Source organism: Oncorhynchus mykiss, chromosome 4, assembly GCF_013265735.2.
Source record: "Oncorhynchus mykiss isolate Arlee chromosome 4, USDA_OmykA_1.1, whole genome shotgun sequence".
NCBI lineage: Eukaryota > Metazoa > Chordata > Actinopteri > Salmoniformes > Salmonidae > Oncorhynchus > Oncorhynchus mykiss.
The window spans coordinates 11,110,678-11,254,856 of record NC_048568.1 but is presented as its reverse complement, the minus strand read 5'-3'; the positions used below and the strand labels follow the sequence as shown (position 1 = coordinate 11,254,856).

General features: G+C 42.7%; 3 protein-coding genes and 1 pseudogene across 5 annotated transcripts; 2 read left to right on the top strand and 2 right to left on the bottom strand.

Moving 5' to 3' along the window:
* Positions 1-12,190: 12,190 nt before the first annotated feature.
* On the bottom strand, positions 12,191-21,129 carry cebpz (CCAAT enhancer binding protein zeta). Of its 2 annotated transcripts, none has more exons than XM_021600159.2 (17): positions 20,785-21,129; positions 18,308-19,833; positions 16,967-17,198; positions 16,608-16,755; positions 16,298-16,386; positions 16,013-16,066; positions 15,707-15,809; positions 15,466-15,534; positions 15,316-15,382; positions 15,045-15,151; positions 14,869-14,935; positions 14,523-14,719; positions 14,339-14,356; positions 14,121-14,216; positions 13,957-14,021; positions 13,704-13,785; positions 12,191-13,323 (listed from the first exon to the last, which is right to left on the bottom strand). In XM_021600159.2, the coding sequence occupies exons 1-17, from the start codon at positions 20,956-20,958 to the stop codon at positions 13,178-13,180; spliced, it is 3,240 nt and encodes a 1,079-aa protein (XP_021455834.2). In that variant the 5' UTR covers positions 20,959-21,129; the 3' UTR covers positions 12,191-13,177. The 2 variants fall into 2 exon arrangements, with proteins under 2 accessions (XP_021455834.2, XP_021455833.2); XM_021600158.2 differs by having other exon boundaries at positions 14,321-14,356; positions 20,785-21,127.
* Positions 21,130-24,728: 3,599 nt separating this feature from the next.
* On the top strand, positions 24,729-34,645 carry LOC110521042 (annotated as a pseudogene).
* A 308-nt stretch (positions 34,646-34,953) lies between these two features.
* On the bottom strand, positions 34,954-87,103 carry LOC110522075 (serine/threonine-protein kinase D3). Of its 2 annotated transcripts, none has more exons than XM_036975625.1 (18): positions 86,629-87,103; positions 60,224-60,362; positions 57,897-58,028; positions 57,265-57,422; positions 55,646-55,838; positions 55,374-55,451; positions 53,031-53,211; positions 52,537-52,660; positions 52,199-52,276; positions 49,924-50,200; positions 41,881-41,933; positions 41,652-41,724; positions 41,046-41,152; positions 40,444-40,605; positions 40,166-40,264; positions 39,709-39,976; positions 38,761-38,846; positions 34,954-38,533 (listed from the first exon to the last, which is right to left on the bottom strand). In XM_036975625.1, exons 1-18 carry the CDS (start codon positions 86,929-86,931, stop codon positions 38,360-38,362), a joined length of 2,685 nt encoding a protein of 894 aa, XP_036831520.1. In that variant the 5' UTR covers positions 86,932-87,103; the 3' UTR covers positions 34,954-38,359. The 2 variants fall into 2 exon arrangements, with proteins under 2 accessions (XP_036831520.1, XP_036831521.1); XM_036975626.1 differs by lacking the exon at positions 86,629-87,103 and adding an exon at positions 63,257-63,478.
* A 4,472-nt stretch (positions 87,104-91,575) lies between these two features.
* cnksr3 (cnksr family member 3) lies at positions 91,576-134,298 on the top strand. Its single transcript, XM_036975624.1, has 13 exons — positions 91,576-91,817; positions 110,773-110,936; positions 114,910-115,112; positions 118,311-118,398; positions 119,266-119,307; positions 120,828-120,947; positions 121,120-121,179; positions 121,302-121,370; positions 121,646-121,792; positions 122,898-123,025; positions 123,264-123,460; positions 123,920-124,006; positions 133,207-134,298. Exons 1-13 carry the CDS (start codon positions 91,766-91,768, stop codon positions 133,527-133,529), a joined length of 1,680 nt encoding a protein of 559 aa, XP_036831519.1. The 5' UTR covers positions 91,576-91,765; the 3' UTR covers positions 133,530-134,298.
* The last annotated feature ends 9,881 nt before the right edge of the window (positions 134,299-144,179 follow it).

Sequence of the window (144,179 nt, the reverse complement as noted above, 5' to 3'; positions counted from 1 at the left end):
CCCTTCATCTACACTGATTGAAGTGAATTTAACAGGTGACATCAATACGGAATCATAGCTTTCACCTGGATTCACCTGGTCAGTCTTTGTCATGGAAAGAGCAGGTGTTCCTAATGTTTTGTCTACTCAGTGCGCCTGGCACCTACTACCTACTTACTATACATACCCCGTTGAAAGACACTTACTGTCAACAGAATCTCAATTTCAAACCATATCAAACAAATATTTTTACACGATCTAGGCCTATTTTAATTCCCCCTGATTTAGTTAGTGGCTGTTTGGAGAATAGAGATTATTCAAACATAGCACTGTCTCTATACTCATGTGTCGGACCATCATTTTATTGACTTTTTGCGAAGGCCTTGCAGCCTAGATGCCCTATGTTTGATATGCCGGTTTCAAGAGAAGCAAAGTTTATCTAACGTGTTTGATCACTGGAGCTGGAATGGATATCCGCAGCAATCGCTGATAAACCTAGCTACGGAAAACAAGGATACTATCGAGGTGATATTAATGGAGCAGTTCAACTGGTAATGTATTTGCCAAATACACACTATAGTACACGCGCACAGGCCAGCGATGGAATCTTTAAATGATGGCGTTGGAGGAATTTGACATCTGATATTTAATTGTGATAACTTCCATCATCGACTCTTCATAATAATTATGATAATAATGTCACGACAAAAAGGGCACACTTGTTAGAATGTATTGTAAGCCATAGCCTACATAACAGATTCATGAGAAGTATACCAACATTTGTAATGCTTATGTCTACGAATTATTAATTCGGTTATATATATATATTCATAAGCTATGCATACATTCATATATATATATATATATATATATATATATATATATATATATATATATATATATATATATATATATATATATATATATATATATATATATATATATATATATATATATATATATATATGCATAGCTTATGAATGTGTTATGAAGTCATTAGGATGCCCTTCTATTAAGGGTACTGTTTAGCCTGTCATCAATGACAATTTGTGACAATGGTTTAGTGCTGACACATAGGTAGTTAACAGGTGAACATTCATCTCAGATCACCTTGTTTGACCTCACACTCTCTTAAGGGGTTCTGTTGACTGTTAGGTCAACCAGGGTCTTCTCACAAGCACTGATACAGTACTATCTGGTGGCCTACTGTAAGTGTATTGCTCCTATCAAATGCACTGAGGCTGATTCATCACAAAGTGTGTCAATAAAGGCACCACAATGGCCTTCAAGTCAATCATTACTTTAGGCGTAGAGTAACATTAGCACACTTTTTACCATTTGTCTCTGCTCAATGTTATTCCCTGAAATCTATTTGATTGGGTGAATTATGTGTTTTCTGAGTGAAAAAAAACAAACTGTCAGTTATGACTGTGGATGTGTTGCATTCTCAAAGATTGCAACACATCATATTGGCCAAAACACATTATATTGACCAAAACACATATTGACCAAAGAATGAGAGAAGATAAAGAAGAAAAGAAAATAACAATTACAAACTATAACATGCATATAAATATCCAGGTATTAGGAATCTAGGAATGTGCCAGTTTCATTACAATGTTTTCCACTGTGGCATAGGGAGTTAAAAATCCGCCTTAATTCGTTGTTCTGCCAGTCACCCTAGTCCCCCAGAACAACTTTTCAAGAAACACAAGGGGAAGAGGTTAAGCTAGTGATTAATAAAGAGTATTTTCAGTGTGAGACGAAACCACTAAATGTTTGCTGCCATTTGCCTATAGTGACAGCAAACATACCAGATTGAGGGAGGCTTTGGTCGGGGCCTTTATCCTGTACAGCTGTGACAACGGCTGTGGGCTGCAGGTTTGCGGCCTGCCACAGTGTGTTTACCTGGAGACGAATCTGAAAGGCGGCGGGACAGGGAGGACACACAACCAAGGTGAAAGGGAACAAGAGACGGCTGTTTCAGATCTAAGGAGAGTGGTTATTGCACTAGCTGGCTGGACCACCGTGCTCTCTGTACACACACACACACACACACACACACACACACACACACACACACACACACACACACACACACACACACACACACACACACACACACACACAGGGTCCTAGAACAGAAAGCATCGCTCTTATGCACCAATACACTCCTTTTCATATTGAAAGCATATTGTGGGTTGAAATGGAAGACAGTTTAGACTTCACAGGATCCATTGGTATGTACAGTGCCTTCTGAAAGTATTCATACCCCTTGACTTATTTCACATTTTGTTGTTACAGCCTGGATTCAAAATGGATTACATATATATTTTTTCTCACACTTACACACAACACCCCATAATTACAAATTGAAAACGTTTCAAAATTTTAGCAAATTTATTGAAAATGAAAGACACAAATATCTCATTTATATAAGAATTCACACCCTTAAGTCAGTACTTTGTAGAAGCACTTTTGGCAGCGAGTGCAGCTGTGAGTCTTTCCGGGTAAGTCTCTAAGAGTTTTCCACACCTTGATTGTGCAACATTTGCTCATTATTCTTTTCAAATTCTTCAACCTCTAGCAGTGTTGATCAAACAAACATTTTCAGATCTTGCCATAGATTTTCAAGTAGATTTAAGTCAAAACTGTGACTCAGCCACTCAGGAACATTCACTGTCTCCTTGGTAAGCAACTCCAGTGCAGGTTTGGCCTTGTGTTTTAGGTCATTGTCCTGCTGAAAGGTGAATTAATCTCCCAATGTCTGGTGGAAAGTAGACTGAACCAGGTTTTTCTCAAGAATTTTCAATTTATTTTTATCCTGAAAAATGACCCAGTCCTTGATTACAAGCATACCTATAGCATGATGCAGCCATCCCTATGCTTGAAAATTTGGAGAGTGGTGCTCAGTAATGTGTTGTATTTGCTCCAAACATAACACTTTGTATTCAGGACAAAAAGTGAATTGCTTTGCCACATTTCTTGCAGTATTACTTTAGTGCCTTATTGCAAACAGGATGCATGTTTTGGAATATTTTTTATTCTGTACAGTCTTGTTTCTTGTCACACCCTGATCAGTTTCACCTGTCTTGGTGCTTGTCTCCACCCACTCCAGGTGTCGCCCATCTTCCCCATTATCCCCTATGCATTTATACCTGTGTTCTCTGTTTGTCTGTTGCCAGTTCGTCTTGTCTTGTCTTACCAGCGTGCTTTCCCGTCTTCCTGTTTTCTCAGGTTTCTGTTTCCTAGTTTCCCCGGTTCTGACCATTCTGCCTGCCCCCAAGCTTGCCTGCTGTCCTGTACCTGGCTAACTCTGCCTTGGATTACAGAGCTCTGCCTGCCCTTGACCTGTCTTTTGCCTGCCCCATGTTTTGTCAATAAACATCTGTGATTCTAGCTGTCTGCATCTGGGTCTTATCCTGAGTTCTGATACTTCTTTTCACTCTGTCAATTAGCTTAGTATTGTGGAGTAACTACAGTGTTGTTGATCCATCCTCAGTTTTCTCCTATCACAGCCTTTAAACTCTTAACTGTTTTAAAGTCACCATTGGCCTCATGGTGAAATCCCTGAGTGGTTTCCTTCCTCTCCGGCAACTGAGTTAGGAAGGACGCCTGTATCTTTGTAGTGACTGGGTGTATTGATACACCATCCAAAGTGTGATTAATAACTTACCATGTTCAAAGGGATAGTCAATGTTTCCTTTTTTTTTTTTTTTACCCATCTACCAATAGGTGTCCTTCTTTGCGAGGCTTTGGAATACCTCCCTGGTCTTGGTGATTGAATCTGTGTTTGAAATTCACTACTTGACCTGGGGACCTTACAGATACTGTAATTGTATGTGTGATACAGAGATGAGGTAGTCATTCAAAAATCATGTTAAATACTATTATTGCACACAGAGTGAGTCCTTGCAACTTATTATGAGACTTTTTAATCCTGAATTTATTTAGGATTGCCATAACAAGTGGGATGAATACTTATTGAATACTCATTTATAATTCATTTGTAAAAATTTCAAAAACATAATTCCAATTTGACATTATGGGGTATTGTGTGTAGGCCAGTGACAAAAAAAAAATCTCACTTTATTCAATTTAAAATGCAGGCTGTAACACAACATGTGGAAAATATCAATGGGTGTGAATACCTTCTGAAGGCACTGTAATACACCTGTTATACGGCTATTTACAAAATACAATGTTAGTCTACAGCAGAATAATTATTTTTCTCGTCTTTCGGTGTACTATATATGAATCAAATGTACATGGTTTTATTTCAACCGTTGAGATATGCCTGTTTATGCATTCTAATACTATAATAATACTAGTTGATTATTTTTCATACAGTTAACCTTTGTTCAGAAATATATGTTTTGCTGATGGCTTTGTGTTTTTTCCATCAGCCTGATGGCTCTTCTTTGATCATTTAAAAACAACAAGGGAACAGCACAAAGGCATTTCCATCTATCCCAGTGATATCTAGCTACCTCGGTGGTCCTCTGACTTGCAAGATGCAATTTGTACTGTTTACTGAGAAACAGGGTGGGGTCTTCTTTAGTAAAATCAGGGAGATGTCACTCTCGGCTCCATGACAAAGCTCCCTGCCGGCAAACAACATGTGTCCAATATGTGTTTGTCTACCCGAGAACGCCCTACCAGATCCTAATAAATCAGTTTCTTTACAGGCTCTGACAGGCTAACTGGCTAACCACAGTGTAGGCTAATGGCATGGACACTCCTCACCTTGCGTTCCAAATGGCACGCTATTCCCTATATAGTGTACTACTTTGGACCAGGGCCCGTAGGGAAAGGGTGCCATTTGGGACGGAGTCTCAAATTAGCACCTCGTCAGCCTCCTACAGCTCCGGACAAACATGGAGTGAGAAACAGCCGCCTGGCTGGGGAGACACCACTCCTCAAAACCTCCTTGGCCTTCCCGACTGACCTGTCTGTCTGCCCTCAGCGGTAGCAACCAGCTGCCTTCCTGGCTAGGCAGGCCATTTCACCAGCCAGCCAGATGTGTGTATGTCAGGTGAGCAAATATTGCCACTTAGTTAAGACTTCTCTGGTCCCCTCCTTCAGAGGCTGCTGTGTATTCCAGGGGTCTGCAGGAAGTATTAGTAGTGCTGTGAAGTTTCTATGGCATGAGAAGTTAGACTTAGAAGATGCACAGCGGGGGTCAGTTAAGTTTCAAGTAGTTTCAAAGTTGATTCGCCACATCCACAGGATAGAACAGGTGCAAAACAGTACAGTGAAATAACCTTGAGAGCTCTTCTCCAACAATGCAGTGATAACAATAACAGTAGTGTATAGATAATAATAGAAAATATAATTTAAAAAATACAAATAAAAACAACAACAACTACAATGTGGGTTAAAGAAACAGGAGAATGCAAGTGATTCAACTGTTCATTAAGCTGAGGGATGCCCCCTCAATCCTTCATCTTAACTCAGATAGGGAACATCCCAAATGGCACCCTGTTCTCAATATGGGCACTGGTCAAAAGTAGTGCACTAACTACAGTATCTGGAATAGTGTGCCATTTGGGATACAGCCATAGCTATTACATTCTTAATCCTCACAATGCCTGATCACCACAGCCGAGGATCAGCCTATCACATTTAGCAAACTATTTGATCACGTTTTGTGTAAATACAGTTCACATTCTGGGCTATAGAACAGATTGCACATTTGTCCTGAGGAGGAGGAATCACCTTCAGACGGCGTCAAGTCAAAGATACTTATAACTAAGTATTACCCTATGCCTTTGCTTTACACATGTTTGTTCCAGTATTAGCTGCGCTGAGGTTGGTATGGCCTCCATGAGCGAGACCAAAGCATTCTTTCACCGTATGATTACATACACGCAATTGGACAGTGAAGCATACTCCAGCATTTTGGATTTGAGATCAAATGTTTTGTACAGAATGTCACCTTTTTTCATCCAAATCTGTTTGACCGTTTAGACTGTTGTTTGGCCTCTGTACTCCATCACTTTTTGGATTTGAAATGATAAATTGACTATGAGGTTAAAGTGCAGACTGTCAGCTTGAATTTGAGGGTATTTTCATCCATATCGGGTGAACAGTTCAAAAAAATACAGGACGTTTTGTACATAGTCCCCCCCCCCCCCATTTTAGGGGACCAAAGGTATTGGGACAAATTCACTTATATGTGCATTAAAGTAGTCTAAAGTTTGGTATTTGTGCAGAGTCTAAACAACAAAAAATGCATCACTGTCCCAATACTTTTGATGCTCACTGTATTGCTAATTTTCAAAGCTTGATAATTTTTCAATTGGGTGGGCTGCTTGAAATTTACACACTTATATATATATATATGCACACACAAATAAAACAATGAAATAGGTGACATGGCCTGAGGTCACGCACACTCACATTCAAAGTCTAACGCGGCATCCGTAAAGAGACCTGCTCTGACTATGTAATCAGTTAGACGGCCAGATCATGTATCACGGTGCCTATGAACGTAGAAAGAGCACATTCTACACTGCGTTCTGATAGTATATCCTTTCAAAATACAATTGCGGGAAAAACAAAGCTTTGGAAGCTTCCTCCTCTTGCCACTGTCGAGGAGAGGAGGGTATCAGCTTTCTGTAGGTATATTTTTTTTTTCTCAACTCTAAATATTCAGCTCAATGTCAACTGTTTTACAACCAAGATATTTGATATGGCTTTTAGATATGGAGCAGGCCATTACGAGGGTATAGGCCTATAGGTCTCATGGATAGTAGCCCTCAAATGAAAAGGACATTTAATTTACTGTTGGATGAATACATGGCTACTAGCAGTGGCTATTGTATGCAATATATACACACAGTGGCAAGTGTATTAGGTACACTAGCCCATTACCTCACGTGGCCGTGGCTTGCTATATAAAGCAGGCAGACAGGCAACGAGGCATTCAGTTACTGTTCGATTGAACGTTAGAAGTGGCAAAACAAGTGACCTAAGTGACTTTGAGCATCGTATGATCATCGGTGCCAGGCGCGCTCAGAAACGGCGCGCTCAGAAACGGCCACCCTCCTGGGTTTTCCACGTATGGCAGTGTCTAGGGTTTACAGAGAATGGTGCGATAAACATAAAACGTCCAGTCAGCAGCAGTCCTGTGGGCGAAAACAGCTTCTTGATGAGAGGTAGAAGGAGAATGGTAAGAATCGTGCAAGCTAACAGGTGGGCCACAAACAGGCAAATAACGGCGCAGAATGACAGTTTGAGTTAGAAATTGCGTGCATGGAATGTGGGACAAAATCCTTAACTTTTGACTACTTTACAGTTTCTCAATCACTTTGACTCGTTTTTTTAAACAGTTAACATTTCTCTAAACTGTTGGTGCCATTGCATGTCTGCCAGATGTAGTAACTCACCTACAACATTTAATTTATGCTTCAAAACCTAGTTATTGTGTCAGTAAATTGGCCAAAGTGTTTTTTGTTGTCATCTTGTGAGCCGTACTGGTCAAAATGTTTAGATGCTTTTTGACAATGGCAGTCAACTTGAGAAATGTTTGTTATATACACATTTCAGTTTTGTTCTACTTTTTTGTTGACACTGACTGCTTACTGTACTATACCAGAATGCCAGTTTTGTCTAGCTGAATGCTCTTGTGTATCACACTGAGCTTTTTAGATACCGATCTCAACAGTAGGTAAAAGTTTACTGGGAAAAGTCAATACTGCAGGACACAGAAAAAGGATATGCACATTTGTATGTATACAGTATTTTTTTTGTTGTTGTAGCAATGTGTTACATGTAAACAGAAAATTCACATTGCATGTCCATATTTACATATTTCTTACATGTAAAATCATATATAGTGAACAGAAAATGTGCTACAAAATGACATCCATGCAAAAAAGACAAAAGAAATGCAAAAAAGAAAAAACCTGTGGTAGTTCTGTTAAAAAAACATTAAATTGTACCTCCTCACAGTACGTGACACAAGAAGTTCCCATCTTCTTGGTGGACATCCTGCAATGATCACTGCAATGATCACCTGTGATCTCCTCACAAGCAGCATTCATGGCAGCTAACAGAGACATCTGATCTTGTGCCCGATAGTCATATACTTTCCACCTCCATGCTGAACAAAACTCTTCTATCGGTTTCAGGAATGGGGAGGATGGAACTCCACTGTTATCCTTTCATGCGCAGCAAACCATTCCCTAACAATGTTGTTTCGGTGGAAGCTGACATTATCCCACACAATTACATAATTTGGCAAATCTGCTCTAACTAAACCTCTTTCGTGTTCTGTTATTAGGTCTCTGTAAAGTGTATTTAGGAAGGCCAGGGGAAGATGGGTGTTATAGGGCCCAATGTGTGGAATATGTGTGCTCACACCATTCTCAGAAATGGCAGCACACATTGTAATATTGCTCCCCACGTTGGCCTGGTGTGCCAATTGTGGCTAGGCGTCCAATGAGATTGCGGCCACGTCTCCTGCCTTTGGCCAGGCTGAACCCAGCCTCGTCCACAAAAAAAAGACATTTCATGTCCTTCCAGCTCCATTATTTTCTAAATAGTAACACAGAAACAAAATATAAAGTTTGTTTTACATAACCTATTCTAGAATCAGACAGTTCAGCAAAGTAGAAATGTTTTCTGTTCTTATAGGTATCTACAACTTCAAGAAGTATATACAGGCATCGTTGAAGTACAGTAAAACTCCCTGGACAATATACCATGTGCACACCAATGGTTTACCTGGACATACTGGTACCACAGCTCCTTCACTCTGTCACTATTCCTCTCAAATGAAACCATGTAGAGCTGTTTCATAGTCATTTTTGCTATAGGTGAAATGCTGACAGAATTGATATTTGCGAAGATATCGTTGTCATTTGTGATTGCACTTCGGATCCCTCTTAGCCTGATGGAATTGTTGGCTATGACCATGTTGCAAATTTCTCGTTCCTGCCCATGGCTGAATACTGCTAGTCTGCCACCAGCATGAGGTCGTTGTGCAGTCCTATATATGACATGTAGAATTCACAAATGGACCATGTTACAGATAGTATATTGTATTCAAATTGTGCTGTATTACTGTATTACTGTATATTCCTCATACATATCTTACATTGTGATTTTATTTTACAATTTACCTTTACAATAGTTGCTGTATTGTTGTGAATGAAATGCTGTAACAAAGGTAAAGAGCGAGTACATATTTACCTGTTTTCCCTACGGAATGGTTGCACAATTGATGACACTGTGGACATGTTTACATAAAGCTGTACTTTAGGGGTGGCAGGTAACCTAGTGGTTAGAGCGTTGGACTAGTAACCGAAAGGTTGCAAAATCAAATCCCCAAGCTGACAAGGTATAAATCTGTTCTTCTGAACAAGGCAGTTAAACCACTGTTCCTAAACCATCATTGAAAATAAGAATTTGTTCTTAACTGTTCTGCCTGTGATTATTATTATTTGACCATGCTGGTCATTTATGAACATTTGAACATCTTGGCCATGTTCTGTTATAATCTCCACCCGGCACAGCCAGAAGAGGACTGGCCACCCCTCATAGCCTGGTTCCTCTCTAGGCTTCTTCCTAGGTTTTGGCCTTTCCAGGGAGTTTTTCCTAGCCACCGTGCTTCTACACCTGCATTGCTTGCTGTTTGGGGTTTTAGGCTGGGTTTCTGTACAGCACATTGAGATATCAGCTGATGTATGAAGGGCTATATAAATACATTTGATTTGATTTGATTTAAGTGAGTTGCATAGTTAAATAAAGGTTAAAAAAAAAAAAACTCTCTGACCAGCCTCTTCCATTGTAAGACCATGGTTTATAACATGGTCCACAATTGTGGCTCTGATTTCATCAGGGACTCTGTCTTCTACCTCTTCCTCTATTATGTCTTCCCCTAAAACATCCACCACCACACATTCTTACACATCTTCTGATTTCTCTTCCACCAGCATGTAGCTGCTGTTCAGGGTTCTGATGTTCCTCCATGTTCAAAAATGGTAGTGATTGTGCTGTGGGAAAGCTCCATATATATATATGCGTCCAAACTTGATTGGTTGATTGGTAAGATTGTGATTCCTATTTCATTACTATGTCAGCTGGCAGGTCATTTGCCAATTTAGCAGACATCACAAACATTCCATGTCATAGACATGTATGCAATATACATGTATGTCTGACAGATTGTGATAATTGAATGGATCATTTTGCACGATGAAAGAATGTTTAGAAGTTGTGAAGAGTATGACAGTTTCACTGAGAATCAACTCTGATCAGTTTTAATCAGCAAGTCATGTGCATGTAGCTATTCCGCAAATTGTAGACAATTGTACGTACGCTTTTGCACACATTTGCCAAAACACATGCAATTTGCTTAAATGAATAAGAAATTCAAATCTGGTGTGAACCAGAAACCAATTGTTCAGAGATTTGAGCTTATTGTTTTGAAAGAAATAATTATCTTTTCGAGAATTGAGCCAAAGCCATTGAGAAAATCTGTAATACATTTGTCCAAATACTTTCTTCAAATGGGGGGACTAGAGACATAAAAATACTTTCATTTCTAAACGGTAAAACAGTCCGAATTCACTGTCTGAATTCATATGAAGGGGAGTGTAGATCCCGTTATAAACATTTCACATAATAGTTCATTATACTAAACAGTCGTAATGCATTCGTTTTTTTAAAAAGCATAGAGGTTAATCTATCTGTGAGCACAGTTGCTTAGGTGTGGTCTCTCACCTTGGTGAAATGGAGATCTGCGGTGAAAATAAGATCCTCTCCTCCTTAAAAATGCAGCCCACTTGGAAATGCCTTGTTTCCTCCCTACTAGGGTATCTTTGCTCTAAGGAGGCAGATAAGCACAGGTGTGCATACAGACTGATGATCCTATGGTGATATGAGAATAGACTAAATAAATTACTTCGGTAATTGAATTCCTCCCTCCCTCAATCATTCCTGTACTTTTTTTGGACCAAATTAAATTGATTTATCATGCCCTGCCTGTTATATCTTGAGTACAGTGTCCCCTTGTGGTGAGTCCTCGCAGAAAGGCTTTCACACCGCCCTGCATAGTGGTCGTCACTAGTTACCACAGCCACAAAGCCATAAACCCCGCTTATTTCCTCAATTTATCTTCTTAAAAATGGATTTTAAAACTTCACCCTAACCTTATGCCTAACCCTAACCTCAAATTAAGACCAAAAAGCACATTTTTGTTTTCATGAATTTCACAATATAGACCTAGCCAATTTTGACTTGGTGGCTGTGCTATCCAGTTGAAACCCTGTATGCCTCATCTGTGTGTCCGTACTGCACAGAAAGGTAGGTTGTTATTACAACATAAAACCGATATTACAATATATTTAATTTGTAATACGACAACTATTTGTTTTGTTAGGATATGTGTACTGAAAAGTCTGGGTTGTCAGTGCTTACGCGTCTTCTCTGCTGAAATAAACAGTTGTCTGTCTTAATCGGGTTCCCATCGAAGGCACTGCATCTCAGTTCGCGTCACGACAGTCTCTGGTTCGAATCCAGGATGTATCACATCCGGCCGTGATTGAGAGTCCCATACGGCGGCGCACAATTGGCCCAGTGTTTTCCGGTTTTGCCCGGGGTAAGCCGTGATTGTAAATAATAATTTGTTCTTAACTGACTTGCCTAGTTAAATACAGGTTAAAATAAAAAAAGGCTATGAATTTGGATTGAATCAAAGATCATGGATACACTAACAAGATGACATGTCTCTCCGCCCTAACACTTGGAGTTGTCCAAAAAGCGGCACCGTACTAGCTCCGCCCATCCTTTCTTTGGATTGGTGGATAGATCTCGTTATTTTAATGTTTTTGAAAATTCGTTTGTTTACGTCAACCGCCCGTATTCAATGGAGAGACGCTACTATATATGCATATCCGACAGTTTTTCTTAGTTGCCGGGATGTCACGTGTCTTACATATATCAGTACACTCTTAACGTAACATTTCGGAACTTGTATTCGATCAAATAAACTTAATGTAGCTTCCATACAAAAATCCTTGCTTGGTGGGCGAAACAACGCCAACTGCTGGGAGACAGATTTCCCGCCGAGTTGGACCTCTGATTGAAGGCATTGTGATAGGCTTTGTGAGGTTCTCCGTCTTTCCTAAGTGGCCCCGACCATTTGGCACTGTTAGCAAAGAGACTGATCAAAGGAGTAGTACTACTTGAAGTGACAGGTGTGCTGGGTGCTTATGGTCTTCTTTTTTTTTTATTACAAGATGTACACAAGTCATGGTAACATTTACATTTTATATAGAAATGACATTTGCCATGTACACTGACTATCTTGGGCTATGTACACCGTTGCTTTGTAACAAAATGTTCATTTATTTTTATTTCAGAAACAGTATGAACAACATACTGGGTACGGGCTGTAGACAGTTCAAAACATACAAACTTGAAGAATCGTTCCAATTCCAAACCGCACAGCAATAAAATTGGCACCAAATAATAAAAATCTCCAGTTACAATTATTACAGACCAGACATTATAGTATGCTAATGTTTTCATTTTGTATTTACCTTGTATAAACCTATACAAAATATTGAAGAGTTGAAATGTCAATACAGAGAATATGGCTGTGTTTACACAGGCAGCCCAAGGTAACTTCAAAGCATGACAGCCCAATTATGGGTAAGAGCTGATCTGATTGGTCAATAGTTCAATTAGTGGAAAAATAATCAGAATTGGGCTGCCTGTGTAAACGCAGCCTACTTGATTTTACACAGGCATGAAGTAGTTTCTCCAATGATCGGTAGAACAAACCAGGAACTGTCAACAGGTATAGATAAAGGCAATACAGTTTGCACTAATGAACACACCCCTGGCATGTCACCCACTTGCTCTCAAATCCCATTAACCCTGGCATATTCGTTGGACTTATTAAACTGGAGACAGAATAATAGTGTTAGGCTGCATTCACACAGGCAGCCTAATTCTGCCCCCCCCCCCCCTAATCTTTCAGAGCTGATTAGTCAACAGACCAATTAGTGTAAAAAAAATCTGAATTCGGCTGCCTGTGTGAATGCAGCCTAAAACACCATCACTTTGTCTGTCCAGCAAATATCCCAGGGTTTATGGGATTCGAGAGCAAGACCTTGAAAGATTGTTCCAAGAAGGCGTAGAGCATGAACATAAACTTAAGTGATCTTAGGTTCAGAAATGATTACTACTTCTTGAAAGTATTTTTGCCAGCCCTTGATTTGCCAAACTGTTTCTTCTTGTTAAACATGGCCTTCTTCTTCCGTAGGGTCTTGACATCTCTACCTCGGACCCAATCGTCTCTCTGGGCCTCCCACTTGAGCTGCCTGACACCTGGGGGAGAAGAGCAACTTACTCTGCATCCTCTACTAAAGTTTGGTCATCTACTGTATTCAACAACCTGTTTGATATGAAATGTACCCTGACGTGGACTGAATTCAGTACTGTCTTAGGGTTGGTTAACTGTTAATCTCTCAAGCATGATGGAGCTATCTATTTTGTGCAACTTTGACAGGAACACTAGTGACTGAGTGTGCTCCAAACTGCTGTGAAGTTACTGACTCTCTCCATGTGGATATGCTGTAGTATCTAGCCAACTGAGTAAAGTAATTTACACAATTTGGCTTTTTTCTTCTTCTGTCAGGTGGCACTAACTGTAGTATTCAATAAGACATGGGACATGTTTAATAGACTGTATTTAAGCCAAGGCTTACCTGCTTTGTCCTTGTTGGCCATGGCATTCATGCCGATGTTGTCAAACTTTGAGCCAGCATTTTCATCCAACATAAATCCAAACTGGGGAAAAAAATGAAACAGACATTTAAGCATTCAGTGATATCCTTTTAGTTTCATTTACAAGAAACTCTTCAACAAACTGATGGGTAGCATAACCGTAATAGGATAGCCATCAGCACGCCAACTTAACATTGGGAGATGTGAGAAATATGGTAGGCATGACCATCTCACCTCTTCAGCAGATGCAAACATGGCTGTGTCCTTCTTTCCTTTGTGTTTCTTCCCTGGTTTGGAACCTACAAAATGGAAGAATGTCGAAATGTCAGATTAGATTCTACACTTCTAAATGAGACTCAGAGCAGTTCAACAGTACAAATAGAGGCCCAGCTACTAACCTAGAGACCCAGTGTGGTTAAGATCCTCTGATGCCTTCCTCTTGCTCTTTTTAGAACCTGGAGTGATGTTTGGAACCTCCATCTCATCGTCGGAATCTTGAGGGGAAAACAATATTTTTGAAGAGTCAACTTTTTAATAGCCATTCAAAATTAGGCCCTTTTGAAAGTAATTTATGTTAAGAAAATTGACTTAAAATTACCACCAAAAGCAAAATCACCATCATCAAGTTCTGGAACTGAAAGAGACAAGAAATTAGAGTAAAGTCTACACTCGTGGAGCCATGGGCTAGTGGGACTTTCCACCATATTTCATAAACCAGTCATTTCATTTCAAACTAGTCAAGGGAAGTGAACAATTGCACACTGTAGGAGGAAGGAGAGATAATTGGGAAATAAACATACCTTCCTCATCATCATCCTCCCCAGCGGGGTCCATGAAGGCCCCTCCCTCCTCCTCCAGTTCATCTCCAAAGTCCTCCTCGTCCATACTGCCAAGGGACACCTCCTCATCATCCAGATCACCATCCAAGTCATCATCCAGGTCCGACTCATCCTCATCTCCACCCTTCTTCCCCTTCTTAGATTTGGTCTTAACATTGCTGCAACATGCACAAACACAACATGTCAGATATATCATTCAGTATAAACAAAAACAACACTGGGAACCATTTCAATGCCATGTTTGATAGGTGTACACATGAATTACTGATGATATCTGAATGCAAAGCTTTATCAAACGTGTACTTACCCTGCAAAGTCCAGGTCTGTTTCATCAATTGGCAAGTCAGTGAAGTAACTGTCTCCCTCGTATGAATCTGGATAGGGCGAGAAGGCAACCAAAGATGAGCCTGAAGTCTGATATACAATTGACATATTTCCTGAATTTTGGCCAATAACAGTTTATTTCAGAGTCCTTGAACTTACCGAGCAGAGTCTCAAACTCATCATCGTCCACGTCCTCCACACTCTCGTTATCTCCATCTCCTCGTGGCCGACGCAGTGCCTTCTCCGCTTCTCGTTTCTTGAAGAACCTAGCGTGGGGAACAGGGCATTTAAAGACAGCCCAGAACTTGAATCACTCAAAACAATGGACCATTACATTTTCTTTGCTGCCTTATTCACAATATATACATATATTTTTTTTAATCTGACAGTGTTACTCAAAAGGTTCGTCTATATAATCATTGTTACTCACCGATAGAAGAAGACCTCATCCACAGGAATCTGACTCTCCTTATTGGACAGGAACTCCTCACAGTTCACTGAGAGAAAGAAGACTTGCCTTACTTCTGCTCAATAAAGCGACCCCTTTATCATCCTTTATAGTGATTCAAAAGACACTCACCAGGTAAATTGTGGATGTTATTCATGGTCAGCTTCTGTTTGGGCTGCATAACTGTAGCGTCTGTGTTTTCTGTGAATGATTGAGATGAAAACAGTTTCAACCAAGACGAAAAGGTAGGGTGAATAACTGATTTGGGGAATGAACTGAGACCAGACAGTTGACTAATAATGTGAACCGGGCAATGAAATCCATTTCTGGTGGACTGAGAGAAAAAGGCAACTGAAAATGTTGGAAATATTACGTTTGCCCTTCAGTTGCTTGGGATTCCTGAAGACGAAGCGATCCAAGAACTTGCTGAGAGTGAAGTCCTGGAGAGGGTCTCCTGTGTAGTTGATGAACTCTCCCTGAGGACATGATGCAGAGGGGAAAGGGATGAATTAAACACAGAAAAACTCAAGTGGTAGTCAGAAGGATAGTGAGGGCTAGCCCCGATACCCACTTGGGCCCATTGCTACACAGGCAACTTCTTTGTATGAATATTTTGGTAATAAGCACAAAGTTTCCCCATGCATATATATATATATATATTTTTAAAGTTGATTTTTACCTGTAGGATCGTCTTGGCGAACAGTGACACTGATGGGTGGAAATGTGCAGAGAGCTGAGGGGGAAAGACAAGATGTAAAATAACAACATAAGTGGATTCTCCTATGGTACAGTACCTTTTCTCAAGCAAGCCCGTAACACAGAGCACCTTTCTCTCGTCACACAACGACTGCGTCCCAAATGGCGCCCTATTATCTACTGCAATATGGGCCCTGGTCAAAAGTAGTGCACTATATGGGGAAAAGGGTTCCACCTGGGATGCGCCCAATATTGTCATGAGGCTCACCCTTTGCAGCTCCCATAACGTGGTGTGGTCAGCCCCACAGAATAGGGGGTTTCTGTGTAACGGGTCGTAGGTATCCCTACTCTTCCCACCTGGACAACAAAAGAACGAGTATGCATGAAGAGGGGGAAAGGTGACCACTGAATATAAAGGAGTCACAATCAAAACATAATTATATTTACATTACAACACAAATGCTTACAGTAATTACAACACAATAATAAATACATTTATAAGTATCTGGGTGTAGGATTTCCCCAAATATGTGAATGGAAAATAATGTTAAGGGGGTGGTCTTAATAATAAATCTCACCTTCAATGTTTTGGTGATGTACCCACGACGATGCAGTGGGCTTCGGAATGATCTCACGCTGTCCTTCCTCCACCTTATCTGCATCTACAAACCTCTCCTCATCATCCTCTTCTTCCTTAAGATCTTTGAAATTCTCCTCTTCACCATCCTGCAATCATATGTGAGATCAAGTGACATGATGACAAAAATCATTAGAATAAATTAATCTAATGGCTGGTTTCCCAAATATAGATTAAGTCTAGTCCTAGACTAGTGTTAGACTGTGCCTGGGAAACTCTCCCCAAGAGTTCCATTATGTGATTGTGCACAATATGAAAATAACTAGTACTTTATGCTGATGTCATTGAGCTTGTCCTTACCCCACACTCCTGCAGCAGCAGCTTGAGGCCTGGTTTGACCTTCATGACCTCTGATACAAGGAAGAGAGCCCCGCAGGCAAATGTAGGGTTCTGCTCACAGCTGACCTGCAGAAGCCTCTTCACAAAGCCTTTGACCCGCCGCAGGACGATGTCTGCCTTCAGAGACTTGTACAGCAGGTTGAGGAACATACTCTGCCTGGAGCACAGAGTCAGACCTGGGTCCATGAGCTTCCTGTAAACCAGAAAACATAGATGCATCAATCAAACATCATGATCATTGTATACTAAACAAAAATATAAAACGCAACATGTAAAGGGTTGGTCCCATGTTTCATGAGCTGAGTTGGTAGAGCATGGCGCTTGCAACGCCAGGGTTGTGGGTTTGATTCCCACAGGGGACCAGTACGAAAAATAACAAAAATGCAAGCACTCACTGCTGTAAGTCGCTCTGGATAAGTGTCTCCTAAATGACTCAAATGTCAAATAAAAGATCTCAGAAATGTTCCATATGCACAGAAAAGCTTATTTCGCTCAGATTTTGTGCAAAAATATGTTTACATCCCTGTGAGCATTTCTCCTTTACCAAGATAATTTATTTACCTGACAGGTGTGTCATATCAAGAAGATGATTAAACAGCATGATCATTACAGAGGTGCACCTTGTAGAGCATGAAATCGACATGATGACAGCAGGAATGTCCACCAGAGCTGCTTCCAGAGAATTGAATGTTAATTTCACTACCATAAGCCGCCTCAAACATTGTTTTTGAGAATTAGGCAGTGCGTCCAACTGGCCTCACAACCGCAGACCACGTGTAACTACGCCAGCCCAGGATCGCCACATCTGGCTTCTTCACCTGCGGGATCATCTGAGACCAGTCACCCGGACAGCTGATGAAACTGAGGAGTATTTCTGTTTCTAATGAAGCCACTTTGAGGGGAAAAATGTATTCTGATTGGCTGTGCCTGGCTCCCAAGTGGGTGGGCATATGCTCTCCCAGGCCTACCCATGGCTGCGTTCCTGCCGAGTCATGTGAATCCATAGATTAAGGCCTACTGAATTTATTTAAATTTACTAATTTCCTTATATGAACTGTAACTCAGTGAAATTGTTGTGTATATTTTTGTTCAGTACAGTCAACGGTATGTTTACTATAACACTGACTAAGAAAGTGCAAAATTAGGTCCCATGACTAAATACTATCAAGTTAGTATAAATTAGACAACTATTAAGAAACAGACAGCCAACAAATTCACATGTACATTTTTTTGGGACAGGATTTGATACAACATACAGCCATTCTTCTTGATCACACCAGCAAGTCTAGAAGTGCAGTTTACCTGTAGAGCGCCACATAGTAGCGGTCTGAGACGATCTGCTGAGAGTCCATCACCTGGAAGAGCAGCATGAGAGCCTGGACGGCAGTGTTGAACTTTGCCAGGTGCACTACTTTAAACAGCGTGTCCAGCTGCTCCTTCACCTTCTCGTCCCCGGCCTTGGCGTAGGGATAGGCCCTGTTCACGCCCGACAGCAGGGCGCTCAGCATCTTGGACTCCACATCCTTCTTCTTAATGCAGGCTCGGAAGAAGGAGAAGTAGATGGAGATGAGTTTGCTGGCCAGCTCGGCCTCGTCGTGGTTCAGCAGCACCTGGTTGAGGAAGCACACGGCGTAGTACTGGGCCTTCAGGTTGATGTTGGGCCTGAACATGAGGCGCTCCACCTCACTGCACACCACCGCCTTCATGTTGGGGTGCTTGTGCAGCAGGGTCTCCAGCAGGTACGAGGCCTTGGCTGCCGTCTTGTACTCAGGGTCTCCCAGCTTGTTGACCACCTGGATGAGAAGGGCCCTCTCCTGTTCGGGCCGGTTGAGCAGCAGCTCGTGGGCAGTGGCCAGAGACTTGGCCTTGGTGGTTGCCACCGTGTCGTGGGCGAGTTCGTCCAGGGCCACCACGAACTCGGCCACGTGGTACTTCAGAAGGTGCTCAAAGTACCACAAGACGAGGCGGCGGTCGCGCGCGTCCTTGTTCCCGCTCGCCTTCTGCTCCAGCTTGTCAAAAGGATGCTGGGCGAAGGTCCTGAGCTTGCGGTTCACTGGCAGCAGGTCAGACATGAAGAGCTCTCGGAGAGTGTCCAGAGCCATCAGCCCCTGTCTGCGACTACCCTTCTTCTTCACCATGGAGACCAGGTTCTCCACATGCTCTATGCTCTGTACCGGGGCATCCTGGATCAGAACTGTCATGGCTGCCATCCTGTCAGCCAGCGTGCCTGCGGAGACCACATTTTTCATCCAGGCTGAGTTGGCCCCCTTCTGCATGTTCTTCTTGCTCTTGTAGAGCCCTGTCTCAGCCTCAAACAGCTTTATAGCCAGGGCCTTGTACTGGGAGACTTGAGACTCATCCTGTGGGTTAGAGGTACCCTCTGCAGTGTACTCCAGGTCAAACCACTTGCCACCTGGTTTGATCAGAAGCAGCTGCCTCAGCTGAAACTCAAATACGTTGGCATTTAGTTTAGCTTTCTTTCCAGTGGCTGGGACGCTGGTTTTTGCTGTCTCTTTATTTTTCTTATTCTTTGTCTCCACTGTAGATGTGACAGGCAGGTCCTTGCCTTTAGGCTCTGGTTTGGGCTTCTGATCACCTGACTTGGCTTTCTTGGCATCAGCCTTTTTGCTCTCCTTTTGGCTCGCCTCTGCCTTCTCTTCCTCTGTAGGCTCATCTGGGATAATCTGTTGGTCTTTGTATGAGCGGATGCCCAGCTTGGTGATGAATGTCTCCAATTCGCCAGGTTCCAGGTCATCTATGGCTCCTTTCTTTCCACCGTCGATCAGCTCGTTCTCATCAATGATGGCGTCAAGCAGGGCAAAGTCAGCCTACACCAGCACAAGAAAAAAGCCAAGAGAAAAAGAGGTGATTGAACAGTCATGACTTGTCTGAACATTACCGAGTAGAACCACTTGCAAGCAGCTAACGTTAGTTATATTGTACCTTGCCTGGAAACATCACCAAGTACAACCACTTGCAAGCAGCTAACGTTAGTTATATTGTACCTTGCCTGGAAACCCGACGTTGAATTGTATTGAATTCTACATCGAGCAGACATTTGCGTTTGAATCTCACAGACCTCTAACAAGCCAGAATGAGTAAAATTATATTTTAACTTAGTTAACAGTTGTCCGTTCAGTTGGTCCTCTGTGATACAATATATCCACAGGTAACGCTAAATCACAATCAAATCCACAACCGGACGTTCAGAGTTCTATAACCTGAAGCATGCTCACAAAATGATAATACATGCAGGCCAAACATGTATACGTGCCGAACTTGTGCACATGTTTACATGGTTCTGCGAATGCTTCAGGGGATATTAATCTGAACGTACAATGAGCGCTTTGATACGGTGATTTAATTATACATTCCTGTGGATATAGTGTCTTGCATTCCTACCGTCAAAAGACCAACATCCGTAACAACCGGTAGAGTATGTTTAAATGTATATCTATCTATTCAACATACTGGCTTGTAGAGGTCGTGAAGAAACGTTCCAGATCCAAACACTCATTTCTGCACGACGTAGAATTCAATGCAATTAATCGTCGGGTTTCAAGGCAACTAGCTAGCTAAGTTAGCTACCTAGCATCATCGTCAATAACTACTGACAGTGCTAGATAAAGCGTAGCAAAGTCGAACAAATACAGAAAGCATTAACAGTTGAACAAACAATTTATTCGATATTTTGGGAGAAAATGGCACGTGTTTAGTGGTAGCAGCAGGATAAATGTGCTAGTTAGCATGAGGTGCTAGCCTCAATTAACGTTACTTACTCGGGTTCCACCCAAACGTAAAACCTCGTCCAAATTAAATTCCTCGTCCGGTTGAGGACCATCTCCATTGATTTCTTCTTCCTCATCTCCGTCGTTGTCATTTTCAAACTCGTCCTTTACATTTACAAAATGTGTTTTGGCTAATGCCTTACGGTTCTTTCCTTTCGGTGCCATGCTGAAAGCAGCATGTAGAAAAATGACAGGACCTGGAAGGAAAGTGTGTACAGTAACTGCCTTACTATCGTCGAAAGCAATTATTTGTGATCTTCATATCCAGCTTGATTTCAGAACAAGATTCGTGTGTTTTATTTTGTTATCCAAAACCACATGACTAGTAGTGTATAGGATTTTCTGGATTATATTTCTGATTTATATGTATCAAACAGGACTGTTTGAACTAAAGTTCAAAGTTCACAAGTCAATTCACTCACTCACCCGGGGCACCACGCCATGTAAAACAAACTAACCCAAATATTGTCCAATCAGAAAAGTAGCGGTACTGGGGTGCAAAGGAGCAAAATAAATAACAATATATGGTGATGAGGTAGTTGGATGGGCTATTTACAGATTGGCTATGTACAGGTGCAGTGAGCTGTGAGCTGCTCTGACAGCTGGTGCTTAAAGCTAGTGAGGGAGATATGAGTCTCCAGCTTCAGTAATTTTTGCAGTTTGTTCCAGTCATTGGCAGCAAAGAACTGGAAGGAAAGGTGGAATTGGCTTTGGGGGTAACCAGTGAAATATACCTACTGGAGCGTGTGCTGCGGGTGGGTGCTGCTATGGTGACCAGTAAGCTGAGATAAGGTGGGGCTTTACCCAGTAACGACTTATAAATGACCTGGAGCCAGCTCAGGACCTTCGCCAACGAGAGCATACAGGTCGCAGTGGTAGGTAGTATATGGGGCTTTGGTGACAAAACGGATGGCACTGTGATAGACTGCATCCAATTTGCTGAGTAGAGTGTTGGAGGCTATTTTGTAAATGACATTGCCGAAGTTAAGGATCGGTAGGATAGTCAGTTTTACTAGGGTATGTTTGGCAGCGTGAGTGAAGGATGCTTTGTTGCGAAATAGGAAGCTGATTCTAGGTTTAATTTTGGATTGGAGATGCTTGATGTGAGTCTGGAAGGAGAGTTTACAGTCTAACCAGACACCTAGGTATTTGTAGTTGTCCACATATTCTAAGTCAGAACCGTCCAGAGTAGTGATGCTGGACGGGTGGGTAGGTGTGGGCAGCGATCAGTTGAAGAGCATGCATTTAGTTTTGCTTGCATTTAAGAGCAGTTGGAGGCCACGGAAGGAGAGTTGTATGGCATTGACGCTCGTCTGGAGGTTATTTAACACAGTGTCCAAAGAAGGGCCAGAAGTATACAGAATGGTGTTGTCTGGGTAGAGGTGGATCAGAGAATCGCCAGCAGCAAGAGTGACATCATTGATGTATACAGAGAAAAGAGTTGGCCCGAGGATTGAACCCTGTGGCACCCCCATAGAGACTGCCAAAGGTCCGGAAAACAGGATTTGACACACAACTCTGTCAGAGAAGTAGTTGGTGAACCAGGCGAGGCAGTCATTTGAGAAACCAAGGCTGTTGAGTCTGCTGATAAGAATGTGGTGATTGACAGAGTCGAAAGCCTTGGCCAGGTTGATGAATACAGCTGCACAGTATTGTCTCTCATCGATGGCGGTTATGATATTAGGACCTTGAGCGTGGCTGAGGTGTACCCATGACCAGCTCGGAAACAAGATTGCATAGCGGAGAAGGTACGGTGGGAATCGAAATGGTCGGTGATCTGTTTGTTAACTTGGCTTTTGAAGACCTTAGAAAGGCAGGGTAGGATAGATATGGGTCTAGAGGGTCTCACCCTTTGAAGAGGGGGATGACTGCGGCAGCTTTCCAAATTTTGGGGATCTCAGATGATACGAAAGAGAGGTTGAACAAGCTAGTAATAGGGGTTGCAACAATTTCAGTGAATAATTTTAGGAATAGAGGGTCCAGATTGTCTAGCCCTGCTGAATTGTAGGGGTCCAGATTTTGCAGCTCTTTCAGAACATCAGCTATCTAGATTTGGGTGAAGGAGAAATGGGGGAGGCTTGGGCAAGTTCTAGTGAGGGGTGCAGGGCTGTTGACCGGGGTAGCCAGGTGGAAAGCATGGCCAGCCGTAGAAAACGCTGATTGAAATTCTCAATTATTGGGGATTTATCGGTGGTGACAGTGTTTCCTAGCCTCAGTGCAGTGGGCAGCTGGGAGGAGGTGCTCTTATTCTCCATGGACTTTACAGTGTCCCAGAACATTTTGGAGTTAGTGCTACAGGATGCAAATTTCTGTTTGAAAAAGCTAGCCTTTGCTTTCCTAACTGCCTGTGTATATTGGTTCCTAACTTCCCTGAAAAGTTGCATATCGCGGGGGCTATTCGATGCTAATGCTATACGCCACAGAATGTTTTTGTGCTGGTCAAGGGCAGTCAGGTCTGGAGTGAACCAAGGGCTGTATCTGTTCCTAGTCCAACATTTTTTGAATGGGGCATGCTTATTTAAGATGGTGAGGAACGCACTTTTAAAGAATAACCAGGCATCCTCTATTGATGGAATGAGGTCAATATCCTTCCAGGACACCCGGGCTACGTCGATTAGAAAGGCCTGCTCGCTGAAGTGTTTTAGGGAGTGTTTGACAGTGATGAGGGGTGGTCGCTTGACCGCAGGCCCATTACAGACATAGGCAATGAGGCAGTGATTGCTGAGATCCTGGTTGAAGACAGCAGAGGTGTATTTGGAGGGCAGGTTGGTTAAGATGATATCGATGAGTATGCACGTGTTTACGAATTTGGGGTTGTACCTGGTGGGTTCATTGATAATTTGTGTGAGATTGAGGGCATCAAGCTCAGATTGTAGGATGGCTGGGGTGTTAAGCATGTCCCAGTTTAGGTCACCTAACGGCACAAGCTCTGAAGATAGATGGGGGGCATTCAATTCACATATGGTGTCCAGGGCACAGCTGGGGGTAGAAGGTGGTCTATAGCAAGCGGCAACGGTAAGAGACTTGTTTCTGGAGAGGTTGATTTTTAAAAGTAGAAGCTCAAATTGTTTGGACACAGACTTGGATAGTAAGACAGAACTCTGCAGGCTATCCCTGCAGTAGATTGAAACTCCGCCCCCTTTGGCAGTCCTGTCTTGTCGGAAAATGTTATAGTTAAGGATGTACATTTCTGGGTTTTTGGTGGTCTTCCTAAGCCAGGATTCAGACACGGCTAGGACATCCGGGTTGGCAGAGGGCAGTGAATTAAGCAAACTTAGGGAGGAGACTTCTAATGTTAACATGCATGAAACCAAAATAGATATTGTAGCCCAAGGAGTGGCTTTTGGGCCTATTCGGCTAGCCGGGAGATGGGCCTAGCAATGGCTAACTGACTACTAGCTAGTAGCTGGCTAGCTTTTGATGGGGGTATAAAAAATAGCAGATCCGTACCACATTGGGTGAGGCTGGTTGCAGGAGAGTATATTCAGTCTGTAGATGGAAATTGATATTACAATATATACAACCATTTTACAACAAAAAAAAGGAAAAACTATATTTACACGGGACACGACGAAACACGTCTGACTGCTACGCCATCTTGGGTGGACCAAACACTTTTGAATCTGCTAGCTTGCTAGTTGGCTACACTCGTGGAGTCTGAGGAATTAATGCATCTTCTGCCAAAGTCTGTCATGTAAAGATGGACTGTAAATTGACAAGATATTGTACGTAGGCCTATGAAACGCAGTTAGCTGATCCCTGCCGGTGTGCTTTCAGTTGTCTCTCTCATGCTACTGTGCAGTCAGGCTTGATGTCCCTTTCTGGGAAAGTATAACGTTAGTGGCCTACTGTTACAGTGGAACATTGTCTGAGTGTTGTAACTAGCTAGATAACTGTGTCAATTAGGACAGTTAGAGCACTGCAGAGTTTTAGCAATGTCCTTGTCTGCCCTTGTCCACCACCATCATCTGGTAAGATCAGTTTCTCTATTTCAGCCTTACTAGTTATGGATATCTCTCATTGGAATTGTATCCACAGTCATTTCAGTCTATGTCTAGTTTCTATCAGAAATCTGTATCTAAATGTTAACTTCTTCTTTATAGTTAGATCATGGAGCAGATAAACTAATGCCAGGGAACTCAATCCTATCTCAGTGGCAGAGTACATGAGGTTCTCACTAACCCAGTCAAGGTAGGTAACTACCACCTGATCAATTCACACGCACGCACACCCACACAGTACAGAAACCAGTCAGACAGTGCCACTATTCTTTAAAGATATGTTTGTTTCAGAGATGAAACGGTCTGTTTATTTTCCAGGGCTATTATGTGCAGAATGATATGCTTGGGCCAGATGGAGATTTCATCACAATGCCAGAAATTAGTCAGATCTTTGGGGAGGTAAGCATTTTCATCACAACCATATTTCAATTCATGTTAATCAATACATGTATGGATTGCTGTGTTGTAGATGTATGCATATACATGCTTGATCAACAGTCTTTCTATGTTCGAGTTTCTTTATGTTGTTCCATACCAATGCCCTGAGTGATGATGATGATGGTTTCAGCTTATCCTTTCTCTGTCTGTAGCTGCTGGGGATCTGGTGTTTAAGCGAGTGGATGGGAGCAGGGAAGCCCAGTCACTTCCAGTTAGTGGAGTTTGGACCAGGAAGAGGCTCCTTGGCCAATGACATTCTCAGTATGTACAGTACCATTCACAAGTATGTACAGTACCATTCACAAGTTTGGACACACCTACTCATTCAAGTGTTTTTCTTTATTTTTACTATTTTCTACATTGTACAATAATAGTGAAGACATCAAAACTTTGAAATAACACATATGGAATCATGTAGTAACCAAAAAAGTGTAAAACAAATCTAAATATATTTGAGATTCTTCAAAGTAGCCACTCTTTGCCTTGATGACAGCTTTGCACACTCTTGGCATTCTCTCAACCAGCTTCATGAGGTAGTCACCTGGAATGCATTTCAATTACCATGTGTGCCTTGTTAAAAGGATTTTCTTTCCTTAATGCATTTGAGCCAATCAGTTGTGTTGTGACAAGGTAGGAGTGGTATACAGAAGATGGTCTTTTACCAAATAGGGCTAAGTCCATATAATGGCAAGAACAGCTCAAATAAGCAAAGAGAAATGACAGTCAATCATTACTTTAAGACATGAAGGTCAGTCAATCTGGAAAATGGCAAGAGCTTTGAAAGTTTCTTCAAGTGCAGTTGCAAAAAACATCAAGCGCTATGATGAAACTGGCTCTCATGAGGACCGCCACAGGAAAAGAAGACCCAGAGTTATTTCTGCTGCAGAGGATACGTTCATTAGAGTTACCAGCTTCAGAAATTGCAGCCCAAATAAATGCTTCACCGAGTTCAAGTAACAGACACATCTCTTCATCAACTATTCAGAAGGCCTTCATAATTGAATTGCCACAAAGAAACCACTACTAAAGGACACCAATAATAAGAAGACACTTGCTTGGGCCAAGAAACACAAGCAATGGATATTAGACCTGTGGAAACCTGTCCTTCGGTCTGATGAGTCCTAATTTGAGATTTTTAGCTCCAAACGCTGTGTCTTTGTGAGATGCAGAGTAGGTGAACGGATGATCTCCACGTGTGGTTCCCACCGTGAAGCATGGAAGAGGAGGTGTGATGTGGGGGTGCTGTGCTGCAGCGATACGCCACAGCGATACGCCATACCATCTGGTTTGCGCTTAATGGGACTAAGAAGGACAGTGATGGAGTGCTGCATCAGATGACCTGGCCTCCACAATCACCCGACCTCAACCCAATTGAGATGATTTGAGATTGAGATGAGGAAAAGCAGCTAACAAGTTCTCAGCATATTTGGGAACTCCTTCAAGGCAGTTGGGAAATTATTCCTCATGAAGCTGGTTGAGAGAAAAGGGTGGCTTCTTTGAAGAATCTCAAATAAATTTTGATTTAACACTTTTTTTTGCTTACTACATGATTCCATATGTGTTATTTCATAGTTGTCATGTCTTCACTATTCTACAATGTAGAATTCTTTTTTAACTAAAGAAAAAACCTTGAAAGAGTAGATGTGTTTAAACTTTGGACTGGTACTGTATGCCCAGTCTCGTGATGCTATGTCCTACTACTACATGACCAAATGCTTTGTAAACAGACGGTATTCATGTGAGTTCAATATATGACCAGTGGAGGGAGCAATTTCCACATTTAGTCCATCAATCTAATAAGCTAAACTGCGAAACAATACGCTGTCTCTCTGTCTGCGTTGTCCAGGTCATCAGTCACCTGCATGGGGCCCTGGGTGGGGCTGCTGTCTCCGTGCACCTTGTGGAGGTGAGTTCTAAACTGAGCCAGGCTCTGACGAGGGACCAGAGCCAGGTGTGGGCCAGGAAGGATGAGCCTGTGTACCGCCAGGGGACCACCACCACAGGCCTCCCCATCTCCTGGTACCGCAACCTGGATGACGTCCCCAGAGGTAGTAATCTATAGTTGAGGTAATTGTAGTTAATCTTAATTGAGTTAATCTCATGTTGGATTACGTGTCTAGAGGTAGTATAGAAACTTGGCTGGAGACTAATGATGCATGTTTTAATACCTAATCATTTAGCTATGGTAAGAGTTTAATACATTTCATTTACTGGGTGTGAATTTGTTATTGACTGGCACTTTTTTTTCTTTCATACAGGCTTCAGCAATCTACCTTGCTCATGAGTTCTTTGATGCCTTACCCATCCACAAATTCCAGGTACGTTTACTTTATCAGCTATTTGGATTAGACATATAGATCTTGATAACAGATTGTAAGTGCCATTTGATCCGTTGTGCATTGATTGTGACGTGGGCACAGAGAACAAAGGGCTGGAGGGAGGTGATGGTGGATATTGACCTAGACGAGCCAGGCAAGCTGAGGTTTGTCATAGTGCCAGCTCCCACTTTTTTATTTTTTTATTTTATTTATTTATTTTATTTATTTATTTTTACCCCTTTTTCTCCCCAATTTCGTGGTATCCAATTGTTGTAGTAGCTACTATCTTGTCTCATCGCTACAACTCCCGTACGGGCTCGGGAGAGACGAAGGTTGAAAGTCATGCGTCATACACAACCCAACCAAGCCGCACTGCTTCTTAACACAGCGTGCATCCAACCCGGAAGCCAGCCGCACCAATGTGTCGGAGGAAACACCGTGCACCTGGCAACCTTGGTTAGTGCGCACTGCGCCCGGCCCGCCACAGGAGTCGCTGGTGCGCGACGAGACAAGGACATCCCTACCGACCAATCCCTCCCTAACCCGGACGACGCTAGGCCAATTGTGCGTCGCCCCACGGACCTCCCGGTCGCGAACCCATGGACTCTGATGGCACAGCTGGCGCTGCAGTACAGCGCCCTTAACCACTGCGCCACCCGGGAGGCCAGCTCGCACTCTTGCCTCTCCTCAGCTCATACAGGTGAGTGCTGATTAAAGGTCGAATGCAGCTGTTTTTTATTTATTTTTATGTCAATATCAAATCATTTCTGTGTAACAATTAAAGAACATTACTGTGGTTGTTTTCAATTAAAATTGCCAAAAAGAAACAAAAATGCTTCTTAGCAAAGAGCAATTTCTCAAGCAAGAAGCAAGCTAGAAAGGTAGGACTGTCTGGGAGTGGTCTGAATGGGGATGGGAGGTCACCAGGCAGGCCAAAACTCCATACCACCAAAACAGGCTGAAATTTCAGGTGGTCTTTTCAAACAAGCCTTACACTAAAAGTACATTATCATCAATTTCACAGTATTATTCCAACCTCCAACCTCCCCTTTTCCCCCCTTAGAACAGCCTCAATTCATCGGTGCATGGACTCTACGAGGTGTCGAAAGTGTTCCACACGGATGCTGGCCACACGGATGTTGACTCCAATGCTTCCCACAGTTGTGTCAAGTTGGACCATACTTGAGAGACGCAAGAAACTGTTGAGCGTGGGGGGAAAAAAGCATTGCAGTTCTTGACACAAACCCATGTGCCTACTACGATACTCCGTTCAAAGACACTTACATTTTTTTACTTTCTCATTCACCCTCTGAATGGCACACAATCCATGCCAATTCATTTCAATTGTCTCAAGGCTTAAAAATCCTTCTTTAACTCGTCTCCTCCCCTTCATCGACACTTATTGAAGTGGATTTAACATGTGACATTAATTGAGGGGTCATTACTTTCACCTGGTCAGTCTGTCATGGAAAGAGCAGGTGTTTCTAATGTTTTGTACACTCGGTGTATATACAGTTGAAGTCGGAAGTTTACATACACTTAGGTGGGAGTCATTAAAACTATTTTTTTCAACCACTCCACTAATTTCTTGTTAACTAACTATAGTTTTGGCAAGTCAGTTAGGACATCTACTTTGTGCATGACACAAGTAATTTTTCCAACAATTGTTTACAGACATATTATTTCACTTATAATTCACTGTATCACAATTCGAGTGGGTCAGAAGTTTACATTCACTAAGTGTACTGTGCCTTTAAACAGCTTGGAAATTTCTAGAAAATGATGTCATGGCTTTAGAAGCTTCTGATAGGCTAATTGACATCATTTGAGTCAATTGGAGGTGTACCTGTGGATGTATTTCAAGTCCAACCTTCAAACTCACTGCCTCTTTGCTTGACATCATGGGAAAATCAAAAGAAATTAGCCAAGACCTCAGAAAAAATTGTAGAGTCTCGTTCATTATTATGAGCAATTTCCTAACTCCTGAAGGTACCATGTTCATCTGTACAAACAATAGTACGCAAGTATAAACGCCATGGGACCACGCAGCCGCCATACCGCTCGGGAAGAAGACACGTTCTGTCTCCTAGAGATTAATGTATTTTGGTGTGAAAAGTGCAAATCAATCCCAGAACAACAGCAGGACCTTGTGAAGATGCTGGAGGAAACAGGTACGTACAAAAGTATCTATATCCACAGTAAAATACAAATCCTATATCGAAATAACCTGAAAGGCCCCTCAGCATGGAAGAAGCCACTGCCCCAAAACTACCATAAAAAAGCCAGACTACAGTTTGCAACTGCACATGGGGACAAAGATTGTACTTTTTGGCGAAATGTCCTCTGGTCTGATGAAACACAAAAATAACTGTTTGGAAGGAAAAGGGGGAGGCTTGCAAGCCGAAGAACACCATCCCAACCGTGAAGCACGGGGGTGGCAGCATCATGTTGTGGGGGTGCTTTGCTGTTGGAGGGACTGGTGCACTTTACAAAATAGATGGCATCATGAGGGAGGAAAATGATGTGGATATATTGAAGCAACATCTCAAGACATCAGTCAGGAAGTTAAAGCTTGGTCGCAAATGGGTCTTTCAATTGGACAATGACCCCAAGCATACTTTCAAAGCTGTGGCAAAATGGCTTAAGGACAACAAAGTCAAGGTATTGGAGTGGCCATCACAAAGCCCTGACCTCAATCCTATAGAAAATGTGTAGGCAGAACTGAAAAGGTGTGTGCGAGCAAGGAGGCCTACAAATCTGACTCAGTTACACCAGCTCTGTCTGGAGGAATGGGCCAGAATTCACCCAACTTATTGTGGGAAGCTTGTGGAAGGCTACCCAAAACGTTTGACCCAAGTTAAACAATTTAAAGGCAATGCTATCAAATACTAATTGAGTGTATGTAAACTTCTGACCCACTGGGAATGTGATGAAAGAAATAAAAGCTGAAATAAATCATTCTCTCTGCTATTATTCTGACATCTCACATTCTTAAAATAAAGTGGTGATCCTAACTGACCTAAGATGGAATTTTTACTAGGATTTAATGTCAGAAATGTTGATAAACTGAGTTTTATATGTATTTGGCGTAAGGTGTATGTAAACTGTAAAACACAGGAAAATCACATTTTTGATTCAGTTTTTCTTGAGTTTTGTATCATATTGTACAACAGCTGATGAAACTAACACTGTAAAAGTGTGAAGAAATGTGATCAATATTATTTCCTGATAGTTGCTGGTTGAAAATATAATTCACACTTAACCGGTTTTGCATGGGTGTGGTTTTGGCTTGCATGGTGACATCACCAGGCGGTATCAGTTAATATACCAATAAATGAGAGTTCCAAACCTCTCTGCCAATAACAGCCACTTTTGTGACCCAGAAATGATTTTAAATTGAGATTAAAACGGCTGCATTGAGCCTTTAACTTTTTTTAAATTACAAAGATTATTAAAACAAAAAAACGGTTCAATATCTTTGCCTAAGCCTTTGTTTTATGGTACATAGACACAAACACACCCACAAATTGCTCAACAAACTCCTTTTTCCTTAAAAGTTTGACGACTCTCCAGCATCTGTCTTTTATTACCCACGTTTATGCAATATATACAGTACCAACCTATTTCATCTGGTCTCACTGGAAGAGTGCAGGGGCTTTGAACAGCGTGCCAAAGACTGACATCATGAGTGATCTTGGGTGAAACCCCCTTACTGGTTTGAGATCCCGACTAATGGCTGCAGCCTGTGCCTGACAGGCATGTGTATCTCAGGTTCCACATATTGTAGTAGAGTTTATTAACCTTAACGCTGTTCTCTTTACGCTCGCCATGGTTAAAAGCAGTACATAATCGTCTCTGGTGCTCCGCTCTTTCATCACTGTGGTCTAATGGAGTTTCCATTAGAAGTAGATAGGCCTATCGCTTTTAATACTCCACTTGAGTCTCTTTTTCCCATCAACATGTGTTCCCCGATTGGTCTAAGGGTGTGTCCCAAATCGCACCCTATTCCCTATATAGTGCACTACTTTTGACCAGGGCCCACAGGGTAGTGCACTATATAGGGGAATATGGTGCCATTTGGGATGCGTCTTATCCCACCCAGGCAAGCCCCTCCTTTTGGTTCTGTGTTGCCTAGGGGCTTGGAGCCGGTGCTGCTTAGTGGAGATGATTTGGAAGTGAAGCCATGTATGATTGATGATGTGTGTTCTCAGGCCTCTGTGTGTTGGCCGGGGCTTCACACAGACGAGGTAAGCAGAGCCGCTCTTGTTTTTGTTCTGAAACCCCTCACCTCCTAGGCAGGTGAAGTGAGACGGCTCGTGGAGGTCTGCCCGGAGGGAGGGGTCATCGTCCAGCAACTGGCCAATCGGATCGCAGAGGACGGGGGCGCAGCACTGATTGCAGACTACGGGCACGGCGGGACCAAGACGGACACATTCAGAGTACGTACCATCATGTCTCCAACTTGGCCCATTTATCAGCAGATTTTAATACGGTCTCGGTTTGTGTGTGTCTCTGACTTAGTGTGTATGGTAATGTGATTAGCCGAACAAGCCTCAGCGACAAGGAAACCGATGCAGGAAGCCGACATGCCTCTCTTGCCCTTTGCTGGTGACACACGGAAATCAGGGTCAACTGCCCTCCAGTCCTGTTCCTCGTGCTCCACACGAACCTAGCCCCATCTGGCCCCTATTAAGAGGGGTGGGCTCTCACTGCATGGCTCTCTGGCTCTGGGACTCACTAAATTATGTGATGAAAAGGGGGGCTGGGGGAGGTTCAAACAAGCGGCCCCCTCCTTCAGAAGACATATGGCAGGGAACTGCACAATCCCATCTGTGAACAAGGCGTCCATGGTTCAGGACGGCTCACGCTTATGTCACAAGTGACTACATGAAGATATTATCAGCTGTTGCTTGTGAAAGGAAGCACCTGATTTGGAATAAGAAAAAAAAATAAGAAAAAGGAAATATTTAACAACTAACAAATTAAGTCAAATGTAACAATACACCAATAACAAACTATTGTAGTCATGCGTCATGTTGTCATAACACCAGGCCGCCTCTCCTGTCCCCCACCCCCAGGGTTTCAAAGATCATAAGCTCCATGATGTCCTAGCGTCCCCTGGCTCTGCTGACCTTACTGCTGACGTGGACTTCAGTTGCCTGATTAAGATGGCTGGAGCTACGGTGGTCTGCATGGGGCCTGTTTGTCAAAGAGACTTCCTGAAAAATATGGGCATCGATACAAGTGGGAAGAAACCCTGTGTTCACACAGCATTATTCCACTTATTTATACATGAGGCTAAGGTGACTATTGTACACTGAACAAAAATATAAACACAACATGTAAAGTGTTGGTCCCATGTTTCATGAGCTGAAATAAAAGATCCCAGAAATGTTCCTTGCGCCCAAAAAGCGCAAGGAACACATTTGTTTGTGAACACATTTTCAACTGGCTGATCGGGGCTTTCAAGAGCACTTGGGATAAACGTTTTACTTTGCCCTCTACTCAATTAGCGTTGTCCAATTGCAATGTTGGGTTTCTCTTCAGGTTCTGCTGAGGAAATGTGCAGACCCGTCTATAAAGGCTGAGCTGATCCAGGGCTATGACATGCTGACCAACCCCCAGAAGATGGGCGAGAGGTTCCAGTTCTTCACCATGCTCAACCACAGTCGGCTCACCAGCCCTGAGCAGTCCAAGGGGGGTGAGAAGATGGCCCCGGTTCCCAAGAAAGCCCCAACACCCCTGCCTGTGACTAGCTTCAGTGAGCTTGGCCTCTCGTGAAAAGCGTAGCCAGAGACCCACCATGGGTTCCAACAGAGACTGCACTGCAGAGGCTGTGAATGTGAACTCGCCTGTGAAGGCACTTAAAATTCGCACCCTTGAATTTAGTACTATACCTTGATTATATACAAAAGACCTTCGGAAGCAATAGGGTTTGGTCTGAATTTAGTTTGAAAAGTTGAGCTTATGTGCTAATCAAATCTAGGAATGATGCACCCTGAGGGACGATGGCAACTGATATCTTTCTTTATCATATATATATGTTAATTAAAGCAACATGTAATTCAGAGGGGTACGGAATGTAAATGTTCTCAGTCAGAAGAACGTCACCCCAGGTCACTGCGTTTCAAGCTTTAGGAATACGGCTCCGCTCTGCTCCTGTCTTTTGGAAGGAAACTATTAATGGGCCACGTGGTGCCTGGCTGCCTTAACATCTTGAACCAATTGGGTGAGCGTGGCGTTCGTAGATAGCAGCCATGTCCCAACTGGCACCCGATTCCCTATGTAGTGCGCTACTTTTGACCAGAGCCCTGGTCAAAGGTGGTGCACTACATAGGGCATAGGGTGCCATTTGGGATGCGAGTCAGCCACTCGCAGCATGCTGTGTTTTGCTCTGACAGGCTCGCCCTTGCTGCACCAGTAGCAATTAAAAGAGACTATTACACAGGACTATCACCGTAGCCAAAATAACCAGACAGTCCTACTGAAGGGAGGCCAATGTGAAGCTAAGATATTAAAGTCTTGATGATTAAAAGTGATCACACAACATTTTTCTTGTGTATATTATATAGCTGTACCATCTTTGTCTGGGAATCACATAATGCACAGAGTATTTTCCTTATGTTTATGTGATCATTTGATTAAGACTGAAAATGTTTATGGTATTTAATCCAGTATATTTATACCTGGAAGGAACATGTCGATTTCTGAGAAAGGCAACAGACATTTATTTTGTTTTCTGGGGCCTTCTGTAGGCCTCAACATGTGGTGCTATCATTACACAGCAGTAGTTAGCCATTTATTTTCTTCCCCAGCCACAAATGGCTCTGTTCATCTAACATATGGCACAATGAAATGTGACAGGCTCCACTGGCACTCTGTGACATTTGGTTTTAATTACAGAGATTAGAGCCATAAAAAAGGGCACTTTACCCCAGTTCTTATGTTTCCCAAATGGTACCCTATATAGTGCACTATGTGCCATTAAGAGGATGAATGGCCAAGACAAAAGATTGAAGTGCCTTTGAACAGGGTATGTAGGTGCCAGATGCACCGGTTTGTGTCAAGAACTGCAAAGCTGCTGTTTTTTTCATCGTCAACAGTTTCCCATGTGTATCAAGAATGGTTCACCACCCAAAGGACCTCCAGCCAACTTGACACAACTGTGAGAAGCATTGGAGTGAACATGGGCCAGCATCCCTGTGGAACACTTTCGACACCTTGTAGAGCCCATGCCCTGACTAATTAAGGCTGTTCTGAGGGCAAAAGGGAGTGCAACTCAATATTAGGAAGGTGTTATTAATGTTTTCAACACTGTGTAATCTTACATCAATGTAAAAAAAAATAAAAAATAAGGACCAATTGTAAACGAGCTGCAAATGAAATGAGTACATTCTCTGCAGTGCTGTCCGAGAAAATGTTTTATTAGATATGTCAATATTGAAATAAAGAAAAAAACGGACATCTGCCAATCCAGTGGCAACACAAACTACAAATGAATCTCAGGTTTAAGTCATTACCCTTCTACATTAACTTTGTATACTGAAAATACAGTATACTGTATGGCGAAGTTCCGAACGTTGTTTCACCGTCCAAAGTGGTTGGGTTGAGACCGAATTAGGCTGATACCAAAGTAAGGAGAGGGAGAAGAAAACATATTGGTGTCTCAATTAAGTCACTTGGTGTTTTCACAAAAGAAAAATCTGCATTTTTTTGGGGGCCCGGCGCACAGTTGCACAGTCAATTAATTGTGCATTCATTCCTTCTACTCGTTTACTGTATGTTTTAACTGGGTATCCTGCGGTGAGCATGACAAGTCTGCACTTGGTTCCAGCGATGTATTTAATTTCTGATGGACTTGTATGTTATTAAGGCCATCACTCAATGAGACATGGTCAATTCGTGATTTAGGTTGGGATGGGAAAAACACTCTAAACACAGAGAAAATGTAACACGGGTGCGCACGCTCGCACGCACACGGTATTGAAGGCATGGTAAGCCACGTTCCTCTTCTTCTCTCTATGACACATTTAGGATTTCTCTCTTCAGCAAACATGTTGCATTCATTGTATTATTACAGAGTACGGAGTAAATGTTTCTGCTGCTTTCTCTGTATCCTCCCATGCTTTCACTGTGCTCAGACGTTTGGCTACATCCCAAATGGCGCTCTATTCCCTACATAGGGAATAGCTCTGGTCAGAATTAGTGCACTGTATAGGGAATAGGGTGCCATTTGGGATGCATCCGTGGTGAATCTGCTGGACTACTTGGCTCTGCAGCCCTCTCACCGGAGTACAGCAGTAGCTCTGGCCTTGGGTGGACCCAGTCAACCATACATACACAACAGGACAAAGGACATAAGGAACAACAAGGTATTGGTCATGTAACGAAACAAGGAAGGAAGGGAAAGAAATAAGGCAAAGCTTTGAGAAGGCCCATCGGTTCTTGAACAAAAATCATATATTTGGTACTTGGAAAAACATTTATCAACTATCTTTACTTCATTAAAAAATATAACATTTGTAAGCTAACGGTATGGCTGAGAGCAGAGAGTTCATATCTACAATTTCCTAGGCTTGGTTATCATTGAGCAATCATATCAATGTTTTTCTGACACTTAGCACTGTACTCCATTTAGATGACATCCAGAATGTTTGTAGGGTAGAATCCTAAAATAGAATTACTTCTATTAATTATATTTCTACGGGTATAATTCTCAGGCTTTTTTTTTTTAAATCTGTGGAGCAGCTGCTGATTGGTTCACAACGTCATTCAAAGCATCCAATAAGGGAGCCAGAGATTACAGTTACCTAAAAGTGCAAAAAAACATCTCACCGAATAAGCAAAATAAATATATATGTGGTCAGTGACCAGTGTATAAGGTACACCCATCTAGTACCGGGTCGGACCACCTTTGTCTCCAGAACAGCCTGAATTGTTTGGGAAATGGAAACGTTGCTCAATTGGTAACAAGGGATCTAACGTATGCCTTGTTACCAATTGAGCAGCCTCTATCGTTGACACCAGGCAGGATGAGCCTATGGTCTCATGCTTCTTACGCCAAATCCTGACTCTGCAATCCACATGACGAAACAGGAACCGGGATTTGTTGGATGTTTTTCCACTCCTCAATTGTCCAGTGTTGGTGATCGCGTGCCCACTGAAGCCACTTCTTATTGTTTTTAGCTGATAGGAGTGGAACCCGGTGAGGTCGTCTGCTGTAATAGCCCATCCGTGACAAGGACAGACGAGTTGTGCGTTCCGAGATGCCGTTCTGCACACCACTGTTGTACTGCACCGTTATTTGCCTCTTCATGGCCCGCCTGTTAGCTTGCACGATTCTTGCCATTCTCCTTCAAGCGCTCATCAACGAGCTGTTTTCGCCTACAGGACTATTGCTGGCTAGATGTTTTTCGTTTACCGTTCTCAGTAAACCCCAGACACCGTCGTGCGTGAAAAGCCCAGGAGAGCGGACGTTTCTGAGATACCGGAACAGGCGTGCCTGGCACCGACAATCATACCCCGCTCAAAGTTGCTTAGGTCACTCGTCTTACCCATTCTAACGTTTAAGCGAATAGTAACTGAATGTCTCGATGCCTGTCTGCCTGCTTTATATAGCAAGCCACGGCCACGTGACTCACTGTCTGTAGGAGTGAACCATTTTCGTGAACGGGATGGTGTAGCTAATAAACTAGCCACTGAGTGAATATCCACGACATTAGTATATTTTGTATTAAAAGGATACTACAGGAGATTGGCAATTAAGCCCTTTATCTACTTCCCCAGTCAGATTAACTCGTGGGTACCATTTTTATGTCTCTGCGTGCAGTTTGAAGGAAGTTGCTAACTAGTGTTAGTGCAATTGCTAACTAGCGTTAGCGCAATGACTGGGAGTCTATGGTAACTGCTAGCATGCTAGTAGATTCCATAGACTGCCAGGCATATCCCGCTAACGCTAGTTAGCATTGGCTTGCGAAAATACCTCTTACTTCCTTCATGCTGGATGAAGAGACATAAAAATGGTACCCACGAGATCATCTGACTCTTGGGAAGGAAAGTGATTAATTGCAAGAATCCCAAAGTATCCCTTTAAGTGTTCCAGTTCAATAGCATTACATAAAACCAATAGAAAGAAAAGTTTTCCAAAATTAGCACTCTCATGGTAAACTAACAATTGAATGTAGTCGTGGCGAGATTTCAAACACACATGTTAAACTAACAACATTAAAACAATATGCTATTGAAGCTGAAAAGCTTGACTGTTTCTCGGTCTCCAGGATTTGGTCTAAAGTAACCATATTTTATAGAAACCCCTTTTCTGGGTTGAAAGGCAGTGCAAATGTTTATTACTGTTGCTGGGGGAATCCCTATCTAACCAACCCACAAAGGTAATGTATGTCTTTCAGGCTCATGAGACACACTGTATATTATGGCTTGTAGAGAAGGCAGCCGGCGGAGAAAGACGCCATGTCTCTGGAATGTGAAGAAAACAAAACAACCTAAAGATACTTGATCATCACCCCCTCCCTCACAACACCATCGTGTGTTCCCATGTCATGGTACTGTACCACCCCACTGCTGCCTGTCCACTGCATCGCCTCCTGTCTGTTCCATGTAGTAGTGCACGATTACACCTTCATGCACATACATGTAGGCTAATATATGCATCTCTGCCTGTTTAAGCTTACAGTCTCAGCCAGGAGTGGCAGGTTCCAGGGACCCAAGCACTAGCCATGAGACTCAGAGTCCCAGGATGCCCTGTGAACTCCTCCTGAAACACGTGCATCCTGCAGGCAGTCCTCCCGGCCACTAGGGGTCCTCCTCCATGTCGTCCAGATTGGGTGCCATGATGAAGTGCTTGGGGTAGTGCAGGCTTCTCTCGTCGGCGTACTCCTCCCAGCGGGTGTCGTCGCTCTCGTGGGTGATGTAGCGCTCCCCTCGGCGTGTCTCAAACTCCCGGAGGTCCAGCCACGTCTGATAATCCTGGAGGAGGGATGGGAAGCGTATAGGTTAAGTGTATTGTCATTAGCAAACTGCAAGAAGAAGCCTAGGAGAAGTAGCTTATCATAGATCCTTAGACGGAGTGAGTCCTTTTTTTTTATATAACAGAGTGAACTGTGAACACCATAGAGATGTGTTGCATTTAAATGATGTGACGGACATGGTGTGACTGAAGGTAGCTCCTCCTAGTCAATGTCCAGGTGTGTTACCTGGAGCCAGGGGTGACTGAGAGACTTGTCCACACTGTAGCGCTTCCTCATCTTCACCTGGAGGAGGTTGTTGATCAGGTCCGTGGCTGTGAGTGGATGGACAAACATGCACAACATCAACATGAGAAACAAGGGAGATCTACATTTCCATCCAGCACAAGCTCTCCCCAGTCTGGCCACTCCAGACAAGTGCTCGATTTTATACACCTGTCAGCAAACGGGTGTGGCTGAAATAGTCAAATCCACTCATTTGAAGGGGTGTCCATATACTTTTTTATATAGAGTGTACATGGCTACCTCTAGGTTGAGTCAATTAGGACTACACAAATAGTACGCTGTTATCAGTCTCAAAGTAACAAAGACAGTTCCAAAGACACTTCCAAAGAGTTGAGCAGTAGGCTTCTTTTTCTGAGGGGAGAGACTGAAAAAGACCACACTGAGAAAGGTGAAGACAGAAACTAAGGCGGTCTACTGGTCAACCCAATAGGAACACACGCTACATCCCAAATGGCACCCTTTTCCATTTACGGTGCACTACTTTTGACCAGAGCCCTATGGGCCTTATAGGGTGCCATTTGGGATGGAGCCACAGTCTAGTTTTGACCAGGAGTAAACCCCAAGAGATCCCACTGTAAGTACACTGAGTGAGTCAACAGTGTATTTATCCTGTAATGGCCAATTACTTGGTGATTACAGGGTTGGTGACTGTGAAAAGCGCCAGTGCATGACTATTGTCTAGAATCTACTTACAAAGCGAGAGTGCTATAGATGGCTCTCAAAATAAATGATCCATAATAGCAAAATTGGACATGTTGTAAAGAAGGAAAAAAACATGTATTTTTGATCATAAAAAAAACAGTGCGTCCTCAATGACACCGTATTCGCTATATAGTGCACTATAAAGGGAATACGGTGTCATTTGGGATGCACCCACCCACTCGCTCTTACCCTCTCCAGAGATGTCCTTCCAGGGGTTGGGAGGATACATGAAGGCAGCGTTGTGGATCTGGTCGTTGATGTCCTCGTCCTCGTTGAAGGGGAAGGTCCCGCTGAGGCTGACGTAAACGATCACGCCCACCGACCACATGTCCAGGGAACGGTTGTAGCCTTTACTGCGTAGGACCTCAGGCGCCAAGTAGGCGGGCGTGCCCACCACGGAGCGCCTGAACGACTTCTCGCCGATGATGCGAGCGAAGCCGAAGTCACAAAGCTTCACCTATAGGAACACACATAGGAACCAAGGTCATCATTGTGCTGCCATCCTTGTGCTGCCAATGGTAAGTTCCATTTTGAATGCTTTAGTAAGCAAAGTAATTATAAGTAATTGATCTGGTTAAATAAATCAAAATCACAATGAGCCCAATAGCCCAGTCCGCTTGTTGTGGTGGACAGCTCATGTACTCACCTGAGGGAAGGGCTCTGCAGAAGCCAGCAGCACATTCTCAGGCTTCAGGTCACAGTGAACGATGTTCTTAAAATGGAGATGCCTCAAAGCCACCAGGATCTGTGGGTCACGAAGCACATGGGGAGACTTACTATTGGCTGAGCTGTGGTAATTACAGTGGCTTACCAGTATTGTGTAATTGTCTCTAGGGTACAGGAACAATTACACAGTAATAAAAACACTTTGCGTAAAGTGTTACTGTGGTTCATTAGTATAAATGATATTTTTCTATAACTGACCTGTGTGACTAGGAACTTGGTGAGACGCTCAGGGAGCTTGCTCTTCTCACTGGACAAGATCATCTCCAGCATGTCGCCATGGAGCTTCTCCATGACAACAAAGACCCGCTCGGGAGTCTCGAACATGCACTCCAGGTTGACGATCCCAGGATGGTGAAGGTTCTGACAGGCAGGGAGACAGGGATTTAATTCAATTCTAAATGTAATATTTATCCCTGACGTGCAATTAGGGAGAAGGAGACCTAGGATATACCGAAACGTGTTCTCTATGTGCTTGGTGACAGATGACCTCCACTATGCAGAGGATAGTGCTGCAGGCACATTAGATGTTTTTTTTAAATTATCAACTAACACCACACTCCACAAATGGAGATATGTATACACCAGGGTCCACAGACGCACTTTGAAATCAGAAAAAGTACATCATTACTTCAGAATAGCTCTTCAAGGGTCTAACCCGGGACTCCAAACTGGATCTCTACGTTTTACTAATGTTCTTCAGTGAAACTATAGCGAAACGTAGCTAACAAGATTCAGATTCCCAGGCTATCGGGGTCTAGACTGGCTGTGAAAGAGCCAGGCTTCACAGTCCCTTTGTCTACCTGGAGAATAGCCACCTCGTTCCTCAGCTGGCTCTCCTGCTTGGTAGGGAACCTCATCTTGTCGATGATTTTGATGGCCACGTCTCTCCCAGTCTTTCTGTGTTTACCTAAGCACGGACATTAAAAAGATAAATCACAGGCTACTCCCTGCAGACTGTTCCAAATGAACTGTCTGTATTTCTTCCTCTGTCTCCAACTATAGAATAGACCGACGGCGAGGAATTCCACTAATAAAAGTTTATTTGCAAAGCATACAAAGAAAAACAAGCTTAGTAGCCTCCCTCTCCCTGTGAATTAAAGCCACTATAAAGAGAAGAAAACATGGCTGGATGGATGTACATGAAGCCAAAGGGAAGGGAACTCTGCTGCTACCACGCTCTCCAACCAAGGTGCATGAATTGAGGAGCAAACTGAAGTGAAGAGGAAATTCAGAAACTCTAAGGAAGACTGTGGAAGTTGATTCAAAAAAATAGCTTTGTTACTGTTAAAAGCAACAACAAAAAAGCTCTTTTCAACTTCCACGGTCCTGAAGAGTTGCTGAATTTCCTTCCCACTTCACAATGTACATAAAGCCAATGGAACTACTGTAGAGTCAGTCTGACTTACCTCCATACACAATCCCAAACTGGCCCGACCCCAGGACCTCATCAGCAAAGATCTGGTAGACTGAACTGATATCCTAAAAAAAAAAGATAAAAAACATATTTCACTAAACAGACAATCCATCTAACATTTTGCAGACATTTTTAAATATTCCTAAATCACTCAGTTATCAGGAATGCTTGTGAAGCTGTAGCTATACATATCTAATATGAGGTCTTTGATATACACTTACCACGTTCTCTGTGATCTGTGAGTTAGACACTGATATGCTGATTGAAAGGTCCTCTGAAGAGACAAGAAAAATATTCTGTGAGGCTCTGGAAACAGTAAATGATCAAGCTCTATTTGAAGCAGGTCCAAGGAAAGGAAACATGATTATATTCTTAATTGTCAAAAGCTTGGACACACCTACTCATTCCAGGGTTTTTCTTTATTTTTGACTATTTTCTACATTGTAGAATAATAGTGAAGACATCCAAACAACGAAATAACACATATGGAATCATGTAGTAACCAAGAAAGTGTTAAACAAATCAAAATATATTTTATGTTTGAGATTCCTCAAAGTATCCACAATTTGACTTAATGACAGGTTGGCATTCTCTCAACCAGCTTCATGAGGTAGTCACCTGGAATGCATTTCAATTAACAGGTGTGCCTAGTTAAAAGTTCATTTTTTTGAATTTCTTTCCTTCTTAATGCTTTTGAGTTATGACAAGGTCTGGAGTGGTATACAGACGATAGCCCTAAGACCAAGTCCATAACAAATAAGCAAAGATAAATGACAGTCCATCATGACTTTAAGGCATGAAGGTCAGTCAATCCGGACCATTTCAAGATCTTTGAAAGTTTCTTCAAGTGCAGTCGCAAAAAACATCATGCTCTATGATGAAATTGGCTGTCATGAGGACTGCATCAGGAAAGGAAGACCCAGAGTTACCTCTGCTGCAGAGGATAAGTTCATTTGAGTTACCAGCCTCAGAAATTGCAGCCCAAATAAATGCTTCACAGAGTTCAAGTAACAGACACATCTCAACATCAACTGTTCTGAGGAGACTGTGTGAATCAGGCCTTCATGGTCGAATTTAGCGCAAAGAAACAATTACAAAAGGACACCAATAATAAAACAAACACGAGCAATGGAAATTAGACCAGTGGAAATCTGTCCTTTGGTCTGATGAGTCCAAATTTGAGATTTCTGGTTCCAACCGCCGTGTCTTTGTGAGACGCAGAGTAGGTGAACGGATGATCTCCGCATGTGTGGTTCCCACCGTGAAGCATGGAGGAGGAGATGTGATGGTGTGGGGGTGCTTTGCTGGTGACACTCTGTGATTTATTTAGAATTCAAGGCACAATTAACCAGCATGGCTACCACAGCATTCTGCAGCGATACGCCATCCCATCTGGTTTGCAGTTATTTTTCAACAGGACAATGACCCAACACACCTCTAGGCTGTGTAAGGGCAATTTTACAAAGAAGTAGTAATGGAGTGCTGCACCAGATGACCTGGCCTCCACAATCACCCGACCTCAACCCAATTGAGATGGTTTGGTATGAGTTGGACCGCAGAGTGAAGGAAAAGCAGCCAACAAGTGCTCAGCATATGTGGGAACTCCTTCAAAACTGTTGGAAAAGCTTTCCAGGTGAAGCTGGTTGAGAGAATGCCAAGCATGTGCAAAGCTGTCATCAAGGCAAACGGTGGCCACTTTGAAGAAACTAAAATATTAAACATATTTTTATTTGTTTTAACCCATTTTTGGTTAACGTGATTCCATGTGTTATTTCATAGTTTTGATGTCTTCACTATTATTCTACAATGTATAAAATAGTAAAAATAAATAAAAACCCTTGAGTAGGTGTGTCCAAACCTTTGACTGGTACTGTATATTTAAAGTAGATATGATGCTTAACTATTCAAGCTAAATTGATTGAATCGTTTCCCCTCTATCAATCTACACAACAATAACCCATAATGACAAAGACATGTATTTTTTTTGTCTATTAAAAATAAAAAACGGAAATCACATTTGCATAAGTATTCAGACCCTTTACTTTACTTTGTTGAAGCACCTTTGGCAGCATTTACAGCCTTACAGCTTCTTGGGTATGACGCTACCAGCTTAGCACACCTGTATTTGGGGAGTTTCTCCCATTCTTTGCAGATCCTCTCAAGCTCTGTTAGATTGAATGGGGAGCGTTGCTGCACAGCTATTTTCAGGTCTCCCCAGAGATGTTATATCGGGTTCAAGTCCGGGCTCTGGCTGGGCCACTTAAGGACATTCAGAGACTTGTCCCGAAGCCACTCATGCGCTGTCTTGGCTGTGTGCTTAGGGCCCTTGTCCTGTTGGAAGGTGAACCTTCACCCAGCCTGAGGTCCTGAGCGCATAAGAGAAGGTTTTCATCAAGAATCTCTCTGTACTTTGCTCCGTTCATCTTTCCCTCGATCCTGACTAGTCTCCCAGTCCCTGAAAAACCTCCCCACAGCATGATGCTTCCACCACCATGCTTCACCGTAAGGATGGTGCCAGGTTTCCTTTAGAAGGGACGCTTTGCATTTAGGCTAAAGAGTTCAATCTTGTTTTCATCAAAGCAGAGAATCTTGTTTCTCATGGTCTGAGAGTCCTTTAGGGCCTTTTTGGCAAACTCCAAGCGGGCTGTCATAATCCCGTCTCTGAGCTCTACGTACAATTCCTTCGACCTCATGGCTTAGTTTTTGCACTGACATGCACTGTCATGTCCAATCAATTGAATTTACCACCGGTGGACTCCAATCAAATTGTAGAAACATCTCAAGGATGATCAATGGAATCAGGATGCATCTGAACTCAATTTCAAGTCTCATAGCAAAGGGTCTGAATACTTATGTAAATAAGGTATTTCTATCTTTTATTTTTAATAAATGAGAAAACATTTCTAAAAACCTGTTTTCACTCTGTCATTATGGGGTTTTGTGTGTGGATTGATGAGGATTTTATTTGACTTGATCCATTTTAGAATATGGCTTAAAAAAAATGTAAATGTGGAAAAGGGGAAGGGGTCTGAATACTTTCCGAATGCACTGTATATTTTTATATGCTGTATGTAAAGAATAAGTACAAATCTATTTAGGTGAATACCCAAAGCCTGTACTTTCAGTACATTTCCATTGGAGTTTCCATTGGTTCTGAACTCGGACTGATCTATACCAGCAGTCCGGTCCCAGAAGTGGGCCACCAAATACCAATCAGCTGGGTCACCCAAAGACTGGGCTTATGTAACACAATCAATAGAAATATATCAAGCTGTCTGCACTGAATGCACAGGCCAGTGGAACAAAGGTGGCGTCCCAAATGGCACCCTATTCTCTATGTAGTGCACTACATTTGAACTGAGTCACTATATTTTGGGAATATGTGCCATTTGGGACACAAGCAAAATGTTGACGCAAAATTTAACCCAAAGACCTCGACCAATAGAAACTATGTTTTATTTGGGCTTGAGGTAGGTAGGTAGGCCACTAGTTTGAACCCGTGAGAATAGGTAACCATCAAATAACCAAAGATCGCTAAGGGACTGATATTCATTCACAGGGGGGAGGGGTGGTCCAAAGTAGGTGAGGGTTGTCAAACTTTTTTGGGGGCTTCGGGGAGGGTTGTGTGGTTTTTTATTGGGCACAGGTGAGGTTAGTGTGGTTTTCCCTGGTTTACATTCGCTCTTCTGCTCGCATTTTCTCTATAAACAATGGCTTGACTTAGCGAAATGCTTGTGCTTCTAGTTCCGACAGTGTAGCAATATCTAATAAGTATTATCTAACAATTTCACAACATTTACCCAATACACACAAATTTAAGTAAAGGAACGGAATTAAGAATATATAAATATGTGGACGAGCAATCTCACAGCGGCATAGACTAATATACAGTAGAATAGCATATAATGCAGTATATAAGGTTGAAGTCAGAAGTTTACATACACTTAGGTTGAAGTCATTAAAACTCATTTTTCAACCGCTCCACAAATGTCTTGTTAACAAACTATAGTTTTGGCAAGTCGGTTAGGGCCTCTACTTTGTGCATGACTCAAGTAATTTTTTCAACAATTGTTTACAGACAGATTATTTCACTTATAAATCACTGTATCACAATTCCCGTGGGTCAGAAGTTTACATATACTAAGTTGACTGTGCCTTAAAACAGCTTAGAAATTGTCAGAAAATTATGTCATGGCTTTAGAAGCCTCTGATAGGCTAATTGACATAATTTGAGTCAATTGGAGATGTACCTGTGGATGTATTTCAAGGCCTACCTTCAAACTCAGTGCTTCTTTGCTTGACATCATGGGAAAATCAAAAGATATCAGCCAAGACCTCAGAAAAAATTGTAGACCTCCACAAGTCTGGATCATCCTTCGGAGCAATTTCCAAATGTCTGAAGGTTCCACGTTCATCGGTACAAACAATAGTATGAAAGTATAAATACCATGGGACCACGTAGCCGTCATACCGCTCAGGAAGGAGATGCATTCTGTCTCCTAGAGATGAACGTACTTTGGTGCGACAAGTGCAAATCAATCCCAGAACAACAGCAAAGGACCTTGTGAAGATGCTGGAGGAAACAGGTACAAAAGTATCTATATCCACAGTAAAACGAGTCCAATATCAACATAACCTGAAAGGCCGCTCAGCAAGGAGAAGCCACTGCTCCAAAACCGCCATAAAAAAGCCAGACTACGGTTTGCAAATGCACATGGGGACAAAGATTGTACTTTTTGGAGAAATGTCCTCTGGTCTGATGAAACAAAAAAAAGGACTGTTTGGCCATAATGACCATCGTTATGTTTGGAGGAAAAAGGGGGAGGCTTGCAAGCCGAAGAACACCATCCCAACCGTGAAGTACGGGGGTGGCAGCATCATGTTGTGGGGGTGCTTTGCTGCAGGAGGGACTGGTGCACTTCACAAAATAGATGGCATCAAGAGGGAGGAAAATTATGTGGATATATTGAAGCAACATCTCAAGACACCAGTCAGGAAATTAAAGCTTGGTCGCAAATGGTTCTTCCAAATGGACAATGACCCCAAGGACAACGAAGTCAAGGTATTGGAGTGGCCATCACAAAGCCCTGACCTCAATCCTATAGAAAATGTGTGGGTAGAACTGAAAAAGCGTGTGTGAGCAAGGAGGCCTACAAACCTGACTCAATTACACCAGCTCTGTCAGGAGGAATGGGCCAAAAATTCACCCAACTTATTGTGGGAAGCTTGTGGAAGGCTACACAAAACGTTTGACCCAATTTAAACAATGTAAAGGCAATGCTACCAAATACTAATTGAGTGTATGTAAACTTCTGACCCACTGGGAATGTGATGAAAGAATTAAAAGATTAAATAAATCATTCTCTCTACTATTATTCTGACATTTCAGTGGCCAATAATTTCAAGTCTGTATGTAGGCAGCAGCCTCTCTTTGCTAGTGATGGCTATTTAACAGTCTGATGGCCTTGAGATAGAAGCCGTTTTTCAGTCTCTCGGCCCTCTCTTTGATGCACCTGTATTGACCTCGCCTTCTGGAAAATAGCGGAGTCAATAGGCAGTGTCTCGGGTGGTTGTTGTCCTTGATGATCTTTTTGACCTTCCTGGGACATTGGGTGCTGTAGATGTCCTGGATGGCAGGTAGTTTGCCCCCGGTGATGCGTTGTGCGGACCGCACCACCCTCTGGAGAGCCCTGCGGTTGTGGGCGGTGCAGTTGCCATATCAGGCGGTGAACAGCCAGACAGGATGCTCTCAATTGTGCATCTGTAAACGTTTGTTAGGGTTTTAGGTGACAAGCCAAATGTCTTCAGCCTCCTGAGGTTGAAGAGGCACTGTTGCGCCTTCTTCACCACACTGTCTGTGTGGGTGGACCATTTAATTTTGTCAGTGATGTGTACGCTGAGGAACTTAAAACTAAATGTAGTGTTATGAAATAGGCATAGGGAGTGAGCTTGTACGTGGTGGTCGGCAAACCCTCAACCTTGTGGCCCGTAGCCCTGCGTGGCATCAACTTTGCCACTTCAGCATGCTTTTGTGACAAAATCAATATCCAAGTTTATAAACACAAAGTCGCTACAGTTATTGTTATTTGTGGTCGTAAACATTATTTTCAGTTAATTCTATGAGGGGGGAGGGTGATTAATTTATTTTACAGTATAAGGGAGGGTCATGTGAAGGAATTTTTTACACTGGGGAGAGGGGTGCATTTTTCTATGACACGTTGAGTTGGACCAGCCCCTCCCCCCAGCAAATTTTGATCTGTCCCTAATTGACTCACATTGTACTCCATTGTGTGACCACGAATTGTGTTGCTGAGTTGAACTCAATTACACTGAACAAAAATATAAAACGCAACATGTAAATTGTTGGTTCCATGTTCCATGAGCTGAAATAAAAGATCCCAGAAAAGTTCCATACGTACAAAAAGCTTATTTCTCTCAAATGTTGTACAGAAATTAGATGACATCCCTGTTAGTGAGTATTTCTCCTTTGCCAAGATAATCCATCCACCTGACAGATGCCACACGCATATCAAGAAGCTGATTAAACAGCATGATCATCACAGGTGCACCTTGTGCTGGGGACAATAAAACACCACTCTAAAATGTGCAGTTTTGTCACACAACACAATGCCACAGATGTCTCAAGTTTTAAGGAAGCGTGAAATTGGCATGCTGACTGCAGGAATGTCCACCAGAGCTGTTGCCAGAGAATTGAATGTTCATATCTCTACCATAACCCGCCTCCAACGTCGTTTTAGAGAATTTGGCAGTATGTCCAACCGGCCTCACAACTGCAGACCACGTGTAACCACTCCAGTCCAGGACCTCCACATCCGGCTTCTTCACCTGCAGGATAATCTGAGACCAGCCACCCGGACAGCTGATAAAACTGTGTCAGAAACCGTCTCAGGAAGCACATCTATGTGCTTGTCGTTCTCACCAGGGTCTTGACCTGACTGCAGTTCAGCGTCGTAACCGACTGGCACGCTGGAGAAGTGTGCTCTTCACAGACGAATCCCAGTTGTAACTGTACCGGGCAGATGGCGGACAGCGTGTATGGCGTCGTGTGAGCGAGCAGTCTGCTGATGTCAACGTTGTGAACAGAGTGCCCCATGGTGGCGGGGGGGTTATGGTATGGGCAGGCATACGTTACGGACAATGAACACAATTGCATTTTATCGATGGCAATTTGAATGCACAGAAATACCGTGACGAGATCCAGAGGCCCACTGTCGTGCCATTCATCCGCCGCCATCACCTCATGTTTCAGGATCTGTACACAATTCATGAAAGATGAAAATGTTCTTTCAGTTCTTCCATGGCCTGTATACACACCAGACATGTCACCCATTCAGCCTGTTTGGGATGCTCTGGATCGACGTTCAGCCTGTTTGGGATACTCTGGATCGACGTTCAGCCTGTTTGGGATGCTCTGGATCGACGTTCAGCCTGTTTGGGATGCTCTGGATCGACGTTCAGCCTGTTTGGGATGCTCTGGATCGACGTTCAGCCTGTTTGGGATGCTCTGGATCGACGTTCAGCCTGTTTGGGATGCTCTGGATCGACGTGTACGACAGCGTGTTCCCGCCAATATCCAGCAACTTCACAACAGCCGTTGAAGAGGAGTGGGACAACATTCCACACAGGCCGCAATCAACAGCCAACTTTATGTGAAGGAGATGTGTCGCGATGGGTGAGGCAAATGGTGGTCACACCAGATACTGACTGGTTTTCTGATCCACGCCCCTACCTTTAAAAAAAAAAGTATCTGGAACCAACAGATGCATATCTGTATTCCCAGTCATGTGAAATCCATAGATTAGGGCCTACTGGATTTATTTCAATTGACTGATTTCCTTATATGAACTGTAGCTCAGTTTATATTTTATTTCAGTGTATGTTGTCACTCTCTATCAATTCATTAATGGCAGGAATTTTCATATCACTTATCACAGCCAGAGATAAATCCAAAAGGGCTCAGAAATCCTCATATCCCTTAAATCGCCTTAAAATGCCGCCATTTCATTTTCCAGTAATAGACTTTGAGCCGGCAGCGGGAGGCCACAATGGAGTCCCTCTGTGTTTTCCAAAAAAGCCAAAATACACTCAAGCCACACACACACACACACACACACACACACACACACACACAAACACACACACACACACACACCCATACATACATACGTGACATTACATTACATTTCACTCATCTCCTCAGCAGATCTCAATCACATTAGCAGAAGGATTCCCACTCTACTCACTGTGATCCTTGCCCTGTCCAGGGCCAGTGCAGACGCTGGGTTGGGGAGTGACAGGCATCAGCGCCTGCCGGATGGCCTTCTCCCAGCCCTGGGCCACCTCTAGCCCCACGCCGGTGGCGGCCAGGGCAGGGTTATGGAACTGACCGCTGTTATTCTCCCCAACGTAGTAGACCATGGTGGCGGTGATGATCTCGAAGCAGTGAGGGTTGCTGCCCTGGGCCAGGCTGTGGAAGTCCTGCACCTGCTCCACCTGTAGGATCTCTGACAGCGGGATCTCCTGAGGATGGGGTCAGATGAGCAGCTCAAAGGTCACCAAAGGTCACAACGAATTGTCAGCCAATCAAACGAGCCGTGAGGCTGAGGTTCCTCCAATCAGTTGCTAAAAAGTGGTTTTCCAGGAACTAATACACCTACAGCATAGGGTCCTAACTGTCCCACATTTACTAGCTCCCCCCCTCTCCTTTCCTCTGCTATGGCCTCTCCTTACTCTCTGACAGCCTTTAAGGAATGAAGTGTGTTGGGCTTTTCAAGTCCAATTTAACATTCCGCCTTCTTTCCTCTGTTGTAGCCGAGCGGGACAACACACCCACAAGGTGAAAAAAACATCTGAAAGAGAGAGAGAGAGGAGTGGAACTGCTCTGCTGCTGGCCAGCCAATCGTCTCTCAGTCAGCCCAGTCTGCTGCGCCCGCCCGGGCCCCTCCACGCCTCTGTCGCCAGTATCAGAAGAACTGCTTGCGGTTTGCTGAGTGCGCCACATGACAGGGCGCTCCGCCGGGCCGGGGGGAAGCAAAGCGCTCCCCTGATTAAAAGGCAGGACGTGCCTCCCCAATCTGGGCACAAGGCATGCTGGCAGCCTGCCAGGCAGGGAGGGAGCAGCAGCCAGAGACAGCACAGGGAAGCCCCCCGGTCCTGGTGCTGACTATCCGCCACAAGAGGAGCAGGCTTAGCCACAGGGCTCTCTCCTACTCCACCTCTTTCTCCCTTCCCCTCTCTTTTTACATCTCTCTCAATCCATTTCACTCCATCTCTCGCTTTCCCATCTTACTTAGTACCTCTCTCTCTACCGCTCTCTCTCACTACCTCTCTCTCTACCTCTCTTTCTAACTCTCTCACTACCTCTCTCTCTCTCTCTCTCTACCGCTCTCTCTCTACCTCTCTCTCTAACTCTCTCACTTCCTCTCTCTCTACCGCTCTCTCTCACTACCTCTCTCTCTACCTCTCTTTCTAACTCTCTCACTACCTCTCTCTCTCTCTCTCTCTACCGCTCTCTCTCTACCTCTCTCTCTAACTCTCTCACTTCCTCTCTCTCTACCGCTCTCTCTCTCTCTACTGCTCTCTCTACCTCTCTCTCACTACCTCTCTCTCTACCTCTCTCTCTCACTACCTCTCTCTCTACCTCTCTCTCTCACTACCTTTTTCTCTACCTCTCTACGTCTCCCTCTCTCTCTACCGCTCTCTCTCTCTCTCTCTACCTCTCTCTACCTTTTTCTCTACCTCTCTCTACCGCTCTCTCTCACTCCCTCTCTACCTCTCTCTCTACCTCTCTCTTTACCTCTCTCTTTCTCGCTCTCTACCTTGCTCTCTCTACCTCTCTCTCACTACCTCTCTCTCTACCTCTCTCTACCACCCTCTCTCTACCTCTCTCACTACCTCTCTCAATCTCTCTCTCAATCTCTCTCTCAATCTCTCTCACAATCTCTCTCACAAACTCTCTCACTACCTCTCTCTCTCTAACTATCTCACTACCTCTCTCTCTACCTCTCTCTCTCTACCTCTCTCTCTACCTCTCTCTGTCACTACCTCTCTCTGTCACTACCTCTCTCTACCGCTCTCTCTACCTCTCTCTCTACCTCTCTCTCTACCTCTTGCTCTCTCTCTCACTCTCATACTACCTCTCTATCTACCTCTCTCTCTACCTCTCTCTCTCTGTCTCCCTCCGAGGTCTTCAAAGGATTAGTGATATTCTGAGGGGCTCAATAGGTCACATGCGAAAAAGAACATGAAGGGAGGAGAGAATAGAGAGGAAAAATATAGCCTTGCCTGTCTGTCTGTGGGAGGAGGAGGAAGACAACACCTTACTGTCCTAAAATAACACCACAAAACATTACTAAAATGTTCACTTCATAAATAGAAAACAATTACCGGTATGACAGGACTTTCTAGCTTGTCTCAGAGCCTCACGCTACAGACTTGTCTTTTTATTTGTGTAATGTCTTATTTTGTCTGTGTAACTGCTATAATTGGACGGGGAAGGTATAATGAGAGACGCACTACCTTGTAATACTTGGATCCCGTTTCGTTTTGCAGCAGGGTCAGACACTTGCTATCCAGCCTCCAGTAATGCCTCTTCCTCTGGAAACGGATAAAAGCAGTGAGTTATCATCAAGAACTCTGAAACCAATATCATCTCTATACAGACTATTGATTAGAGACTATTGATTAAAGACTATGTGTGCATCCCAAATAGCACCCTACCTCCCTATGCAGTGCACTACTTTTGACCAGGAACTAATCGGGCTCCAGTCAACGCCAGTGCACTACAAAAGGGAACAGGGTGCCATTTGGGATTCAGCTAAAAACGACAATCCAGGGTTATAAACGAGGTTTCTCACCATGTTGTCTCGGCTGGTGTAGTGGACCATCCACCCCTCCCGAACCATGGTTGAGCTCTTCCGCTTGGTTTGCTTTATGGACTGAACCACCCGCATTAGGGGGATGAAAGTGCTCGTCATGGGGCTACACAAAGTGTCAAGAGCTCGCATGAATGAACGAACGTGAGCCCTGGCGTCAATAGCCAAAGCACTGACACACATCTATAAAGCCCACGTGATTGTTTCAACAAACTCACAACCCTTTTCCCATATACAAAACAGGACAGAGTACACACAACAGGAGCTCCACAATTGAACGCATCTACACACGTGATAGGTATTCAATGAGTTAAACATGCCATTCCATCCCTTCCAGTCCAGTGGTGGCTGTGCGGGAAGAGACGGGTCTCTCACGGGACATCGCACAATCTTGTGGCCAAAGACACACTCCAGGGGCAGAGGATAGCTGAGGCATTATGTCCCACCCGGGACAAAGAAGACTAAGAAGCAAGTACCTGATAGCCTTGACTGTCTCCTCGTCCTTGTCCCCTTCCAGACAGGGCCCCTCTATGTAGAACTTATCGTCTGGGGTGGAGGGCTCCTCTGGGTCTTCCATGCTCTGGCTACCCTCGCTGTTCACATAACTGTTGTCCACCTCCATGGTGGCCTCAGAGTCGGGGCCTGGGCTGGCTGGTTCTGGGACAGGAAACACAGGAGCATGGGGGGGTTGATATTGATTGATTGATTGATTTGAAACGCTTTAAAAGTAGAAGAAAAAAAATACCCAAGGATGAAACATTCAAGCGTTAAAATGCACTTATTTACAGTGTGGTAATCTGTGTGATAAAGACAGGTACTGCTTATTGGCTTGGCCCTTCATGTATCCACTGTAGACACATACTGTACTTGTGAAAGAAGAGTTGGCTATAGTACATATCGTATGGGACTAGGCTAGCTGCTAACTACATGGGGAGTCAACACATTCAATGTACGGGGGGGGGGGGGGGGGCAGAAATGCTGCTAACTACATGGGGAGTCAACACATTCAATGCCCTGGGGGGGCAGAAATGCTGCTAACTACATGGGGAGTCAACACATTCAATGCCCTGGGGGGGCAGAAATGCTGCTAACTACATGGGGAGTCAACACATTCAATGCACTGGGGGGGGGCAGAAATGCTGCTAACTACATGGGGAGTCAACACAGTCAATGTACGGGGGGGGGGGGGGGGGGCAGAAATGCTGCTAACTACATGGGGAGTCAACACATTCAATGCACTGGGGGGGGGCAGAAATGCTGCTAACTACATGGGGAGTCAACACATTCAATGTACGGGGGGGGGGGGGGGCAGAAATGCTGCTAACTACATGGGGAGTCAACACTTTCAATGCACTGGGGGGGGGCAGAAATGCTGCTAACTACATGGGGAGTCAACACATTCAATGTACGGGGGGGGGGGCAGAAATGCTGCTAACTACATGGGGAGTCAACACATTCAATGTACAGGGGGGGGGGGCAGAAATGCTGCTAACTACATGGGGAGTCAACACATTCAATGCCCTGGGGGGGGGGGGGGGGGGCAGAAATGCTGCTAACTACATGGGGAGTCAACACATTCAATGCACTGGGGGGGGGCAGAAATGCTGCTAACTACATGGGGAGTCAACACATTCAATGTACGGGGGGGGGGGGGGGCAGAAATGCTGCTAACTACATGGGGAGTCAACACATTCAATGCACTGGAGGGGGGGGGGGAATGCTGCTAACTACATGGGGAGTCAACACATTCAATGTACTGGAGGGGGGGGGGGGAATGCTGCTAACTTCATGGGGAGTCAACACATTCAATGCACTGGGGGGGGGGCAGAAATGCTGCTAACTACATGGGGAGTCAACACATTCAATGTACGGGGGGGGGGGGGGGGGGGGAATGCTGCTAACTACATGGGGAGTCAACACATTCAATGTACAGGGGGGGGGGGGGGGCAGAAATGCTGCTAACTACATGGGGAGTCAACACATTCAATGCCCTAGGGGGGCAGAAATGCTGCTAACTACATGGGGAGTCAACACATTCAATGTACAGGGGGGGGGGCAGAAATGCTGCTAACTACATGGGGAGTCAACACATTCAATGTACAGGGGGGGGGGGGGGGGGGCAGAAATGCTGCTAACTACATGGGGAGTCAACACATTCAATGCCCTAGGGGGGCAGAAATGCTGCTAACTACATGGGGAGTCAACACATTCAATGTACAGGGGGGGGGGGGCAGAAATGCTGCTAACTACGTGGGGAGTCAACACTTTCAATGCACTGGGGGGGGGGGGCAGAAATGCTGCTAACTACATGGGGAGTCAACACATTCAATGTACGGGGGGGGGGGGGGGGGGCAGAAATGCTGCTAACTACGTGGGGAGTCAACACTTTCAATGCCCTGGGGGGGCAGAAATGCTGCTAACTACATGGGGAGTCAACACTTTCAATGCACTGGGGGGGGGGGGGGCAGAAATGCTGCTAACTACGTGGGGAGTCAACACTTTCAATGCCCTGGGGGGGCAGAAATGCTGCTAACTACATGGGGAGTCAACACTTTCAATGCACTGGGGGGGGGGGGGGGCAGAAATGCTGCTAACTACGTGGGGAGTCAACACATTCAATGTACGGGGGGGCGGGGGCAGAAATGCTGCTAACTACATGGGGAGTCAACACATTCAATGTACGGGGGGGGGGGGGGGGGGGCAGAAATGCTGCTAACTACATGGGGAGTCAACACATTCAATGCAATTCTGCTAAGTAAATAGTCGGGACAAGTTACGGAGGACATTGTAGGTTGCGATACCACTTGAGACAAACTCACCTCCGTTAAAGGAAACCTCACCGAGGCAGTCTCTTGGTATCTTGGCAGCACATCTCTTATGGCAGTTAAATTTGCAATCTGAAAACACATAGATTTACCGTTCAACGGCAAGTTCAGTCATTGGGAAATCAACCAGCTCTGTGATGATGGCATATTGATGTGCATTATCTTCATTTGTGTTGAATTCTTCTTTTCAGTATGGTATCAACAAACTCTTCAAGCTACTGGAAATACTACGACATTGAATCCATCCGACACAATATGCAGCTCACCTTTGCACTGCATGCCCTGACGGAACAGGCCCTTGAGCAGGCGTTTGCAGTACTGGCAGATGGTTGGTCTGGTGTAGGTGTGCACTGAGAAGGTGTGCGGCACCTTGACCCGTCCCAGCACCATCTTCTCCATCCAGATAGGTCTGCCGCTTAACAGGCTGTTACGCTTCCCTGCCCCCAGGAGAGGGCGCAGCTGAGGGAGCGAGAGAGAGCGATAGAGAGTGAGAGAGAGAGACAGAGAGAGAGAGAGAGAGAGACAGAGACAGAGAGAGACAGAGAGAGACAGAGAGAGAGAAAGACAGAGAGAGAGACAGAGAGAGAGAGAGACAAAGAGAAACAAAGTGAGACACAGAGAGAGAGAGACAGAGAGAGAGAGACAAAGAGAGAGAGACAAAGAGAGAGAGAGACAAAGAGAGAGAGAGAGAGAGAGCGACAAAGAGAGAGAGAGAGAGAGAGAGAGAGAGCGCGTGAGGACAACAGAGAGAAAGAGAGGGTGAAGGGGGAGGTAGCCACAATGGCATAAAAGGAAGGAAAAGGATAACAGCACAAGAAAAAGAAAGATCAAAATCGTAAAAAATAAGAAAATCATACCAGACATTACTGTACTGTAGCCTATGTTGTACTGTCTTAATAAACTGTCAAGTTCTGAATAGCATCTCATGGCACTGAAAGGATGTTATTGTACAGAATCTTAAGTGACGCCTCCTTTAGAAAGGCACGGGCCACACGACCCGGAGAGAAGTAGCCGGTGTAAAAGTTCATGTTGAATGATCTTCAGATATGGACATTAAAGGCCAATATTTCATTGGGCAACAGTGAACAGAACTTTTGAGAAGGCTTTGTTTCATCAGCCTTGACTGGGAGGCAGCAGAGTCAATAACGCTGTCTGCTTTGTGCCTCTTAATAGACTGTGGCCAGGATTCCATCCTATTGTGCAGGGCATTGTCAGCCATATGCACTGTAATACACCCTGGATTGAACCCCGGACTGGTGGTAATATTAAACACGACTATAAACTTAACTGACCAGAACTAAAGTGCACATTAGTCTAATATTTTCAGACACAAATTGTGTGGGAAAGGAAATAATCATGAGTGGGGTTTTGTTTAGCAAATGACTACTTACTGAACGGGAGAAAAGTGGATATGAAAAACAATCCTTGTACAGTATGTTTAGATGGTCCGATACTGCGTGAGGAGGGATTGAAAAGGCTTTATGAAAGTGATTCACATGAAGGGCCTTGTTTCTTCAGTAAATTGGCCCCTGGGTTTTGGTATGTATACACAGCGTTTTGACGTAAACACTCTCTTCATGCTCCCAACTATTAATTGGCCAGCCTGAATGGAAAACATTTTGGTTTGCCTGAAGCTATTGCTCCTGACTGAGTTTAACTTGTGTGACTGTCTGTGTAGAGAAAGTGTGTGTGTGTGTGTGTGTGTGTGTGTCAATGCATGCATGCTTGTGTGTGTGTCTTGAAGAGCCGGAAGCTGTACATAGTGCTACAACCAGCAGTAGTGGAAAGTGGAGCAGCAGCAGCACAGATATAGTGTCCCGAAAAGCGGCATATTCCCTATATAGTGCACTTATTTTGAACAAAGCCAGTGTGCGCGTCCCCCTACCTCTTCCTGGGGTGTAGGGACGTGTTCAATGGGAGCTGGGCGGGGGACTGACAGCATGGCTCCAGGCAGGGACACGTTGGACAGCCGTCTCTTCCTCACCCCGCTGCAGTTGTTAGGGATCTTAAAGGCACAGCGCTTGTGGTAGTTCAGCCCACATCCTATAGGGGAGGCACAGTACTTAGTAACCATACCTACATGTCTCTGTCTCTGTCTCTGTCTTTCTCTCTCTCTCTCGACACAGAGTTAGGTCATGTACAGAGCATTCCTGTACTGAGTATCCAGGTGAACGTTCAGTGTTGTTTCCCTCTTCTATCAGGTTACATATGGTGAATAACTCTCTCGTCTGACAATCATCTGCTCCACAACGCGTTACAAGAGCCCATCGACTGCTTGGCATCACCACAATGAGATCCACTCAAAGGCTGTTCTGATCAGGACTTCAAAGCTGTCCTCTCTGAAAAAGCAGGAAGCCCCAGTCTATCAAGACATCCTGCTATACAATTCCCCAGGCTTTTGATTCGGGCCCATGTGAGCCAGGGCCTTGATTTGAGGTGAAGCCCAGGTCAAGAGGGAAGTGACTAGGATCAAAGCAGCTAGGCTAGGGTGGCACGGGTGGCAGGGTACAGACTTACCTTCACATTTGAGGCCCTGTCGGACCAGGCCCCACAGCATCTCCCCACAATCATCACAGAAAGCCGGGGCCTTGTAGGAGTGCACGTACAAGGCATGGGGACGGATCTGGAAGTCCTCAACAGTGGCCAGAGCTGAGACACACACGCACATACACACTGGATTACTGTACTGCAGGAAAAACACATTAACAACGAAGTGAGACATGCATTTATATGAATAACAGAGGAAGTACATTTAGATATGAGATGAGACACGATCAAACCATTAGCACCATTACGAGGCAATGATTTAGCAGAAAGCCAAAACAAATCTCACCAATCCTACACGACCGCCACTAAAGGCTTGGAAGATGACAATCATAACGACTTCCATCAAACCCACTTAAAAGCACAGCTCACGTCGTTATGTTTCAGAGAAATGTGTCATTTTTCTTTCAAGATTTGATCCAGAGTGCTTTTTGTTGCCTTTCAGATGGAGGACTAAAACAGGCCGTGCTGACGAACCGTTAAAAGCAGCGGGTGTCCCTCCTATTGCCTCTGACCAACAGAAGATCTTGCGTCATTTATCCGTTGCTTTCCTGACGATTGTGGCTACACATTGAACCCCCTCGCCGTGCGTCGCCACCGAGCAAGTCATCAACTACGGCCAAGCGTTTCGACTTGAACAATGCACCTGGTCGTCTTTTGAGTTTGACATGACTCTAAACGCTAGGTCAGACACGTGAATGTCATCGTGTCCCCCGACTTGGTTAATGTGACATAGGCTGTGTCCTCCACTAACACTTTTGACCACAGTTGACTATAATGAATACGGTGTCATTTGGGACGTAGAAGGTTCATTTCAGGGCATTAATGTACTGCTGGGTGATGTGCCTGTTCTCTAACCGATGGATATTCCTCTGAGGGCAAAAATGTGCTTGAAGTCTTGCCACCTTTGCTCTTTGCTCGGTCCGACCATTCATTACATGTCCACTTTCCAAGAAAAGGAATTTACCGCTCATAAGCCCCCCTCTCTCTCTCTCTCTCTCTCTCTCTTTTAAAAAAAAATCAATAGGCAAACATGAAGGCCACCTTCGAACCAAGTGGTTGTAATGAACAACAGCGCCATAGCAACCACATTCCCAGTGGGCACACAAACAATCCAGACAGCATTCACGAAAGAGCATTCTGCCCCTAGAGAGAAACACACAGATCTCGTATTGAACAAGGTTTTCTAGATGTCATACAATATATTCACAAGACTACACATGACCTTAATCTGACAATGACTAGGTGGAGACAGGTGTGTAAAGGGCATGAGAAGCATTCCCCAGCTCACGATCGACGTCCTCATAGATCACGGAGAGAAACAGCAAGTGCAGAAATAACAAGCGCACGACTTTGAGCTGGTAGCCAACCCGAAATCTGCCAGGGCCTCCCTCTGAGAGAGACCTTGCTCAGACCAAGCAGAGCAGAGTTGTGTGGAGTTTGGGACCGGAGCCCAACAAGCCACGAAACAAAAGGAGAGGTGTCAAAGGAAGTTGAAAGGGATCTGAACCGAGCTGAACTGAGCTGCCAGAGAGGAACTCAGCAGGCCTGTCTGTCTGTGCAAAACCAGAGAGGAACTCAGCAGGCCTGTCTGTCTGTGCAAAACCAGAGAGGAACTCAGCAGGCCTGTCTGTCTGTGCAAAACCAGAGAGGAACTCAGCAGGCCTGTCTGTCTGTGCAAAACCAGAGAGGGGAAAATATGTTTTGTCTTTTATCCAGGGCACGCAGGGTAGCAGGCGATGTCTATGAAGCGACTGAAAGACGAGTAAGACTCAAGCAGCGTATCATCACTCTCATCAACACTACTGACTGACTGTGGGGCCCAGCTGCACCAAAAACAAGCAGAGGATGAGGAAGTGGCCTGGGGTTGAGTCTTGTGTGGTTGGCTGCGAATTCACACGTTTCTTCTCATGTGTTGAAATTCAACATGAATACTACTCTGGGGTGTGCCGCTGTTCAGGTGCTGGTTGAGTTTCACACGTATGACTGTCAACAACAGACCACAAGACACTGTCACAGGAAATGAGTACGTCCACCGAAAATGTTGCGGGTGCATCTTGGGTCGGGCCGAGAATACATGGGGGACACATGACGTGACATAGGGCCTACATAGTAGCTACACAGGACATATCTAGGGTGTACACAAGGAGAGAACATGGATTTGAACGGGTTTCAGGGTACACAAAGCGATCGCCGTACCACATAAAGCACCCTCCTAAATATAAACTTTTCCCGACCTCAACTTCTTCAACCCGCTATCAACTTCAGCGCTTGTGACAAGGAGTATCTCAGACCCTCACCGGAGAGGACCACCTCGATCAGGTCTCCCTCATGGATGTCCTCCGCTGACGACAGCCTCTGCAGGATGTTCTCCGAAGTCAGGTCATGGCGGAACAGAAGGATCTTGTCGTACATGCCAAAGAATCCACACTCCGGGAACTGGGGAGAAGAAGAAGAGCAAGAGCTATTACAGGTGTGTTTAGTTCACACAACGTGTCACTGTGACGTATCTATCAGGGGTTTGGGACCAAAATAATTCATTTTGTTTTCCGAGCAGAAGCCCTATTTATTTTGTTCTGTTCCAGTAAAGTCAAGTTCAGTCAAGTTCTGAAACGGTTCAAGCCCCCTCAAAAAGTAACGGTTCATATAGTTTGTTTTTGTACCCGGTGAAATCCACCTCGTTTTTTTTTGACATCTAGCTCCTTCATTTGCTCCACCAACTCGTGCGGATAGAGCAGCTTGCTATGGAACGGGTAAGCAACTTGTTCACATGTTTGATGGACAGATAAGTGCAGGCGCGAGACGCAACTGACATTTCACAGGTGGGGAGAAAGCCCGGTGTAGACATGGAGGGGGCGTGGCTTGAAGCGGCTGAGCATCATGGCATGAAGTGAATTGGAATGGGTTTAGGCTATTACTATTACAACTGTATTACAGAGTTATATACCAGACATTGGGGAATATTTGTGGACCAAAAAAGAAGCGTTATTAACCCGTTCTCAAGATCTGAAAATAACGGTTCCATTCTGGAACACTAGAGATCACTTTCCTTCCCAGCTCTGTTTGCGCTACACATTTTTTGAGGTTCTCTTTCGGTTTTCGGTTCTGTTCCCTGCACTGGTTCCAACCCCTAGTATGTATGACTCAGGCCTGAGATTCTCCATTAAAATTACTTTTTAGTCCAGGATTAGGTTAAAGCATATAAAGGCATTCCAATTTGACATAACCTTTCAGGGGGGGTTATGGATGGGGCCCTTGTAGGCCTACACCACCAGCAAGAAACGAGTGAAGAGCAGTTTGCATGGAGTGTGTGTGCAACAGCCAGCCAGGCAGCACAGAGAGAGTGACAGCAGGAAATTGAACCCACAGGCTCCGGAGCTGCAGCAATTAATCTCCTCTAGTCATGAATTATGCCTGTGGTCCTGTCACTGACACCCTGCTGCCATTAGCCGTCCGTCCTGCTCTGTCTCCCCTACGCTACAGCCCAAAACAATATGACACCCAACTGACAAGACCCATAACACATTCCGGACCCAAACAATCTGCCAGCAGCCACTGACCTGATGTGCTAGCTAGTACACCGCATTCCAAGCAGCTTGTCACTGACACTATCCTACTACAACACAACACACCACACCACAAGCCAACCGACCCAGTTCAATCCAACAGCATACAGAGGAAATCAGAAGCAATATGCCACCACTTGACATACTGAACTACTGACTACAAGGCACTGTGACCCCAGAATCATACATCGCCGTAAAATATGCATATGCAGGCCTCCGTCAAGTAGTTGCCCATGAAGAAAAAAAACACATAGGCCTGAGTATATCGCCACGCAATAGACTGCTTCGTGCCTTTAAGGGTCCCTTTCCGATTGACCTCCGCTTACAGTAAAAATCTATCTGTAGAAAAGTATTGAAGGCAAATCAAATGTGTATATGTAAAAGCCAGTGTCATTTATATTTCAGGAAAAACTTCATCGCGTCAACAACAGACAGCCATCCACCCAGAAGACAGGAAGCTGTATCTGTAGGAGTCTAAATCGGACAGTTAATCTGACTCCACCTTTCGCAATAGAGATACTGTACATGCAAATCAGACCAACCCCAACAAGACAAACAAGGAAGTGAGCTGTCCTTTGTCTATCCTATCGGAACGAAGTATTGAGGTCTCCTATTGGATGGAGCCTGCAGGGAATAATGTAAATCTGACGCGCAACAGGGTGGATGACTGTTTAAGGTTCATCCCTCAACGTGATGCGCTCCCCACGTATTTTATGTCAGACATAGGGCCAAACCTCATGTTAGGCTTAAGGATCAAGGAAATCTAATCGTGATTCAATATTATGCAATTGAAAGATTATTATCTTGGGCCAATAAAGGCAACATAAATCTCAGGATCTATCTAATCAGACCCATGAGACGATTGGTGGTCATAAGGTGCATCACGACATGACATAGTTTTTATGTTGGTGCCATTGAAAAAATAAAAAAATAAATAATAACACACGTACTCGCGTAGCATGCATCAATCTGTCTGCAAATCCACACACTGTACCCGCCACAACCATCAACAACTGTTCGGTTCTTCGACTCACATAAGGAAGTAAGGAATGAGCACCACACAGACACTGTACATTATATCATAGAAATCAAGAGCTCCCGCTGCTTCGTTTAACGCCTCCATTGTCAACAGTGGCCCCACTGTCTGTTTGGTGAACACAATCTTACAGAGTGTGACTAAGCAGCAATAGCTCAGCAGCGATGATGTGAACTCACGTGGAAACAGCTGATCCCGTCTTTGTGCTAAACCACTATTAACCCGAGATGAACTCTTGCATGCACACGATCCCCTCGTCCACACTCTCTCGATGTATTATCACACTGTCAGCAGTCTTTAAAAAACTCGTATTGCGGCGGGCCAAATCACAGGGTCGCACAGAGTGTCTTGTTAGTCTCAAACAAATCCACTTTGAAACAAAAGTATACACCATGTCAGACATAGAGCTGAAATGTATTACATTTTGGTTTGTATCCTAATATGACACTTTATATACGTCAAAGAAGACTGAAATATAACAAAACCGTTTGACATAGAAACACCGGATTTAGGTCATTTAAAAAAAAAACTAATGTTTATTCATTATAAAATAATGACAAATATGAATAACATTCCACCCATGAGGCTACTAGTCATTTGACTGCAGAAAAGCGCCACAGAGGGTTTTCTAACGACCGTCTACTCCGTCCGCCATGCCAGGAAGACGTTTTATTTAACAGGGTTGAACCACTGAGGAGAGAGAGAGGTCTGGGTCATGTCTTAACCCTCACCTTCATCCTCCACCTCGTCCCCAAGCTGGCCCCCGCTCTGCTCGGCTCGGCTACCCAGGAACCACAGTCAGAGCAGACCAGGCTGAGCAGCAGCGCGGGCCTCGTCCCCGTGCAGGATGCCTGCGTTATATAAATCCATCTAAACAGCTGGGCTTCACCGCCCCGTCCCATCGTACTACCTCTAATCTCCACAGCACTCATATGCCACTATCTGAGCCCATTGACTAAGTAAGTCTCTATCGAGGGCAAATTGTCTGACTCCAAGGGTGGAAGTAGCGCAGGTTCACGTCAGAACATCCGGAGCAGAGAAGGCGATGCCTCGTATCGTTTAGGGTCTGGTTTGTATTTTTTCTGTGTTACAACACTCTAAAAGAGTCCCCTCTCTCAAAAGCACTGACTCACGAGTCTTTGGTCAGGTTGGGGTACTTTGTGTTACAGAGGTTGCGAAAGAGAATGCGCCGGCTTGTCAGTATCAGTCATCTGTAAAAATATAAATAAATAAATCAAAATCCTACACTGCAAAGCCAAGCCTGCATGTGGGCTAAATCAGGGTCTCGTAGAATGTTGCTTGGTAGTCTTAAACAGATCTACTTTGAAACAAAAAGACACACCGCGCACAGACGTTGAAATATATTCAATTTTTTGAGTTTGCATCCCAATAGTACAGTTCATACACACCACAGAAGACTGAAATATAACAAAACCGTTTGACATAGAAACACCGGATTGTCTGCGTTAGATTTTTTTTATGAAACGATGAAACAATATTAATAACATTCCACCCATGAGGCCATTAGAGGGTGATTTGGTCATTTAACTGCAGGAAAGGAATACGTATGATGAGTGTGTGAGGGGATGTATATTTCCTGCTGTGTGTACATATTGTGCGGAAGATACTGCAAATGCAGAACCGGCTGAAGTTGCAACAGAGCCTTGGGAAATCGGTGTGCATAATAGGACACCACAGAACATCGGCCGTCATTTTCTGTTAGTTTACCAAAAAAATAATCGCCACCGTTCGACATCTTTACCGTGTACCGCTGATGCTTGTTATGTCTTGTTCTTTAAAGTCTGAAAAACACACAGCCGTTTTACCCCCTTATTATAAACCAACCTCTTATCAAGCCTTTAATACTCGACCAATCAGTGTGCTGGGTGAGCAGAGAGGCTCTGGATAGGGCAGCCCAATAGGAAACAGAAAGGTAAACAGCTATTTGCTTGTTTTTCTGCACCCTACCGATCTGTCACCCCACTAGAACACTTAGCATAGAACAACAGGAAGTACGGCTGAGTGGGCCAAGGTCGCCATGACATCCAGAGCCCCGTCGTCAAGCAGTGGGCCTCGTTCATTTGGATGGCCAAGGCGAAATTAATAATTACGAGGGACACTCCCCTTTTTTTTGTTATTTTGAAGGGGGGAAAATATTGTTTTTTGTCTCTCAGTGCCAGAACATCTTCAATCACCATTACAGCAATTTACTTCTGAAGCTGAATTGAACTTGAAAATGAACCTCAATGTATCAGTGGTCATGAAGCTAGGTGGTCAGCTTGACTATATCCAACCATGTAACCGTGCTACTGCTAAACAAAGCCTTTATCTATTCACGTCAACTACAAAGGTAGACAGGCGGTATTCATTGCTATTTTATCATAGCACATGATGGTCGTGAATGCAGTAGTAACCACGAAGATACATGGTACTAACCCAACCCTGGTGCTTTGAGACAGAAAAAACAGTTTTTTTTTTATACAATGGATACTTTTATAAGAGGCAGATCAAATCCAATCTATGTACTCGTAAAAAAAACACACATGGCCACATTCAAATAATCCCCCGAACCAGACAAACAGAGAGGCTTAGGATATGTACTACACTACTTTAGACCGGGGCCCATAGGTATAGTGCGACACATAGGGAATATGTCACCATTTGGGATGCAGACAGTGGCCTTTATCTCCATTGGTTTCACCTGTGATCATGAACAGAGTTAGCATTAGGCTAGTACCATCTGTCTGCATAACAATGCCAACCGTTAAGGCTCCCTGCGGACACACGTACTGTTCGAATGTACACAACTGCTCTTGTCTATCATCACGAAAACATCTTGTGTCTTGAGCTACCTTCATTTAACATGACACCAACACGACCTCTAGTCCCTGAGAGAGGGTGTGTGTGTGTGTGTGTGTGTGTGTGTGTGTGTGTATACAGTATGTGTGTGTGTGTGTGTGTGTGTGTGTATACAGTATGTGTGTGTGTGTGTGTGTGTGTGTGTGTGTGTGTGTGTGTGTATACAGTATGTGTGTGTGTGTGTGTGTGTGTGTGTGTGTGTGTGTGTGTGTGTGTGTGTGTGTGTGTATACACAGTATGTGTGTCATTCACACAAAGCTTTCAGGCATGTGAGCATTACATAAAACTGTATGCTGTTAACATCAGGAGTCAGTCCCAATACCATTACAGCTGGAGTTTACAGTAACTGTCCAATGTTTCCAGATTTCTTTTGCCTTATAATTAATTACAACAAGAGTGAAATACTTTTACTTCCATTAAGTATGTTAAAAAAATAAGCTGTTCTGTGTTGGAATGGGGTGGGCGTATCCCAACAACAGAATGGCGTGGGCGTATAACGGTCATTCAAAATATTTATGCGAGTAGGGCCTCCCGGGTGGCGCAGTGGTTAAGGGCGCTGTATTGCAGCGCCAGCTGTGCCATCAGAGTCCCTGGGTTCGCGCCCAGGCTCTGTCGTAACCGGCCGCGACCGAGAGGTCTGTGGGGCAACGCACAATTGGCCTGTTGTCGTCTGGGTTAGGGAGGGATTGGTCGGTAGGGATCTCCTTGTCTCATTGCGCACCAGCGACTCCTGTGCCGGGCACAGTGCGCGCTAGCCAAGGTTGCCAGGTGCACGGTGTAGCCTCTGACACATTGGTGCGGCTGGCTTCCGGGTTGGATGCGCACTGTGTTAAGAAGCATACAGGCTGGTTGGGCTGGTGTGTGTGTGTGTATACACACAGTATGTGTGTCACTCACACAAAGCTTTCAGGCATTACATAAAACTGTTAACTGTTAATGCTGTTAACATCAGGAGTCAGTCCATTACAGCTGGAGTTTACAGTAACTGTCCAATGTTTCCAGATTTCTTTGGCCTTATAATTAATTACGTGAAATACTTTTACTTCCATTAAGTATGTTAAAAAAATAAGTGTATTGGAGGACGCATGACATTCAGCCTTCGTCTCTCCCGAGCCCGTACGGGAGTTGTAGCAATGAGTTGTAGCAATGAGATAGTAGCTACTACAACAATTGAAATTGGGGAGAATGAAACAACCATGAAATTGGGGAGAAAAAAGGGCTAAAAATCAACAACAAAAAAATAAAAAAATATATTTATGCGAGTAGACTGCTGATTGGCCTTCTCATCATCCTCTACGAGGAAATAGCAAACATTTTTGAAACCGCCATACGTTTGAGGTGGGGGGGGGGGGGTTCTCCAACATTATTTGGATGTGAGTTAACAAAATCGGAACATTTACCAGTGAGATCTTCACTGGAAAGTTACTTTAACAGCCAGCTGTGCATTCCCGTCTTTATGACCATCAGTTACCCTCATATTGTACACTATACATACAGGACACAGCTCATTTTTATCACAGTCATCTAACTTTTATTCATCCAGGGTTGTCTCACTCAATCATATGTCATCTACTCTGCAAGAGAACCCTGATCCTGGAGGGCAGCACGAAGAACTCTCAAGTTATCTCAGTCTTAGCAACTCTGACTAAATCGTGTAGATGAAGATTTGTGCAGGAAAGTGAGTTAAGCACACATATCCCAAGATCATATGGGATTCAGATCTCAACCAATAAGACAGGTATGAAGCGTGCAAATTCATTTCAGAATTTCCGAATGTCTACTGTAGGTAGAGCAAACCATTTGCCATGCATAGCCTAAAATATTATTGTTACCAAGTTACAAACCACATGTTCCTATGCAGAGGAAGTGCTGTAGTTTCTAGGAGGTACATAGCGCTGAGTCTTCACAGCCCAACAACTGAGAGATACAAGTGTTGTTTTGATTCTCTCAAAGGCTCTTTGTGGAACAGAGGCAGGGAGTTTGTGCATTCCATTCTTCTGTTCTGAAACGGTAGCCATGAATCAGAAATGGAAGAACATTGTCTTGTACTTACTCTTCCATTTGGTCTTACTATTATTTCTGATCTGTGATGGTCTCATAAATTAGAAACAAACAACACACACATGAACACACACACTCACACAGAACAACACACACTCCATCGCAATCATACAAAAAACACCCATCTGAGAACACCACCAGCAGCCAGCCCTCAGAGAGGCAGACTGAGAGTTCACCCAATCATTTCGAGATGGTTGGATGTGTAGAGAATATGTAAACACACTGACTGCAGCTTCTGACCTTGGCTGTGTCCCAAATGGCTTCCTGTTCCCTTTATAGTGCACTACGTTTGAACCGGGGCCCATGAGGCTCTGAGTGTATGTGGGAGTCTGAGAGGTAGCGTTCAGAAAATGCTTCGAGAAAAAATGCCATGGTTTAACTCGCTGCTGATAATTTCACACTGCATGGTGGACTGACTGTGTATAAAGAGGGTCCATTTAAGACCAATGATTTGACTGTGTTTTAGCTCTAATCCATGACCTGTTTATGACTCTCGCCAGCATTCTTTTCACATGACAGAGCTCTTCCTGTGCCCTTCTTGCCCCCTTAAGGGAGGGGACTGTGTGTGTGTGTGTGTGTGTGTGTGTGTGTGTGTGTGTGTGTGTGTGTGTGTGTGTGTGTGTGTGTGTGTGTGTACTCATGTGTGTGCTGATGTGTGTGACTTGCAGAAAATGTCGTATCCCTATGTAATTTATCTACAAAGGCTTCAATTCATGTCCTTAATCAGAGCCTTTGAAGGCTCAATAGAAACCAACAGTCCCCCCATCTTCCACGTTCGTTTCCTTCACCCATCTCACATTCTGAGACATAAAGATGCATTCATACAGCTCTTAGCAACTACTACCTTAATAGCGGTTCCCTTCTGTTACTCTTCATTCTTAGCCATCAGTAGTCATGGTTGTGACTCAGGAAGTCACTACTATGTCAGAGCAAGGCAGGCAGGCACTTTAGCCCACTGAGCCATACACACACCATACACAGAGCCACACAGAGTTCAGACCAGGGGAGGAGACGGGGCACACACAGACCGGTCACATCCACAGAATCTCACCCTACACCCTCTCCTCCAGCGGATATTAGTTCTCATCCCCCCCCCCCCCTTTCCACAGAGCAGAGGAGGAAGAGAAACAATCTATTCATCACCAGGGAGTTCTTTGGAACATAACTGCATGTCTACGTCCCAAATGGCACCCTATTCCCTACACAGTGCACTACTTTTAACCAGGGCTCATAGGATGATGGTCAAAAGTAGTGCACTATGTAGGGAACACGGTGGCATTTGGGAATAAGCCAGGAGAGTGATGGTGCTACGTGAATAGTTACGTTGCTATAAAAACAGCAGAAAAAAAATCACGCTGTGGTTTTAATAGGAGTCACAGACAGAGATCAAGTGTCTTTGAAAATGTCTCTAAAAATGCAAATCTGTCAGCTCCTAAAACATCAAACTGAGCAATGCACTTTCATTTGATGTTACGTTTAGTTTGGACAATACCTTACGCTTCCTTGCTACCTGATTATCAGGATAGGTTAGTAAACAGTGCGAACACACACACACACCACACACAGAGACAAGCAGTATCCCAGGAAATGACTCCAGCAGGTCAGTATGCGAGGCAAATAATGTCAACATGCAGACTGACATAATGCCAAATGTCAACACGCCACAAACGTGTTGCAATACGTTCACTGCATATGATCAGGGAGGAGGACTGTGAACAATAAGGCACAAGAAGCAGTGCTGTGTCATGAATACAGTCACAGGTAAATGGCGTTGTTCTGCCTGACGCGATAGCGTTGGGTCAGTCAACCCATTTATCTGTGACTGTATTCATGATATAGCACTGCCTCGTGTGCCTTGTTGCTTTTATGAAATTGAAGAAATAATTAAATATTATTATTAAAAACATATTTTGTTAACTCTTTTGGGATAGGGGCAGCATTTTCACTTTTGGATGAATAGCGTGTCCAGAGTGAACTGCCTCCTACTCTGTCCCAGATACTAATATATGCATATTATTATTAATATTGGATAGAAAACACTGACGTTTCTAAAACTGTTTGAATGATGTCTGTGAGTATAACAGAACTCATATGGCAGGCGAAAACCTGAGAAAAATCTAACCAGGAAGTGGGACATCTGAGGTTTGTAGTTTTTCAAAGTTTGGCCTACTGAATACACATTGAGATATGGATAAAGTTGCACTTCCTACAGCTTCCACTAGATGTCAACCGTCTTTAGAAACCTGAATGAGGATTCTACTATAAAGGAGGGGCTCATGAGAACTCTTTGAGTCAGTGGTCTGGCAGAGTGTCTCAGCTTCGTGACGCGCGCTCCCGACAGTGTTACCTCTCATTCCAGTGCTTTTCTTCAGACAAAGGAATTCTCCGGTTGGAACATTATTGATGTTTTATGTTAAAAACATCCTAAAGATTGATTCCATACATCGTTTGACATGTTTCTAAAGGACTGTAATGGAACTTTGAGTTTTTGTCTGGACGAAGTGCCTGCGTCTCATGAAGATGGATTACTGGGCTGAACACGCTAACAACAAGTGGCTATTTGGACATAAATGATGGACTATATGGAACAAATCAGTCATTTATTGTCAAACTGGGATTCCTGGGAGTGCATTCTGATGAAGATCATCAAAGGTAAGGGAATATTTATGGTGTTATTTCCAGCTTCTGTTGACTCCAAAATGGAGGATATTCCTTTGGCTGTTTTGGGTTCTGAGCGCCGTTCTCAGATTATGCTTTTTCCGTAAAGTTTTTTTGAAATCTGACACAGCGGTTGCATCAAGGAGAAGTCTATCTTTAATTCTGTGAATAACAGTTGTATATTTTATCAATGTTTATTATGAGTATTTCTGCAAAATCACAGGATGTTTTGGAATCAAAACATTACTGCATGTAACACGCCAATGTAAACAGAGATTTTTGGATATAAATATGCACATTATCGAACAAAACATACATGTATTGTGTAACATGATGTCCTATGAGTGTCATCTGATGAAGATCATCAAAGGTTAGTGATTAATGTTATCTATATTTCTGCTTTTTGTGACTCCTATCTTTGGCTGGGAAAATGGCTGTGTTTTTTTTACTTGGCTATGACCTAACAAAATCATATTTCGCTGTAAAGCATTTTTGAAATCGGACACGATGGGTAGATTAACAAGACATTAACATGTTTATCTTTCATTTGCTGTATTGGACTTGTTAATGTGTGAAAGTTACATATTTCTAAAAAATATTTTTTAATTTCGCCCGCTGCCTTTTCAGCGGAATGTTGTCGAGGGGTTCCGCTAGCGGAATGCCTGCCCTAGAAAGGTTAACACTTCTTATAGCTGCAATCCCGTTAACGGGATGATATGACAACAGCCAGTGAAAGTGCAGGGCGCCAAATTCAAAACAGAAATCTCGTAAATAAAATTCCTCAAACATACATGTCTCTTATGCCGTTTATTCTTGTTGTTAATCCCACCACAGTGTCCGATTTCAAATATGCTTTACAGCAAAAGCACCACAAACAATTATGTTAGGTCATCGCCAAGCCACAGAATAAACAAAGCCATTTTTCCAGTCAAAGATGGGATTCATAAAAAGCACAAATAGAGATAAAATGAATCACTAACCTTTGATGATCTTCATCAGATGACACTCATAGGACTTCAACGTCCCGTTGGTAGGATATACGTGCTTTCAGTTCATCTCATTTATTTTCCAGCATTTGAACGTTGGCTAACAGTACGGATGGCAAGGGCAGAATAGCCAGTCGTCGCCTGATCCTCACAAGGCAACCCGATCTCTTTCCGCAAAATCTCAGTTTCTTTCTCAAGCAAATGACGGGGATGAAGGCCTGTTCGGGTGTTCGGAGTATATCCTTCCCGTCCGACTAATTAAAGAAAAATTCTTAGTCCAATTCAAGGTGAGTAATCACTGTTCTGATGTCCAGAAGTTCTTTTCGGTCATAAGAGACGGTAGCAGCAACATTATGTACGAAATAAGTTACAAACAATGTGAAAAAACAAACAAAATAGCACAGTTGGTTAAGAGCCAATAAAAGAGCAGCCATCCTCTCCGGCGCCATCTTACAACAGGGACAGCTGACACAAGCTGCATTTTCATTTGTTTGAGCTTTTTTTTTAATTGCCACTTATTTGGATATGTCCATGATGTTGATGCGTGATTTTGCCTAGCTCAGAAAAAGTTGCCTGGTCTGGTCTGGGTCTAGTCTGGGCGCTATTCACTCTCTGTGTCTGGTACAGAGACTCAAAAATCAAAAACATTGTTTTGGAGGTAGAACAGGCTTATATTAACCCCCGCTATACCAAACTAAATGCTGTTAAGATAAATGCGAGTTAAGATAAATACAAGAGATGATTCGGACAGCAACATGAACACGATTATTCTTATGGCGGTCCAGTGATCATTTTCAGATGGAACTGTTTAGCAGGCATAGTGTGCCAGTGACGGCCAACACACCATGGCTTGGTACGCTGCTTTTCCAATCATCAACCATCCAAACAACAAGTTTTATAATGTCGTTTCTGTAATATCAGTGACATCACTGGCGCGAACAGTTGCTGTGGATACAGTTAAACAAACAACGTTCAATACCTACGGTGACCTCAGTCTCAGCAGGACTTGTTTCAACACCATAAATACCAGTGTAGTACAATGAACTGTCGATGTCTCATCTAGCGACAGATAGGTTCAGCCTTGATGCATCTATCCACTCTTACACCAAAGAGTATGTAATCACGAGTTAAGTAGGCTTAACTTATAGGTAGGGATGCAAATTAGACTTGAAAGCTTCAGTTGTCCCTGACTTTTTCAGCACGTTCAGCGGCATGGAATAACCTTTTCGTCCCATTAGGATGACATCACGCAAGATACAGCACTCTCCACTTCCTCCTCTTCACCAGAGAACACAGCAGATACATGATGCAGGTGAGGAACAATATAAGAGGTGGCTAGAAATCATCAACCCCCTCCAGTTAGGAAATTACAATTACACTCTCCATTAACACACTGCCTGCCAATGGACTGGAACACACTTTAATGTAATAATCACTTAAAGCCTAGTGGATGAAACTCGGCTATTCTTAATGGGGATTGTATAATCGTGCCCTCGCCTGGCCACGGGGATAATCCTGTCCCAGTGCAGAACACCAGGGTTGCGTCCTAAATGGCGCCATATTCCCTGGTCACTATGATAACTTCCCTTTACCAGAGAAAACTATGTGAAAAAAAACAAACAGAGTCCGCATCCTATATGACACTCTTTTCCCTAGATAGTGCACTACTTTTGACCAGAGCCCTATGGACCCTGGTCAAAAGTAGTGCACTATATGGGGAATAGGGTGCCATTTGGGACGTAACCCTGAAGAGAACTCAGTCCCCCTGTCTGTCCACATTCACATTGGAAGACGTGCCGTTCTTCTCCCTGGATAACGCCACAACCCTGCTATGCACACACTTATTTTTATTTTTAAGAATAGACACCTTATGACATTTTTTATTACTTTTCATTCAAATATGGACATTTGCACTGCTGAATTTGGTGGTAGATTTGAAAACAATGAACAAACTACTTGGTTGTTCCGCGACAAATATGCTTAAAAGTCGTTACAGGGAGGGAGCCAAACATAAAACGGAAAGGATTGTAAAAACAGAACGTAAAAAAAGGCACGCAGGCTAAAGTATTTCATTAGTGCTACAGCTGTGTAACCATTACTCACCAGTGTCTGACTGTGGATCACTGTGCAGTGAACCAAGGGCCATTCCACAGTAACGTTTCTTTGTTTTTTTGTTTATGCCAAACAAAAAGCGTTGATTTGAAAGTTTTAAAAAACCATGCAACTCTATGCACAAGGACTACTTTGAACAATTGACACTGAACATTTGACAAAAACACATTTACTGCAGATGCAAAGTTTGATAATTGAATTTCGGTCAAATGTTAATGCGACCCCGTTTTCCAAAAACTCTGTTACTCTGAATTACGCAGAAATAATGGGGTGTCAGCTATGACATGACACATTGAATTAGGAAAAAAAACTATTTTGGTTATTAAACTACAGTTAGTCAAGTGGATTTACACCCGGTAACAGAATTGTGGTAACAGAATTTCATCATGTGTCCCTGATCTGTACTACACAGAAATGCATAATTATGGACATGAATGTCCTTCTCTTCATGTTGATCTATCTAAATAGGTACACAAAGGAATAAATATGCGATATCCTCTTTTGCATTTTGGCCTATTATTCTACAAACTGGCTATTATTTTAATGAGCTCCGCCCTCAAACAAGACCAAATTTGGTTGCAACTCTGAACCAATCATAGAGGTCTATGTTTCACAAGTTTGGACATTAAAGCACAGCACAGTAGAGCTCAGTACAGCACAGCACAGCAGGGAACAGCAGTGTAGAGATGAGTAGAGGACAAAATCTGAACCAATCATGAACGTCTATGTTTAAGCCAAATCAAGACTGGACTAGACCAAAATTCGACATCCGTGGACGTTGAATTTGAAGCTGGTCTTGACCGTACCAAAGTTCCGTACAGTAGAGTACAATTAAGTAGAGTATAGTTCAGTACAGTACAGTTCAGTAGAGTTGAGTACAGTACAGTATAGTTTAGTACAATACAGTACAGTACAATACAGTACATTATAGAGTACTCAACTCTACTATACTTCTGCATTGTAATACAACTTTCTAACTCCGCCCATAACTTTTGGACTTTCCCAGAAGGCATGGAAAATTGAGTCATTTTTTGTTTTACAATTAAGACATGACTCTTCCATTGTGCTGTAGAATTAGTGCATGTTGTATCTTGTATAATAAATTATAAACATACAGTTATACTGGATTAAGCATATGTAACAGTATAACTTTAGACCGTCCCCTTGACCATACCGGGCGCGAACCAGGGACCCTCTGCACACATCAACAACAGTCACCCTCGAAGCATCGTTACCCATCGTTACCCATCGTTCCCCTTGCAGAGCAAGTTAACGAGTAACGAGTAATCTCGTTAGTTATGTTCCAACATTCCCTCCATCTTGTGCCAATATCAGTTCAAGTCCAATACGGTTTGTATAGCTTACATATGAATTAAATATTATCCTCTGACTCAAGATTGTTCTGATGTCCAAAATATTTCAAATCTAAATTTTGTGATATAAAATGTTTAAGTTGCATGTATTTGAAAATATCTACATTGGTCAATTAAAGTTGTAATGTAAATAAATGTATTTCCTACTCCCAAGGCATTTATGGTTTATGGTTTCTATGCCTTTAGTTTTCCATGTGGACCAATTTATCCGTTAATTCTGGACAGCTATCCAAGGATTGTTCCATAAGGTTGTGTTTTTAGGAATTGATATTGGTTTCTTGTCGAATACATTTCATTTTCTTAATTTACTGTGTCCTACTGTGCTTTCCACACTTGTGAAACGTAGTCGTCTATGATTGGTTAAGATCTGGTCCGATCCAAACTGGGACCAAATCTAAACCAATCATGAACGTCTATGTTTGGACCAAATCAAGCCCAGTACGGAACAAAAATCGACATCTGTGGACGTTGAAATTAAAGCTGAAAAACCAAAAACTATTTCTGTGGATAGGGTGGACTGACCAAATTTCAACTGCTTTTCAACGTCCGGTGCTAGTTGGCGCTCAGTGGGTAAGGATGCTGGTTACAGTAAATGGAAAGAGAGGGGGCAGTAAGAGGTGGAGAGAGAGAGAGAGCGAGAGAGAGAGAGAGAGAGAGAGAGAGAGAGAGAGAGAGAGAGAGAGAGAGTGGGAGAGTGAAAGGGAGGGGTTGTCCAGACTGTTTTCACTTGCTTTGACCACCAGACGACAGACAGTTATGATTTGAAAGTAACAGTATGCCAGTGGAAGGGAGGACAGTAGCAGGTGACCCAACTGTATTTTGTGACTAATAGGAGTTCTCATTGTAGCCAATTCAATTGCAGTAATTCCGTTACAGATTTTTCTGAAATTCCATTATCAATTTGGTAACATATTTTTTTTTTGCTTAATCACTTAATAAATAATTCATAAACCAAATCGATATCAGTAAAAACACTAACTAATTGTTCTGTGAACATTCATGATCCTCCCCATCTTAAAGATATGTAGGTTTTTGGTAATCGAATTTCAAGGCAAATCATTTCTGTAAATAGAAGTGCTGATATTAGTTGGAAGGGGTTTTTACTTCAACATGATTATGTTTTGATGCATTTCTAATACCTTTTAAGACTTTTTCTGCAAGATGTTTTCTATGATCCATTTTTTTGGCCGTTTGACCAGAAATCAAGGCCATTGCTTATTCCTAATATTTAGGAGGAAAAAAATGGTTGGAAAATGTATATATACCTTAATTTAAAAAAATATATAGACTCAGCTTTCAGTTGACGCCAGATTTGACCTATGAATGTCACATGTTGCTGCTCATGGGTACCTTTAAAATGGAAATGACATCAACCAGGAGAGTAGAGGAAGTCACACACTCAAACAGCTGCCTGCCAAAAAAACATCAGCAAACACTGGGCTTCCAGAGGCTTTTTACAATCAACCCCAGAGGGAGCGCATATACATCCCAGTGAGGCGAGATAAAGCTTTTAATTAAACTGCTTTTTGAGGCAATTTGGGACAGTTTTTCCAATTCATAAGCCAAAAACCAAATATCTTCCTCCCTTTGCAGACGAGAAACTCTTGGAAAAACATGCCTCAAATGGTAGGTTAAACTGCGCACAGTATAATCAAATCTTAATTACTTTGCTCTCGGAAGGGATGATCACTTGCATTATGGTATAGGAAACGAGTATGTCATATCAGTACATGTTTGTGTCCCAAATGGCACCCTATTCCCTATACAGTGCACCACTTTTGACCAGGGTGCCCATAGGGCTCTTGTCAAAAACAGTGCACTATGTAAGGAATAGGGTGCCATTCGGGACGTAGCCATTGACATTAAACACTTAGGGGAGAGTCACATTCAGAGAAGGTTATATTAAGGCTGATCACATGCACAGGGATAACTCTCCCTTAAGCAAGCTGACCAATGATGGATCGTACATCTGGCTGTTCTATTGACCAGATGAGAGCCTTGGTCGCTGAGGCTGGTAAACTGCAGTCATATGCATTAGACTACTGTATCTCTCTCTCTCTATCTTCCTATCTCTCTTGCTCTCGCACGCTCTCTGTCGCTCCCTCTTGCGCTCTCTCTCTCACTCTCGCTCCCTCATGTCTCTCTCTCTCTCTCTCTCTCACTCAGGGAGAGATAAGGACAACAAAAGGCCTGGCTCGTCCTGTATAAAGCAATTGATTTAAAATAATATTATTTTCAGACCGGGAGGGGTTGATTCCACAATAGTGCCGTTGTCAGACTATGAGTCTAAAATAGTGAGGGCATTCTACAGTGGGAGATACTGTACATTAAGGCACACACACAGTGTATACAGTGTACTGCCATTAAGTGTAGGTCAAATCACAGTCAAGCTTCCGGGCATGGCGTAGCCTATTGGACTTAAGCAAGCAAACTTAAGCAAAACAGATCATATGAAAAGTGATGCACTGCTATCAATTAAAAGCATCAGCAAGACACACACCACATCACTGTTCTGTTCCTCATCGGCCAGGTCAATGTTTGTCCCTCCAGCCCTCACAATGAGCTTGACATTGACACCAGTCAAATCCTATGTTCTCCTTCCTCATGTGGGAAGCTATCAGTAAGCCAAACTGATATTTCCTCGTATGAGGTGGTGAGGCCAGCAGGGTTGTTGCAATTAAACCTAAAGGACAAAACAGACCTCACCAACAAACTGTTATAAGCAGAGGGAGGTTGTCCTATCGGCGTCTGACCACAGAATATTGCGGACATGATTTTCTGATCATATCCCGATGATTCTACATGTTGACTCGAACCATTCGTCAACACCCAGCAGGTGATCTACTGTGCAAGGTTCGTTACGGTGTGTCTTTTCCTTTAGGGCCCTGTTTCAGAGGGCTGAACAGAATCCACATACTGTAGATTTCCTATTGGACAATCAGTGGGCATCTCCACGTCCTAGTTCCGTACTGGACAGACCCCGCTGTATCAGTATGATTCACAATAAGAAGCACAGAGATGTTGACAGCCAGCTACGCCTTAGGGAATGTTAAACTGAATACATAGTATTGGCTACTGAGACAACTAAGATAACACAATTCTATTTCAGAGTGTTTGAGTCGACTACTCAGAAACACGTTTTTGCATAACTCCAAAGGTCCTTGGATATTTTTACACTGTATTGTACTGAAGACTATTCCTGTTTCTTTTCGCAGTGAGGGACAAAAGGCTTTCAACGTAGACAAAACGGCACTGTCTGACAGGGACTTTCTGAAAAGAGACAAGATACAGTTGAAGTCGGAAGTTTACATACACTTAGGTTGGAGTCATTAAAACTCGTTTTTCAACCACTCCACAAATGTCTTGTTAACAAACTATAGTTTTGGCAAGTCGGTTAGGACATCTACTTTGTACAAGTAATCTTTCCAACAATTGCTTACAGACAGATTATTTCACTGTATCACAATTCTAGTGGGTCAGACGTTTACAGACACTAAGTTGACTGTGCCTTTAAACAGCTTGGAAAATTCTAGAAAATTATGTAATGGCTTTAGAAGCTTCTGATAGGCTAATTGACATAATTTGAGTTAATTGGAGGTGTACCTGTAGATGTATTTCAAGGCCTACCTTCAAACTCAGTGCCTCTTTGTTTGACATCATGGGAAAATCAAAAGAAATCAGCCAAGACCTCAGAAAAAAAATTGGAGAATCTGGTTCATTCTTGGGAGCAATTTCCTAACTCCTGAAGGTACCACGTTCATCTGTACAAACAATAGTACAAAAGTATAAACACTATGTGATCACGCAGCCATCATACCGCTCAGGAAGGAGACCCATTCTGTCTCCTAGAGATGAACACACTTTGGTGTGAAAAGTGCAAATCAATCCCAGAACAACAGCAAAGGACATTGGGAAGATGCTGGAGGAAACAGGTACAAAAGTATCTATATCCACAGTAAAACGAGTCCTATATCGACATAACCTGTTTACAGACAGGCTGCTCAGCAAGGAAAAAGCCACTGCTCCAAAATCACCATAAAAAGCCACACTACAGTTTTTCTAACTGCACATGGGGACTAAGATCAGACTTTTTGGAGAAATATCCTGTGGTCTGGTGGAACAAAAATAGAACTGTTTAGCCATAATGACCATCGTTATGTTTGGAGGAAAAAGGGGGAGGCTTGCAAGCCGAAGAACACCATCTCAAACCGTGAAGCACGGGGGTGGCAGCATCATGTTGTGGGGGTCCTTTGCTGCAGGAGGTACTGCTGCACTTCACAAAATAGATGGCATCATGAGGAAGGAAAATTATGTGGATATATTGAAGCAACATCTCAAGACATCAGTCAGAAAGTTAAAGCTTGGTCGCAAATGGGTCCTCCATATGGACAATGACCCCAAGCATACTTCCAAAGTTGTGGCAAAATGGCTTAAGGACAACAAAGTCAAGGTATTGGAGTGGCCATCACAAAGCCCTGACCGCAATCCCATAGACAATTTGTGGGCAAAACTGAAAAAGCGTGTGCGAGCAATGAGGCCTACAAACCTGACTCAGTTACACCAGCTCTGTCAGGAGGAATTGGCCAGAATTCACCCAACTCATTGTGGGAAGCTTATGGAAGGCTACCCAAAACGTTTGACCCAAGTTAAACAATGTAAAGGCAATGCTACCAAATACTAACTGAGTGTATGTAAACTTCTGAACCACTGGGAATGTGATGAAAGAAATAAAAGCTGAAATAAATCATTCTCTCTACTATTATTCTGACATTTAAAATTCTTAAAATAAAGTGGTGATAATCACTGACCTAAGACAGGGAATTTTTACTCTGATTAAATGTCAGGAATTGTGAAAAACTGAGTTTAAATGTATTTGGCTAAGGTGTATGTAAACTTCCGACTTCAACTATATATCCTACAGCAGTACTTCAGGGTCTGTGTTAGTTAAAGACTCACTGGCAATATTTAACCACATGGCACCCTATACCCCTACTGTCTCTGGTCAAAAGTAGTGCACTGAAAAGATAATAGGATGCCATTTAGGACACAGCGTTGCCTGTCACTAAACCCATGAATCAAATATTGCGCGTGCCCAATCCACATGGTCCACATCATGTGACAGCCAATGGTGGAAGGCAGAGGCCCCCACAATACAGACACACATACATGGATGTCACTTTTCTCCTTTCTAGAAATACTATTGGGGCACAGTCGAAGGAGCTCAGTAAAAAGGAAGTGGTCTTTGCAGACAGGAAGTCGAAATATAATGTTCACATGGAGCAACTCTTTTAGTTTATTGTGGAAGACAGAATATTTCCGAAAGACAAATTCACGGATAATAACAAAAACAACTAAGAGGAAGAACATACACAATGTAGACTTCATGAGAGTAGAAGATGGCTTTATTCTCATTGGTTTACATTTAATTGAATTAGTTCCATTAAGTGTGGATACCACCAGTATTTTATCTGGAAATTCCTCAGTAACACTTTATTTGGATACTCCGTCTGTACTTGCTCAACAGACTATCTACAGACTACCAGTAACATTACAACTAACTATCTACTAACCCTAACCTTAACGCTTACCCTAACCCTTATCCTAACCCTAAGCGTAACCTTTACCCTAACCATTATTCTAAACCTAACCCTAACCGTAACAAAGAGTTGCTTATCAACTGATAGTTTGTTGATAGTATGGCCATCTGAAGAGCAGATCTGGACTATCCAAATAAAGTGTGTCCAAAAAAACGCTTTACGTTCCTCATTACTTTTATGTGGCCCTTTTACGTACCTTCGATGATGCCTATACAGAACTTCAAAATGTCATAACTCCAGTACCTTCACAATTCATGTAGTGTGTGTCCCAAATGTCACCCTAGTCTCTATGTAGTGCACTACTTTTGGGCAGGGTCTATAGGGGAATCAAGGGGAATAGGGACACTGGGGAAGGGGAATTTGGGACACTACCTCAGACGTCCAAACCAGAGATCCCACTGCCGGCCTTACACGGTCCAACATATCACACACGGCTCACATTACATAGTCTGAATAGGGATTTCAGACGAGTTCCAAGCCCCTCAGCAGTTTCCTCCATAAAACAGGTCACCCCCTTCCCTGTATACAGATGTAGGATCTTAATTTGATCACCCTGTTGCAGGAGAACTTTCCTGCAATGCAGCAAATTTAAAACGTATCAATCCCTACAAAAACTATCCAGGAATTATAATCCACATAATAATTCACATTTCCAGTTGCTTCAGGATTATATTCCTGCTGTAACAAACTGGCTCAAGTTAAGATGCTACAGCTGTAGTGCACTACTTTTGACCAGAGCTCTGGTCAAAAGTAGTGCACTCTATAGGTAATAGGGTACCATTTGGGATGCAGCCAGGCCAGGGATGTTAAGGAAGGCCCAAGGCTCATACAGAGATTGAAGCCCTTAAAGCTGAACACATTCCTCAGGAATGTGACAACGACCCTTGCCTGTCCAATGAAGAGGGAGTATGTCAACATAGTCAGACGTAAATCTGTTAGCGTGGCTAGCGCTTAACCTTCCTGAACATTAGCAGGTCGCACTAACGCATTGAACTAGAGCTAGAACGGACAGAGAATCCCACCAAGCACAATCATCCATTCTGGGGATCATGCTAAGTAACAGGAACGAACATCACAAAGACTGAACAATGAAAACCTGCTCAACTGATTTCACCAAATCCCCCAGGGCTCTATATGTACTCTATTGCCCCTGAACAAGGCAGTTAACCCACTGTTCCTAGGCCGTCATTGAAAATAAGAATTTGTTCTTAAATGACTTGCCTAGTTAAATAAAGGTTACATTTTTTAAATTAAATATCATGATTTGTGGAAATTATAAAATAATAGTGCCTCCGTCAGTATTAGGCCTGGTTTATTAATAAAAAGGGCAATCAAAAAAGTTTATAGAAGTCATTAGGAACCATGCAATGGTACTAAACAAAATGCTCAAAGAAAGGTAATTCCATTGTAATTCTTATTCTCCAACATACAAGGAGCAGCAGCATCATCGATGAATTAAAGCGTAGAGAGATTCCGGATTGCCAGACGTGAACTGGCTCTAATAATACAAGCTCAGTCGCAACCAGAGTCATCACAATCAGCTGCCATTTGCACTTATCTAATCTTGATAATACGCCCTAAGAGACACATGTTATTCTCTATGGGCCATCCCTGAATTGAATATGGTCTGCAGGGTGAAACGTCCCTCTCTTTCCTGCTCTCTCTCTCTCTCTCTCCCTCCTGCCCTCTCTCGCACTTTCTCTCTATCCCTCTCTCTCACTTTCATCTTTGCTCTTCAATCCACCTATTCCCTATTATAATGCACTACTTTTTTACCAGAGCCTATTGAAAAGGTGGTATTCATACAAGAGAGGAGGAGCTCAGTCATGTTCATACAATGACACCACACCATCAGATGCAGTTACAGGACTAATGAGAAATTGGGATAGAGAGAACTTCATCAAGGAAGTACAAACCAGGATCTGATGTAGTATCTTGATTTGAGCCAGTTTGCTACAGCAGGGAAATAATCCTGCAGAAACAGGAAATGTGAATTATTATGTGGATTATAATGTAGGGGTTGATACATTTTTCGTTTTGGGCAAATCAAGTCTGTCATTTTAAAGTTAGAAGCCTTTTTTACACCTTAATTACACTGCAGGTTGTGCAGGACCATTCTCGGCAACAAAAGGGTGATCAAATTAAGATCCTGTATCTGTAGTTAAATCGTTGTTCTCTCTGCTGTTCCAGTCTTGTCCTGTGCACTGGCTGAAACAAATGATTAGCCTGTGGTACTTTGAGCAGGAATCACATACTCAGCTCCACATGCAGGAGTGGGGGAGGGGGTTGGGTGGTCAGTCATTCATACACCAACAGCATAGTTCCATGGCTCCAGTCACCTTGACATGTCATTCATGTCACACAATGCATGTGGTCGAATAACGGCCATAATAACAAAGCCGGAATTATGGAAGTTACTTAACAACTCATGTCATAGGGTTTAAAAAATAATACAGCTTTGTCCAAAGACTTGCTGGACTTCCCCTATACAATAATCAGGTGTAGGAAGAGCTCCCTGAGCATTTGATAACTAAGAACACAAAAAGACACCATTGGTGACCATTATTATTGCATTCATTGGCAAGGAGCCATATCTACAGGACCAATTTAACTGGCTCACGCTAAACAAGACCTGCGCCTCAACCTGAGGGCTTACACTCTATAAGCCCTTGTGCTTAAATGGGGGCTGTACAAAAAGACCCTAGAATGATATCGCCATTAGCCATTGGTTTTCAGTACTGACGAAAATGATGGTGAAGGATGACGACCTCTGAACCACAGCAATAGAATGATGCGATGGAGTGAATCATTACAGTTCTAGTACATTCTAATTCTTTAGTTCCAACACTGGGTTAAGAGTTTGCAAGACAGACCGATCTTTTTATTAGAACAAAGTGCATTTGTTTGGACATTAAGGAATAGGTCAGCAATCTGCAATTCAGTTCCTTTTGCTCAATTGCACTTTGTGGTAAGCAGATCTAAAATGCTGTTATACATTAATGAAAAATATAATCAGTGGTAAACGCTGTAAGCAGATTATTTTCCCCTCGTTCTGAGTAAGTCGCTCTATTTCATGCTCTTCATATACTGTCACATTTGAATGGCTGATAGAGGAATTGAATGGCCAGAATCTGATTTACTTCTCCCCCACTCTTGCAACAATCATCAACTGACTTAGCAGTTGTAGCCTCAAGGAAATTCCAAAACACACAACTCTCTGGCAACGTGGGTACAAATCCTGTCTCTGCCCTTCTCACCTGTCGGCCCCCCTCCCTCTAAATTCGGACAAAATAATAAATAAATAAACAACATTTTTAACACACTACCATCTCTCTGTCTGCGGCCTGCAGCGTACATCAACCTGGAGCTGTGTTGTGTGACAGGACAGGGAAGCCGGGGGTGACTACGGAGCCGAGCAGGGCAGGCAGAGGCGGCCCTGGACAGTATGGCGGCCTGCAGGGGAGGGGAACTTCCCCACTGGCTTCCTGGACCCCCCGGGAACAGTCCCTGTTCCCCTCCACCCCTCCTACAGGATCACAAATATTACATGGCCTGACCTACAGTAAATATAGTCCCGGAGTTTCAATACTCCCACACTGGGGTTGCGTCACAAATGGCACCCTATTCACTACTTTTGACCAGGGCCCGTCGGGCTCGTATTCTCTGAAAGTGAAGTGGTGAGAGAGTTGATAAGCATCTCTTTCGGGTATGAACCACCATCATTAATGTGATGAAGTTGTATTGTTGACCCAGATAATATGGATAGTGGATATACACTCCCCTATGTATTTATTTGGACAGTGAAGCTACAACTTTTAATTTGGCTCTATACTCCAGCATTTTGGACATGAGATCAAATGTTTTATAAGAGGCGGGGGGGGGGGGGGAAATGAACGTTTAGTCCGCCCATTTGGTCCCATATTCCTAGCATGCAATGACTAAATGAAGTTTGTGACTTCATTTGCATTTTGTTCGGATTGTGTTGTGCCGTATAGAAATGAATGGTAAATAATGTACTGTGTCATTTTGGAGTTCATTTTATTGTAAATAAGTATAGAATAACTTTCTGAACACTTCTACATTAATGTGGATGCTACTACCATGATTATGGATAACATGAATTGTGAATAATGATGTAATGATGAGTGAGGAAGTTACAGAGGCATTAATATCATATGCTAACCTCTTATTTGTAACAGTGAGAGGTTAGCAAGACTTGTTTTGGTACTTTTTACAATTTTCCGTGATATCCAATTGGTAGTTACAGTCTTGTCCCATCGCATAGCTATCCCGTACGGATTCGGGATAGTCATGCGTCCCCCGAAACACGACCCTGCCAAGCCGCACTGCTCGCTTAACCCAGAAGCCAGTCGCACCAATGTGTCGGAGGAAATACCGTACAACTGGTGACCGAAGTCAGCATGCATGCGCACAACCCGCCACAAGGAGTCGCTAGAGCACGATGAGACAAGGACATCCCGGCCGGCAAAACCCTCCCCTAAACCGGACGATGCTGGGCCAATTGTGCACCGCCTCATGGGTCTCCCTGTATCGCGGCCGGCTGCGACGCAGCCTAGGATCAAACCCGGGTCTTTAGTGATGCCTCTAGACCGCTGCGCCATTCGGGAGGCCTTGAGGTTAGCATGTTTTGAGGAGAGGATCTTTGTGCATCTGTAACTTTCTCACTCATCATTATTCACGATTCATGCATGATTATCCGTAACCATGGTAGCATCCACATGAATGTAGAAGTGTTCAGAAACATTCTATTCTTATTCTTATTCTATACTAGATGTAAGGGTATTTGTTTAGTGCATGATTGAAGGCCAAGCAACCTCATTGTCCACTCCTTCACCATATCCATGCAGTTATATGATATACACTGTATGTTTAGATTGAGGAAGAGAAAAGATGTGATGTTGCACTACTATGAACCATGTTATGTTACAACGCGTTCCTTTGGTTTCCCTTGTGAAATCTAACAGAAAAAAAAACAGAAAAGAAGTGAGAGTGAGTTTTACCTACATGCATTTCAGTTGTGTCATTGCTGTCGCGTCAGTCAACCATCATCATAACAAAAAGGTTGTTTTTCTGCCCTTACTCAAGAACCATACCAGAAAAAAACAGTGTTTTACATTACTCTGTGTAATTGTTACACAAAGACAAACTGCGAATGGTATGTGTGATAAAGCCCTCTACAGCGAGCACCAAAAGTATTGGGACAATGAAAATGTCTGTTGTTTTGGATCTGTACTCCAGTATTTTGGATTTGAAATGAAACAATGACTGTGATGTTAAGCTTTATTTTAAGGGTAATTTCATCCATATCGGGTGAACCGTTTAGAAATTACAGCACTTTTTGTACATAGTCCCCCCCCATTTTACGGTACCAAAAGTATTGGGACAAATTCACTTAATTAAATGTAGCTTACAGGAAAAAGTGAATATGTTGTTGAGTAATGTAGTGTACTCTGGTGTGCATACTGTGTCTTCCATTTTTCATTGCCTACCACAGTATTTCTATGTATTGCAAAGGCAGGAGGGAGAAACTGCCTCTCAGCTAAACAACCACTGGAGCACCTATTGTGTGCAAAACACAAGTGTCACATTCATAGCAGAAACTTAAACACAAGATAACACATGTGAAAACCACAACTATATACTGTTGCTCTCTTTTCATCAAATGCATCTTTTTTTTCCCACACTGGTGCTCGTTTTATAATATAAACTGGGTGGTTCGAGCCCTGAATGCTGATTGGCTGACAGCTGTGTTATATCAGACCGTATACCATGGGTAGGCCAAAACATTTATTTTTACTGTTCTAATTACGTTGGTAACCAGTTTATGATAGCAATAAGGCACCTCGGGGGGGTTGTGGTATATGGCCAATATACCACTGCTAAGGGCTGTGTCTAAGAAAAGCCATTAGCCGTGGCTATATAACACACCTCCTCGGGCCTTATTGCTTAAATATAATGCCACACGTCATGGTATAATACAACACATGTTTACGGTCTACAAAACAGTAATTACTACAAAAACAGTGCAAATGTGAGCCGTGAAACCCTTGGAAACCAACAAGATCTTTCAAACATTCCGTTTCAAATATGTAATCAGTAACACTATAGCCTAGACCATGGCTCTCCAACCCTGTTCCTGGAGAGCTACCCTTCTGTAGGTTTTCAATGCAATCCCAGTTGTAGCTAACCTGATTCACTTGATCAACCAGCTAATTATTAGAATCATGTGCGCTAGATTAGGGGTTGGAGCGAAAACCTACAGGACGGTAGCTCTCCAGGAACCGGGTTGGAAGAGCCCTAGTCTAGAGTGTAGACTACAAAGCAATGAAGTATGACATGAAATGAAGTGCATGTCTTCATGCATACCCACATACATCATGAGGAGGACTATGCTATTGTACACTACTGCCCAGAAATGATTAGAGACTGTATTTACCTTTTGATCCACTATTGAACATACAAGCTCCTTCACCGCAGCTAGCCCGGACAGATCGCTGGCATCCAAGTTCACCGTTTCCCTGGTGAGTCCGATCTGGAGGAGAAAAGACAACCCGTGGAAAGAGCACTGGGAGTTGGTGGGGCTCGGGGCGCTGAGACTCCCATTTGACAGCCGACCGTAGAGCGTTGCCGGCGGGCTTGGAGACGGCGAGGGAGTCGGTGGGGCCACTGGGTGGGGGGCCACAGAGAGGGGGTAAAGTCTAGGTAAGGGCGGAAGGGACGAACTGCTGCAGGCAGACATTGGCTGGCTTATGTCTTCTTGACGGGGTAAAGACGGAAAGGTGAGCGACGTGTATTATTTAGAAGAGCAGCTCGCAAGTTCTTTTCAACGCCATCGGGTATGTTGAAGCATCTTGGTCATCTTGTCGATAATATCCAGTCGGTTGAATAAGTAATAGATCATAGTGAACACCACCCCTATAGAAATAAACAAGTAGGCCTACTCTGAAGTGTAACTTGCGCCCTGTACACGTTTCCTCTTCGACGGCTCACATGAGATCCATAACAGTAAGTCATGTTTTAACGAAAGCCTGTTGATTCGTCCCACATTCTCAGCTCTACACACCATTCCGAGCACAGGTGTCTCTGGAGGGAAAAAATCGAGCTGCCAAAACTCCAAAAGCCCCCAACCAATGGAGAATGTTCAGCCGCAGGGCAGAAACAGCCAGTTCTTATGGTGAGTAGAAGAAACAGGCACAGAGCAGCTCTCATCAGTTGCTCCTTGTAACGTTTGTCATTCCCCAGAAATTACCTGGCAACAAAAAAAGCAAACGATGAAAGTAGGTAGGCTAAGGGAGAGACACTCCGGTCGGATCAATGCGCCGGATTATCATTGCTCATTGATTAGCCGACAGTTACTGTCAATGAATAGTCTGCGAAACAGCTTGTTCTGTACACAATCATTTAATAAAAAGCCTTTAAAGGGTAATAATAATTTTGTCATTACAACAATAGAATAACAGTATTATTAGTGGTATTACTATGATCACTTGTTGTGCCTTTGCCCAAGGAATTTCAACTAGCCTAACAAACATCTGGAACCAAGAGACACATCTGGATATGTGCTCTCATTAGGATGGGAGACGTAAAACACGTTCATGCAATTGCTTGTAACTGTTATGCTATGCTTGATATTGTTCACTATAGCTTAACTTCCCCCATAAAGCCTATAGGCGTGTACATTACCTTTTCGAAAACGGCGGTTTTTGCTCTCTGGAGATTAAACATTTGTTTTATTTCCAATCTTCCAAGAAGTTCGAACGCTTGAACTGTGAATTCGCGAAGGCAGAGTGTACCTCCAAACTCTATATTTTGGCATTGAGTGCGAAGCCAGAGTATTTTGCCAACTCTCCGTTACTTTCCTCTCAAAACTTTTTCCCGTAGCCAGATCGCAACCAGTTCATGCGTATCCTATTATCGCACCATAGTAACTCCCGTCCCCACTCATTCGGTAACAACAGAACACAGGACTTTCTGGGACTAGAAGTTCTAGTTTTTGTTCCACACACCAGCTGTTGATGATGCAGCTAGACAAGAATAACTACATTACCCAACAGGCTTTGGGTGTGTGACGCCCTTGAAGTATAAACTATTTTCTCAGCTATTTATCCCGTTATTTGTCTCAAAACTCTATGATGGCTGTAGTATCTGCGACCTCTAACGGTGCAAATGAAAACTCCTTGCTACATTGTTGTCCTGTTACCATAACGGCGTGCCTTTTACTGCTACAGTTGCAAGGTGGCAATGTCTCACTCAGCTCGGTGTTTGGAACACTGTCTCAGAATACAATGTCAATAATATAGTAAGTAGGTTATTGTTATTTAGTCTACATGTCTCCTTTGCATGTAGAGACAATACTTTTCATTCATTGCATTTCATTACAAGGCAGCAAAATATTGACCTAGGTCATATGTGCATCCCAAATTACACCCTATTCAATTTGTAGTGCACTACTTCTTACCAGAGCCAATGGTGCTCTCACCAAAAGTAGTGCACTATATAGGGAATAGGGTGCCAATTGGAATGTACAGCATATCTGCCATCTAAAACAACATCACTTCTTCTTCCAGAAGCTTCTGAAGACCATCAACCTGGTGGGGGCGGTGGTGGAGGTTGTTGAAGGAGGAGATTGATCATTCAAATGGACTAATACTCCTAAGGAGAGGAAACAGACCTTCTTCCTCCAAGCTGGCACCACATCAGAACAGCAGGGATGGGTGGAGGCTATATGTGAAGCACAGCTGAGCTCCAGGGACCATGCTACTAATGGCATGTGTTGTGCAATAGACCTATTGAATTTGACATAGATTGTTTTACACCTTTATACTCATGTGGGCCTACTGGACTGTGGCAATGTGTGATTTTTGTGTGTGAAAGTTTTGCCAAAAGGAGGCATAGCATTAATATGATATTTTAGGCTTGTGTTTGCTTAAGTCATGCCCTCAGTCTTCGATATCATCAGTGCTGCTGAAACAACTTGAATTGGGTTTTTCACTAGTCTACTTTTCACATCACATCCACCTGTTATCATTATTTGCTTTCAGTTGAATTCCATTCTTTAAAGAGCAATAATACCTTACTAGATATTGGTAGGAATCTACTTTGGCAGGATTCGTGCATTTCATGCTACAAGAAAGGAACCCAGTAGCCTATGTAATCCTTTGTTCTTTGACTCCGCAGTAGAACCATTTCCTGTGCTACGTGCATAATACATATTGTTTCCGACCTCAACCCCCTTTTATCTCCATCTGTATACATTTGCACAGCGGTGCCACTGGACCTGGCCAGAATGTATTGTAAATATTGACAGTTAGTTGCCATGGTACTGTATAATTCTCTTTCACAGGAATCCTGATACTAAAGCATTGGCCTAATGGTCCATAGGTGTGTGTGTGTGTGTGTGTGTGTGTGTGTGTGTGTGTGTGTGTGTGTGTGTGTGTGTGTGTGTGTGTGTGTGTGTGTGTGTGTGTGTGTGTGTGTGTGTGTGGAAATACCTCAGGAAACACAGTAGTTGGAGGTTAAAGATTAAACAAAGGAAAGAGAAGACCGAGCAGACTGAGATGGAACTGAATCTGAGTGTGTGTCGAAATACAAAATACAGGTCAGCGCCAAACCTCAGGTTCAGTTGGAAAAGGAAGGAAGATCCTCTCTCCATGGATGTTCCTCTTAGTCAAGTTCTCCTCTACCTTGGTGCCAGACCCAGACCACCCTCTGAGAGGCATTGACCAGATCCCAATTGGCATCCTATTCCCTACTTTTGAACAAAGACCTATGGGCCCCGGTAAAAAAAAAACAGTGCACTATATAGGGAATAGGGTGCCATTTGGGACGTAACCTTGATTACGCAGGTTACACACACTCCTGCAAACATGCTCACAGAGAGGGAGAGGAAGAGGGAGAGGGAGAGGGAGAAAGAGTGTTTTAGAGCTAAGATCCATCGTCAGCAGAAAAATAAGTTGACTGTCAAGACAAATGTGTTATTTTTAACAGCAAGTCTTGAAATGCATCAGTTTTCTAGTGTGAGTAATGCACACACAGAAGTCTATGTCAGACATCCAGTTCAATACACAGTGTGAGGCTGCTTACAAAATGGCACCCTATTCCCTATATAGTGCATTACTTTTGACCAGGTCCTTTGGGCTCTGGTCAAAAGTAATGCACTATATGGGGAATAGGGTGCCATTTAGAATGCATCCAGTGTCTCGTCCAGCTTATTCTAAGCCGTGCTTGAACCAGTGCTCACGGCAGAGCAGAACACGAACGCACCAGTCACACAGGATTTATGAACACAGGACATCTAGAAACACACTGCAGGTGTGAACCGTTCAGCACTGAAAGAAACAGGCTTTACAAACGCATTGATGGAGATTGTATGTTGTGGAGGCACGTCAAGTCAATTGTAAAAAACTTTGTGACATCGGCAGTTTATTATTCTGCACACACATATAGAGTGCAAAATGTAAATGTTTTGTTTATTCTAGAAATTCTTTATTTCTTGAGTTGGTGTATTGGGGGAGTTAGAATTGAATTCCCTGTAAGGGTTCTCAAACTGCTGAAGTCAAGTGATCAGTACAGCTAGTCAATACAGTAGCAAAAAAGAACCTCTCTCCTGGTGTCAGAAGATGGCAGTCTTTCCTTAAAGAAACAATTACTTCTCATGGCGTTCAACAAGTTGTGGATTGTAATTGCCAGGCAAATGTATAGGCTACATTGTTTATAGGTATTATAGCAGACGTCTGTCCTTTATCCAGTCTCCGACATGGATAAACGACCTAAGAAAAAAATATCATTGTAAATTGATTGAATCAATTAAACATGACACCCACACACATAAAATAATTGTTTTGTTGTTGTTAATTTACACTCGTGTCATCATAACATTCTTCTCAGAACCCATGGAACCCTAAACGTCCCCTTAAAACCCGTACAAGTCCCATATCACTGGCACCACATCCCTCTTCCCATGGGAAACTTTGGGGAGATTTAATTGTCATACCAGGCAACACCCAACTTATGAATAGACTCACGCTTTGAGACTTAGACAGGATGTGGGGTCTAATTAGATACCACCAGACCCAAACGTCGTGTGTGAATTTGAAGTGTGATGCATTGAAGAAAACATTTAGCACATTGTATGGCCTAGAAGTCTATATTTGATTATTTTCACAAAAACCTGTTGAGTAATACATTCAAAGGTTTTCACAATAATATTTTATATTTGCCTCCAATATAATGTATCTTATTAAATAGCCTATGCAATGATAAAGCTCACTTGCTAGCAGTAACGGTTTTGGTTGAGTAGTGGTTGATGACCCGCACTGAAATCTGATACTCCCGCCCCTAACTTCTCTCATGTTTGCGCTACTGCACTCACTGTAGACTTGTTTTCCCACATGCGATCAGTCGGTGCTGGGGGCTGTAGCGGGAGCAGAGTGCTAGGACTATTTCCATGCAATGTCGTTGTAGTTACATGTCTATTACTATGTGGATTGACTGATTTATCATCAAAACTAGCTTAAAAGTCAAAGACTTACTGAAAAAGACGGTTACATTTTTGCAGGCATAATTTCAAAGAAATGGATCCCATAAGGAAGTGGACCCCTAAACAAGTTGTCGATTGGATGAGAGGTGAGTTGAGTGCCTTGCTGATTATAACATAACGTTAAACTGTTCCCAATCATAGTATAATAATGTCTGTGTAACCTAATTTATTTATGAATATCCTGTTTAACTGTATATATATATATATCGTTGTTATAGCCTAGTTAATTGCCTGTTTGAATACAACTTTATGGTTTAATGTTTAGAATGAAGAATTTAAACTAGGTTTGAAGCTAGAACCCTTAATTGCTATATGCATTTTTTGACTTATAAATTAATTATGAATACCCATTGATTTTTGCAGAATATAACTTAGAATTGTCCCATGAGCTCAGTTCAATTGTCATACCCTATCAAAACCAAAAATCTAAGATTGTTTTACACAAATGTCTGTAAACAACGGAAATGAAAACAAACACTGTACAGCATCAAAACATGGTTAAAACTATACATTTGATATCATGGATGGTCAGTCCATGCATCCATAGCTCTGTCTATGAATTTGAGAGTGGTTACATTTCTACAGTCCCATCCATCCCTTAGCTTTTTTAGCAAAACCGGGGCAGGGATGCAGCGCTGTTCTTTTTTCAATGAAGGATTCTAGTTTTAACTTTGATTGCTTTTAGTAACCAACAACTTTCAATTGCGTTTTGAGATCGTTGATTGAATAACTGTTATAAATGTCCACAAAAGTTACAGGTGAGTGTCGGTGTCTCTTATAAGTGGTTGTTGCATTGCAACTTTGTAACAAGCAAGTGTTATATGGCTTTTTGTAAGGGAGATATTAAGTATAATCTTTAAATCCATAGAAATTTTGATTTGATGAGAGGAAATTGTGTGCCAAATGCGAGGAGTGTTTATTTATGTTTACTTTAAAGTACACGTGCGCACTGAACAGAGCTCCTTTAGGTATAGGTCGGTATTTTCTGTTGTTGAGAACCAAAGCTCAACTGTCTTCTTGTATGATTCCACAAATACAGTACTTTTATCTAAAAATAGCACATTCCTTTTCGCTTTTAGGCTTTACGAAACCCATGTCACACACTTAGCTCCTTTGAATAGTGCCAAAATATAACCATGGCAGTGTGTTTCAAAAGGTGTTATGAACCCCTACCCCTGTCCTGTCTGTCATATTTGACTAAATAAATTCCTCAAATTCTCAATGCATCACCATGCAGAGTTGATTCTATTGTAGACTGCACACTTTTCCATTCTGATAGAGATCATTAAACTCATGGAGGCAGGGTGACATCTCAGTGTGAAAGTCAGAGACACACTTCTATTGCCTTAAATATAACTCAGGCTGATTATATTAATTCCAATGGAAATACATGCTGTGGAAAAAATGCCCTCAAATGTAATCCCAGCAACACTGAACCAGGGAACGCCTTGCTTATGCCCTTACAGTAAAAACAGTATTGGTTATAAACTATGGGATTGTGATAGACATGACAGCATATATCACCTTGCTTATTTCCTTACAATATAAACCTACTGTAGTCCCAGTTAAATTATGGGATTATGTTTGAGATGTGACAGCATCTGATCTGTAGAATTTCTACCAGGACAAACAAATGGCACCCCATTCCCTTTATAGTCCCCTACTTTTGACCAGAGTCCTGGGGCCCTGTTCAAAAGTAGTGCACTATACAGATGTAGGATCATAACTTGATCACCCTGTTTGCAGGAGAACTTTCCTCCAATTCAGGGAATGTAACAGCAGTGTATTTGAGTTTTAAAAAGGCTTCTGAAGTTAATTTCCACTTAGACATTTCAGACTTGATTACCCCTTATGAAAAATGTATCAACCCCTACCAAAACATCCATTAATTATAATCCACATAATAATTCAAATTTCATGTTGTGGCAGGATTATTTTCCTGCTGTGGAAAACTGGCTCAAATTAAGATCCTACATCTGCATATGGAATAGGGTACCATATAGGATGCAACCAAGCATTGGCCATTGTGTCAGCATTAACGGCATGTATTCATATTCATTGCCATGTGTCGTTAAACTATGAATGATAACAGCAGGATACGCTTGACCTGTTAACAGGTCATCACATTAGGAAGAGTGGACCGTCAGAGACCCATGAATTAGCATTCAGTCAGGAGATGACAATGAAGGAAGCTATCTTTATTTAGAGTACTGCTGCTGTCATGAATTGAAAAAGTGTTTTGGACCGATGAAAGGAGCCAAGCCATCAAGCTAATGTGTTGTATAACATTTACATATTGTACATCTTGAGTCAGTCTCTATATCTGCCTAAGGAGCCAAGCTAGAGAGAGTCCTTATGAGCTGAACAGCCAATGCACAATAAACAAAGATGCACGACTTGTTTATTAACATGGGTGGTATATAGGGCTGTTTAAAAAGTACTGTGTTTGTACACAAAATCTCTGCCTCCCGTATCTACTGATCATGGTAGAATTGAGCTCTGTTCTGTCAATAGGCGATTAACAATGCAGCCCAACCCCACAAAACCCTCTGCTTTGTTCTGTTATTACTGACCGTACCCATCCCTTTTAGAGTGGGGACAATGAATGGCCAAGCAGTAATTCCAGACAATAAAGGGGGTGACTGAACAAGAGCTCTGCTACAAAGGTCCGCAGCATCATGCTGTGAGCGGGGTCAAAAGGTTACGGCAGGAACTCATCAGCCATGCTTGTCTGTATTTAACAGGCATCTGCTCTGAGCTCAGATTCATCCTGCAGGAACTTACTATGCTTCTATGTACAGTGCATTCAGAAAGTATTCTGACCCCTTGACTTTTTCCACATTTTGTTACGTTACAGCCTCATTCTAAAATGGATTCATTGAAAGTTGTTCCTCATCAATCTACACACAATACCCCATAATGGCAACGCGAAAACAGGTTTTTAGAATAAAATAAAAAAACAGAAATACTTTATATATACAGAAATATTCAGACCCTTTGCTATGAGACTCAACATCCTTGAGATGTTTCTACAGCTTGATTGTAGTCCACCTGTGGTAAATTCAATTGATTGGATATGATTTGGAAAGACACGCACCTGGCTATATAAGGTCCTACAGCTGACAGGGCATGTCAGAGCAAAAACCAAGTCATGAGGTTGAAGGAATAGTCCGTAGAGTTCAGAGACAGGATTGTGTCAAGGCACAGATCTGGGGAAGGGTACCAAAACATTTCTGCAACATTGAAGGTCATCAAGAACACAGTGCCCTTCATCATTCTTAAATGGAAGAAGTTTGGAGAACCAAGAACCCAATGGTCACTCTGAAATTGGGACAACCTTCCAGAAGGACAACCATCTTTGCAGCACTCCACCAATCAGACCTTAATGGTAGAGTGGCCAGGCGGAAGCCACTCCTAAGTCAAAGGCACATGACAGCCCAGTTGAAGTTTGCCAAAAGGCACCTAAAGGACTCAGACCATGAGAAAAAATATTCTCTGTTCTGATGAAACCAAGATTGAACTCTTTGACCTGAATGCCAAGCTTCACATCTGGAGGAAACCTGGCACCATCTCTACGGTGAAGCATGGTGGTGGCAGCGTCATGCTGTGGGGATGTTTTTCAGCAGCAGGGAATGGGAGACTAGTCAGGATCGAGGGAAAGATGAACGGAACAAAGTACAGAGAGATCCTTGATAAAAACCTGCTCCAGAGCCCTCAGGACCTCAGACTGGGGGCAAAGGTTTACCTTCCAACAGGACAACAACCCTAAGCACACAGCCAAGACAGTGCAGGACTGGCTTCGGGACAAGTCTCTGAATGGCCTGGAGTGGCCCAGCCAGAGCCCGGACTTGAACCCGATCAAAGAGAGACCTGAAAATAGCTGTGCAGTGACGCTCCCCATCCAACCTGACAGAGAGGATCTGCAGAGAAGAATGGGAGAAACTCCCCAAATACAGGTGTGCCTAGCTTGTAGCGTCATACCCAAGAAGATTCAAGGCTGTAATCGCTGCTAAAGGTGCTTCAACAAAGTACTGAGTAAAGGGTCTGAATACTTATTGTAAATGTTATATTTCCGTTTTTAATTTTTAATACATTAGCAAAAATGTATAAAACACGGTTTTTTCTTTGTCATTATGGGGTATTGTGTGTGAGGAAGAAAAATGATTTAATACATTTTAGAAAAAGGCTGTAACATAACAAAATGTGGAAAAGTCAAGGGGTCTGAATACTTTACAAGTGCACTGTATCTTAACTATACTATAAATACAGTATAATATAATATATTATAATATATAATATATATATAATTATGTATAATATAATACAGAATAATAATAAGGCAGAACAGTTGAAACTGGAGCAGCAGCACGGCCAGGTGGACTGGGGACAGCAAGGAGTCATCATGTCAGGTAGTCCTGGGGCATGGTCCTAGGGCTCAGGTCCTCCGAGAGAGAGAAAGAAAGAGAGAAGGAGAGGATTAGAGAACGCACACTTAGATTCACACAGGACACCGAATAGGACAGGAGAAGTACTCCAGATATAACAAACTGACCCTAGCCCCCCGACACATAAACTACTGCAGCATAAATACTGGAGGCTGAGACAGGAGGGGTCAGGAGACACTGTGGCCCCATCCGAGGACACTCCCGGACAGGGCCAAACAGGAAGGATATAACCCCACCCACTTTGCCAAAGCACAGCCCCCACACCACCAGAGGGATATCTTCAACCACCAACTTACCATCCTGAGACAAGGCTGAGTATAGCCCACAAAGATCTCCGCCATGGCACAACCCAAGGGGGGGCGCCAACCCAGACAGGATGACCACATCAGTGAATCAACCCACTCAGGTGACGCACCCTTTCCAGGGACGGCATGAGAGAGCCCCAGTAAGCCAGTGACTCAGCCCTGTAATAGGGTTAGAGGCAGAGAATCCCAGTGGAAAGAGGGGAACCGGCCAGGAAGAGACAGCAAGGGCGGTTCGTTGCTCCAGAGCCTTTCCGTTCACCTTCCCGCTCCTGGGCCAGACTACACTCAATCATATGACCCACTGAAGAGATGAGTCTTCAGTAAAGACTTAAAGGTTGAGACCCGGTTTGCGTCTCTGACATGGGTAGGCAGACCGTTCCATAAAAATGGAGCTCTATAGGAGAAAGCCCTGCCTCCAGCTGTTTGCTTAGAAATTCTAGGGACAATTAGGAGGCCTGCGTCTTGTGACCGTAGCGTACGTGTAGGTATGTACGGCAGGACCAAATCAGAGAGATAGGTAGGAGCAAGCCCATGTAATGCTTTGTAGGTTAGCAGTAAAACCTTGAAATCAGCCCTTGCTTTGACATGTAGGGAGGCTAGCACTGGAGTAATATGATCAATTTTTTGGGGTTCTAGTCAGGATTCTAGCAGCCGTATTTAGCACTAACTGAAGTTTATTTAGTGCTTTATCCGGGTAGCCGGATAACACACTTAATTGTTAATTGTTTTTTCAGTATTTTAGTATACTATAAATATGCTACCATCATACTTCAACACACTTATTAAGAGTGTACTTAAAATGTATTGTTTTTCAGTCTCCTTGCTGTTCACTATCATGAAACTTACACTCATTAAAACTCTACTTCAATTTCAAATGCTTAATATTAATGTAGTATATTAATTTAAAATACACTTGGAGTTGTTTATAACTTAAAGCATTGGTTTTGTTTTATGAAACTCTGCTCATGAGTGATCAAATATACTATAAGTCTACAGTGTCTTGCAAAGGTATTCATACCCTTTGTATTTCTTCAAATTGTATTGTGTTACAAACTGGGATTAACAATTAACTCAAAATACTCTGTAATGTTCAAGTGGAAGACAAAAAAAGAAAAGAAAAAGAAAATGGATAACTAAAATATAGTCATTGCATAAGTATTCAGACCCTTTGTTTAGGCGATCCTAAATTTGGCTTCACAAATCACATAATATGTCTCATGGACTCGGTGCGAAATAATAGGGGCTGACATGATTTGTTCATGACTAGCCCCTTCCTCTGTCCCCCATACATACTAAATCTTTAAGGTCCCTCAGTCAAGGATGGAATTTCAAGCAAGGTTCAACTACAAAGACCAGGGAGCCTTTTGAAAGCATCATAAAATGGCAGTGATTGGTATATCGGTAACAATATCAAGTCAGACATTGAATGTCTCTTTCAGCATGGTCAAGTTAATACTTATGCTGTGAATCATGTATTAAACCACCCAGACACATCAAATATATAGTCATCCTTCTGAACTGAGCTGCAGGACAGGAATGAAACTGCTCAGGGATGTTACCATGAGGCCATTGGTGATTTTAAAACAGTTAGAGAGTTCACTGGCTGTGATGGGAGAAAACTGAAGATGGATCAACAAAATTGTAGGGACTCCACAATAATGATTTAAATGACAGAGTGAAAATAATAATACAAATATTCAGAATACAAATATTCCAAAACATGCATATTCTATGCAACAAGGCACTAAAGTAATGCTGCAAAACACTTTTGGGCTTATATGCAAAGCCTTATGTTTGGGGCTAATCCAACACATCACTGAGTAATTGCCGCTTTATTTTCAAGCATGGCGGTGGCTGCATCATGTATGGGTATGCTTGACAAATGGGAGTTTTTCAGGATGAAAAGAAACAGGATGGAGATAAGCACAGGCAAATTCCTAGAGGAAAACCTGGTTCAGTCTGCTTTACAACAGACACTGGGAGAGGAACTCACCTTTCAGCAGGACAACAATAATAAGGACAATAACCTACAACACAAGGCCAAATATACACTGGAGTTGCTTACCAAGAAGGCAGTGAATGTTCCTGAGTGGCGAAGTTACAGTTTTGACTTAAATCTGCTTAAACCTGAAAATCTATGGCAAGATTTAAAAATTGCTGTCTAGCAATGATCCCAAACATATTGACAGAGCTTGAATGATTCTGAAAATAATAAAGGGCTAATATTGCACAATCCAGGTGTGTAAAGCTTACCCAAGAAGACTCAATATACACAAAATGTACTTAAGGTGTATTCAAAGTATATATTTGTTGCTCTTTATGTAATATACAAAAGATATACTTAATTACAAAAAAAGTGTCCCAATTTTTCTGTTTGGGGAGGACGACGAGCATGCAGATTAGCTTCCTTGAGACAGTTTCTGGCAGTTTGTGAAGAAATTATTTGGTTGTGCAAACACACAATTTCATCAGCTGTCCGGGTGGCTGGTCTCAGATGATGCCGCAGGTGAAGAAGCCAGATGTGGAGGTCCTGGGCTGGCGTGTTTACATTGTGAGGTTGTGAGGCCGCTTGGACGTTCTGCCAAATTGAGACGGCTTATGGTAGAGAAATGAACATCAAATTCTCTGGCAACAGCTCTGGTGGACATTCCTGAAGTCAGCACGCCAACTGCACGGTCCCTCAAAACTTGAGACATCTGTGGCATTGTGTTGTGTGACAAAACGACACATTTTAGAGTGGCCTTTTATTGTCCCAGCACAAGGTGCACCTGTGTAATGATCATGCTGTTTAATCAGCTTCTTGATATGCCACAACTGTCAGGTGGATGGATTATCTTGGCAAAGGAGAAATGCTCACTAAAAGGGATGTCAACAAATGTATGCACAACATTTGAGAGAAATAAGCTTTTAGTGTGTATGGAACTTTTCTGGGATCTTTTGTTCCAGCTCATGAAACATGGGACTAACACTTTGCATGTTGCATTTATATTTTTGTCCAGTATTAGATCAACACAAATAAAATTACATCGACAGGGGGGTGAAATCCTAGATCAGCACTCATATTCTGAGAGGCTTGATACACACGCCACTGATCTGAGCTCAGATCTTACCTACCATCAGGCCTCAAGCTGTTGTGATCCCTGTGTAAAACGTGCTGAACGATCCTTGAACTGGTCCCGTAGCTCCTGTTCAGTGTTTACAATGTTTTTTCTGTTATGGCAAAAAGGATTGCCGTCCTCAATCTTTGGCTGTGGCTCAGTTTGTTTACACCACCAGCCAGACAACAGCAGCAGGTTCCTTCATGAAAGGAACCTGCATGGACACACGAGTAGAGTTTGCTGGCCAAATGTACTTACAGTAGCACCTGTAAGTACAGTGCCAGCTGTCGTTTGCAAACCGTGTGCAAATCGGTTCGACATGGGAAAATGTTGTCAGTCAGACGTCCACCAGCTGGTTGGAGATGAACAGCAGCTGAACGGCAGATCAACATTCAGTGCGGTGTGTGTGTGGTCCCTAAGGTGTCTTTACATTGAAATACTTTCTATTTGAATTGGCATACTTTCACATGCGTGTAAATAGGGAGACATAATTTTGTGTAGCTCTCTTGCGAGTATTTGGCCACAGCAGTTAGGTAGCTATAAACACATAAATAAACAAAGCATAATATAATAATAACAGATAACTGATTGACTGTGAGCAGTAAGAAATGATATGTTGTATATCCTTCCCCTATGAGAAGAACTTTGAAAACACACAACTCACATACACTAGCAGTAAATATACTGCACTAGTGTTCAGGCAAGTCCGCATTTTCCCCCGCTCTTCTGACAGGTGTGATTACAGAGGAAGATTGTGACTGATAGTAAATCAAGATTTAAGACTTTAGATGTAGGTAAGGGAACTCCCAATTCTGTTACTGACTGAAGAAAGTTTGCAAAAGTTTGAAATAAGGGTTATCAAGCGGTTATCCTTATTTTATTAGCTCCACCCGTAACACAAAATGTAGCTGCACTTTAGTATCTTTCATTTTGGCATGACACAATGACACAATGTCTTGCATTAAACTTGGGTTCTTCCACAGCCACAGGACAGGAGCATCCAGTTTATGTACTTGTTTATGAGGGAGGAGGACGACTCCTTGGAGCAAGTCTCAAATGGCACCGTCGTCCCTATATAGTGCACCACTTATGATTAGAGCTCTATAAGCCCTGGTCAAAAGTAGTGCGCTATATAGGGAATAGAGTGCCATTTGCGACATATACCAAGTTTCATCTTGGCGACACCTCAGTCTGAGTCATAAGACTCTTTCACCTCACCACCCTCTGCCATTGGCTAAGCTTATCAGGAGTGAAACCAAGCTTATTTTTACGGGTCCACCCACTACCACAGTCCAAAAGGGTGACATGTCACATGCAGTACCAGTCAAAATGTTGGACACACCTACTCATTCAAGGGTTTTTCTTAATTTGTACTATTTTCTACATTGTAGAATAACAGTGAAAACATTAAAACTATGAAATGACACATATGGAATCATGTAGTAACCAAAAAAGTGTTAAACAAATCAAAATATAATTTATATTTGAGATTCTTCAAAGTAGCCACCCTTTGCCTTGATGACAGCTTTGCACACTCTTGGCATTCTCTCAACCCGCCTCATGAGGTAGTCACTTGGAATGCATTTCAATTAACAGGTGTGCCTTGTTAAAAGTTAATTTGTGAAATGTTGTTCCTTCTTAATGCGTTTGAGCCAATCAGTTGTGTTGTGACAAGGTGGGGGTGGTATACAGAAGATAGTCCTATTTGGTAAAAGACCAAGTCCATATTATGGCAAGAACAGCTCAAATAACCAAAGAGAAATGACAGTCCATCATTACTTTAAGACATGAAGGTCAGTCAATACGGAACATTTCAAGTGCAGTGGAAGAAATCGTCAAGCGATTGATGATGAAACTGTCTCTCGTGAGGACCGCCACAGGAAAGGAAGACCCAGAGTTACCTCTGGTGCAGAGGATAAGTTCATTAGAGTTGCCAGCCTCAGAAATTGCAGCCCAAATAAATGCTTCGCAGAGTTCAAGTAACAAACACATCTCAACATCAACAGAGGAGACTGCGTGAATCAGGCCTTCATGGTCGAATTGCTGCAAAGAAACCACCACTAAAGGACACCAATAAGAAGAAGAGACTTGTTTGGGCCAAGAAACACTAGCAATGCTTTTCTGGTGATACTGTCAGTGGTTTATTTATAATTCAGGGCACACTTACCTAGCATGGCTACCACAGCCTTCTGCAGTGATATGCCATCCCATCTGGTTTGCGCTTAGTGGGACTATCATTTATTTTTCAACAGGACACTGACCCAACACACCTCCAGGCTGTGTAAGGGCTATTTGACAAAGAAGGAGAGTGATGAAGTGCTGCATCAGGTGACTGGCCTCCACAATCACACAACCACAACCCAATTGAGATGGTTTGGGATGAGTTGGACCGCAGAGTGAAGGAAAAACAAGTGCTCAGCATATGTGGGAACTCCTTCAAGACTGTTGGAAAAGCATTCCTGTCACGCTCTGACCATAGAGAGCTGTTTATTCTCTGTTGGTTGGGGCGTGATAGTGACTAGGGTGGGTCATCTAGGTGATTAATGGTTTATGTTGGCCTGGTATGGTTCCCAATCAGAGACAGCTGTTTATCGTTGTCTCTGATTGGGGATCATATTTAGGCAACCATTTCCTCATTGTTCTTTGTGGGATCTTGTCTACAGATAGTTGCCTGTGTGCACACCAGTAACTTCACGTTTCTTTTGTGCTTATTTGTTTTTGTTTGGTGAGTTTCTATTAATTAAAATATGTGGAACTCTATGCACACGCACCGAAGCTTGTTGAGAGAATGCCAGTGTGTGTAAAGCTGTGATCAAGGCAAAGGGGGGCTACTTTGAAGAATCGAAAATACATTTGGATTTGTGTAACACTTTTTTGGTTACCACATGATTCCATATGTGTTATTTGATTATTCTATAACATAGAAAATAGTACAAATAAAGAAACACCCTTGAATGAGTAGGTGTGTCCAAACTTTTGACTGGTACTGTACATACAGTTGGGCAAATAAGTATTTAGTCAGCCACCAATTGTACAAGTTCTCCCACTTAAAAAGATGAGAGAGGCCTGTAATTTTCATCAGAGGTACACTTCAACTATGACAGACAAAATGAAGAAAAAAAATCCAGAAAATCACATTGTAGGATTTTTAATGAATTTATTTGCAAATTATGGTGGAAAATAAGTATTTGGTCACCTACAAACAAGCAAGATATCTGGCTCTCACAGACCTGTAACTTCTTCTTTAAGAGGCTCATCTGTCCTCCACTCGTTACCTGTATTAATGGCACTGGTTTGAACTTGTTATCAGTATAAAAGACACCTGTCCACAACCTCAAACAGTCACACACCAAACTTGACTATGGCCAAGACCAAAGAGCTGTCAAAGGACACCAGAAACAAAATTGTAGACCTACACCAGGCTGGGAAGACTGAATCTGTAATAGGTAAGCAGCTTGGTTTGAAGAAATCAACTGTGGGAGCAATTATTAGGAAATGGAAGACATACAAGACCACTGATAATCTCCCTCGATCTGGGGCTCCACGCAAGATCTCCCCCCGTGGGGTCAAAATGATCACAAGAACGGTGAGCAAAAATCCCAGAACCACACGGGGGGACCTAGTGAATGACCTGCAGAGAGCTGGGACCAAAGTAACAAAGCCTACCATCAGTAACACACTACGCCGCCAGGGACTCAAATCCTGCAGTGCCAGACGTGTCCCCCTGCTTAAGCCAGTACATGTCCAGGCCCGTCTGAAGTTTGCTAGAGAGCATTTGGATGATCCAGAAGAAGATTGGGAGAATGTCATATGGTCAGATGAAACCAAAATATAACTTTTTTGGTAAAAACTCAACTCGTCGTGTTTGGAGGACAAAGAATGCTGAGTTGCATCCAAAGAACACCATACCTACTGTGGCGAATGAGGGTGGAAACATCATGCTTTGGGGCTGTTTTTCTGCAAAGGGACCAGGACGACTGATCCGTGTAAAGGAAAGAATGAATGGGGCCATGTATCGTGAGATTTTGAGTGAAAACCTCCTTCCATCAGCAAGGGCATTGAAGATGAAACGTGGCTGGGTCTTTCAGCATGACACTGATCCCAAACACACCGCCCGGGCAACGAAGGAGTGTCTTCGTAAGAAGCATTTCAAGGTCCTGGAGTTTCCTAGCCAGTCTCCAGATCTCAACCCCATAGAAAATCTTTGGAGGAAGTTGAAAGTCCATGTTGCCCAGCAACAGCCCCAAAACATCACTGCTCTAGACGAGATCTGCATGGAGGAATGGGCCAAAAAAGCAGCAACAGTGTGTGAAAACCTTGTGAAGACTTATAGAAAACGTTTGAACTCTGTCATTGCCAACAAAGGGTATATAACAAAGTATTGAGATAAACTTTTGTTATTGACCAAATACTTATTTTCCACCATAATTTGCAAATAAATTCATTAAAAATCCTACAATGTGATTTTCTGGAAAAAAATGTCTCATTTTGTCTGTCATAGTTGAAGCGTAACTATCATGAAAATTACAGGCCTCTCTCATCTTTTTAAGTGGGAGAACCTGCACAATTGGTGGCTGACTAAATACTTTTTTGCCCCACTGATATACTTGCTTGTTGCATTTATGTGGGACCAGCCCTCCAATGACTGATTTCTGTGAACAATGAACCTATACGGCCTTGTAGTTTAAACTGATTAATGACACAACACCAGCGCTTCGTCAATGTATGTTGATTGAAACAAAGAAGATTGCCAGGCTGATTGCCAGGTGTTCTGAATGAGTTATTGGAATGACGCTTACGAAAGCCTACAGGTCTTGATACGATGCGTTATCACTATGCCGTTTACACCAATGGTTGGCCACAACATTATCACTATACAGTACACCCTAATGGTTGGCCACAACATTATCACTACACAGTACACACTAATGGTTGGCCACAACATTATCACTACACAATACACACTATTGGGGGCCAGAACTGACTCATCCAGAACAGCACATCCTGTTTTAGCCTACATGTTACCACTAGTTTCTCTGACGTACACTATCACCCGTGGGAACATAGATAGAGGAGGCGGTTACTCATTTGATATTATTATCACTATCATGACTCACTATTATGTCTCATAACTTTTCAGATTAGCGGGGCTTGGAAACTTTCTCTTCATTGTCTCCATCCAGTTCATGTCTGTCAGACGTGTTTCCATGGAAACAAAAATTATATTAATTAACCCTGCTACCTAGATCCATGTATTAACCCTTTGCTGGTCCCCAACGTTTGGAGAGATCTGTGAAGACTCGGCACTGCCACCAGTTGTGCTAAACTCCATACATTCAAAGATCACAGGATAGGCTACTATTGTACCAATTCTGGATTTTTTTCCCCCAGAATACGCACACACACAACAACACAGTATTTTGTTTAAGTTCAGCACAATTGTTTTGTCTGGTCAAGGAAATCCTTTGTTTGAGATAAGGTGTGTTCCTGTGTTTCCTCTTTTGTTCCCTGTCTGAAAGGCCAGTGTGTGTGAGAGATGGATGGGAGTGGCAGAGACAGCGTTGAGTCTATGAATAGTTTCAATGCTCTCGAACCACTCTCTCTTCCTTTCGATTCATGACCACCACCACCCCTGTTCTATTGTGAGGGGTGAAGTAAACATTCTGCCTCTGGAATGCAGGTCCAAACTCCACTCATTCATGCCCTGTCCACCCCAGCCAGCACAACACATGCCTTTTGTGTGCTGTGATGAACAAGCCAGAGGCCGCTTTCACTTCAGTTCAGTGTAATGTCCAATCTGCCAAACCTACAGTGCTCCTGAATTACTACGAACACATTGACTCTCCAATTCCCGGAGATTCTACGCTGGACCACTGCTACACGTCTTTTCGACACAGGTATAAAGCCATCTCCTGTCCTCCTTTTGGCAAATCTGACCATGATTCCATTTTGCTCCTTCTTGCCTACAAAACAAAGACTCAATAGAGAAGTTTCGGTATTCAGGTCTGTACTACTGTTTTGATCACGTGGACTTGAATACGTTCCAGGTCGCCTCTCGGGATAAAATCAATCAATGCGCAGTCACCGGATTGATTAAAAAATTCATAGATTATGTGATACCTAATAAAAAAACTGTGGATTGATGGCAGGGAAGCTGAAGGAGAAAGATGCTGCTTATGAACATGGCAAGGTGACCGGTGACAATAGCATGGTTAGACAGTACAAGCATTGTAACGGCGGATCTCCTCTTCGTCTGAAGAGGAGTAAGGATCGGACCAAGATGCAGCGTGGTAAGTGTCCATAACTTTAATCAAAGAAAGCACTGAACACTGAATACAAAAATAACAAAAGAAACATGAAGAAATGAAACCGAAACAGTACCGTGTGGCGACAAACACTGACACGGAAGCAAACACCCACAAACCAACAGTGAAACCCAGGCTACCTAAGTATGATTCTCAATCAGAGACAACACCTGCCTCTGATTGAGAACCACACTAGGCCGAAACAGAAACCAAACATAGAAAAACAAACATAGACTGCCCACCCCAACTCACGCCCTGACCATACTAAATAAAGACAAAACAAAGGAAATAAAGGTCAGAACGTGACAAGCATGACCTAGGCAGATCAATCAAGATGGCAAAACACAAGTATAGGGACAAAGGGGAGAAGCAATTCAGTGGGTCGGATACGAGTAAATGTGGCAAGGGCTTATAACGATCGCGGATTACTAAAAGAAAGCCAGCCACGTCGTGGACACCAACGCCGCCCTACCGGACGAGCTAAACACCCTTTTCTCACGGTTCAAGCAGAACGACTCTGAGCTGCTGAGGAGAGCCTCTGACGTCAACGAGGGCTACGTGCTGACGGTCTCCACGGAGGATGCATGTAAGTCATTCAAACGTGTTAACCCCTCGCAAGGTTCTGGCCCAGATGACAGCTCCTTCGCCCCTGACCCTTAGCTGAATGTCCCTTTGGGTGCACACTGCCTGCCCTCCAGGACACCTACAAGAAGGCCAAGTATATCATCAGGGACCTCGGCCACCTGAGCCACAGCATGTTCTCCGCTGAAGCTTGTGTGCGTCGTAGAGCTCTTGTCTGTATCCTCTCGTGTGTAGAAAAAAGGCAGCTTTCACAAACCCCATGTTACGGAATAGGCGCTTTATATTGGCAGAAAGAGGGGATTGAGCTGCAGTCTCTTGCATAAACACACAGGGAGCTATTCAATCTTCAAAATGATGTCACCGTGTGACGCACCGGTGCATCAATCGACTCGATTAATGAACACACAATTAGCCACGCCATACTTGGTTAAAACATTTGAACTCACAACACATCATGGTATATACATCCTTTTGAATTGATAGTTTACCTTAAAAGGACACACTTGGGGAGGAAATCACCAAAGTTCTGGATGAAGCTACATGGGCTTTGTTTGTTTTTATCTTGCTGAAAAATGATTAACTGGATATTTCTGTGGAATGCGATTGCAGCCTGAGCCCTCTACAAGGGTTTACTGACCTCAATGACGTTCTCAGTAACCCACTTTTTCTTTGCAGAAATCTCCCTAATCAGGTGATCAAATGTCAATACTCATGGAGACCGTATGAGTGATGTTTGCTTTCATTGTTAGTGCTGTAAGGGTCTATTCTTTATCATACACAGTTGAGTGTATTGTTGAAGACTCCTTTATATCAGTGCTACTGTATTTAAATGATATTACATTCCGAGACACTCATCAAGTTCTCATTAGAGTTATCCGAAGGTTCTGTCTCAACTTGGAGACATTTGGGAAATCTTGAAATTCGGTCAATAAAGCTCTCAAAACAATGCTCTTACACATGTCTGTTGTTACTGGATAGAGCTAGGGGTGTGTTATAGAGTTGAGCTGAGGACATGTTAGCCCTGTTGGCTGCATCCCAAATGGCACACTATTCCCTATATAGAGCATTCCTTTTGATGGGCTCTCATCACTCTAAAGGGGATAGGGTGCCATTTGGGGTGCAACCAACAGGGCTAACATGTCTACAGTTCAACTCTATAACATACCCCTAGCTCTATCCAGTAACAACAGACAAATGTAAGAGCATTGTGTGTTATCAATAGCAGGTGATGGGCTGTGTAGCGTGACAATGGCTGGTGGTCTCTGGCTGTTCAGAGAGATTACTGCCCTCATCAGGTATCTGAAACGCTATCCTACACGCTAGTTATCCCTTAATCACGACCCTTATGGGAAACATATGAACCCTCAGACCAAGAAACCCAAACATCAATCAAACTTTCTTCAAAACAGACCCAAAGTGAACAGTCAACACAGTCAGTACATCCAAGTTGATGGAATTAATGACCTTGGTCAAATGTCTTGGAAACATGTTTTGGAGGGGGAAATGTCATTTTCTCCACTTATTGCAACTGGTTGTTTACCAACTTAATTAGAACAGTAAAAAAGAAAAAAAGTGTCATACCCATGTACACAGTCTGATATACCATGGCTTTCAACCAATCAGCATTCCGGGATCAAACCATCCAGTTTATAATTGTAAATAAATCAGTGTTTTTTGCACATGTGCATAACTATAGATAAATCTGACAGGAGTTTGAGTGATGAAAGTTGGACAGCAGATCTCTAAATCTCTGTACAAGAAACACTTCGACAAACTTTTTTTCAACACACACAAATAAAATAAGTAAATAATAATAATTAAAAAAAAACATTTGGACAAACTTAAAAAAAAAAAAAACATTGTTAGGCTGTTTTCTGGCAATGGTGAAGTTATTATGTGCCAGATGTTAAGACAACAAACTGTTATAAATGGCCTATTTGTGAGATTAATTTGTTATTTCAATAGACATAAGCTATTGACTCAAATCTGGGTTTATAATTGCAATTATAAACCCAGATTTTAGTTGCAATTTTTAATTGCAATTTTTCCATGGTTTGCTGATCTAGTCCCTGATAGGTTAACATCTCATTTCTGGGAAAAGTCCACAGTGAAATTGACATCAAATGTGGAGAATAATACATTTGCGATAGATCTGTGACCATGATCCCAATTGATAACTTCCAATGTAATTGGCAATACACTGAAGTTAGGCAACACAGGTAAGCTACACAAATGCCACAAATTGATTTGCAATGACCCCCGCGATATCGTCATGTCAACATATTGTAACGACCCTGGGTTTAGGGTCGTTACAATCGATAGCGCGCCGGACCTCGGGCAAGAAGGTCGGGGGTTCGAGACCTGCTCCCTGCTGTTTCATTACAATATTGTATTAAATGGTAGGCTACAGTAACATACAATGGCATAGAAATTAATAGCCAACTGATGCAAATGTATCATTATCCACATTTCATGTAATTTTTATTGTGGACTTTTTCCCCCATCAAATTTCCACTCGCGTAGCACTCGAGACCCAAGAACCGAGCACGAGTAAAAACCCTCGCTGGATACGGTTTTTCCCGTAAACAAAAGTCAACATTAGAATGCAGTTTACTTTAAACCACGTCTGAGCGAATTTATCTAAAGCCTCTAGTGTGCCAAACGTCATTTTACAGTGCCTAGTCGCTGTTATATCATTTCTAGCGCGTTAATATGTTTTATGGAAAAGGGGTTGGAAACACATGTCTCCAGAATCACAATCGAAATTGTCTATCTACAACTGGTAAAAAGTTGCCGTGCAGCCGGCAAACCAATTCCTTTCCAGTGCACTCCATACGATCGATCGAGTCGGGAAAGTCTGTGTGCGCGCTCAGGACTGATTTCTTTGAACAATAACATGACTACAACCTCATCTGCAATATGTCAAACTGCCGCAAATAAAGCACAAGCTACACGCTGTTTATATGTTTTGTATTTTGCAACTTTCTCACTATCTATTACCAGAGTGTGCATCTGCCTGGCAGTGTTTCATGTTACAAATCAGGTTGTGGGGGACTCAAGATACATGCAAACAAGTCTGAGGCGTTGGGTAATGGGCAGGTTTGTTTCACGTTCTGGCTGTTTTTTTCTTGTGTTTGTGTGCACTGGGCAAGTAGGCATGATCATAATCCATAACCAACCCTCCAGTAAATCGTGATGAACTCACTTACAAAACTCTGTTTTGGACAAGACTGACTGTATTACCAAAATTATCCTACTTAAACGTTGAAGTAAATTTTGACACTATAATTAATGTTTCTGACTCATGTCGATGCCACATAGGCCGTTTAAAACCAGAGAAGTTGGTTCTATGGGGCAAATTCTACTTTCTGTGGGGTGTGGCCAATTCAAATTCATGTTTTGAATTGAATTAAATTCCCGGAAATCTGAATTGGACCCAACCCTGGCCTGACATCTTGCTTTCCCCTCCTAGAACTCCTTTCCTCTCTCACTGTCATCCTTTGATTTCTTTAAGTATACACCCTCCCTCAATCCTGTCACTAGAAAGTGGTCAACAAGGTCTCATACTCCTGGCCCACCTACATCTCCACCCTTTGGCACAGGGGATAATTAAATTGTCCAAGCATTTAGAATGTGCATTTAATCAAATATTTACAACCTCTATCCCCACAGAAGGTCAATAGACTTAGAAACATGACTTTGATTGTGTACAGATTACCAGAGTATTTTAGTGTAACGACATACAGTCATTAGCTTGTGCTAACACAAAGGTGGCAGGAGGCAACACATTAATGGCTAGTTAAGAGGGGTCTATGTAAACTATGGGTGTGTGGCCCAAATGGCACCCTATTCCCTACATAGTGCACTCATTTTTACCGGTCAAAAGTAGATAGATAGTGTCAGAGTGAGCCATCTGTCATGTAGCACGGCATTCCAAGCCAACATGAGCCATGAAATTTAATGGCGACATATGGCGACAGTTGCTTTTTTGTTGACTATTTACAACAAACATGTCCATTTTGGGGACCAGTTGCTGATGCCGTTTGGGCCAGAAGGTCTGAACAACAGATGAGAGCACACTATGTGATAGAATAGCCACTGGTCATAACCGCTGCTATGTGCAATGTGTGGAATTCTGGGTGGCTAGATGTGTCATCAACGGTGGTCAGAGATCAGTTTCATTCTGGTTCTTGCTAGACTGTGAAATGCCTGAGTGATGGACTTGTATTGACTCACTATCAATGTTTCCTTCTTTGGCACGTGTGTGGTATCTCTGTCACAATCCGTCTCCGTCTCTCTTTCCCAGGCCTGGACGACAGCCTACAGCAGTATGTCCCATACTTTGAGCGGGAGAAGATTGACGGGGAGCAGCTGTTGAAGATCTCCCACCAGGACCTCCTAGAGCTGGGGATGACCAGGATCGGACACCAGGAACTGGTGCTGGAGGCTGTCGACCTGCTCTGTGCTCTGGTTAGTGATCTAAAATGTCCAATATCCAATCAGAGGATAACGTTTAGTCACCCTTTGGATAGTCCCCTAGGCGTATCCTGTATATGATTTAGGCATATCCTGTATACGATTATGCAGATGCTCAAACTATCAACAAGCTTCATATCCAAGCATCCAATATCTGTGCATCACGTAGTTTGATCATGGTTTGATCCCGTCAATTTTTCATTGCCATGTCCCAAATGGCAGTGCAATAATCTATAAATCACTCTAAAAGTTAAGTGGACATTAGCACAAAGGGTCAAATTGTGATAACATTCATGCTACTCTGATGTTGAATTATTCTGGTGGAGAGGTCGTTTTTCTAAGACACGATGTGATTGTGCAGTAGGTAGTCCTACTGGGTCAAGGGGTTGCTTCTGGTGCATATGATAGTATAGTTAAGATACTAATAGTGAGTTGGTTAGTGGATTATGCCACAGCCTTCGTATCAAGTGGCTTGCTTGACATTTTTAGGGGGGTATCTTGAAATATCATCTTGTTTTCGAGGGGTCTTGAATAAACAGTAAACAAAAGCAAACAAACCCCTTGTTGTGCCCTCAGGCAGAGGGATAGTTATCTAGCAAGCAGTCAGCTCAGCTTGAGCGAGTCTAAGCGGCCCATAGATGACAGAAGCTGGCATTGGTCAGGAAACAGGGATTAGGGAGGAATGTCCGGTCAGATGCCTCTCTCTTGCTCTCTCACTCACTCTCTCCCTTAATATTTCTTTCTCCATATCTTTCTCTCTCTGCCCCACCTCCCCGTCTCTCTCCCGCTCTCTCTCTCTATCCCTCTCACTCTCTCTCTCTCTCTCTCTTTCTCTCCATTCTTTTCTCTCTATTTTTCCACCCTCCCTCTCTCTTTCTCCATCATTCTCTCTGTCTCTCTCTGCACCACGCACACACACTTTCTCTCTATCCCCCTCTCTCTCATAACCCCTTCTCTCTCTTTTTCTCTACCCTCCCTGGGCAAATGACTGGTTCCAGAACAGAAGAGGGATGGTGACTGTCGATTATGAACACAAACAATGCCCACAAAGAGTGTCTCTCTCCTCCTCTCTCTGTCTGTCTCTCTCTGTCTCTGTCTCTCTCTCTCTCTCTCCACCCCATCCCTCTCTTTATTCACCCCCCTTCCTCTCTCTATCTCTCTCAGTGTGCTGATGTAAGAATTATACACTGTGCTGGGTTGGATTTTCAGGCCCGGATGGAAAAGCGGTGTGCTAGCCTAGTCGCCCCAGATCTGTTTGCGCTATCTTTTCAACTCCTATTGGCTATACACAAACAGATCTGCCCTGACCAGGCTAGAAAACCATGTGCTGTATGCTAGTGCTTCATTCTCTGAACTAGGTTCAGTGTGTAGTGTGCGATACAGTGCCCCTCTGTGGGAAATTGAAAAAGGAGAGTACAGTATAATCCGTGCTTTACTTCATTGTGAAGTCTGGGTGAATAGGGTCTGGCCCACAGGCTAGAGAATGGGGCCTGATACCTCCTAGTGTGAGAATTGACTAACTCAATAGTAGGACAGAGAGTAACCGACTGGCACAGGGCAACTGACTGGGGCCGGAACAGAAGAGTGACTGTCAATTATGAACACAAACAATGGCCACAAAGAAAGTGTGTGTGTGTGTCTCTCTACAGTGTGCTAGTCCAGTGTTTTTTTTTGTTCTGCTATTTCAGCCCTCAGTTGTTCAATGAACCTACAGTTCCATAAGTTTACCTTACTGTACATTTTTGTTTGGTCACATCAATCCCCCAGCATTCTGCAGTGTCAGATCTTTCCCTTTTCCCATTTTGTGGCCTCATGGTCCATCCGTGATCCATAAGATGGGTGAAATGCTTTGGTGGTAGTGTGCCAGATCTTGTTATCTTTTAAGAGAGGTTTGGTGAGGAAATGAACTGGGATCTTGAACATGTCCAACGTAAGATGGAATAGATACTTCTATATAATGGGCAGACAGTAAGAGAGAGGGCTTGCTTGGTGGGTGCATCCCAAATGGCACCCTATTCCCTACATAGCACATTACTTTTGACCCTCATCCTATGGGCCATGGTAAAAAGTGGTGCACTATGAAGGGAATAAGGTTCTATTTGGGATGCAACACGGGACTCTCTGGGCAGAGCTTTATTTTCTCAGGGAGAAATCTCCTGGTGCTCAGGAAACAGATGTGACTTCACCCCCCCCCCCCACCTGTCTCATACACACACGTCCCTTTCAGGAAAAGCCATTGCACCATTGTTCCTGCGGTTTCCGTCCGGTGGTGTCAGATAATTCGCTCCACCCCCAGCCTCACCTCTCCGCTGCATCCAAAATGGCACCCTATTCGCTACATAGAGCACTACCTTTGACCAGAGCCTGAGTCAAAAGTAGTCCACTTGGGAATAGAATGCCATTTGGGACGCAGACCTCCTCTCCAACTGTGTCCCATTCATCGGAACCGCTGTACATCTCAGAGTTGACAGAACACTTTCTCCTTTTCCTCCCTCTCTCACACGCTCTCTTCCTAGCTTACTTCCCTCTCCCGTTTCCCCTGTTCAGTGCCTGGACAGGAACAGGCATTCCGTTAGCTGCAGATGTTTTCATTGCTTCTATGCTTCAGGATAGGAACAAACGCGCTGAACAGCTGTTTAGCTGGAGGCTTGTGTGTGTGTGTGTGTGTGTGCGTGCGTGTGTGTGTGTGTGTGTGTGTGCGTGTGTGTGCGTGCGTGTGTTTGGTGATCATGTTAATGATTATCAGAGATTGGAGCGTTTGATCTCAATCAGACCTTGATGACTGGCTGTTGGGCTCTCCCATCCTATAATTCTTTGCACTTAAATAAGGCTGTTTTAGCTCTGTCTACCACAGCTGTGGTACAGGGCCAGTGATCTTCAGGTGTTAGCCTGCTATAAATCCTTAGAGCTGCGTTTAGACATCATAACATCCTGGAAGATCAAACAGTGTAAGCGTTTAAGTATATTGTCGGTGGAAGCGGCGATCATCATTCTTTCTATTTTCTTCAATCCTTTCCTTGTTCACACACACACACACACACACACACACACACACACACACACACACACACACACACACACACTTTCTCACAGAACACACTGGTGATTTGAGGTAATTGAGGTGGACGTGGTGGGGAATATGTTGGAGTCAGATGATGGGCCATGCACAGGCTGCCATGGTGACTGGTCCTGAGGAATGTAGGAGGACTTATTAGTTTGGAATATGCACGCTATTCTGTCTGTAGTAGTAGTACACTAGTAGTGTAGTAGTAGTAGTGCACTACTTCAAATAATGAAACATTGTAAAATCATCCGCACAACTGGACCGTTGTGTGTTTTGGGAGCATATCTTTTGTGATGTCCCCACAATGTTCCCACCAGACTGTTCCCACAACGTAAATAAACATTCAGGGAATCTTTAAAGAAGAGACATAATGTGTTCTGGGAACGTTCCTGCAACATCAGGTGAATGTTTTTTGCACCCGAAATGAAACAATGTGGAATCAGATTATAGGTGTTCAAGGAACGTCCAGGCGAAGGTTTTATGCAAACATTCTATAATCATCAACACGAATGGACAGTTTTTTTGTTGTCGTAAGAACATTTGCCGCAACCTGGTTTGCTGGGATGAGACTCTGGCCCAGAGTAGTGCACTATAGATGGAACAGGGTGCCATTTGGGACACGGTCAATGTTTGCTGAACCCAAGCCGTTGTGGTTTTCAACGGAATTGATAACAGCACAAATGATCATCATGCTAATGACAGTTTTGTTATGCCACCACGCGTAAACTGAATCAAAATACCTGAGTGTATCTTTCATCTATGATTGTTGTGTTGTGAGAATATTTCCACACATTTTACATGACATTTTAGTCACTTAGCCGATGCTCCTATCCAGAACGACTCAGTTAGGGTAAACAATACGACCACATATCCCCGTCATTAAAACTAAGAACATTCTTTCAGAACTACGGGGTGGAGACAGACAACCTGAAGACTCTGGTGGGTCGTATGAGAGCGGCGTCCAACAACCTCCAGAACTCAGCGTCTGAGCGCAGGAAGAACCCGTCGTACGAGAGGAAAAACTCCCACAAACCCCCCAACGACTTCCTCACTGCCGTGGTGGAGCTAATCGGAGCCGCCAAGAGTCTGCTGGCCTGGCTGGACAGGTAGACGCAACACACACACACACAAACACACACACACACACGCTTGCAAACACACACAGGTAAGCATACACACACACATGTGCGCACACACACAGACACGCTTAGCATTTCACCAGGAAGGAAGGCGTTCTATTAGGCTCTATTAGTGCCTGTGTTAACATACATGTTATCTTGTTAAAGTCCTGACTCGAGGAAGGTTTTTACTGTCTGCTAGTCAAAACAGAGTGAAGTAATGCAGGGTTCGACATCAGGTATATTTCCTGTGCTCTTATCAGCTTGAGACACACTCCATAGGATCTCAGCTGCGAAATAAAACATCTGTATTGACAGATCACAGCAGTTATGATCAGTAACACCTCAAAACACGTGAGGGTGGGTAGTGCAGCCCACGTACACGACGAGCAAAAGCACTTCTCATCAGATCAACAACAATAATTGCAAATCAATCACATACCAGGGTTGTTATTGTTGTTTAAATGCTTTTTTTTCATGCGCCTGTCACATAGCAACACTCCTGAATGATTATACAGAATATACAGATACATTATACAGAATTGTCAGATCCACTCCCAGAATTGCACCTGGTATTGTTAGCCGTGTTTGTAACACCTACTGTTGGGTGTTACTATACTATTTCCATTGTTTACTTGAACGTCTCTAACCATCCTGTCTTTTCTCTGGTATGGCTGACGGATTGTTATGTTTGTACACGCATTGAGAGGATTCCTGTGTTACTTGTTTTAAGTTTACTGTGTGGTGTTTGACTGTGGTTAGGGCTTTGGCTGTCATGAAATGTTTTCAGCCGGAGATTGTCGAGCATATAACTGCCGGTCTCACTGTAATTGACCGTAAAAGAACATAAACATGTTTAGCATCTCCTGGCTTCCACGCATAGCCTACAAGCCACTGAAGCAAAAGTTTTGGAATGTTACATTTTGAAAAAGTCTAATAAATCCATGTAATATAGCCTCCACCTTCACAATAAATCCATGATTTATTTTAGATAGGTCTAAAAAAAAAAAAACATGATATGAAGAAAATGTAGTCTATTTCAGAAGGACAGAATAGCATACTCTGAGTTGTCCTTATGTTCGGCCCTGATATTGCTATGCTATATGGCTGTGGGCTACACTAGTTAATTTAGCAGACAAAATTGGCTTAGAATTCCATGTCATAATTAAAAAAAAAAAATTATAGTATGAAGAATACAATTGAACAAAGCTGAATAAAATAGAAAGGATATTTTCTCCAAAAGATTTCCAGGGAAGTGCGCACATGCGGCTATTCTGTGTTGATAGGCTAACAAAGAAACAGGTCCTCCTATATGCTTAATTTTGAGTTATTCATGCAACTTAATTGTGATACAAACTTTGTGCTATATATTTCGATTTTTCAAACATTCCAAGGCTGAATAATGCGACTCTAATTATGATTATTTTTTTAAGTCACATGAAAGGCATTGGGTCTGCTTTGTTTCTTTTGCAGGCTGCAAATTCCGTCAGTGTCTCATTCACAATTTGACAAGCACTTGATCATATTCTCACCAGGCCTTGAATTTCCTGAATTTCCCAGCGGCACCCCCCTTGTCTGACCATAATGCCCCATAAAAAAAAATCATGCCTTTTGCGGCTAAAATGGCCGTTGTGCCCGTGGGCTGAATATAATAATTATAATTCCCTTCTTCCGGCTGCCGTGCCTCGAAGCACCTCTCACTCATATAGCTCTCTCAGATATCAAACTGCTCTTCATGTGATCGGGTCATTCTCACAGTCATCTCAGCTAAGAAGTAGGCTACAAGTGAAGACAGACACTTTGGGGATGTAAATTCCGAGGTGCATTTTGAAGATGTTCGATGAGCTGTCAACATCTAGCCTACTTTCTGTCAGTCAACAAGATGAGTAGGCCTTACGAACAGCAAACGCACTAGCCTATGACAATCTACTATCCCCCAGAGGTCAACTTGTCCTTCTGTGCAATAAATACATATTTTAAACAGTCTGGGACTGTTGTAGGATGGGATAGATCCCAAATTAATACAACCACTCACATTAAAATGTTTTAAAGCAATGAGGCTGATGCAACAGATCAGAACGTTTAGCTTAAAAGGTTGATAAACTCTTTGGCTATTTCTTCACATGAAAAGCGCAGCAATGCGCACATGGCTGTACGCTGTAAGCGCGTTACAATTAGCGGGAAAACACTGTTCTCAAAAGTGACCACAAATGCAATTTTGCATGTAATGCTTTATTATAAAGATGCATTTTTATGGTGAAAATCTGACAGCATTTTAGGATCAAGCATAAATTGTCAGGCCTCCCGGGTGGCGCAGTGTTCTGAGGCTAGCTGTGCCACCAGAGATTCTGGGTTCGAGCCCAGGCTCTGTTGTAGCCGGTCGCGACCGGGAGGCCCATGGGGCAGCGCACCATTGGCCCAGCGTCATCCGGGTTAGGGAGGGTTTGGCCGGCAGGGATATCCTTGTCTCATCGCGCACTAGCAACTCCTGTGTCGAGCCGGGCGCAGTGCACGCTGACCAGGTCACCAGGTGTACGGTGGTTCCTCCGACACATTGGTGCGGCTGGCTTCCGGGATGGATGTGCATTGTGTCAAGAAGCAGTGCGGCTAGGTTGAGTTGTGTTTCGGAGGACACTTGGCTCTCGACCTTCGCCTCTCCAGAGTCCGTACGGGAGATGCAGCGATGAGACAAGACTGTAACTACTACCAATTGGGGGGAGAAAAAAAAAAGCATAAATTGTCTCTTAGGCTCTACACCGGTTGTAAAGCGGATTAATGTGCTTAAATTTTGTTGTTGTTGATTTACTGCCCACGCTGGGCATCATTCACAAGTGATAATACATAATTCACAAGTGATAGGCAAATATTGTCACCCATCAGACTATTCTTAATTTAATTTTGCCTTTACAAATACTAAATAATATAAATGTATGTGTGCAATTAGTTTTGATTTGTCTCGGAACGGGGGCAGGGGGAAAAAATACATGTCGTTGATGCACTTTTTTAGCGAATGGAGGATGCTTTTCCCATGGTTCATGTTCATGCCAGGTAGACTATACTATGACTAAATGGTCACGTGGAATTTGACTGCGGTCATGTAATAAGGCCACCGTAAAAGCCCCAACTGTGGTGCGTTTTATGGAGGTGACTGACTCACATCTCACCTCTGGTTTGTGTCTATGACAGGACTCCTTTGACAGGGATCAGTGACTTCACCTCCACTAAGAACCGGATCATTCAGCTGTGTCTGGAGCTCACCTCCACTGTTCAGAAGGTTTGTTCTCTAATAATCACTATTCACTCTCATGAGGTTTCATAGGACTTTGGGAAGGCTATAATGTAACAACTTTTGTGGGTTTGAGAAATTAGCATGACGGATCTTGTAAATGTCTTTCATGCTTGTAGTCAACACCGAAATACACACAGAGCCTTTCTCATGAACATAAAAGCAAAACATCTCTGAGAAAATTCTCTGTGGTTTCAAAGTTAGCCCATCTTACAATAACGTCTGTGAAAGGAGACCTTAAAAACCCCGCATGAGAGGCTACTTAATTTGCTCTATTACACATTCAGGTGGAGTTCAAATAGGAAGTGTTCGCTGAAGGTGTGCCCTATTCAGACACACACCACAGGATGCAATAAGAGCAGGACCACTGACAGTTCAAAGCACGTATGTTTCCACTGAAGATCCCTCCACCAGCAGCACGTGGAAGGAGGAAAGATCAAAACGTGTTTAGTAGCCCAATTTTGCTGTCCTCCACAAAACCCCATAGTGAAGGATAGAGCCTGTGTCTCAAATGGCACCCTTTTCACTATTTAGTGTACTACCTTTGACCAGGGCCCATAGGTTCCGGGTTAAAAGTAGCGCATTAAATAGGGAATAGGATACAGAGTCGGAGCAGTGTCCTCACTACTCCCCATAGTTAAGAACTGTCATGCAATCATCTTGTCACACTGTTTATAGGGAGTTGTTATTTAAGTGCCCACAAGAACCATCGTCCCTGTATATCTGGGCAACTTTTGCATTCCTGTTTGCGTTCACTCCCCAGTGTTTTATTTCACAAATACTTGTCCACCACTGTGTAGCTTGAGTGTTTTGACTGTAGCATCTTCTCACATATACTTCTGTCCTTAATTGCAGGACTGCACAGTTTATGAGATGGAGGAGAAGATACTACAAGTAGTAAGTAATGGTTCCTCTTTTTATCTCTGGTTTGGACTCTGTTTACCAGTTCAGCCCCGGAGCTTCAAAATAAACTCAAACGCACACAGATATACACACAGGCATACATGCAAGGAAGCACACTCACACATACAGTACCCCCAGGCATGCATGTACATATGCACGCACACACACACACACACACACGCACGCAAACACACACACACACACACACACACAGTCTTGTATAACTCACCTTCTGGGGATACAATTCAGTCCCATTTAAAATCCTATTTTCCCTGAATCCTAAACCTAACGCTAACTCTAAAACTAACCTCTAAACCTAACGCTAACGCCAAAACCTAACCTTAACCCTAAACAGCCTCTAACCCTAAAACTAACCGTATCTCCTAACCTAATTCTAACCCAAACACTAGTTCTAACATTAACCCCCTAGAAGTAGCATTTGACCATGTGGGGACTAACAAAATGTCCCCAATTGGTCAAATGTTTGTTTGTTTACTATTCTTGTGGGGAAGCACACACACATACAAACACACATACACAAACAAACACACACTTCCCTTTTACAGTCATCCTTGTGATGTGGGCTGTGTTCCCGTATGAGTGTAGGGCTTTATTTATACAAATGACACCATATTCCCTATATAGTGCACTATTTTTGACCCTATAAGTCCTGGGCAAAAGTAATGCACTACATAGAGAATAGGGTGCCATTTGGGAGGCATCCCAGTTCCGTGATGGTCCACAGAAGCCCTGCTTCCACATCCTGTGTTAGATAACACTGCCAAAGGGGCCGTTTGTTCACACAGTCAGCTAAAAACTTCATTAACTAACCGATAATATTATTTTGGATTATCTGCAGTTTCCCTCAGAGCCTGACCCGATGTATCACCTCAGCCTCCCATGCTAGGCTGTTTACTGCCAAGTTGTACAATGCTAATGCAAGTCTTTCTCTGACCTCCGTGGTCTGTGTCAGGCCTCCGTGTTCTGTAGAGCTCTCCAGGAACAAACAGCTCCCTTTGTTTTGACGATCCAAACTACAGCCTCACACACCAAGTAATGACAACGTTATGGCATCATGCCTTGTAGGAGACCCTACCCGTCTGACGAAATTAGGACACCTTGTGGCGCAACTGACGTGTCCCACGACACGTTTTTATCAGAAGACAAATCCAAAGCAAAAGAATGTGCCACATACCCTGTGAAAAATTATCATTTTCAATTCAATGAGGGCAGTGTACAGAGATACAAGCACAAGGCAAAGTAACACCCATGCTTAAATGCCTTTTGAAAGAACCCTTGTCCCTCCCCTCTCCTGAATTTTAGCTCCATGAATGACCACACACCAGAGATCCACCACACCAAAGTCCTCACCAAAATAGCTCTTGTGCATACATTGGGAGGCAGTGTCTTGTGAACGAGATTACAACAACAATGGTTATTTCCCAATCCAGTGAAATCTATTGGTGTTATGAGACATTGTAGCTGAGTGTATTCTGTTATATGTTCCATTCCAGTCTGTGGCTCTGAACGTAATCTGTGAGCAGACAATGAGGATGACCTCCGACCCTCAGAAGAGTCAGTCGGCCTGTCTGGAGGAGGTCCACATCACCAACGTCAGACCTGGAGAAGGACTGGTGAGAAGAGTTAGCATGCGTCCAAAGTGGCACCATATGCCCTATATAGTGCACTACTTTTGACCAGGGCCCATAGGGATCTTACACGTTCAGCCCAAGCTAGATGTACTGTTTGAAATCTCAGTCTCTGAGATCGATTGCTTCTTCCTTATGTTGCCCTGGATCTTCTCAGGGGATGTATATCAAATCCACCTACGACGGGCTTCACGTCATCACTGGAACCACAGAACATGTGAGTATCCCGTCCATTCTGATAGTAGTAGTCCAAGATGGTCTGGAGGGATCCAGTCAGGGTGAATGAACTCAGAGGATGAGCATATAAACATCCCCGATCTATCACCCTCTGTCCTCCAGTCTCCGGCAGACAGAACACACAGGATCCATGCTGGAGACGAGGTCATCCAGGTCAACAAGCAGACAGTGGTAGGTGGTTCTTCTTCACTACCCCCTATTGATCAATTGTACCACTTACCCAGGGCAGAGAGAGATCTGTTTTTTTTTCTGTTTAATCTTGCCCAACAAGAAAGCCAGGCAGATGATAGCTCGTTTAATTGCAGCATGAGAGTACAGTCGCAAATGGAAATGGGTTGTTGATGGGGTGTGTTGATAGTTGTGACGATGTTGGTTATGATGAGGGCTGGGATGCTGGCTGTGTCTGACGAGCTGGCGTCCAATCTGTCTGTCTTTGGTGTCTCCAGGTGGGCTGGCAGCTGAAGAACCTGGTGGGTAAGCTGAAGGCGGACACCGCCGGCGTTAGTCTGGTGGTGAAGAAGAGGCCCTCGGGTACCTGTAGCTTCACCCCAGCCCCCCTAAAGAACATGCGCTGGAGGCCCCCCCTGGTGCAGGTAGAGCCCCATCACACACACACACACACAGTTGATTGAAGAACACCTGTAGGGCAGGTAGACCATCTTCCCTTATCCCCCTTTGATATCCTAGTGTTGAATCAATTCTGGATGTATTTTCATCTGTCACCATAGGTGTGAAATATGTGTGTGTGGTATCCCAAAGCTGTTTCTTTTTGGTGGGGTTTGACAAGAGAGGACCAACTCCTCAGTTCCTCAGCCAACCAGGCTGCGTCTTCCACTGGGTGGGTTGTAAGGGTGAACAACGAATCCCTTCTTCCCCTCTTTCTTAAAAGAAAAAAGAAAAAAGAACAGCACAAAGTCCGAGCATGTACTGATGTCAGACGTGTTTTGAACGTGACTCATGTTCACAGAGACAATGGGTCTAATGTGACCTAATAGGCTCTGTTCAGGATGTGTGTTTCAAATAGATTGCATAGTGCTTAAATGTCAGTTGTGGGCTGAGTCAGTGTGCCCCGAATACCCTCTAATCTTCGAGTCCAGAGAGATCTCTCGTCTAAGAGTCTTACTGTCTACACCTCGTCTCTTAGTTCACCGTTAGAGGCTACACTCCGCCCAGACCTAACAAAGGTCACACATTGGTTTTGAGACAGACAAACACAAAAAAAATGGACCCTGTAAAGCCTTTTAGATCTGTTTATGTAATTACAGTAATCTAAAAAGGACTTTATTCCTGCGTTAGGGACAATATTGGACCTTGGGAAAGAGCTGAGAACCTCTGAAGTCGGCAGGAAGCAATTAAAGGTTTAAAAAAAAAAACAACCTTGTTGCGTAATAAGTCGTCTGCTAAGTGTAGTGTGTCCATGCCAGGTCTCAGGTCCTCACAGTCGTACTAAACCAGGCCACTATTGGTGGATTTACCAAACGAAAGTTAGCTTAATTAGAAATAACGCCATATTACGTAATGGTAGTGTTTCATTTAGCTGATACAGTGTACTTGTAGAGAATGTTCTCTGGTTTTAACAGCTAAGCTGCCTCACACATTTAACACATATCTCTGCCCAGGGTATCAGTGACTTTACATGACAACATTTTTGTACGATCTTTCTTCTAAAAACAAGTATTTTGTTGTTTCGTGTATTAGAGTGCCCCCAGTATGCCCAAGATCCAGTCTCCAAAACATGCCCCCTCTGAAGCCCTCATGAAGAAAGAGAAGCAGACCAATCTGGACCTGTTTATCCCTCCTCCACCCACTGTCCCATACACCCCACGGTGAGTGTCTGAGTCAATCAGTCACTTATACAGTCTGTCTGTCTCTCTGTCTTTGTACCCATCATTGTATTTGTCACAGGAGACTGGTGGGAGGAGCCATAGGAGGACGGGCTCATTGTAATGGCTGGAATTGAATAAATAGCTCCTCTCACCAGCCTCCTCTAGAATTCACATTAGTGCTCTGTTAGCTGACCTTGACATTTCCCTTCTTTTCCACCTCATATACCGCTCATCGAAGGGATGGGAAGCCTAAAGTGAGTGTGAAGGTCCAACTGAGACCAAAGGGTTCTCAGTCTCCTAACTCCTTCCTGGATGAGGGTAGACGACGCTTCACCATCGCAGACTATGACAACAAGATCAAAGTCTGTCCTCCCCCTGAGCCCAACATCCAACCAGCCCCAGTAGCCCGCCTGAGACAACGGACCTCCACAAGGGGTCAGTACCATAACAGACACACATGCACGCTCGCACACTCAAGCACACACCAACAAGAACCCCAGCTAGCACATTTGGTTCCTTGGAAGTTGTGGGAACTAGTGACGCATAGGTTAACTCATAACTTGCATTACATTTTCTCCCCGGTCCCTAAATGTCTTTGCTAGGTGAAAGAAGCAGAGATGACAGAGAAAGTTTTACAGATGTTAACTAGATTGATGCATTAATTATATCATTTATGACATTATTCTGGTGAGCAAGTGTTTATTTAGTCTTCTAGGGCAACATATAATGACAGAAGAGAAGCTGCCTGTATCTAAGTATAGTTGACTAACAAATAGCCTACCAAAATGTTGGAAATTATAAGCAGATCAATTCCTGCACCCCCACTCAGAAAGATTGATGAGATTGATATTGGCATAAGTAGTAATTACAGAACATTTGAACTCTACTTTACAGGTAAACAGCGGCCCCTGTCCATGCCTGTAGACTCGTGTTTGGGCATGTCGGATTCGTCCTCCAGACCCTGGCCTCAAGGGAGGAAAGGTAAGCATGCTACAGCTACAGTACACCTGCCTGGTTGAAACACCGCCAAAACAAAGCAGCGCAGTAACTCAGAATGTGTCCCAAATGGTACCAAATTCCCTAAATAGTGCACTACATTTCACCAGAGCCCATCTGGCTCTGGTCAAAAGTAGTGCACTATTTACGGAATAGCCCAGCTAGCACATTTGGTTCCTTGGAAGTTGTGGGAACGTACGTTTTTGGTTTCCCATTGGTTCTGGGAACAAAGCCATACGTTTCCTGACCGGTAAAACTGAATGTTTTTTTTTACATTTTGAGAACGGAAGTGAACATTTTGCCTGTTCTGGGAATGTTCATTTTTAGGTTAAAGGGAGGTTCTGAGAACCTTTTACTATGGTTCCCTGAAAGATTTCCTGGGAGGCTTTATTAACGTTCTGAGAACAGAAATGATAGGTTATTTAATGACATTCTGAGAACATGTTTCGATAAAACTTTTAATAACATTGCTACCTTAGTTTGGGTTAACTGTTTTAAGCTCCAAGCACAGATAGGACACATGGATACTAATTTGCTTAGGTATTAATTATGCCAAATTTGAACACTACCAACAAAAGGAGCTGATCAAAAGCGGGGGAAGGGAGCTTAAAGGGACCAAATTCGGTCTCAATTACCAATTTCCAAGGGAGATAAACGAACATGGTAAGAGACTGTATCTGGTACAAAGGCAACGAAGGGAGAAGGGTTCTCATTGTGGACAAACTCTTTATAGATGGACAGCTATTCCGAGACAGCTCCATAACACCATGGCTGATTCTCAATTCTACAGAGACTTCAGGTTATAAAAAAAAGAAAGTATGGGAACTGTAAAAATATCTGAACACTATGAAGTGGATATGAACACACACATACTCAATTACAAGCTCGCCTACACATATGGACTTATACATACACACACACACACACCTGAGCTCGCTCTCTTCTCTCACTATCTTTCTCTCTTTTCCCTTCTCTCTCTCCCTCTCTATCCATTATTGAGAACTGTTTTATAATTTAATGTGTTTATTGTTTGTCTATCTTTTTTTATGTATTTGTCTACAAGTTTATAAATGTTTACAACAAGCAAGGGGAAGATATCAGAATAGGGGCATTGGGGAATAATAACATATTGTACGGAATACATTTGTACTGAGTAATGCAAGGTCTCTTTCATGATCATGTGAAACGTCAATTGCTATGGAATTGCTGGGATGTGTTTTCCAATGATGTTTGAGGTAATTAAGATGGAACTATGACGGTGATACGATATGGAATACAACTATCACCATGAATATTAAGGCTATACGCACAACATGTTACACACATATACATTTAACTATGCAAATTGGTAGAGTTATTATTTATTTGGACATCACGCATTATAGTCTTACTCTTATACAGACATCGTACACACTCTCACAAAATCACATGCAATATCATACACATCAACCTACTCAGATTTACTAGACACATAATATCTTGTCTCAATTTTCTAACATCTGTGGCATTGGCAAACAGGCAAGGCAATAAAACAAATATTGCTAGAACCTATTTCTTGAATTCTAAATATCAGACATTTGAAAGCACTAATTTTGACCATCATAATACCTCTGATGGCAGTAACTTTACAAGCACTAACTATGGTCAATTTAGACTGAGAATAGTATCTAGCTATGGTAAGGGTCGAAATAAGTATAGCCAGTTATAATTGTAATGGTTTAGCAGATTATAAAAAAAGAAGATCAGTCCATGCCCATGGCTAAAAGAAAAGGAATATAACATATACTGGAAACTCACTCTACCGCCATAGATGAAGTTACGTGGAAAAAGGAATGGGGTGGAGAAATATTTTTCTGTCATGGACAAAGGAACTCAAAAGGAGTGATGATAGTAATTAACAAAAATTTCTGAATGTGCAAACAGGAATGATTCGCAAGGAAGGTGGATCCTTTTGAATATGAAAATGGATGAAAAAAAGATTTGGCTCATTAATCTATATGGTCCAAATCATGGTGATCCATACATTTTTAAAAACATTTATACCAATTTATTGAACTTACAGGCAACAAATGATCAAATCCTTATGGTAGGAGACTATAACACAGTGTTAAGTACCTCAATGGACCATAAAGGTAATCTACAAACTATCATCACCGTGCCCTTAAGGAAATCACAAATATTATGGACACATTAGAAATAGTGGATATTTGGAGACTAAAAAACCCTGACTTAGAGAGAGATATGGAGGAGACTTAACTTCTTGACGCACCCAACCAGTTAGCGGGATCATTTTCATCAACACCCGCTGAATTGCAGCACACCAAATTCAAATTAAATTACTAAACATATTTCATTTTTATGAAATCACAAGTGCAATATAGCAAAAAAACAGCTTAGCTTGTAGTTAATCCACATGGCGTGTCAGATTTCAATACAGCTTTTCGGCGAAAGCGTAACAAGCGTTTATGTAAGAATATCTCTCTCAGTAGACAAAATATTATAAACACCGAGCAGCCAAGTAGATTGGTCACGAAAGTCAGAAAAGCAATAGATTAAATTGCTTACCTTTGATGATCTTCGGATGTTTGCACTCACAAGACTCCCAGTTACACAATAAATGTTCCTTTAGGTTCCATAAAGATTATTTTTATATCCAAAATACCTAAATTTGTTTGGCGCGTTATGTTCAGAAATCCACAGGCTCGAGGGGTCATGACATCGCAGACGAAAATTCCAAATAGTATCCGTAATATCCACAGAAACATGTCAAACGTTTTTATAATCAATCCTCAGGTTGTTTTAAAAATATATAATCGATAATATATCAACCGGGACTGTTGCTTTTTTAATAGGAGAGGGAGAGACAATGGCTGCCCCACTCTGTTGCGCAAGCAAAACTCTGCGAACACCCAGCTATCCACTGACACGATGTTATCTTTCTCGCTCATTTTTCAAAATAAAAGCCCAAAACTATGTCTAAAGACTGTTGACACCTTGAGGACGCCATAGGAAAAGGAATCTGGTTGATATCCCTTTAAATGGAGCGAAGGCAGGCTATGGAACATGGAGCTTTCAAAATAGAAACCACTTCCTGGTTTGATTTTCCTCAGGTTTTCGCCTTCAATATCAGTTCTGTTATACTCACAGACAATATTTTGACAGTTTTCTATCCTAATCTGACAATTATATGCATATTCTAGTTTCTGGGCCTGAGAAATAGGCCGTTTCAAATTGGTACGTTTTTTAGCCAAAAACGAAAATCCTGCCCCCTACACTCAAGAAGTTAATCAAGCTAGTCGTCTTGACTACTTTCTTGTCTCTTTCTCTCTTGCATCAAAGGTTAAAAAAAGTTTTAATAGGAGACAGAATGCGATCAGATCATCATCTAATTGGCATTCACATAACTCTTATAGATTCTCCACGTGGACAGGGATATTGGACATTTTATCAAAATGGCAGCAGAGTACTGGAAGGAAAGGCGGCCGAAGAAGGAATTGGCTCTGGGGGTGACCAGTGAAATATACCTGCTGGAGCACGTGCTAAGGTTTGGTGCTGCTATGGTGACCAGTGAGCTGAGATAAGGCAGGGCTTTACCTAGCAAAGACTTATAGATGACCTGGAGCTGGTGGGTTTGGCGACGAATATGAAGCGAGCCAACAAGGGCACAGTATATGGGGCTTTGGTGACAAAACGGATGGCACTGTGATAGCAAATTGGATGCAGTCTAAGTAGAGTGTTGGAGGCTATTTTGTAAATGACATCTAAATGACATTTTGTAAATGACATCACTGAAGTCAAGGATCGGTAGGATAGTAAGTTTTACGAGGGTATGTTTGGCAGCATGCGTGAAGGATGCTTTGTTGCGAAATAGGAAGCCGATTCTAGATTTAATTTCGGATTGGACATGCTTAATGTGAGTACAGGTAGATAGCAATAAAAACGATACTACAGAGATACAAAATAAGTTAGATGAAAAACAAAAAGAACTAGAGGAACTTATTCAAGAATGATCTAATGTAATCTGTTATAAAAGAAAGCAAACTGGATGGAATATAGAGAAAAAACATTTTTCCTGAATCTCCAATACAGGAACGCTAACAAAATTTGCATAAACTCGTTACTGAAGACAGAGACATCTATGATTCTCCAAATTATATTAAAAGACAAAGCTAATTATTTTAGGCAGATATTCTCTTTTCCGTCTCATCCTCTCCCACTGAATGAAAATTACGGTAAGGAATTCTTTCCAAATAATATAAAAAAAATGGAAAATTATCAAATGTACTGAAAGATCAGTGCAAAGGCCAAATTACAGAGGAATAACTTTTTGAGGCTATTAAATCCTTTCAGTCTGGATAAACCCCAGGGCTTGATGGCATTCCGGTAGAGACTAAAAGCTCCATTGTTAGATTGTTTTAACTAATCCTATAGCAATGGTAGTCTGTCAGGTACTCAGCAGGAAGGTCTGATTTCTCTATTATTAAAACAAGACCCAGATGGCAAATATAAAGATCCAGTCTATCTAAAAAACTGGAGGCCCCTTACACTTTAATGTTGTGATTCAAAAATACTAGCACTCAGAATTAAAAGGGTTTTACCAGGTTTTGTTCATCCTGATCAGACAGTTTTTTTTACATGGATGATACATTCGAGATAATATACGACAACTACTAGAAGTAATAGAACATCATGAAACATCTAAGAAGCCAGGCCTGGTATTTTGAAAAGGCATTTGATAAAGTAAGACTGGATTTTATTTATAAATGCCTGGATTTTTTCAATTTCGGTAATTCTCTTATAAAATGGGTAAAAATAATGTAAAGCAACTCCAGGTGTAAAATACTACATAATGACTACTTCTCAGAGAGTTTTGAAATTGTCAAGAGGAGTTAAACAAGGGTGTCTGCTGTCACCATATCTATTTGTTATGTCCATCGAAATGCTAGCTATTAAAATCAGATCCAATAACAACATTAGAGGATTAGAAATTGAAGGCTTAAAAACAAAGGTGTCCATGTATGCCGATGACTCAGGTTTTATATTAAGTCCGCAAGCTAGATAACTTTTCTGTACTCTCTGGACTAACACACAATTATGATAAGTGCACAATATTATGTATTGGATCTTTAAAAAATATAACTTTTACATTATCCTGCAGTTTACCTATAAAATGGGCTAATGGTGAAGTAGACATACTTGGTATTCATATCACAAAAGATATAAGTAAGCTCTCCTCAATGAATTTCAATAGAAAACTTGTCCAAATAGACAAGACCCCGCAACCATGGAGAGGTAAATACCTGTCTATTTATGGAAAAATTGCCCTGATTAACTCCTTAGTCATATCTCAGTTTACTCACTTACTTATGGCCCTGCCTACTCCTGATGATTCATTTTTCAAATCATATGAGCAAAAAATATTTTGCTTTATCTGGGACGTTAAACCAGACAAAATGAAACATGCCTATCTATAAACGTCCCTTTTTCAGGACCTTGTCTTTCAAAGATAATTCATAAAAATCCAAATAACTTCACAGATCTTCATTGTAAAGGGTTTAAACACTGTTTCTCATGCTTGTTCAGTGAACCATAAACAATTAATGAACATGCACCTGCGAAACGGTCATTAAGACACTAACAGCTTACAGACGGTAGGCAATTATGGTCACAGTTGTGAAAACTTAGGACACTAAATAGGCCTTTCTACTGACTCTGAAAAACACCAAAATAAAGATGCCCAGGGACCCTGCTCATCTGCTTGAACGTGTCTTAAACATGCTGCAAGGAGGCTTGAGGACTGCAGATGTGGCCGTGCGTTACAGGGAAGACATTCTCCTCCCTCATGTGGTACCCTTCCTGCAGACTCATCCTGACATGACCCTCCAGCATGACAATGCCACCAGCCATATTTCTCATTCTGTGCGTGATTTCCTGCAAGACAGGAATGTCAGTGTTCCGCTATGGCCAGCGAAGAGCCCGGATCTCAATGCCATTGAGTACATCTGGGACCTGTTGGATCGGAGGGTGAGGGCTAGGGCCATTCCCCTCAGAAATGTCCGGGAACTTGCAGGTGCCTTGGTGGAAGAGTGGGGTAACATCTCACAGCGAGACCTGGCAAATCTGGTGCAGTCCATGAGGAGGAGATGCATTGCAGTACTTAATGCAGCTGGTGGCCACACCATATACTGACTGTTACTTTTGATAAGATAAGCTTCACTTATTCAAAAGTTTTACTTGAACCCTAAATGGTTATCAAGTAAAAAAAACTCATCCATTGTTTAAAAATTGCCTTTTTGTCTTTGTGCAGATTGTCATGTCTAATTTTCAATTAATTTCAAACAAGCATTGCAGAGCTGGCAACAATTTCAATTTCGTCCCCATGAAAAGATAGAACAAATATTACAACGAATATTATGGTTGAACTCAAATGTGCTGGTTGATAAAATACCTGTATTTATGGGAAAGATGTTGGAAAAGGGTATTTTATTGTAAATTGGAATGGTGAAGTTATGTCCTTCATGGAGTTATCAGAATTGTACGGGAAGGTCTGTTCAATCCAAGAGTACAACCAATTGATTACAGCATTACCCCCAAAATGGAGGAGGCAGGTGGCAGCGGGAGGAGGTAGGGAACTGGTCTGTCTGCCCAATATAAAGGTGTAGCGGCTTTCCTCCTGGGAAGGAGAGGCGGACCAAAATGCAGCGTGGTTATAGTTAATGTTTTTAATAGAAAAACTCAACATGAACATAATACAAAACAATAAACGTGGCAAAACCGAAACAGCCCTATCTGGTGCAACAAACACAAAGACAGGAAACAACCACCCACAAAATACTCAAAGAATATGGCTGCCTAAATATGGTTCCCAATCAGAGACAACGATAAACACCTGCCTCTGATTGAGAACCACTCTAGGCAACCATAGACTTACCTAGACAACTACACTGAACACAACCCCATAAATCTAATAATCCCCTAGACAAGACGAAACACAATAAATCACCCATGTCACACCCTGGCCTAACCAAAATAGTAAAGAAAACACAGATAACTAAGGCCAGGGCGTGACAAGAGGATCAAAACTGGCGGAGGAATAAAAATAGCATAAATAGGAAAGTATACCAGTTTCACTTGAGGACCAGGATGTTGTCAACTGTGCCATACAGATTGCAAAATAGTTGGGAAGAGATTTTTGATGTACCGATTCCATGATACAGGGTGTATGAGTTGATATATAAAACAAAGCAAGATTCAAGACTTTGTGCATTTCAGCTAAAATTATTAAATAGAATTCTTGCCACCAACAAAATGTTGAATATTTGAGGCATAAAATCATGGAAGCTCTGTAGGGTGTGTTGTGAGGATACAGAATCAATAGACCATTTATTTTGGTATTGCCCTCGAGTAACCTGTTTCGGGTCTCAGGTTCAGGAATGTCTGAAAATGCATAGCATTGATGCATAGCATTGATCTAAAATTGACCCTAGAAATAGTACTGTTAGGAGATCTGGAGAGACCGGGTCAGTCAATTACTAATATACTACTACTCTAAGTAAAACTTTTTATCTTCAACTCGCAATCTGTGGATTCTATTCAATTAGATAGATTGAAGTTGTACGTTAAACATCACAGCATAGTTGAAAGATATGTGTTGCTAGAGATATTTTTGTTGCATTGTTGTTTGCTGTTTTCTTCTGTATTTTTTTTTTTTCTCTTTAGTTCATTCTCTTGGTTGTTGTTTCTTTGGGAGGTTCTTGGGAGTGGAGTATGGAATTCATTGTATTTTTCTTCTTGGGGGGGGGGGACTGTGGGAGGGGTCTCTAATGGTTGAGGGACAGCAATCGGGGAACTGTGGGGGGATATTGGAGGGTTCAGGTTCACATTTTTTGGCCTGGTTTGAGATCTGTCAACATGCCCTTGAGCTAAGTATTGACCCTGGATGCTTCTGTGTGTCGCTGAGTCTGTTGGATGATGGATGTAGTTATTGAGTGGCTTCACTGCAAATATATTGAATGTTTCGGATATTCAATAAAGAAAAAGTATTTTTTTAAATTAAACATTTATTTTAGCACGCCATCAGTGAGGCTCAAACCTATGATCTTCTGTTCTCTATCACATATAATTAATCCACTGCGCCACAAGGATGGAGCTATCATGCCGTGTTTTTTTAAACTCATACAAAGCTGTACATTTTAGTCTATTCAAATAGACCCAATTTCAAAGTGAACGAGCATTCATTAAGCTCAAGTCTGGCCAATTAGTGTGTGCGGCCAACACACCTGAACACACTTAACAGGATAGGGTTTTGTTGGCGCTGAGAACTGAATGTATGTGTTTAAATAGAACCAGAAAACGTTATGCTTAAATACTGAAATTCCCACAGAGAACATTGTTTCTTAACGTTCTATGAACTTTCTGGGAACATGACTTCCACGTGAACCATGGGGAAACCTGTATAAAACGTTATGCTGAAGTACTGAAATGCCCACAGAGAACATTGTTTCTTAATAACGTTCTCTGAACTTTCTGGGAACATGACTTCTACTTGAACCATGGGGAAACCTGTATAAAACGTTATGCTGAAGTACTGAAATTCCCACAGAAGAACGTTGTTTCTTAACATTCTTTGAACAATTTGAGAAAATTACTTTAAAATAGAACCCTGAGGAAACCATTAGGAAACGTTATGCTGAAGTATTGAAATTCCCACCTTAGAAACATATGCTTCTCAGAATGTTATGTGCTAGCTGGGTATCCTGCACCATTCCCAGAACATTGTGTTGCATGCAAAATAACCATAGGACAACCACACTCTCATCAACGTCTAACATATGGCTCTCAGAACATTATGTGCTAGCTCTGAGGGTATCATTTGGGACGGAACCTAACTGAGGCTAATCTACTGTTATCAAAATGGCCATTTCACAGGCTTATTTACTCTGCAGAACAAACTGAGGCCGGCTCGGACTGCGTGCCTCGAATTCTTAAGTCGTTGTTCATTAACTTTAGGGTAAGCTCCAGCATAACCACTGTTGATTTTGGCCTCAACTCCTTCTTAGACTGACTTAACCTTGAACAGAGAGGGTTCGGCAGGTGTTGTGTAAGTGCTGATGTAAAAAGGGCTTTATTAAACCATTTGAATAATTGATTGAGATGCCCGTCTGTCTGTCTGTTTACCCCTACAGGAGAGGACATCCTCCACAGATACCTGAGTAACGAGCGGATTGCCACCATCTCTGAGGAGGCCCCGTACTTTCCACTACCCTACAGACCCCTGGAGGGGCGGTCTGGCCAGCTGATCCATGGCGTCGACCACATTAGGGGCTCCCAGTGCTTCATCAATGCTGACTTGCACAACAGCACCACCATCCCATACCGGGAGGCATCATCCAAAAATTCCCCAGCTACGACTGTGATCCCTGCTGCTGCTACTCCCAAACATCCTCCTTCGGAACCCACTTCGATCCTGGGGGGCTGGCTAGCCCGCCTCAGGCTGCTGAGTCATTGACGAGTGCCTCGACCTTGTGGAACATGTCGCCCCCCCCACAGTGCCTTTACCTTGCTATCATCGAATAATGGTCTGGCTACTCTACTCAGTATTCCGACTTACACGTACCAAACCTGGAACGTTCTGTTGGAACTTGGAGCGCTAAAGCAGCCTTTGGAAGCTCTGACGGAAGGTCTTGCTTAATTTCAACACCGCATAATGTAGTGGTAGACCATTTGGTTGGATCTCTTGCTACATTTGAACTCCTCGGGGTGACACATTTTTCGTTTAGATTCAAAATGCTGACAGATTCTGACAGTGTTCCATCTTTTGTGGAGGGATAAAAGAAAATGCCAAGTATAAATAAGTATTATAGAAAATAATTCAGGTTTAGGAAACGTTTGCCTTGCTTCTGTAGGTGAACTCTCCTATGTGTAAACTGTTAAGTTATTTAGTTTGTGTCTGTCTAGAGACTTCTTGTAAATATGTTTAGATCTTTTTCAGAAGTTGATTTGATTTCAGTTGGAATTTGATATAGATACAATGCCTATCATTTTTACTGGAGCTAGTGTGCTTCTCTCTTCATAGTGTTCCATGTTATTATGCGCTGGAAATGACTGCCAGAGTTGGCCTTTTTTTAAGCTACCGTGTGTCCAGTGCTGTAACAAACCGTGTCAGTGTGTGTGCATGCGTCCGTGAGTGTGTGTGTATGTGTGTGTGTGTGTGAGTGAGTGAGCGAGCGTCCGTGAGTGTGTGTGTCCGTGCGTGTGTGTGAGTGAGCGTCCGTGTGTGTGAGTGAGCGTCCGTGTGTGTGTGTGTGTGAGCGTCCGTGCGTGTGCGTCCGTGCGTGTGTGTGTGTGTGTGTGAGCATCCGTGCCTGTGTGTGTGAGTGAGCGTCCGTGTGTGTGTGAGTGAGTGTCAGTGCGTGTGTGAGTGAGCGTCCGTGCGTGCGTGTGTGTGTGAGTAAGTGAGCGTCAGTGTGTGCATATTTTTGTGTAGTTCAGGTAACATTTTTAAAAAAAAGTGTAACTACTTTATCTCACTAACTGGTTCTCAATAAAGCTGGTGTGACCATTGATGTGTTTCAACACTTACAGGGGGCACTGTTTTGAAGCCACCGCACCTCCATCTTGGCATTCCTCCTCCTTTGTAAAAAATATTTAGGAAGATATGGAAATGCATTTATTAATGTCTACATTTAGTTTTTACCACATTTATTATATTACAGACACCTTAATGCAGACGTCTAAATTATATTATAGCTGCTAAACATAGAAATAAAACATTGAAACATTGTATTTTTTTATACTTAATTAAATACAGTGCCTTGGTCCTTGAAACCTTTAATTGCAATACTGTAGAATTCCGCCAATTCCTATGGAGGACTGCGCCTACTGGGGAGTGCAAATATGGCTGAATGGTGGCTTCAAAGACTCTCAATAGCCAATACATAGAAAACTCAATCCAGGGTTTGTATACATCATTGAGTGTGACTCACTGTGAAACCATAACATGATGTCATGACCAGGAAGACAGTGCCTTAGCAAGAGTAACCATACATACTAAACATATGGAAGAGCTGTGAAGCTTGTCTTAAAGGAGGAAATCAGTGTGGTAATTCCAACAAATAGGTCTCTTTAATATATTTCTGCACCATAGGACAAGTTTTACGCATAAATGTCTAGCAACTCACAAGACTTTGCAAGTGCTTTGCAATATGAATACCTCTGTAATAGTTTCAAAACTATAATAAAAACGTGCAATCCACTTTTGGTTGCATCTTTCTTGTTTGTTCTTTCTTCTCAACAATAATTAGAAAAAGTCATTTTTGAAGTTCTGCAATTATTCTATGATTATCACAATTATCATAGAGTTTGTTGTCGCTTAAAGCTCTGACACTGTTTGATCACAGAAAGGACTATACACGGTATTTCACAATCAGTCTGGAACAGTGGCGTCATTAAGCATGGGCTTGTTTTTGATGGTAAAATATATATATACAGTGCATTCGGAAGTATTCAGACCCCTAGACTTTTTTCCTAATTTTGTAACGTCACAGTCTTATTCTAAAATGGAAGAAAAAAAAATGTTTAGCTCATCAATCTTCACACAATAACCCATAAACTTGAGAAATCTGTGGCATTGTGTTGTGTGACAAAACTGCACATTTTAGAATGGCCTTTTATTGTCCCCAGCACAAGGTGCACTTGTGTAATGACCATGCTGTTTAATCAGCTTCTTGATATGCCACACCTGTCAGGTGGATGGATTATCTTGGCAAATGAGAAATGCTCACTAACAAGGATGTAAACAAATTTGTGCAAAAACAATTGCATATGGAAAATGTCTGGGATCTTCTATTTCAGCTCATGAACCATGGGAACAACACTTTACATGTTGCGTTTCTATTTTTTTTATCAGTATATTCCGGACTCTGACATTGCTTTGTTTTATATTGACAGGTATACTGCACGGTTGGAGCTAGAAACATGAGCATTTCGCTGCACCTGCGATAACATCTGCAAAATATGTGTACGCAACCAATAAAATTTGACTCGAATTTGACAGCAACAGCTAAGACACAGACCGCAACAGACAAGACACAGAAGAGGGCAGATGGAGAGAGAACAGAGGCGGGTTGAGCACACACAGTAGACCATCACGTCAAGCTGCTCTATAGATTATAATGAGTTGTATTTATTTGCACAATTTATAAGAGGTGAAATACAGACAGTGGAAAAGTAAAACATGGTTTACAAAGCATTTGCATTTCCAGGACGGGATGAGGGTAGACAAGAGGAAGTAAAATATAATACCAAGAGACAGCAACGGAAGAGCAGTGGTGGAAAAGTATCAAACTGGCATACTTGAGTAAAAGTAAAGATACCTTAATAGAAAATGACTCAAGTAAAAGTAAAAGTCACCAAGTAAAGTTCTACTTGTGTAAAAGTCAAAAGTCTAAAAGTATTTGGTTTAAAATATACTTAAGTATCAAACGTTAAAGTAAAAGTATAAATAATTAAAAATTCCTTATATTAAGCGAACCAGATTGCACCACTTTCTTGTTTTTTTTTTAAATTTACGGAAAGCCAGGGGCACGCTCCAACATTCAGATATAATTTACAAACAAAGCATGTGTGTTTAGTGAGTCCTCCAGATCAGAGGCAGTAGGGTTGACCAGGTAAGTACGTGAATTTGACTTTTCCTGTCCTGCAAAGCATTCAAAATATAACGAGTACTTTTGGGTGTCAAGGAAAATGTATGGAGTAAAAAGTACAATGTTTTCTTTAGGAATGTAGTAATGGTAAAGTAAAGTACAGATACCCCAAAAAACGACTTATGTGGTACTTTAAAGTATTTTTACTGAAGTACTTTACACCACGAGATACCAAGAGATACAACAACAGATGACACAGAGGAAACGATGGAGAGAGGCAGAGGAGGGGTGAGCACACACTAGACTGTATCACCTGTTGGATTCTGGCTTGACATATACTTATTCATGTTACCATACTAGAACTTATTGATTACTTGACATGTATAAGAAATGTATATGTTGGGGGGGGTCAATGAAGGGTGAATAGGAACTTTGTGTATAGAAAGTTACTGGGTGAGATACGGGGAAGTTCCAAAAATGTATATTCTGTTCAAACTTGTTATTGCTGAATATTAATATGAATAATATAAAGGAGGAGGCAAAGAGCAACAGTCTAGTTTCAGTTCCTGATCATTCAGGCCAGTTGCTGTGGAACTAGGACCATGAGAGATGTGGAACTAGGACCATGAGAGATGTGGAACTAGGACCATGAGAGATGTGGAACTAGGACCATGAGAGATGTGGAACTAGGACCATGAGAGATGTGGAACTCAACTCGAGATAAGGTCAACAGTTGAAGAGAGAAGACGCCCCCCCCGAAGACCATCTGACTACAGTCCTATCCCAGACAAACACACTTCCACACCCATGAGGGTCCTAGACTTAGGCAGGGCCATGACACTACCGGTAAGAGGAACCGACTGAGTTTCTGCCTAACAACAGAGAATGATTGTTTATCTAAGACATACTGTACAAGGAGGTGACTCATGGTCGGAGGGTAAAAATATGTGCTTTTGTGACTTGTATGTTGTGGTCACAGCTGAAGCACCCAGTCGGTTGAATAAACTTGGTTCAAGCTTTTTCTCGTTGTCCGTTTGAGCTGCTCTATGGATTGTAATTACTGCACAGTAATTGTGTGTGTGTGTGTGTGTGTGTGTGTGTGTGTGTGTGTGTGTGTGTGTGTGTGTGTGTGTGTAGTAGTTGAGTGGTTTTTGGCAATATACTGTAGATGTATGTGTTCCAGAGTAGAGAGTGTTCCGGAGTACAGAGAACTACAGTAACTACTTTTATTGAGTACTGGCAGTGTCTGCCGTGGCAGATGGGAAGGTTATCGGTATCTAATCTCTCAATGTTCGAATCTCTCAATGGTCATCTCAAAGTGTACCAAATTCATGGCTTTAGCTGTTGAAATACTTTGTTGGTGGGGGCCCGGGGGAGAATGCCCCTGGACCCCCATACTGGCTCTGGGCTAAGCCCCCAATATCTTCAAATCCTAGAAACGCCCCTGGTCTGGAATCAAGGATTTAGGCTTACTAACTCACTGTTATACACTACGCAGGTCAGACAGGCAGCCCACAACTGGAAAGGGGTTAAGTTTCAAAATGGAGCTAAAGATAAAGTATATTTTGAGAGGAATGCATGCAATGTAGTGTGATCATATACCTGAAGAGTAAGGCCTGTGTGTTTCAACCTGCATTCATTTGATTCTTATGTCCCTAGTAGCCTACCGGCAGAATGCAGACTTTAAGAACTACGGCGACACCCAGTGGCTGATGACAAAACAGCAACTGAACAATTTTGAACCAAATACAAGATTAAGAATAATATTTGATTGAATTTATGGAGTTGCATTTTATACATAAATCACATACAATTACTGATCAACTCCATAAGCTAAAAGGTAGCCTAGGCAGAGATAGTAGATTAGTGGGCTATATTTAAATACCTTCTCTGGACTAGGTGATCGGGTTGTTAACATTGTTGAGCGGATGAGTGAAAAGCGGAAGGAGAACCATGCTGAAGTCAAAGAGAGGACATTAGATAAATCCCAACAGTTGGGTGGCAGACGAAACCGAATCTGACTAGAGTGAGTATAAATTACTTGGGGTGGCCGGTGTGATGAAGACGGCCTAAGTCGAGCCTCGATGTCCCAATGATGATAAAGAAGATTCTGGCCCAGTGGGAGTGAAATTTTTTGGAGAGAACGGATCCTTGCCTTTTGGCTGATCCACATGTGTTGTCAGGTTGGGTGGAGTGGAGGAGATGTTGGGGACTGTTGGGTCGGAGAAAGTGACTCAAAGTGGACTTGTGATGATTGTTTTGTGATTCTGCATTTCAGGCAGAATCGACTAGGTACAAGATCTGTGACTTACTTTACTCTCCGGAGCAGGGCGTCATTGAAAGTAGTGATAACTGGGCTGGCATTGAGTGTTGAGGAGGATCAACTGAAAATGTTGATTCCCTGTGTCTGTGACGCCCGCCTTTTGGTGCGACGCAGACCCTGTGGAGAGCGTAATGACACGGAAAAGACACTGAGTTTTGATGCTGTCTTTACCAGACAAAGTCAAGGATGTGTCAGCTATCCCATGAGAGCTTTTGTCCCAAACCCATTACGGTGTTTTAGGTGCCAAGCCTATGTATAGGAGGGAGATTCCTAGATGTGAGAAGTGTGAAAGAGGGCATGAGACAAAGGTGTAGTATCAGGGGAAAAAGTTTGGTTTACCTCGAGGTTAAAGAGGTTAACTGTAGGGGTACTCATGGTGCTGGAGATCAGATGTGTCCGGTGAGAGAAAGGCAGGTTGAGGTACAGAAGTTGTTGTATGCTGAGGCAGTGAAAAGAGCAGTAGAGGAAGATGGGTACCTGAGAGAATTCCTGTGAGTAGACGTAGGCCAATAGAGTGATGAGAATAATACGTGCTTCAGTAAGATTGGTTTCTTAGCGTTCATAGCCATGGTTATCATCTGACCCACAGAAATTAAATTGTAACGTTTTTTTTCCGTTGAAGGAGAGGAGGACCAAAATGCAGCATGCTTAGTGTTCAACATGTTTAATAGAGACGATAACCGAGAACACTACAAAATACAGAACAACAAATGTGAAAACCGAAACAGTCCTATCTGGTGCAATGACACAAAGACAGAAGACAATCACCCACAAAATATCCAAAGAACATGGCTGCCTAAATATGGTTCCCAATCAGAGACAACGACAGACAGCTGCCTCTAATTGAGAACCAATCTAGGCAACCATAGACATACAAAACTACCTAGAAAGGAACATGTTTATGGGGCCATAAACATACAAAACCCCTAGACCAGCCAAACACATAAATCCCCCATGTCACACCCTGACCTAACCAAAATAATAAAGAAAACAAAGATAACTAAGGCCAGGGCGTGACAGGAATGTAAGTCACAGAAAATAGATGTTGTGGTGGCAGCTGCAGAGAAGTACATGGGATTATGAGATTTTACTGCAGAAGAGTTACAGGGGGTGTTGAATGGTAGTGTCCCGTCTCCAGGCCGTTGGTCTGGTGTAGGATTAGATAGGGTTAAAATAGTGGAATGCTTAATAGGTGGCAGGGTATTTTTTTTCCTTTTGTATTTTTTGTATTATATCTAAATAACACACTGTGTTCATATTCAATGACCCCCTGTCACAAATCTAGGCTCAAATTAAGGTATCTTTGTTTTTTTCTTATGAGTAAAGGTATTTTTAATCTGTAGCCCCTTCAAACTCATCTCTGGACCTCGAAGCCAGTTCCGCAGCATTTCTTCATTGTTCCCCAGGGACTGATTTAGACATGGAACACCAGGTGTACAATTAGTTATCAGGTAGAACAGAACCAGGAGGCTCCGGACCTCGTAGGGTAGGAGTTGAATTAACCTGCGTTAGCCTAACGCACGTAGAGCTGTGTCTAAAACGGTGTTTCCCAACTCCGGTGCTTGACTACCGCCAACAGCACTTTTTTTTGTAGCCCTGGGGGAAAAACACCTGATTCAACTTGTCAAGGGCTTGATGATTAGTTGACAAGTAGAATCACGTGGTGCTTGTCCAGTGCCACAACAAAAACATGTACTGTTGTTTGGGGGGGGGGGGGTTACTGGTCTAAAATATATCACTGCTGGTTGTCCAACCTGCCACAATGAACTGTTTGCATGAATTTACAGACAACATGCTCTTGTATAAACTGGACAAAAAAATAAACACAACATGTTACAATTTCATATATTTTTAGTTCCAGATTATAAGGGAATCAGTTAACTGAAATTAATTCATTAGGCCCGAATCTATGGACTTCACATTACTGGGAAAACAGATTTGCATCTTTTGGTCACAGATGCCTTAAAAAAAAAGGTAGGGATCAGTAAGTATCTCATGTGACCACCATTTGCCTCAAGGTTTTCACACACTGTTGCTGTTATTTTGGCCACCAAATCACTGTCATGCTATTGAGGATCCCCATTGGCAGTCAGTTTTATTTTATTTATTTAACATAAAATATCTTGCTGGTCGAATTAAAGCATATTATTATAAACTAATTTCATTGTGAAAAGTAATGTAAAATTGCTTATAATACTCGGGAGAAAAATAAAATAAAAATCAACAACAAATCACAGACCACCTGCAGTACACCGGGTTGAAAACCACTGCCTAGAATGTAGCCTTAACTTGATCTCTTGCATGTAACTTATTTTGATTAACCTCAAATACACTGAATATACCAAACATTAAGAACACCTTCTTAATATTTAGTTGCACCCCCCCCCCCCCCTTCCTATTTAATTAATAGAATAAACGTTTGTACTAAAAAACAACGCGCTACTTTATCTAGACGGTCAATTGTTTTATCTCAACTAAAGGTCTGGATGACATAGTCACAAGGTTTCAGTTCATTAATGCCTTAACGAGGAGGGACATGGAGTTTTGTCCGTCTGTCTGTTCCATCGCTAATGTTGCTGAGCCTGTCTGTAGGGCCCATACCTGTAGGGGATGCAGCAAGGAGCCAGCGCAGGCTGTCTGTGAAGGAGCTGGGTCAGGTCGACTGCCAGGACTGGCTCTACAGGAAGAAGGAGCGCAGGGGGGCTTCTTGGGAACTAAATGGAAGAAGTACTGGTTTGTTCTGAAGATGACCTCCCTTCACTGGTATACCTATCAGATGGTGAGTTGTGTTATGTCATTGAGTGTTGGGGCTGAGTCAGTAGACATTATATAAGCTAAATTTCAGTGCTTTATACAGAAATGTATGCCCTTATTGACAGGCATGGCAGACAAAATAATTGGATGAGAATGGCTTGTGTAGTGTTCAAAGCTTAAATGGTAATGTGTACTATTCTCCCAGGCAATGTTTTTCCAACCAAACATTCACTTGTCTTGTCACAACATATAATCCTCATGCTGAGAAAGCAGAAGGATACATCAACATGTCAGACTTTGCTGTCGACCAAGCGACAGAGTGCAAGAAGAAGCAGTAAGGTTTTTCTGTGCATGGCGATGATCTAATTTAAAGTTTCCATTTGGCCAGTAGGAAAACAGAGTGGTGTGGGGTTAACCACAGTCTTCTTGGTCTGGGTTTGGCTTTTTGTACATTGTTTGAATGTATGGTTCTATCAAAGAAACACACATACTCTTCTCCTCATGTACAGTTGAAGTCAGAAGTTTACATACACTTAGGTTGGAGTCATTAAAACTCGTTTTTCAACCACTCTACAAATTTCTTGTTAACAAACTATAGTTTTGGCAAGTCGGTTAGGACATATACTTTGTGCATGACACAAGTAATTTTTCCAACAATTGTTTACAGACAGATTATTTCACTCATAATTCACTGTATTACAATTCCAGTGGGTCAGAAGTTTACAAACACTAAGTTGACTGTGCCTTTAAACAGCTTGTAAAATTCCAGAAAATGACAGGCTAAGTGACAGGCTAATTGACCTGTGGATGTATTTCAAGGCCTACCTTCAAACTCAGTGCCTCTTTGCTTGACATCATGGGAAAATCAAAAGAAATCAGCCAAGACCTCAGGAAAAAATTGTAGACCTCCACAAGTCTGGTTCATCCTTAGGAGCAATTTCCATACGCCTGAAGGTACCACATTCACCTGTACAACAATAGTACGCAAGTATAAACACCATGGGACCATGCAGCCGTCATACCGCTCAGGAAGGAGATGCGTTCTGTCTCCTAGAGATGAACATACTTTGGTCGAAGAAGCCGAAGAACACCATCCCAACCGTGAAGCACGGGGGTGACAGCATCATGTTGTGGGGGTGCTTTGCTGCAGGAGGGACTGGTGCACTTCATAATATAGATGGCATCATGGGGAAGGACAATTAGGTGGATATATTGAAGCGACATCTCAGACATCAGTCAGGAAGTTAAAGCTTGGTCGCAAATGGGTCTTCCAAATGGACAATGACCCCAAGCATATTTCCAAAGTGGCTTAAGGACAACAAAGTCAAGGTATTGGAGTGACCTCATTCCCATAGAACATTTGTGGGCAGAACTGAAAAAGCATGTGCAAGCAAGGAGGCCTACAAACCTGACTCAGTTACACCTGCTCTGTCAGGAGGAATGGGCCAAAATTCACCCAACTTATGGTGGGAAGCTTGTGGAAGGCTACCCAAAACATTTGACCCAAGTTAAACAATTTAAAGGCAATGCTACCAAATACTAATTAACTGTATGTAAACTTATGACCAACTGGGAATGTGATGAAATAAATAAAATATTAAATAAATCATTCTCTCCACTATTATTCTGACATTTCACATTCTTAAAATAAAGTGGTGATCCTAACTGACCTAAGACAGGGAATTTTTACTAGGAATTGTGAAATACTGAGTTTAAAATGTATTTGGCTAAGGTGTATGAAAACGTCAGACTTCAACTATATATTATTCTTATTTTGCCTTTAAGTAGATAGGTTCATTTCTTGGCCATGTAATGGTAAAAGTGAGATGTATTTTTTGATCACAGGCATGACTTCCAACACATAAGAGTCATGACTTTCTCACAGTAAGAGTCTGCTGAAAGATTCCCCTCTGCACAGTGCACTTCCCAGGTTGCACGTCAAAATCAAATGTAGTCTTTTGTACAGTAAGCTTCACTTGCTGTCTAATATCTGTCCAGTATATTTCAAATGGTGGTGTGTATTATCACACTTGGCTCGTATAATCTTGTTTCCTCTGTAAGCTATCGTTGCTTTTCATCTGAAGAGATACATGCAGAACACATCCAATAACTGCTGGTCTGCTGTTGACTCCCTTTTGTGGTTTCGCTAAGGTTTCAGTTAAAACACTTGGCATACCACTAAAAAAAAACATGACATAGCGTAGTATTTGTTGTTCTGACAGAGGAGATGAACAAGTGAGTGTAAAAGAGATGGCGAGAGAAGAAAGGAGGGAAGTGGATGCAGGCCGGGAGGTCGTAGTTTACTGATGCAATGCTGAGGTCAAAAGGCACAGTCCACTAGTAGAGGATGTGGGCAGATACTGTGAAAATAGAGCTGGATTTGTGTGAACACTACGGTCCTATTGTTCACATGGTGTGAAGGCTGCATGTTATTGGT

Bases quoted from the DNA above. Each gene is read 5' to 3' on its own strand.
- cebpz (XM_021600158.2), bottom strand. From the start codon at position 20,958: ATGGCACCGAAAGGAAAGAACCGTAAGGCATTAGCCAAAACACATTTT. The intron at 19,834-20,784 runs GTAAGTAACGTT...GTGCTGGTGTAG, and splicing joins TACGTTTGGGTGGAACCCGA to GCTGACTTTGCCCTGCTTGA. The intron at 14,217-14,320 runs GTAATTTTAAGT...TTTCCCCTCAAG, and splicing joins TGGTGATTTTGCTTTTGGTG to ATTCCGACGATGAGATGGAG.
- LOC110522075 (XM_036975625.1), bottom strand. From the start codon at position 86,931: ATGTCTGCCTGCAGCAGTTCGTCCCTTCCGCCCTTACCTAGACTTTAC. The intron at 60,363-86,628 runs GTAAATACAGTC...TCTTCTCCCCAG, and splicing joins GTTCAATAGTGGATCAAAAG to TTCCCGGAGTGTGGATTCTT. The intron at 52,661-53,030 runs GTACTTGCTTCT...CACTTTGTGTAG, and splicing joins GAGACAGTCAAGGCTATCAG to CCCCATGACGAGCACTTTCA.
- cnksr3 (XM_036975624.1), top strand. From the start codon at position 91,766: ATGGATCCCATAAGGAAGTGGACCCCTAAACAAGTTGTCGATTGGATG. The intron at 110,937-114,909 runs GTTAGTGATCTA...ACATTCTTTCAG, and splicing joins TCGACCTGCTCTGTGCTCTG to AACTACGGGGTGGAGACAGA. The intron at 118,399-119,265 runs GTTTGTTCTCTA...CCTTAATTGCAG, and splicing joins TCACCTCCACTGTTCAGAAG to GACTGCACAGTTTATGAGAT.